Source organism: Panthera onca, chromosome B3 (genome assembly GCF_046562875.1).
Source record: "Panthera onca isolate mPanOnc1 chromosome B3, mPanOnc1 haplotype 2, whole genome shotgun sequence".
Taxonomy (NCBI): Eukaryota; Metazoa; Chordata; class Mammalia; order Carnivora; family Felidae; genus Panthera; species Panthera onca.
The window spans coordinates 30,661,787-30,780,694 of record NC_138344.1 but is presented as its reverse complement, the minus strand read 5'-3'; the positions used below and the strand labels follow the sequence as shown (position 1 = coordinate 30,780,694).

Here is a 118,908-nt window from a genome sequence, read left to right as displayed (position 1 = left end):
GACTTCAGTTCAGGTCATTATCTTACAGCTCGTGAGTTCAAGCCCCACGTCGGGCTCTGTGCTGACAGCACAGAGCCTGGAGCCTGCTTCGATTCTGTGTGTCCCTCTCTCTCTGCCCCAGCCCACTCACATTCTGTCTCTGTCTCTCTCAAAAATAAATAAACATTAAAAAAAAATTTTTTTTTAATAATAAACTAAAATCCAAAGCTCCTCTCAAACATTGCTCCAAAATATCTACTGCCTGTGGAAAAGATGTATTGTGCTATACACACATGTTTTGGCTATAAAAGATCCCCCAAAATTCTTACTGCTATTTTTCTAAAAGGCAAACAGACATACAGTAAATAAGTAAATAATACCGCTAACCAGGGTCTAGGCTATACATTTTTTTTCTTGTTTACTCATAGGCTAAATCTACCACCACTAGAATGGCTGAAGGTGAGCCCTGCAAGAAAGATGAAAAATCTTATCCCACGTAGATTACATTCCCCCATTACCCCAAATACTCTAGGGATCAGTCCTTACCTATTGCTGTTCTTGGCCATTTTTTGTTTTTTGTTTTTGTTTTTGTTTTTAATGAGAACATGAGCTGGCTCTTTCCTCATACAATTTTCTCATCTGACACCTTATGTGCCGCTCCCAAATCACAGGTTAATCAGTCACTATTCTATGTTACTTCCACACCTTACACCTGTGTCTAGAGTTTACTTAACACTCTAATTATTTGCTTCCTTGTCCATTTCTCCCACTAGATCATGAGTTCCTTGGGGGCAGGGATCATGTCTTAGTCATTACTCTTTCTTTAGAACCTAGCACAATATACAGTACCCAGTAGGTGGTACTGAATGTTTGCTAAAAGAATGGATCTGTCCTTTCTAGCCAACAAGGTCCAGTTTTTACCAGAGAATACCAAACTGGTTTGGTTACCTTGGAGACTTAGTTGCTTATGAGAAAACATTGGATAGAAGAGGGAGGTACCATCTGAGTTCCACTGCTTTCACTCACTTTGACTTATGGGAGTCCAGAGCAGAATGGACAAATTAAGTCCACAAATAGACAGAACCTTGTTTGAACCAGTTTCAACTTCCTCCCTTATAAAAGCTTTTGTTAAAGTTGCCAAAGAGAAGCAGAACTGACAGACTGGAGTTTCATCTTTTATTTCCCGGGTCTGACTGGGGAGAAAACCTGCAGGGCCAAAGCAGAGGGAGACAGAGGGCAGACTTGAAGGACCGCCAGCCGGAGGGAAGGAAGAAGGGAGGAGGTTCGCTACAAATGTTAATAGTCTGTGCCAAGTCTTAGCCAGAAGTACTATCCAGGTTTCAAATTTTGTCTCTTCTCATCTCCTGCTCAGTGAGACCCCTAATCAGCAAGATCATGACCTGAGCTGAAATCAAGAGTCCAGATACTTAACCGACTGAGCCACCCAGAAGCTCTGCCTGAGGCCATGCTTTTTCCTTTTTTAAGTTTATTTATTTATTTTGAAAGAGACAGAACCAGCAGGGGAGAAGCACAGAAATGGAGAGAGAGAATCCCAAGCAAGTTCCACACTGTCAGTGCAGAGCCCAACGTGGGGCTCAAACCATGAACCGTGAGATCATGACCTGAGCTCAAATCGAGTTGGATGCTTAACCTACTGAGATACCCAGGACCCCTGGGGGAGGCTATTCTTAATTCGTCTTCACTACTGCCAACCTCTCAGCTCTCCCAGGCCCTTCTTGCCTCTGCCTTGCAGTGGACCCACTGGGGAGGGAGCCCGGGGTAAGTCACAATCAAATCAAGACCCAAGACCAAACTTCTCAGGACTTGGTGGGAAACAAAATTTTTAAATGAATTTGGTTCTTTTTTTTTTAATTAAAAAAAATTTTTAATATTTATTTTTGAGAGAGAGACAAAATGTGAGTAGGGGAGGGGCAAAGAGAGGGAGACAGAATTCCAAGCAGGCTCCAGGCTCCAAGCTGTCAGCACAGAGCCCTATGTGGGGCTCGAACTCATGAACTGTGAGATCATGACTTGAGCTGAAGTCAGTTGCTTAACTGACTGAGCTACCAGGCACCCCTCTGTATTTTTTTTTAAAGAGAGAGAGAGCAAATGGGGGAGAGGGGCAGAGAGAGAGAAAGAGAATCTTAAGCAGGCTCTACACTCAGGGTAATGCCTGAGGCAGGGCTCAATCTCACAACCACGAGATCATGACCTGAGCCAAAATCAAGAGTTAGACACTTAACCAACTGAGCCCCACCCAGGCGCCCCTTAAAATTAGTTCTGTTTTGATGTAAAGACTGGGTGTAATCACAGAATCCTAAGACAGGGCGGAACTCAGAAATCATTGTGTCTTACCAAAGCAAGCAGTCATACTGTTGCCAAAATCTCAAGGCTTTTCTCTACTTTTCCTGCCCTACATATCAGAAGGCATAAAACAAATGACCACATCTGCTTAAAAATATGTATTGTGAGGTTTTTACTCATTTCCTTGCTGGAAATCTATAGCTTCAATCCTGAAAAGTTTTCAGGTTGTCCTTTTAGGCACATTCACAGAACCACAGTTCATATTCTTAGAACTCTACAGTATATTCAACCACCCATTAGCAGTCCACCATATACCTCCACTCAGCCTCCTCTCCAGGGTCACTACTCTATGCAGTAGAGAAGAGAGGGGCTGTCCCTCAGACTGCCTTCTCATTCCAGTTCATCATTTCATTCACCCAACCAACACTAATTAATACAAGTGCCAGGCACAATGCCAGATGAATAAGACCAGGTCTGTGACCTCAAAGAACCTGCAATCTAATAGAGGGAGTACATAGTAAGGAATTTAACCTTGCTCAAAGGGAGGGTAGCCTTTGCTCTTGGTAGCCTTTGCCCTTGGCTCCTAGAAATAAGCTCTAAGCCTTTGGAATGTCCTAAAAAAGTGTTTACCTGGGGGTCTTTGGCCACACTAGACAGTCTAGCAATGTGATTGGGGGGAAATGAGGACTTTGGATCATGTGTTATCAGCTAGACCTCTGGAGAGGCTAGAGACTGGGGTCAGCCAATCAGGTCTATACGACCAAGTCCCAGTAAAAACTTTGGACACCAAGGCTCAGGTCAGATTCTCTGGTTGCCAATACTCCATGAGTACCATCACACACAGTACCCAGGAAAGTTAATGCTGTCCATGATTCCCCTGGGAGAGGACAACTGGAAGACTCGTACTTAGAATTTTTGGGACTCTGCCCCATACATTTCTTCCCTTGGCTAACTAATCTGTTTCCTTTCACTGTGACAAACTCTACCTGTGAGTATAACAGCTTTCAGTGAGTTCTCAGTTCAGTTCAGTGAGTTCTCAGCAACACCCTCTGCCTTTCTGAGGACAAAATAAATGAATTCCAGTGGATTCACTCTCTTTGTTCCTCTGCTTAAGATACAGATGCTTGGTGAGGAGCATGTGATTGGCCCATCTTGAGTCATGAGCCTGATGTTTGGCTAAAGGAAGGCAATTCCCCGAGATTATAGTCCCACCAGACCACACTGCATGGGGAAGAGATAATTCCACAAAAAAGAAACTGGTTGCTGTTCAGAAGGGTGGCCAGAAAACTAATATCCAATCACGACAACTTATTTACACGACCATCTTTGAAACAGGTGACAGGAGGTAGTTTTATAATTCATAAGAAATATGACCAGAAGACACATTCTATTCAGTGATTGATAATATTGGCTCCTTGGTTAAAAATAGAAGGGGCACTCCTCTAAGATACATCCTTTGATCTATCATTCAACAATATCAAGTTGTGCATGGTGATAAGTTTGGCTGGTATGTTCTGTCTCCCAAGAATGTCCTTTGAGGAAGCAGCCTCTCCAGACTGCTTATTTCTGAGCAGAGCGTGGCAAAGTCTCTATGACGCTAGCTAATATGCACAGCTCCTGAAATGATATAGTTGGCCTGCTAAGAGTACAAACTAGAGACTTCCTTTGGAAGATCATGTAGCATCTAGACAGCCGACAACATGCTTCTTGGCAAGAGGAGCACAATGTTCCTATTGCAGAATTGACCCAAATTCAGAAAAGAGTTTATTGATGTAGGCATGCTTAAATCTGCAGCCAGCAGGATCATGGTGGCGGGGGTGGGGGTGGGGGTGGGGGGGACAGTTGTCTTCTTTCTCCGATTTTACAGAGTCAGCTTGAGCAACTCTGTAAGAGCCCAACACTGAGGCAAGTTCCACTGGTGTGCTGAATTTGTGTGATCGGGCTCTACTTAACCACTTCTGCCCAGATCTGTTCCCAGAATTAATCAACACAAAGGAACAACTGCTAGTCAGACAAGATCTGACCTGCATCCCTCCGAAATTTTGTCCACAGGACACTAGTACTGCTGGACTAGAATAGTGAAGTCTTTTTGTCCAATAAAAGAAGTCCTAGAAAGGTGGAAAGCACTGTGAGAAGCAGATGGAGGCCACAGGAAATGGGACACATTTCCTGAACACACAGCAGAAACGAATTGGTTAGTTTCAGATACTATCTTCCACTGCCACAGCTGCCAAAGAGCCTACTTGACAAATCTGAATGGATCTGGCCGGCTCAGAGCTCTTCCATGACATCAAATCTAAAACCTCTGCAGAACACACAGGCCCATCTCTCTCTTCAGCCTCCTCCTGGGCAGCTCCCCAACCCTCGTTTAAACTTGAGCCGTGCTGAACCTGCTTCAGGTCCCAGAGGGAGTCCTGCCCTGCTCTGGAGGGTGCAGCTGCATACCCTGCTGCCTGTGTGAGAAAGTCCCGCTCTCCTGTCTGCAGAGCCCCTTCTGTCCTGCTCAGAACCTCAGTTCTGCTCCAACTTCCTCTATGGAACCTCCTCTGCTTTCCCGCCCCAAGCTCTATGCATCTTTCAGCCCTAAAGCAATGGTCTCAGCGTCCTGCTGGTGGGTGTCTTTCCTCACTGGACTGCGAACTCCTCAAGGGCAGACACCAAGTCCTGTCCCTATAATTCTCTACATCACGGGGGTGCCTAGCACAAGGCTTATCTTCTGGAAGGCGCAAATGTTTGTTGAAGTTGTGAATGAACTCCATTTGCATTTTATCTCTGGCAGTGTCTAAACCAAAGAAACTCACACTTCTCAGAAGAGGAAACATATTCAAATACCAAGAACTGCAGTTCCTGGTAAGACCTTTTAGAAAATGACGTTACTAACAGCAGTAACTGGAAACTCAGCAGAATGCTTAAGTGCTAAAAACAGTGCAATGGGCCAAGACTTGAACAGTCATGGTTTAGGTAGCCCGGGTTGGGGCGGGGGGAGGGGGAGGTAGGGGAGGGTCATGGCCATCTAAAGTTTTAAGAATCACAAACACCTTCTTTCTTACGAATTACATATATTTACATTGTAGATATCTGGGATACACTTTTCACAGGAGTTACTTCTCAAATCCCAAATCCATCCAATCTGGAAACCGCCCTCAACTGTCTGAGCCAGCATTTCAGACAGGAGATAAGCTGTTTCCAGCTGGAGTGGCTTTGGAAAGTCCACTCTAAAATGAAGTCACCTGTTTGTTGTCATTGTCCTCCTCCCCAGCCTTCCTTCTGGGACCAAGCCCCATCCTGTGACTCCCCAAGGAGCCACCCTGTTTAGTTTTCCATGAGGCTCCCTGGGGGGTCAAGGCCATGGGGAGGGCTCTTCAGCTTGGGGGTAGACAGGTGTTCCAACTCATAGTGTCCACTCTCAGATGCCTTGTGTGTGACTTTCTCCTTCATGCCTTCCTGGCTCCTCTTGTGCTCAATAATCTGCTGGAGCTGCTGCCCAGCATATTCTGGCTTGGTGGTCAGTGGGCCAGCTGGCACGGCTACTCCAAGAACATCTGACACCATGTAGGGGCGCAGCCAGCCCACAAGAGGAGTGCTTCCAGGGCTGTAGTGGGTCTGCTTGTGGTAGAAGAGAAGTCCATCTACCTAGAAAAGGGGAAATCAGAGACCAAAGTGACTTCTGGGGCCATGTATTTCGAGGAGAGCCTATGCATATGGGGGCCGCTCTAATGGGCCAACTCTCTTTCCTGGATCACTGCCAGTGGAAAAAGAATCCTTGTTTCTCACACATGCAATTTCTCTACATGAAGAAATGACCTAGAAATCTAACTTTTAGAAAATAAAAACATAAACAGCACTTTCCTGTTTACAGGGTGCTTGCCTACCCACTACTTCACCCTCTTACCCACCATTGAGGGTGTTTAAGATGGCACTAGGGCTAGCTCTGGGGGCCTCCCCCAAAACCCAGGCAGTATGAAGCACAAATTCAATGTGAACCCAGGTCTTCTGTCCCCAGATCCCATGTACTTTTCAGTACTCAGATGTCTCTGTAATGGGGAATGTTCTCCACACAGGGCACAAACCAGGAGAACTGGACAGGCCCCTCCAAGATGCTGGACTGCTGAACACAGGGAAAACAGGCTGTCAAGAAGCCCTGTTCCCCACACCATTGTTGGCTGCCTGACCTCCCCCTAAATTATCTGCAAGCTATGTTCTGGGAAACTCAGTTTTTCTCAACGGGAAGACCTCCTACAGTCCCACATTTTCTTTTCCGTGATTCAGTGACTCATCTCTAAAAAGCATTTATTGTCACTGGGGCATAGGGTTATAAATAAAGATGGTGTTCTTACCACCTTCTTAATTGACTCTCAGAAATGAAGGCAACTCAGCCTTTGCCATTTCCTCATTTGGGAAGCTGTGATCCTTTTAACAAAATTATATCAAGCTCAAGCAAATACTTCTGCGTGACTAGGCAGAATTTTAAAGGGTACGATGGGCAAAGGAAAGTCTGTGTGTTGAGGCTGGAGAGGATAACTGTAGATTCTGAGGATGATAAAAGGTTGCCGAGAACTGAGGAGCTTCTAGAGACATGAGAATTTTGGTGCTAAATCGAGAAAGTTCTGGACAAACCAGGACAAGTTGGTCACCCTGCCTCCACACCACTGTTCAGAAAGCACTGCCATCCCCAGCCATCATTTGCTCTTGGGAGGAAGGAAGGATAAGGAGTTTGAACCCCTGTGGTCTGTCCGTCACAGGAGCTCCCAACTTTACAGTCAGCTATGGCAGCCAGGCTTGTGGCCGAAAACAGGCACCCCAGAAGGACCTAGGAATGGAAGCCTTGTCCCTCCCTGGGTCCCCACCTCTCCACCTGTAAAATGAGGGACACAGACGAGCAGCTTTGGCATTCTGATGTCTCTAACAGAGCAGAGCTGAGGCTCTGAAGGGCAGCGGCACATCTTTTTCCAGGAATCAGCTTTCAGCCCTTTTCTGATGCTTTGACACAGCAAAGTCAGAGGATATCCTAAGACATTGGGTAACCAAGCTCCCTGTGTCTTGCAATCCCATCAGAGCAATAAAGACAATGCTTGTGTTACCTCAAAAGGGAAATCCATTGACAGCACCTGACACAGGCTCTCAGGGGTACAAGGGAAATTCTTTAGTCCTACAAATTTAAACTAAAATATAAATTACAACAAAGAATTAGCACATGTTACAAATAATACTGGTTCTAGCAAGTAAAAACTGTATCAGAGAAAAAAAGTTCAGTCTCATCCTTCCCTACCTCCCCTCCCCCACCATATTACTGGGTTGGAGGTTCTCAACCTTGCTTTATCCACAAGAATCATCAGGGAAGCTCTTAAAAATCACTGAAGCCCATGCCTCACTCAGAGATTCTGGCTGAATTGGCCTGGGATGGGTCCCAGGCATTTTTTTTTTTTTAAAGCTGTCCAGTTGAGTTTAACACACACCCAGGACTGAGAACCAGTGTCCTGTGCTAGGTTTAGGGGTTGTATGTTATTTTCGCAGCCATATGACAGTCCTACAGAAGGGCTAGAGAAGCCCCTTCCACATTAGCAAGGATTTTTAGACTGAGCAGTATAATAAAGTGATTAGGACTAAAACTCTAGTAAGTCAGATTGCTTGGGTTTGACTCCCAACTCTGCCAATCATTTCATCTGTATATGCCTCTGCTTTCCCATCTATAAAATAGGATAATGAAAGTATCTACCTCATGGGGGTTGTTGCACGGGTTCAATGACATAATACACGTAGAGTGCTTAGAACAACATTTCAGAGAGAGCAGCTCCTATGTTCCCCTTCCTCAATGCATGTTCTCCCAAGACCTTACCGATAACATCACTAGATACTGACCCCATTTATTGTCCTGTAACTGGTTATCCGATTGCTTTTAAAAGTGTTGCACAAAGTACAATCAAATGCCAATCTACAGGTGTTTGCTAATAAAATGCCCTGAAAATAGCTGTCGCATATTTAATCAGAGTGGATAGCAAAAGCACTTGGGCTTTCATCCTGGACTGTGGGATGTTGGGGAAGGTAGTCCCTCTCTGAGCTTACACTCTCATCTGTGAAAGGAGTCAGCTGACTAGATGAGGTCATTCTCAGCTCACATACAAGAGCAGAAGTTCTCAAAGTGGACCAGCAGTGGTCCACTGTGGACCAGCAGTACCAGCATCACTTGTTAGAAATACAAATTATCAGGCTTCACCCTAGCCCTACTGAATCACAAACACTGGTGAGGAGGGCCCAGGCATCTACGTTTCACCAGGCTTCCGGACGCTGCTGATGCACGTTACAGTTTGAGAACCACTGTACTGGAGTTCTAGATAGCATTATTCGAGATAGTATTATTCTAGATCACATTATTCTAGATAGCATTATTAATAATTATAAAATAATTAGCATTTTATACAACCACTATTTATTAAGTGTATACCATAAGTATGTTAAGAGAACCTGCACATTTGTATCACTTGGTTCTTAGAACAACTCTGTAAAGTAGGTGTTATTAACCCTATTACACAGATGAAGAAACTAAGGCTATATGAAGTCAGTAACTTTGTTAATTGTTAGTTAACGTTAGTAATTGTTAAAGCCAAAACTGGTTCAGATCTGGATGGCTGTTAAGCCCACACCCTTCCCATTATGCCATGCTCCTTCAAAATTAAAAAGATAAGTCCATTCATAATTATTATATTTAGATAACAGACCAGTCCAAACCAATCCCCATAGAGAATCCAGCAATCCTAACACCAGGCCTTACGGGATTGAGCTTGGTTTTCTCTCCCAGTCCTTCTTCTTCGGGTAACTTTGAATGCATCCAGTAGAACCGGAAATCAGTCTGCCACAGAGGAGGGAAACAGAAAGATGAAATGCTGCTCACATCAAATGATGATGTGAACAAACACACTCCATCCGAAATAGTCATGTAGTTTATGAAGATCTAAGCTCTTCTAGCATTGATCTCATGTCTCTTCAAACACTGCCATAAGGTCAGAAAGATACTTATATAAAATTTTTGGAGATTTTTTTCTTAAAATCCAATAGGATTTTTAATGGTAGTAGAGCTGATCACTGATCACTGAAGGCCTACTATGTGGCAGGCCCCATACTAAGGACTTTACACACCCTGATTAGTACTCAACCACCCTCTGAGAGCTGGATTACCATCATCTCCATTTTACAGGCGAGCACTCTGAGGCTCAGAGGGATTATATCATTTGCCCACAGAAAATACCATGGGTCCCAGGACTCTAACTCCAGAGCACATTATGTTAGCCTTTGTTTTATTTTAATTCTGAGGATTAGAAGCTACTATAGAGTTTTAACTTCTCATATATACTTCATTCTCTGAATTACTGGTATGTACCCTTCTGTAGCTATTTAGTACTTTTTGTTTCTTGTCCATTATTTTGCTTTTAAAAATTAAAAGAACAACAACACAGTTATTTCTATATATTATAGAAATATAGGTAGTTTTAGTTACCAAATTTATAAGTTGTGAATACATGTTATGAAACATCCTTCAACAGAATTAAAGGAAAATATGCTCTAGGTTGAATTTATGAGATCTGAGTTTTCGGTGTGGCTCTTGCACTTGAGCAAGGTACTTACCATCTGTAGCTCTTTGCTTCCATTCCTGTACGATGAGGAATGACAACAGTACTCACCTTATAGAGTTCTTGTAAGGGCTTCAATGAGATAATGCTCACAAAGTGCTCAGCAGTACAAGCCTTGGCTATTATTGTTACGAATTCAGCAGCATTCTTTGGAAAATCATGCTTTGGCTAACGGCTATGGAAAGAGGTAACCTACAGTGACAACCCATGATTCTCAGACTTCGGCCTGCACAAGGATCGCCCGGAGGCTCATTAAAACATGAGTTGACCCCAGGGTTTCTGACTCAGTAGGTCTGGGAACTTGCATTTCTAACCACATTGAGAACTACTATGATACACTAACTGACAGGGAACACAAAAAATCACTACTATAAAACTGGGACAGTGACAGGGCAGTGTTGGGAGCAGAGATGGAATCTGAGGGGCTGACCTAGCCTTACTCCGATGACTGCTACTGTCACTCCTAAGAATCAACAATCTCAGAAAAATGCTGGCGGAAGGTGACGCTTCGGGGAGAATATCGGGGCCCCTTTTCACTTGGAAAATCTCCTTCCCGAGCAGGCCCCTCAGAGATTCGAGGCTTTCTGTTGAACCAAGGAGGCCCTGCTGTTTTCAGGGTCAGGATGTGGTTGTGAAGCAGTAGAGGTGGCCAGAGACTATTTGATGGTGACTTCATTCTACCTTCTCTTCCTTGTGCCACCTGCACAGGTACCATCCCCGTTGCCCACGGTCCTCCCCACCAGCAATCCTCCCACAGTCCAGAGAGAGTGAGGGGGTGGCTGCAGCTTCTACAGAGTCCCAGCCTGCCCCTCCACTCCGTTTCTCTCTTTTCTCCCCTCAAGATTTGCTGTACTTCCCTTAGTTCCTCCTCCTTCTTTTTTTAAAACAAAGCTAATTTAAACACACTCAAAGAGGCAAGGAACATTAGATAATGTTCTTGATATACCACATCCTGTGCATACCAAGAAGCTGGTCACGTACCAAACCCACATGCTGGGCCACTTTCCCAGGAGAGGAGAAAATAGGAGAAGACATGAGGAGACTATCAATCCCTACCTGGCAGTCATAAAAAGGGTGTCCCCGCCAGCACATCACATCCAGAACATAGTAGGTCTGGTTCACCTCGCTGTAAATGCAGTCCAGAATGGTGTAGTCTGGGGACACAGAGCAGAAAGTCACTACAGGGTTCCCTTTCCAATCAGAGTTTCTTAGGGAGAAAGTTCTTTATGGCCCTTTCTTTTTTATTTTATTTCAATTATTTATTTTGAGAGAGAAGGAGAGAGAGAGAATGCAAGTGGGGGGTGGGGGAGAGAGTGAGGGAGAAAGAGAGAATCCCAAGCAGGATCTGCACGGTTAGTGCGTGGACTCACGAACTGGGAGATCATACACTGAGCCAAAGTCTGACACTTAACCGACGGAGCCACCCAGATGCGCCTTCACGGCCCTTTCTCGCTCCTGGGCAGGTTAAGGGCAACTCGAGGTAGGACAGCATGAGTGGGATCAAGGCAACTCTTAAGCCAGGTGGGAATTTTGAACTTTTATTTTCTGTATTTAATTATTTATTGACTTTAATGTTTATTTATTTGGAGAGGGTGGAGGAGGGGCAGAGAGAGAGGGAGACAATAGAATCCAAAGCAGGCTCCAGGCTCTGAGCTGTCAGCACAAAGCCCGACGCAGGACTCGAACTCATGAACTGTGAGATCATGACTTGAGCTGAAGTCAGACGCTTAACTGACTGAGCCACCCAGTGGCCCTATTCTGAACTTTTCAATAAACTGGAACATTTACTCACCTTAGAAAAACTCCAGTCCAAAAGGCAAGTAATCTTCCATTTGAATTTACATGCCCTTTTGAGTTCCTATTGTAAGTACTATGATCTGCGTGGAATATTACCTGTAAGTAATTCTTGCCTTTAAGGACCTTATAATCCAGTGCTCGCTTTGGCAGCACATATACTAAAAACCTTACAATCCAGTGAAGGAGATAAGATGATCATAGAGAAGAGAACTGAGAGCTGAGCTGTACAACACGACCTAAGAGCAACAGGAATTCCGGAGGAGCGAGATCAGAGCAGCAGGCGATGCTGCATGGAAGAGATGGTATGTGAACACAGTCTTCTGAGATCAGAGGGTTAAAACAATAGGGTAGAGGGGAGGTGGGAGAGCATTTCAGGCTGGAGAACTGGTGTGCCATGAGCAAAGGTGTAGAGGTGAAATGAACATGGTACATGTGGGAAGCAGGGAGGCAAGCCAGCTGAACAAAGCTAGGAGTGGGTATATCGCGGAGGGGAAAGACATGAGGATGGGTGAACCAAGGCTCATGTGTGAGAGGTTCTGAAAGCCAGTAGAAAAGCCTGGGCTCAGTACCAAGCACACGAGGAACCACCGAGGGAGCCTGAGCACGCAGAAAAGAGAGCAGGCCTCAGGCCCAGCTCTGCCACCTTCTCCATGAATGACAGTGAGCAACTTATTTAACCTCCATGATCTTTGTCTCCTCAGCCGAGCTCAGGTTAGAGGGAGAGGCTAAGGTTTGGACGATGATACAGGAGAAAATATAGGAGAAAAGGGAATTTAGCAGGAAGCCCCAGCAACAGTTTATTATACTTTACACTCAGCGTTCTGAGGGACCTTTTCCCTCAAAACTGCTCGGGTCACCTTGTAATGGATGTCTGTGGGAAGGGTGTGTTGACTTTAATCCAGGGATTTGTTGCCCAGTAGGCCTCACAGGGCTGCATCTATTCTGCAACTGAGGAGGCCTGACCTTGAAGAAGATAGCCTGAATCCAGATATACAGTTTCAAAGGTATGCTTTCAAAGTGAGTCTTTAGAGGCCCCCGGGTGGCTCAGTTGGTTGAGCACCTGACATTGGCTCAGGTCACGATCTCACAGTTTTTGAGTTCAAGCCCCACATTGGGCTTGCTGCTCTCAGTGTAGAGAGCCTGCTTCAGATCTTCCGTTCCCCCCTCTCTCTGTCCCTTCCTTACTCCTGCTCATACTCTCACTCTCAAAAATAAATAAAACATAAAAAAAAATTTTAAAAAGTGAGCCTTTAAAATACATAACCAAGGAACTTCTACTGTCTTTTACGAATTGTAAAACTTAATAAACTGGGGCATCTGGCTGGCTCAATTGGTACAGCATGTGACTCTTGATCTCGGGGTCATGAGTTCGAACCCCTGTTGGGGGTAGAGATTACTTAAATATATATATATGTATTTCAAAAAAAATTTTTTTTAAACTTAATAAATAGATAATTTTATGTAGGTACCTTTTGCTGTCGCTGAGTTTTGCCTGTTGCCTCCTGGCAGCAGGGAAGAAAACCTGTTGACACGGTAACCACTCTTGGTGTAGGCACTGGTAAAGCCCTGTGTGGGAAGTTACCATTCCCATTAGGCATCAGGTCTCCTCACCCTCTTGCCTCACAATCTGCAGGTATCATCAGCGCAAAGATGGCTCTCGACAAATCCCTCCTGCAGAAAAGCCTTTCAATCCCCATGCCAGGTGTAGATGAGGAACACGAAGTGCAGAGAATCCTTCCCACTACAGACTAGGCATGCTGGTATAGGGAGGGGGCCACTACTCACCCTGGAGGCCACGATCAGGGCTCTTTTTCCAACAGGGCACACGACCACAATCCATTCCTGCCCCAGATCTGAAGGGACGTCAATCAACCACTCAGACAGCATCAACTGGGAACACCAAAAAATGGCGTTAAAAATCAACAGGGGTGGGGTGCATGGCTGTCTCAGTCTGTGAAATATGTGAATCTTGATCTCAAAGTTGTGAATTTGAGCCCCATGGTGGGTGTTGGAGATTACTTAAAAAAATATATATATATTAAAAAGAAAAATCAGCAGCGGTGTGCTGCTGTGACATCTGCACCAACAGAAAGTTCATATCCTATATATATAAAGTGAGAATACACGTAGGCTGACAGTGGACCTGCACCCGCTTGCTCTTAGTTGACTTGTCTCAACTGACACTGACTCAATGGAGGCTGCGTGAACTTCACTGTGAACTTCAACTTCTCTCCTCATCTTCATTTCCTGCATCCATAATTCTTACTACCTTGCTTCCTGTGTCTGGGTGACGGGACCCTCTTCCTCATCTTACTTTGTCCATCTGCCTGCCGTTCTCATAACTATTATGTTCTAGGAGCTATAACCTCAATGATGAATAAGGTCCCTGACCTTGAGATGCTCTTAATCTAGATCATTTCTCAAACTGGTGACCCCAAATACCTTACCAAAAGATTTTGGGAAAACTGCCTTAAAAAACGGGGGTGGGGGGACACGGGTGGCAAAATGAATCTGCAAAGATGAACTCTTCCACTCATGGCTCACAATCCCTCCCATCTACACAGAGACTGGCCTATCAACTACTCCCTCCCACGGAATCTCTCATCTCTCCTTCCCCTTGGCCCACAAAATGCTCAAGCCCTAATCATAAAAAACAAAACAAAAATGAAAACCTTTAATCACTGCGTTTCTGTTAAACTATTCTACTTTCTCCTTTTTAAAACAACTTTATATTTCTTTTCTTTATTTAAAGTTTATTTATTTTGTGAGAGAGAAAGCACGAGTGGGGAAGGACAGAGGGAGAGGGAGAGAGAATCCTAAGCAGGCTCCGCACCGTCATCACAGAGCTTGACTCAGAGCTCAAGCTTATGAACCACAAGATCATGACCTGAGCTAAAATCAAAAGTCGGACACTTAACCGATTGAGCCACCCAGGCGCCCCAACAACTTCATATTTCTTGATGCTGCCCTCCCGCCCACTCTGACACCCTCAGTCCAGATTTGCAGCCCTGCCAACAGCCATCAGTGACCTCCTCTCTCTCTTCCCTCTCCCCCACCTTATCCTCCCGGCTCCACTCCTGGTGTGACACTGCTTGTCACCACCTCTTTGTCCTCCTTGACGCATGTTCCCTTAGCCCCATGACACGGTGCTATTCTTTTTCCTGCCAAACATTCCTCCAAATGCTCCCCCAAAGCAATGTAGAGAATGTTCAGGAGGCTGTTTTAGATTCCCCTTCTTTTCTCTTAGATGCTGCCCCACTGGGGCTGGATCGCATTATGTTTGCAGTCTCACCTGCCATTTCTGAGAGGACACCTCCTAATTCTCCTTCTTTTTCATTTCCAAATTGCTTTCTTTTCCTCCAGACCCATATTTGCACCTGTCCAGGAGGTATCTCTTTCTCTGCTTGCTCTCTCTGTACCTTAAACTCAATGTACCCAAAACAGGATTCACTGCCTTTGGTCACCCAAGTACCTTCCATCCCTGAAACCCCCCCCCCCCTTTCTCTTTCTACATCCTGTAGCCCTGTTAATAGCAACACCACTCTCTGTTACCGAATCTTAAACCAAGGCGTAATCAACACTTCCTTAAAGAATGGTACTGCTACAACACCAAAAGCACAAGTGACAAAACACAGGAGCCATAAATAAGACTACACCAAAATTTAAAACTTTAGTGCTGCCACTGATACCAACAGCAAAATAAAAAGATAACCCACAGAATGGGAGAAAATATTGGAAATTATGTATCTGATAAGAGACTTGTATCTAGAATATATAAAGAACTCTTACAACTTAATGATAAAAGGCAACCCAATGAAAGGGGCATAGACATTTCTCCAAAAAAGATATACAAATGGTTAATAAGCATGTGAAAACAATGCTGGATATCATTAGTCATTAGGGAAATGCAAATCAAAACCCTGAGACACAACTTCACACCCACTAGGGTGGCTCTACTCACAAGGATGGACAATATCAAGCACTGGCAAGGTGTGGAGACACTGGAGCCCTCATACACAGCTGGTGGAAATGTAAAACATTGTAGTCACTTTGGAAAACAGCCTGACAGTTCCTCAAAATGTTAAACACGGAGTTACCATATGACCTAGTGATTCCATTTCCAGGTATATACCCAAGAGAAATGAAAACATATCCACACAAAAACTTGTGTGTGAATGTTCACAGAAGCATTATTCACAATAGCCAAAAAGGGAAACAACTCTAATGGTCACCAATGGATAAATGGATAAACAAAGTGTAGTATATCTATACAATAGAAAAGATTTTTTTAATGTTTATTTATTTTTGGGAGAGAGTGAGCACAGCGGGAGAGGGGCAGAGAGAGAGGGAGACACAGAATCCAAAGCAGGCTCCATCCAGGCTCTGAGCTATCAGCACAGAGCCCGGCGTGGGGCTCGAACTCATGAACCCCAAGATCATGACCTGAGCTGAAGTTGGATGCTTAGCTGACTGAGCCACCCAGGCGCCCCAACAGAATATTATTTGGCAATAAAAAGAAATGAAGTTCTAACACATGCTCTAACACAGATGAACCTTGAAAACCTTATGCTAAGTGAAGAAAACCAGGCAAAAAGGGTACATCTTGTATGATTCCATTTATATGAAATGTCTAGAAGAGGCAAATCCATAGAGAAAGAAAGTAGATTACTGATTGCTAAGGGCTGGGGGAAAGGAAGAATGGGAACTGATTGCTGATGGGTATGAGGGTCCTTTTTGGGGTGATGAAATGTTCTGGAATTAGATAGTGGTAACAGTTGCACAGCCCTGTAAATATATTAAAAACCACTGAATGTGTCAAAACCCTGTAAATGTGTGAATTGTATGGTATGTGAATTTATCTCAAGGCTGTTTAAAAAAATAGTACCTAATACTTGTGGGGCTCCTGGCTAAGTATTTAGGGTATACTATCTCATTTAATCCTTCTAACAATCCTATGAAATAGTACTGTAAATATCCTCATCTACAGATAAGAAACCAGAGATTTAGAGAGGTTAAGTAACTTGCTTAAGGTCAACAAAAAGCCTGGCTTTGAGGTCAGGTCAATGTGACTTCAGAGCTTAAACATTTAACCACTTCTCATATTGCCTCTTCTATCCAATCTACTGTTAAATTCCATCTGTTCAACCTGGCAATACTTCTCATATTCATGACCTCATTTTCTTTACACCTTCACTGCCTTCAGCACTCATCATCAGATGGTTTTAGCAAAGTTAAGCTCCCTACTACAGTCTCTCTCTTCCAGACCCTTTTATATACACTGATGGGCATGTCATACAAAGTATCAACTCTGTCCCTGGCTCAACAATTCTTGGTGGTTCCCCGAAATCTAAACCATAGTCTAGGGGGACCTGGGTGGCTTAGTCAGTTAAGCATCCAACTCTTGATTTTGGCTCAGGTCATGATCTCATGGTTCATGAGTTTGAACCCCAAGCAGGGCTCTGTGCTGACAGTGTAAAGTCTGCTTAGGATTCTCTCTCTTCCTTTCTCTCTCTGTCCCTCCCCTGCTCATGCTCTCTCTCTCTCAAAAGAAAACAAAACAAACAAAAACCTTAAAATCAGTAAATAAATAAATAAATAAAGTCTAAACTCTTGCACATATTTCTTTGTTTTTAAACGTTTATTTATTTTGAGAGAGAGAGAGAGAGAAGGAATCCCAAGCAGGCTCCTTGCTGTCAGCACAGAGCTGGACATGGGGCTCGAACTCATAAGATGTGGGATCATGACTTGGGCCGAAATCAAGAGTCCAAAGTTCAATAGACTGAGTCACCTAGGTGCCCCAAACTCAGGGCTTTTGTACTTCCCAGAATGAGTCATTTTTAAAGGATGTAATCTTTTCTAAAGGTGTAATCTCTCCACCTAGGTGGGGCTCAAATCCATAATCCCAAGGATCAAGAGTCATGTGCTCTATTGACTGAGCCAGGCAGGCACCCCTCCTGCACCTATTTCTGCTGTATTCCTTCCCCTAAGCCTATGCTGCTCTATCCTTACTGGCCTGCATACTGCTCTCAACACACCATATACTCCTCCCACCTCAGGGCTCTTGCTCATCCTGTTCCTGCTGCCTGGAATGCACCTCTGCCTATCAATGTCCTACTCATGCTTCAAACCTGCCTCCTTGTTCATTAACCTTTTCCTGATTTCACAACCCTACTTCCTTCCCTGTTGGAAGTTAATCTCACTTTCTTGTAGCAAAAACCACAATCTCCACTTATTTCGGGAGCACAGGGGCCATTTCTGGCCCTTGTCTACCTTCCCACACACAGCCTAGCTTAATACAGGGCAGGGCCTTCAACAATGCTTGCTGAATAGAACTGAACTATACTCTGTCATAAAGGATGTTATCCATGCTGTAGTTGGGGCACAGAAAGAAGATGGGAGTGTGTGCACCCAGAAACCATATTCTAAAGGTGGGAAAGGATTCTGAGGTAACAAGACACTTGGGTTATAGAGAGAAGAATATAATAGAAAGGTAGATGCCCAATCCCACTTGGACCGATACCCTGCCTTCTAGAATACCTGGACTGCCTGAAGCACTGAACAGTTTCCATGCCTGCTTCTCCTATGGCTCCACAAACCACACCAGTTTCTTTCTGCAACCTACAGGCCACTTAGTCACGTTTGTTATAGTCAGCCGTTGTTTTACGGCCTCAACCTTACGTAGGCCAATTGGCTGGCTGGGGTGGCCGTGCAGGCTCCTCATATTCAAGGGCAGCTGTACTTCCCACCTTGCACCATCTGAATGTGAAGATCCAAGACTGGCATGGGAGTCCCTTGCTTGGGAAAGACGACCAACCTAGGAGATGGAGTGGGGGCAGTGCTGGACTGGGCAGGCCCGATCCGGAACCGCTTTACAGCTACCACTAAGAAATGACAAGTGCATGCAGTCTGTTAGTGTATCAATAGCTCAGAGGTCTTCTGCAGCAGGCCGGCGGCCTTTGGTTATCGTAGGGTGTAAATGTTCTCAAACCCACCAGCCACAGCCTCCCTCCGTGACCCCCAGTCAGCACATGGCACTGTAAGCCATCTCTTTCCCTAGTCCATACACTTCATGCACAGCAGCAGCTTCTTTGCTATCCCCATTCCTTTCTCCCGTCTCCTCCTCGTCTTTTTTTTTTTTTAATGTTTACTTTATTTTTGAGAAAGAGAGAAAGAGAGAGAGAGAATCAGTGGGGAGGCGCAGAGAGAGGGAAACCGAGGATCCGAAGCAGGCTCCGTGCTAACAGCAGAGAGCCCGATGTGGGGGCTTGAACTCATGAACCTCGAGATCATGACCTGAGCTGAAGTCAGATACTCAGCTGACTGAGCCACCCAGGTGCCCCCTCTTCCTCCTCTCTTTATGGCAACATTTCCTTTAGTGGGATTTGACCTGGCCTCACCTCCTCTGGACTACTCACTTGATTAGCATAGCGTTTTGGTAACTTCTTGCCAGTGTCAACATCCATCTCTTCATCATCTTTTTTATCATCTTCTTCCTCACTCTCCATCCCTGTCCAGTCATCTTCAGCCAGTCGTCTGGCATGGTTCACGTAATCCAGCCGCTTGCTGGAGGAAAGAAGGCACAAGGACAGGCCTTTATGTCTCATAGGAAGACCCCCTACAATGTGACAAGTTTAGCTTAATTCAAAGGCCCCAAGTTCAAGAGACCCTGGGGATTCTAGTGGAAGAGATGGTAGATTTTCCTTCATAAGGCTAAACTAGTCATGGCCCCCTCACTGGTCCTAGATAGGAAGCACCCTCTGAACCCACTCAGCCTTCCTCAGAATTTCTTAAAAACGGGCAAAGTAAAACGTTGAAAGGAATTTTCAAGGTTCACTAGCTGGAAAAGCCGACCCCACTCCCACCCACCCCATTCCAGACTCCCACACCTCTACCCAGGTGAGAGCTGACACTTTCCTGCCTGGCAGGCATCTAGTCCAAAGGCCCTGGGTGATTGAAGAGAAGAATCACTGAGACGTGGTGAGGAGTTTAAAACAAGGACCACTTCTGGGATTTTCCAACTTCCATAGCTTTCTGAGGAGCGGCCAGGCCTTCTTCTAGTTCTTATCTAAATTTCAAAACAGGCCTCTTAGCTTACGATTTAATCTATCTTTTACTTGTTTTTGCTTTATTGTTATCCTTCTCTCTTTTGAAAAAAACTACGTATTCTAGAAAGCTTGGGCAATTAGTTAAGAAAGAATAAAAACCGTTTGGAACCTAATTGTTCCAAAGTGATCTGTAGATACCTCGTAACCTCCTGCACTTGGTTCCCTCAATGCTAAGGCAAGAAATCCACTACGGAGGCAGTGAGACCAGCTCAGCCAGTTCTCCTCAGATACTCTCAGACACATGAGTTCTTGCACATTCACGTGAGGGTGCACACCAGAGAGGCATATGAAAGCACGATGGTGTTTTAATTCAAGAATAAGGAAGGGGGCACCTGGTGGCTCAGCTGGATATGCATCCAACTCTGTCTCAGGTCATGATCTAGAGGTTCATGAATGTGGGCCCTGCGTTGGGCTCTCTGCTGTCAATGCAGAGCCTACTTCCTCTGTCCTCCTCTCTCTGCCCCTCCTCCCCCATCCCCTCTTTCGCTCAAAAATAAATAAACATTAAAAAAAAATTAGTTCTTTCTAATCCTCTATTCCTTATTACCCAGAAAAGGCCTGTGTTGTACTCAGAATACAAGGATAGGCCCTGATTTCAGAGCAGCCCAGCCTCAGACACTCCTATCCTGCTCTCTTCCCCTGCTTGCTCATCTTGGCATTGAGAATTAAGTGTATGGAAGACATTTCCTCAGATTCCCTGTGGAATTATTTGTATTGAATTCTCAAGGGCTCCACGGAAACATTCAGGCTGAAGGCAGACAGGAAGACCACACCAATGCCAGGATTCAGAGTGCAGAAGCCACACAGGGAATGTGGGGAGTGGAAGTCTGGGTGTGGCCTTCCCAAGTCCCTAAATCGCAAAGCTCAATGCTGCTGCCAGGGAAAAAAGAAAAATTTAACCAAATAACTGAGCTTTTGCTTTCAAACTTCAGCCTTTCCCTACGTCTCCATCTTTTCCTAAGCTCTGGGTATAAAGGATGTCTACCTCTGCCAGGATTTACCCCTCCCAACCTCATGGGCAAGGTGTACCTACTAAGGGTCTACTTTGAAGAAACAAGCCTAGAGCCTCCTGATTGGAGGCTCCCAGCCTGGAAAGAGAAAGCAAAGAGTTAAAGCATCCCTTACGATTTCTGCAGTTCCAATAGTCGGCGGCGCCGCTCACTCTGCTCCAAGGAACTGTACTTGGACTTGTACTGGGACAGGCGGGGGTGTGGGGCAGCTGTGCTGTTCAGATCTTGAGACACAGAAAAGCTACTGGCCAGGGCTTGACTCAGCTCTTCCATCTTCCCTACAAAGGAAAACATAAGAAAATGGTTCATTCATTTCATATCACCTCCTGTGTACAGGCAGTTATGATGTAACATGATGGCTACATTCCTAAAAAAAACTCACTTGATCCAAAATCACAACTGTTTCCATGGGGAGAGAGGAAGTTAAAGGGTAAACGAGTTATATATGAGCATAACATTAATTCCTGCAGATATTTCAATAATTATCATCTTGATAGCTCTCAGTGTACCGATATAAACTTATATATACATCAAGACAAATCAAGTTCACCCTGCTAACTTTTGCTTTGTCATTCATCACCAGTAGCCCGTCACTAATTTCTTTTTACCATCATTGATGTCCAGTGATGTGATCAAGTACCTAATTTTTTCCTGAGTAGTTCTAAATAGCCATTACTCAATAACTTTTAATATTAATATAACTTTTTAAAAAATGCACACATTTTATTTTATTTTATTTTATTTTAGAGAGAGAGACAACGGCGTGAGCAGGGGAGAGGGCTATGGGAGAGAGAGAGAATATCAAGCAGGCTCCACACTCAATTCAAAGCCTGACGTGGGGCTTTGATCCCATAGCCCTGAGATTATGACCTGATTCAAAATCAAGAGTTGGACACTTAATTGACTAAGCCACCCAGGTGTCCCTATTTTATTTTTTTAAGTAAGCTCTACACCCAATGTGGGGCTTGAACTCACCACAAGATCAAGAATAGCGTGTTCCACCAACTGAGGCGGCCAGGCACCCCTCTAATATAATTTTCCCTTTAAAAAAATTTTTTTTTTAATGTTTATCTATTCTTACAGAGAGAGGCAGAGAGAGGGAGACACAGAATCTGAAGCAGGCTCCAGGCTCTGAGCTGTCAGCACAGAGCCCGATGTAGGGCTCGAACCCATGAGCAATGAGATCATGACCTGAGCCAAAGTTGGATGCTTAATTGACTGAGTCACCCAGGGGTCCCTCTAATATAACTTGCTGATGCAGATTTTACCCAATTGTTGTTTAACTTTCTAATAAATGCCAACTTACGTTAGAAAATTTAGCTCCAGGAGAAATACTGGTCCTGGGCCCTTACAGCAAGACAAGAGGAGCCCCAATCCCAAACCTGGCAGTTGCTTTCTCATTGTATATTTTGTTTTGTTTGTCTGTTTGTTTGTTTGGAGTGGACAAAAGGAAGGTTTCAGGGCTACCCATGTAGGACTCACTTGTCAAAGAGCTAGATGTAGAAGGCTACCTACCAGTTAACACCAAGGTGTGTGAAAGACTGATATGTGGTACATTTGGGAGATGGAGTAGATTGGAGACAGAGTACCCAGGTGTGCCCTAAAGAATGGGAGTAGAGAGAAAGAGGTGAATTCACACGTCACTCACCTTTCTGTGAATGAAGGTATGAAGGGCATAGGAGCTTAGCTAAGGGTTAAAGGTGCGCCTCAGACTGTAAGAAAAAAGAACATTTAGGAGAAATCAGACTCCCAAAGCTGGGCTGGCCTAACCCTTTAGGTGTAGTATAAAACAGAAGGCATCCTCAGTGCTTAAACTCCACCCCAGGCCAGGTCCCACTGCTCTGAGCACCAAAACCAACAGGTTCATTCCAGAGCCTCCATGGTTAATAACAACATTATGGGTCTCTATTTGGCAATGAATTACTTTTCATTGCACATTTGAAGTCAGACCCCCCCCCCTAATTTGCAGCATTTTTTTTTTTTTTAATTTGAGAGGAACTTAAAAAAAATTGTGGTTAGAAACTCATGACATAAAATTTACCGTCTTAACCATTTTAGGTTACAGTTCAGTAGTGTTACGTACATTCACATTGTTGTGCAACCAATTTCCAGAACTCTTCTCATCTTGCAAAACTGAACCTCTATCCTCATTAAACATGAAGGGAACTTTTTCTTAAATTTAAGATTGACATATTACTGGTATGGTTTTGAGGTGAATCTTTTTTTTAATTAAAAAAATTTTAATGCTTATTTATTTTTGAGAGAGAGAGAAAGAGTGCAAGCTGGGGAGGGGCAGAGAGAGGGGGACAGGATCCAAGGCAGGCTTCACGCTGTCCTCGCAGAGCCCGATTGTGGGGTTCCAACTCACAAACCACGAGATCCTGACCTGAGTCAAAGTCGGAGGCTTCACCGACTGAGCCACCCAGGTGCCCCAGTGAATCTTAACATACATGTAATGCAACCAGGGTGGCCATTTGTGGTTGAGCTGGGTGATGATTACGTGGGATTCATAATGGTATGCTATTTTCCGTATTTTCCTGTACTTGTGTACACGTCTAAACACTTCTTTAACACAATCTTTTAAAGAATTCCTGATGTCCTCGGCTTGCCAAAGTAATGACCAAATCTGAAATACACTCATTAGGCCTTGCCATGCTTTTATCTTGGTGTGGCCTCCCGTTCCGCCAAGAATCACAAAATCATTACACACGCCTTGGATACTGGGGCGGCCCTCTGTATCTTTGTGGCTGTTCTTGGCGGGCTCCTGCTCTTTCAACCCATTCCTTGGATGGGGCTGCCTCCAAGGGTCCTGACCTTAGCCCGGGTGGTCTCAGCCAGACTCACGCGGGTCCCCTACTGCCTCTGCCGCCTCCTCCTCCCCCCTCCGCCGCCCCCGCCTCCCACTCCCCAGGCGGGGATCTATGCCTCCACTACTGCTTCCACGGGGTTCCAGCCCCGGGGACACTACCTGCTCCACTCGGTCCTCCTCCCCGCCACAGCCCCGCATTGCCTTTCTCTAGGAGCGCGGCCCCCTAGGCCTTGCACGATTCGCCCCTCCCCCACAAAAAGTCCCTGAGGGGTCCTGGCCCGACCGCCTGTAACAGAAGAGCGGCAGCGCGCCCAACGGGAGCCTGAGCCTGGCTTTGCCTCTCCAGGGGACGCCTCGGGAGTCCAGGAGTACCAGCCGGCCAGAGGGAGAAGCAGCCGGGCGCCGAAGGGCAATTCGGGAGCCGGCGGGGCCCAGGCTCGAACCCAGGACTCACCAGGAGGAGGTGACAGTTCCAGGAGCCGCGGCCACTGCTGACCGGGGCAGACCAATCAGCTGCTCAGGGAGGGCCGGGCCCACCCTTTTGGCCGCTGCCGCGCCGCCGGGCCCACCCGCCGCGCGCCGGGAGTTTCCGGCTCCGCCCACCATCGTGAATTCCGGGAGTGCAGCCGCCGTCCGGTCGCTCGCGGGCCGTTATTTCCGCCTTCACTGGCTGGCGCTTTTTCGGTTGGCCCAGGCAGGGGTCCTTTTGTGATGCACTGTTCGGGACCATTCCTGCCCGGTGACTTGGCCCTGCCGAGGCCTGACCACAAGCTCCTCGGGGCTCCTTTCGCCAACGGGAAGAACCCCGATCTCGGGGCTGGGCATTCAAAGCCCTCCAGGCCCTGGGTCCTGAATCTTCCCCCAGATCCGCCCGCTTTTTAGGAGTACAGGCAGTCCGCTCTCTCTCCTATGCCGGCAGTGCCGGTTGCCTGGACGACACCCCCGGCCCCCGACTCCTCACACACCCGTCTCAATTAGACATTCCCGTCCCTTTCGCTGTTACTACACCGGCGACATACCTCAATTACAGCCCGTTTGCTCAGTTTGGGAGTCTCTTTCCTACTCGGCTGTGGGCTTGGCAACGGCAGGGACCTGGCTTGATTGCTGCTTAAGAAGGCAGCGTCTGGCACAAAACGTAGCACTCAGTAGACCTTGGTGAATTCCTTGAAGGGATTACAGCAAAGGGGTAGGGAGGGGAGAAGCAGCCGAGATTTAGGAGAGATAATCAAATTAGAATGCAACCTCTTGGAGGGAGGACTGATGAGACGCAAACTAAAGATGTGACAGCCATTTACTGAATGCTTACGTTGAGCCAGACACTGCTTCACGTGCATTATCTCCTTTAATCTCCAAATAACACAAGGAAGTAGACTGAAGCTCTGAGAGGTTAAGTACTTGACCAAAATCACACAGCTTTCAAGCCAAACGTTTGAACTGCTGAATGTTGGACTTACAGAGAAGTTGGATATTACTACACTACAGAAAATACACGTTTTGAGTCCAAGGAATGCCAAGATGTTACTTGCTACATATTTTAAGTACATGACACCATCCATTTGAACAAAAAAACACAGAAGATCAGACTGATACAGAGAGTAATGGGTGCTTGGGGTCCTGGAAGACCCAATTTTTTGGGCCTCAGAATTTATGTAGGTGAGCTCTATTTTTTTTTTTAATTTTACTTATTTTTGAGAGAGAGAGAGAGAGAGAGAGAGAGAGAGAATGAGTGGGGGAGGGGCAGAGAGAGAGGAAGATACAGAATCTGAAGCAGGCTCCAGGCTCTTATCAGCACAGAGCCCGATGCGGGGCTCGAACATATGAACCTCAAGATCATGACCTGAGCCAAAGTCTGGTGCTTAACCGATTGAGCCACCCAGGAGCCCCAGTGAGTAGTCCGACTCTTTCAGTAGTCCGACTGAGCAAGGCTGTGCACTAGGTTATTTATTTGATGCATCCTCAAATAATAGCACATGTTTGCCTGATTTATGAGACAGACAAAGAAAAGCCCAGGGCCCGACTTCACTAGGGAACTTTGACATCAGGATATTAAGTATTTTGTGTCCCAGAACCACCATCTCTACCCATGACTATGGAGGTCACACTAAGTGGTCAGAACCGCACAGAAAAGAACAAAGGCCCTACACATTAAAGCAAAATGAGCTGAGGTCCAGGAAAAAAGGCTCCAGTCCCTCATTCATACTCAGCTGAATAACTTCTCATATCACTGAAAAGAGCAAACTAAATGGTACTTGGCCCAGGGGTTCATTTGGAGCCAGTCTGTGTTCCACAAGGGCCTGCTCTGCCTAGAACAGTGTTCTAGTTCCCCAACTATAGCCATTGGCACCTCACCTTCACAACACTGGCCACATACACATACACATACACCTGTGCTTAATGTCTTTAAATCAATTTACTATTTTAAAAAGGCTAAACAGGGGCACCTGGGTGGCTCAGACAGTCAAGTGTCTCACTTTGGCTGAGGTCACGATCTCGAGGTTCGTGGGTTCGAGCCCTGTGTTGGGCTCTGCGCAGACAGCTCAAATTTTGTGTCTCCCTCTCTCTCTGCCCCTCCCCTGCTGTGTTTGCTCTCTTTCAAAAATAAATAAACTTTAAAAAATAAAATGAAATAAAAAAAAAAAAGCTAAATAGGGGAGCCTGGGTGGCTCAGTTGGATGAGTGTCCGACTATTGATTTCAGCTCAGGTCATGATCTCATGGTTCCTAAGTTCAGGCCCTGCCTTGGGCTCTGCGCTGGCAGTGCAGAGCCTGTTTGGGATTCTAGCTCCCTCTCCCTGCCCTTCCCCTGTGTGTGCAAGCATGCGCGCGCGCGTGCACCCACCCACACACACACACACACACACAGTCTCTCCCTCTCTCTCTGAAAATAAATAAACTTAAAAGAGGAACACCGTAGCATTTCTTTAAATCACTTCCCACTTTAACAAAGTATCTATAAAATATATACACTGTGAAAATAGTATATGTTATAATCTAGCTAAATACTAGTAAGTGCAGAAAACTGTGAGACTGAGGACTTTGTAAGAATCAGATTAGCAAGTGTTGGAGAAGTGACATGGAGTAACACAAACAGAACTTTTCTTTTGTACAATCAGCAAAATCCAAAGAGAACAGAAAAGGGAAGGTCCACTTTCTCTCTCCATAATTCAATGTTATTTAAGGTAGAATCTATGCACCCCCTAAAATCATCCGGTAAGTGCCCACAGGAGGAGGAATCCCTACCTAACACAGAGAAGCTTGGGAGCAGGACGGTGTCCAGCCATTTCCAAAAGAGGAGGCTCTCATTAGGAGCCCTGAGTGTCACTCTGTCATCAGTCAACAGATGCGTGTATAATGCCTACCGTTGGTTAGGTACTGTGCCACAGGAAATACCAAAATGACTCAGACTGACCCAGTCCCTGCCCTCCAGGGGCTTACAGCCCAGTTGTGTAGTAGAGAAAGACAAAAGGTAGGTGCTATAGCTGAGTGCAGACCGGTGTTAAGGAGCTCAGGTGACTGGGTAGAAAGCAAGTGGGGTGGGTCCTGGGGCCAGTGTTCAGGGAACTCCTCTCAGAGATGACATTTGAGTCAAGACCTGAATGACGAAAAGGAGCCAGTCATGAGGACAGGGAGACTGACCCCATTTCCAGAGAGGCTTTGTGTGAGGGGTAGACAGAAGGCAGGGAGGAGGGAGAAGCGGTGGGAAGATGAAGTCACAGAGGCAGGCGGGACACCGAAGCCTGTAGGCCGCAATGGGGAGTTTGGATTTTACCTGCATTGCAGATGGAGGTCTTCAAAGTTATGAGATAACCAAATTTGAGTTTGAAAGAGCTCAAACACTGGCCACTCAGTGGGGAACTGAAACGGGCAGTGATGGATCAGGAGGCCAGTGAGCAAGGCTGGCGCTAAAGTGGTGGCAGGGAGGGCTTACTGTTCTCAAAAAGGGGAGGAGGTAAATAAGAATTACACACGTGTTCAAGTCCAGTCCCCCAGCCAAGACATTCCTCTTGAGGTTACTGGAAGTGAAAGAGAATTGGAAAGGGAACAGCTTTCTCCTGATGTAATTTGATGTGATGTAAGGCCTAGGCCCTTCACCCTCTCAGCCATCTTGAGGACCAGAGCTTCTCACTGCCCACTTGGAGACACCCTGTAGGAGAGGGATTCTTCAGCAGGAGGGAGACTCTGACTTGAGAGAGTGACAAAGTCATGTATTAACAGTTGTCACATGAGCCAGGATGCAGAAACTGCAGTCATAGGAGACCCTAAAGCTCAGAGGAGCCACACTTCCTCTCCTCCATTCCTCACCTCAGCTCTGGGTGAGAGGAAGGAACCAAGGTGCCCTTGGTTCACCTCTACATTGTCCCTAGGGCTCAGCTCTGGGTGAGAGGAAGCATGTCAGAGAGGTTAGAGTCTTGCGTTCTGGAGCTGGATGGCTTGGGTCCAAATCCAGACTCAGCTACCCGCTGGCTCTGTGGCCATGTGAGTTATTTCACCTCCATATGCTTCAGTTTCCCCCTCTGTAAAATGTGGCTAATAATAGTAACTACCTCCAAGGTGGTTATAGTTAAGTGAGATCATCCATGTACGGTAAATCATCAAAAATCTTGTTTTATTAGTGCTTAACTTCTTGTTTTAAGATCACCTTTCCCTTAACTGACTGACATATCGTGAGTAAGTTGACTTTGGGGTCCCTGGGTGACTTAGTCGATTAAGTGCTGGACTTCAGCTCAGGTCATGATCTAGCGGTTCATGAGTTCGAGCCCGGCGTCGGGCTCTGTGCTGTCAGCTGGGAACCTCCAGCTTGCTTCGGATTCTGTGTCTTCCTCTCTCTCTACCCCTCCCCCACTCGCACTCTGTGTCTCTCTCTCTCTCTCAAAAATAAACATTAAAAATAAATAAATAAATAAATAAACAAATAAATAAATGAATAAATCGACTTCTAATTAGGTGAGCCCAAGATGGTCTCTTTCTTGCAGACCAAAGTGCATGCCCATGATTTTAATCCAGGTCTTCCTGAGTCCAAAGTTCCTAATCTTTAGCCCACCAGACATTGCCTGCTCTGTATTTTAAGGGATCTCGTTTTGCTCCTGATTTTCAGCCGGTGAGCTGAATGGGTGACTTGGTTCACCTCTACATTGCCCCCTCCCCATGCTAGGAAGAGTCCCAGCCCTGGATGGTGGTGGGGGCTGGTGGGGAGGAGGATATCCTCTGGAAACTTCCCTGGGGACTGACAGTGGGGGCCATTCTCAGATGCGAAGACCAAGATCTGTCCTAACGTTCATACAGCTTTCATCCTGGGTCAGGGCTGAGGATTGCTGGGCCAGGCAAAGCACCTCTAATTTCTTTGCTGCCTCTTTTTAAGTGTTGACTGCACTCTTTTATATCCTCTCCTCCACAGCAAAAACTTTAAGAGCAGAGTGTGGTTCAGCCTTCTGCTATTTAAGAGAGGAGAGGGAGTGAGGCCCAGCACAAGAGGACGTGCCTCAAGTCACACTTTTAAGTCATCAGCAGGGCTAGGCCCCTGCTTCTCTTTCTTTTTGCCCACTCTTGCCTGCAGCCAGTCAGCCTCCCACCCTCTCAGTTGTTGGGAGATGATCTGGAGCGTTTGTGGTGGTGCTGGCTCTGTGCCAAGCACTGGACTAGGCACAAGGCTTGTGCTTCTCAAAGTGTGACCAGCAGCACCTTGGGCCCACTCCAGATGTGGAAGGGATGGGCTATCTTGCTACCATAATTTTTAATGGTTGTGTTTCATCATAAGGATATCCAATACTATTTTTAAAATGTTTTATTTATTTTTGAGAGCGAGAGAGAGGGTGTGTGCGCAAGTGGGGGAGGGGCAGAGAGAGAGGGGCCTAGAGGATCCAGAACAGGCTCTGAGCTTACAGCAGAGAGCCCAATGAGGGGCTGGAACTCATGAGCCATGAGATCATGACCTGAGCCCAAGTTAGATGCTCAACCAACTGAGCCACCCAGGCACCCTGAGGATATCCAATAACTTAACCAGTCCCCTTGGGACACATTTTCAATTTTTCGCTATTATTCTGTATTATAAATACTGTGATGAAGATCCCCGTAGCTATTTTTTTGCAAAGACCCATAATTTACTTATGCTAAATTCTTGCAAATGACATTTCTAGGTCAGAAGGTATATAATGTATGTTTCTAAGGTTCTTGATACATATTGTAAAGTTGACTGAGAGGGTGTATCAATTTGCCCTCCTGCCCACTGTGTATATACATTTTTTTTCATCCATTAGGCTTTTTTGTAACAAGTCTAGCTCCCTACCTTTCCTGCAAGTTTCTTTTGTGACCTGGGGAGGGAAAGAAAGGAGGGGCTGAATTTTAAGGTCTTTTTTTTTGTTTGTTTGTTTGCCTTCCTCTAAGCTTTAGGTTTTAACCCATGCAAGGTGCTCCTTTAACCACTTTGTAGGAATTAAACCATTTAATTCTCTCCATAATTTTTTAAAACTTTTTAAAAAGTTTATTAATTTATTTTAAGAGAGACAGTGGGGGAGCTGAGCGGGGAAGGGGCAGAGAGAGAGAGAGAGAGAGAGAGAGAGAGAGAGAGAGACTCTCAAGCAGGTTCTGCAGTGTCAGCACCGAGACTGACTCAGAGCTTGAACTCATGAAACTGTAAGATCATGACCCCAGCCAAAATCAAGAGTCAGACACTTAACTGACTGAGCCATGCAGGTGCTCCATTAACTTTTTTTTTTTTTTTTTAAGTAGGCTCCACAGCTATGTGGGGCTCTAACTCACGACCCTGACATCAAGTTGCCTGTTCTACAGACTGAGCCAGCCAGGTGCCCCCCTCCATAATTTTTAATGTATTATTATTAACCATTCCCATTTTTTTTTTTCACTTTTTAAAAATTGTGGGGGCGCCTGGCCGGCTCATTTGGAAGAGCATGTGACTCTTGATCTCAGGGTTGTGAGTTTGAGCTCCATGCTGGGTGTAGAGATTACTTAAATAAATAAATAAAACTTAAAAAATATTGTGGTAAACTGTAACATAAAATTTACCATTTTTTCTCTGCCTTCATCATGGAGCCTGCTTTGGATCCTCTGTCCACCCCTCTTTCTACCCGTCCTCTGCTCATGTTCTCTCAAAAAAATATATATATTAAAAATATTTGCCATTTTAAACATTAAAAAAAAATTTTTTTTAACGTTTATTTATTTTTGAGACAGAGAAAGACAGAGCATGAATGGGGGAGGGTCAGAGAGAGAGAGGGAGACACAGAATCTGAAACAGGCTCCAGGCTCTGAGCTGTCAGCACAGAGCCCGACGTGGGGCTTGAACTCACGAACCGCGAGATCATGACCTGAGCCGAAGTCGGACGCTTAACCGACTGAGCCACCCAGGTGCCCCCATTTTAAACATTTTTAAGTGTATAACTCCATGGTGTTAATTACATTTACCATGTTGTATTCACCATCACCACTATTTCCAAAATTTTTTCATTACCCCAAACAGAAACTCTGTACCTATTCAGCAATAATTCCCCATTCTTTTCACCTATCTCATATTTCTACTTATTTGCAATACAGAAAATGGAGGCACAGGAAGGCTAAGTAAAATAACCAATGTTACATGGCTAGTTAAGCATAGAAGCCACGATTCAGAGTAGGCAGTCTGGCTCCAGAACTTGCTTTCTAAATCTGGCATAGGTTTTTTTTGTTTTTTGTTTTTTGGGTTTTTTTTAAGCCCAATTTTTCTGGTTACAGGTTATTTCTTGTCTTCCCTGCAAAGAGTGAAAGGCTTTTCTAAAGAATCTTGTATTTTACTCCTAAATTCCTAAACCCAATCTCCTCCAAGAGAACTTTGAAGTTGTATCCATTTGGGCTACAGGTGCAGGATCTAACTACTCCAAAGGGCAAATCTGTTTCCTTGTCCTGTGCAGTCTGATAGGAGCCAGTGGTGGCTTTTACAGCACCAAACTCTCCATGAAATCCCCAATCCTGGGAGCCCTAAGGACATTTCTCAAATGGGCTGAGATTGTGCCCAGCCACCAAAGCTCAGTGCTGAGGAGTAGGATTTCTCTCTCTCTTTTTTTTTTTTTTTAAAGAGAGAGAGAGGGGCGCCTGGGTGGCTCAGTTGGTTAAGTGTCTGACTTCAGCTCAGGTCATGATCTAGTGATTCTTGAGTTTGAGCCCCACATTGGGCTCTGTGCTGACAGCTTAGAGTCTGGAGCCTGTTTCAGATTCTGTCTCCCTCTCTCTCTGCCCCTCCCCTGCTCATGCTCTGTCTCTCAAAAATAAATATATGTTTAAAAAAAAATTAAAAAAGAAAAAAGAGGGCCTCCTGAGTGGCTCAGTGGTCGAGTGTCCAACTTCGGCTCAAGTCACGATCTCACAGTTCGTGGGTTCGAGTCCCGTATCAGGCTCTGGGCTGACTGCTTGCTCAGAGCCTGGAGACTGCTTCGGATTCTGTTTCCTTCTCTCTCTGCCCCTCCCCTGCTCACACTTTGTCTCACTCTGTTTCTCAAAAATAAATAAATGTAAAAAAAAAAAAAAATTAGAAGAAAAGAGAGGGAGAAGGGCAGAGGGAGAAATAGAATCTTAAGCAGGTTTCACACTCAGCATGGAGCCCGAAGCATGACCCAAGCTGAAATCAAGAGTCAATTGCTCAACTGACTGAGCCACCTGGGTGCCCCCCTCCTTCCATTTCTAAAGGAATGGCACCGAAAAGAACATGGCCTTTAGAGTCAACTCTGGAATTGAACCCCAGCCTTTACAATTCTTTCTGAAGCTGAAAAGGCAGGGATATCATGACCTACCTTGCAGGGTTGTTGGGAGGAACAAATGGTAGCCACTGAGGTAGGGCCTCAGTGAGTGTTAAGCTGAGTGCTTGCTCCTTGCTCAAACCTTTATACAGCACCTTGCTGGGGACGAATCAGATTGCCTGGTGCTGCTCTTTCTCTGCTGGCTTGGAAACTCAAATTCAGGGATTCTCTCTAAACCCCTACCTGTCCCAAGGGCTGGCTGTGCCAACATTGACAGTCTTTTAAAGGGAGCATGATGCCAGCTCTGCCACTTACTGGCTATGCAGTCTTGGGCAGTTTGACCCATCTCTGCCTCAGTTTCCTCATCTGAAAAGTAGAGGATAATTGGATTCCCCGCTTCATAGCACTGTTGGAAGTATTACACAGATTAAAACATGTAATGCACTTACAGCTGTGTCTGACACATACGAGAGGCGTTTGCTAGTGTCAACCTGCCCTTTGTTTCTCTACCAAATGCTGCCTTTCACCTGGGGAAATGGAGAAGGCATACATAAAAGTCAATCCACTGGTCTTGGCAGTCTATTTATTCTCCTCGTGCAAGTCTTGGGTAAAAAGAGGTAGTCTCCCTACTCTCCAATTCCCTACCACGAAGACCATTTCCAGGAAACCTCCTGGGCCTCTTCTAACCGCTAGATGGCCAAGCTACAGGGTGATTATTTCCTTAGGCAAGCTAACAGCAAACACTTCAGCCCTCTAATATGGTATTTCCTGGGGCTGGAATATCAACAGGAAGTCCTGTGGGGAAGATCTCTGCCAAAACACTCATTCCCAGGAAGGGATTGGTAAACTGACAAATTTGCCCAGCCCTGTACAACATCCTGCAACCTCCACATGCGCCCCTGTGGCAGGCCTCACCACAGGCAGGTCGCTGCTGACCCAGTTCTTTTCTACTGGGTTCTTGAGCCAAGGAGCCCAGATGTGAACCTACGTGAGAAAAACAGACAGACAAAAATTTGCTCTTACAAAAGTTGGGCCATTTATTGGCATTAGGAAAGCATTCCTTTAGGCACGGGTGGGTCCCTGAATACTAATCTCACCCATTTTATGAAAACTTGAGACCAGACTCTCCATCGTCTGTACATAGCTTAATCACAAAACAAGAGCAAGTACTCGAATTAAACAGGTTTAACCAAACTGTCCTGCTACAAGATAATAAAGGGAAAGCTAGGGGGAGGGGAGGGGCTCAAAGTTCCTTCGCACTACAATGTTTCAGGTACATAATCTAACAATTCCGCAGTGCAGCACAAAACCGCTTCCCATTGTCTCTTAAATCAGTAATGTAATTATCAATAGTCCAAGGACCAAGAAAAGTTTATGGAAAACGGCCGTACCCTTTGGCTCTGTGCGTGACCTGCTGCTGAGGGACAAAGTTCTTAAGAACCAACGACTTGGCCGATACACTCTTGGGGCAAGCGCCCTCACAGAATCTCAAGCATCAGGTCTCAGCTTTCCCATCCTCGAAAGGCAGGGACGATCGGCTAGGCCTCCAGATCGGTCGGCTAGGCCTCCAGATCGAAGTCATCGCGCTCCTCATTGTACTCCAGCACGTGCCGCTTGATCTTGGACGAGTCTACCCAGGTGACAAAGTCCTCCATGCTGCGCGTGACAAGGAAGGCGGGGTCAGTGACCACGTCGGGGCCCACGCGCACGTGGCCCTGTTCCACGAAGGCCACGGCGGCCTGGAGGTGCTGCGCCATGCGCAGCTTCAAGAGCACGGTGGGCAGTCGGCGGCGGCAGAAGGACGAGGCCGTGACGAAGTCGCAGAGCTCGAGCGAGCCGCGCGTGGGCACCAGGCCGAGAGCATACAACTTGTCCAGCAGCGCGGCCGAGGCGCGCACGCGAAACGGGTCGCGCTCGGGTAGGTCGCGCAGGCGCCGCGCCAACTCACGCACAGCCCGGCTCAGCTGGTTGTAGCGCGTGTAGTCCTCCCGCCGCTGCAGCCGATAACGCCGCAACACGCGCAGCTCGTGTAGGTTGTGGTCAGTGACCTCCCAGTTCAGGAAGTCCACCTGCTTCAGCAGCTTCTGCTCGTGGAACTTAAGCTTCCGCACCATGATGGCGGCTCCCGGTGCCGCAAGACCCAAAGCTAAAAGCACAGACCAGTGGCGGCGCGGCTTCCGCTTGGGAGCCGAAGTGCAGGCCGCCCTGGGGCCCCTGGGCCAATGAAAGAAAGGCTCAAGGCCACGCCCTTGATTCCCATTGGTCAGAGTATAGCCACGCCCCATGCATCTATCTCGCGTTTCTTCTTTTCTCGTTGGCTGAAGCCGAGTGGGAGAAGTACTGAAGAAAGGCCGGAGGTGGGGCAGCGGGCCGGGGGCGACACAGCGAGGTGTTTTTGGTTTTGTTTTTTGTTTTAAATTTCCACGAGGTCTTAAGTTACCAGAAATATATCCCCTAGTGCGGTAATCATTTCTTCTCATTCAGGCCGATGCCCTTAGGGACTCTCGGGAGTGTCTGCCCATAGAAGCTGAGGAAGCCAGTCCTGGGGAAGACGGGTGACTGCTGCGCCTGTTTGATGGGGTTTACCGTGCTAATTCATCGTCGGGTTCCTCCCACCTGGTGGGAAGTTTTCCGGATCCGGCGGACGGGAGACCGGCTGGGTAATTGCGGTCGCTCGCTACCGCCAGGTAGCCCCCAGGAGGGCGGGTGGATCCTTCCTGTCAAGTGGGGCTGAATGCAGGCGAACCTATAAAATACTGATTTCCGGGCCGCTTCTTTATACGCACTGATCGGGATCTATACGGGAGCCTCTTTGAAATATGTATTGTTAGTAGGGATGTCGGGTGGTTCAAAAAACCCAGCAAGTCTGAGAAATTTGGATATTAAGTACAAAACCAACTCCTTAGTTGAGCTCAAACGAATAAGCCTGATAGGGTGGACTTCCGTCACCCTCAGTACTGGTCACCCAGTACTGAGTTTAATAAATTTAACGCTGTTATGGGTAGTTATATCTGTAAGGTACAGTTGAGTGTAGCGCTGCAGGACTAACCTCTTTATTTGCCCAGGCCTTTGACGCCACCTAGCTTCTTCGTTGATTATTTTATTTTTGTATAGTTTTCATTGTCCTTTTAATACTTGACGTGGAAAATAATATATGTAACACGTGTAAGTTACAAACTATAATGAATACTTATGAACCCAATAGCCGGTTTAAGAAAACATCATCAGGACTATTTCATCTACCTATTCCAGCCACTCCTCCAACCAGAGGTAATGGTATTTATTCTGAATTCTGTGTTTATTTTTGCTTTTTGTTTAAAAAGAAAAAGTAGTTTTATCATTATACATGCATCTCTAAATACATTGAGAACCTTCTTACTCAAAGTGTAGCCAGTGGACTAGCAAAGAGCTTGTTGGACATGCAGTCTCATTCCTGACCTACAGAATCAAAATCTGCATTTAACAAGATCCCCAGGTAATGTGTATACACACTGATTTTGCAGATGTGATTAAATTAATGATTTTGAGATGGTGAGAATATACTCAATTATCTGGATGGGTCCCATGTCATCATAAGGGTCCTTATAAGTGAAAGAGGAAGACTGAAGAGGCAGAGATGGGATGATGAAAGCAGAAGTCTGAGTGATGTGATAGCGGGTTTTAAAGATGAAAGGGAGCCAAGATCAGGGGACTGTGGGCAGCCTCTAGAAGCTGGAAAAGGCAAGGAAACAAATTTTTCCTTAGAGCCTCATGAAGGAACATGGCGCTGCTGACACTTGAGATCCAGTGAGATCCAGTTTGGATTTCTGTAAAACCATAAGTTTGTGTTGCTTTAAGCCACTAGGTTTGCTGTAAATTGTTACAACTGCAATAGAAAACAAATACAGATTGTTTTTTTTTTTTCTAATTGATTTGAAGATGTTCTTTACGTGTTATGGATATTAATCCTTAGCCAGTTATATATGGAACAAATATCTTCTCCCAGTTTGTAGTGTGTCCCCACCCTTCATATTCCCCCAAGCCTCATTCACTTCCATCCTCAATTCTTGCTCAGCATGTCTGCAGTAGGACTCTTGGTTAACTTCCTTCTCCCAGACAATAAACAAAATAAAAAATAAACTATGTGTTTTAGAAAGTGATAAGCGCTATGAAACAAAATTGAGCAGGCTTGTAGGAGAGCTTGGGGTGAGGAAGAGCTGTAATTTTAAATAGGGCATGTCAGGATAGGTCTTACTGAGAAGGTGATATTTTATAGGGATTTAGCCATGTGGATATCTAGTGGAAGAGTATGTCAGAAAGAGGAAACAGTGCAAATGCCTTGAGACAGGCATGTGGCTGACATGTCGGAAGAGGAGTAACAAAGCCATCCTGGCTGGAGCAGAATGGGCTAGGGAGGGAAGGAAAGGGGGTTCAGATAACAGGTTCATAGGCCTTTGCCTAAGTAAGGACTTTGCTTTTTATGTTTGTGAGATGAGGACACTGAATGGTTTTGAGCAGAGGATTGACGTCTAACATATTTTAAATGGATCACTCTGACTGCCATGTTGATAATAGACTGTCAGGAGGCAGAGGTGGAAACAGAGATTGGTTGGACACTGTTGCAGTGATCTGGGTGAGTAAGATGGTGGTTGGGACCAGGAGAGCAGCAGTGAGATGTTGATGTGAGAGGAGACCCAGGATGTGGAGAGTCAAGGATGGCTCCAATTTTGGCCTGAGAAAGTGGAAGAAACTACTCATCACTTGAGATAGGGAAGGCTGCCAAGTAGAACAGGTTTGGGGGGCACTATCCAATATTGCTTGGGACATGTTGGGTTGGAGGTGTCTGTTAGACATCCCAGGGATGTCAAGGAGAAAGACATTTGAGTCTGGAATTCTAGAGAAAGGCCTAGGTTGGAGATTAAAAAATTGAGGTGTTATTGGTAGATAGATGGTATATCAAGCCAGGGCAAGGTCATCAAAGAAATGAAGATGATAGAAAAGACAAGAGGAGCACTTTCTGTAGTCACTCTAGTTTTAAGAATTATTGGAGGGGCGCCTGGGTGGCTCAGGCAGTTGAGCATCTGACCCTTGATTTCGGCTCAGGTCTTGGAGTTCGTGAGTTTGAGCCCCACGTTGGGCCCTGTGCTGACAGTGTGGAGCCTGTTTAGGATTCTCTCTCTCTTTTCCTCTCTGTCTGCCCCTCCTCTGCTCTCTAAATAAAAAATAAATAAGTAAAAGAATTGTTGGAGAGAGGATAAACCGGTGAGGTAGAAGGAAAACATGGAGAGTATGGTCTCCATAATGCAAGTGAAGAAAGTATATTCAGAGGGAAGGAGTGATCAACCTGGTCCAATGCTACTGAAAGGTTGAGTTAGAGGGGAAGTGAGAATAACTATTAGGTCATTGATGACTTTGACCTTGACAAGAATAGTTTCAGTGGAGTGTGAGGGTGAAAGACTGCCTAGAGGGGTTTAAGAAGAGAAAGGGAGGAGAGAAATTATAGGCAGTTAGTACAGATAGCTATTTTGAGGAACTTTGCTAAGGCACGCAAAGAGAAATGGGGCAGTAGCTGGTGGGGGAAGTAGAATTGAGAATCTATTTTTTGAAGATGTGGGTTGACTCTTTCCTCAATACTCACAGCTTGTTGGAGGCCATGCCAGTCTATTCTACCTCCATGAACTCCCAGATTTACTTCTCCCTAGCCCAGCACCCTTGCACTGTCAGGCTCTTGTCACCTCTTGTCTGCTTTGCCACTGTGTAGTCCAGTGTACTCCTGCTGCCACCAACTCAACCTGGAAACCACTGTTGCAGCTCTCTCTTACTGACTGTTTCCTAAAAGGGGAACGTTGGGTGCTTGGAGGGGGAATGGATGCTGTTTGCCGAGCTTGAATCAGGGTCCCGGCAGGAAAGAGAGAACACACTCCAATTAGAATAATGTGAGAACTGAATAAAGGGACTTTGTTGTAAGGGAGTAGGCAGGGTGTAGGGAAACCACAAAGTGCAGTTTCCTGAGACTAGTAACTAGGGGTCTGCATTACCCTAGGCTTGAAGGTCACTGGAAGGAAGGGAATGGAAGGTGCCTATGCTGGATGGAAATCTCTGTGAGCATCAAGAGAGTTTCCCACAAGAACCTGGAAATAAGGGTGGTCCCTGAGAGTTAGAAAAACCCACCCAAAACAGGTGTGGGAGTAAATCCAAGATGGTTGGTCTGTGAATGTGTGACTGAGGTGTTTGGGAACCAACTAAAGACTAGGATCCTAGGTGGATGAGCAGACATCCCATTGATTGTATTAAGGGAGCTAATAAAGGTAAAATGTTTACAACGGTGTCTGGCACTAATGAAGTAGTTGCTGTTTTTAGGCCCAGCTTGAAGAGAGGCTATCTGAACCCAAGAGAGATCACAGAGAAGCAGTATCCCAAAAGCAGCTGGGGGAAACATAGTTCAGCTCTGGTTGTAGGAGAGACAGGATAACCTGAATCCTTAAGCTCAAGGCTGGCCCTATTGTGGGGGGACAATATCTCAATGTTTCTTGGCTGAAAAACTTGTTACACCATCCCCTCTTCAAGGGGTTTCTAGATTCACTGAGCTAACCTTCTGGTAACTGGGCTTTGTGAGGAGTGGCCCAAATTGCCTTGATCTATTGATGCAAAAATTCAGGTCTACCTGACAGTTGTATTTCTGTGCTGGTAACTATACTTACTGAGGTGAGCGTTTGGTTATGTATATAATTGTCAAATCACTTTGTTGTACATCTGAAACTAATATATTGTATGTCAACCAAAGTTTAATTACAAATAAAAATTAAAAAAAAAATTAATACCTGCCCTTCTGGGGTTTGTACATAAGCCTTTATTCAGGTCATATGCCAGCCCTGCATAGGGAATTGGATCTACTCACTGCACCAATGAAATTGGGTTTTGGAGCCAGAGGCCTGCAAATCTCACCCCTCAAAATAGCCAAAGGTGCCACATTTAACAGCTCCACCTTATGCCAATTAATCTGCAACAATTAGGAAGACAGAATGGAAGGTCTAGCTAGAAGGGGTAGGCAAGTTTCCAGGGCACAGCCAGGAAGAGGAGTAGAGGCTGAAGCCTTTGTCTCACCTTAGGTACCTCCTCCTCCAGGAAGCCTTCCTTGATCCTTGCTCCACCCAGGCTGGGGTAGGTGCCCTCCTATGCACATTGCAGGGTACTTGTCACCCTGGGTAGGGGAGTTATCTGTTTACTTGTCCCAACATATCTGAGCTTCAGGAATGTAAGGACAATGTCTTATTTGACTTTGGACATATCTGAGCTTCTGGAATGTAAGGACAATGTCTTATTTGACTTTGTATCCAGGAGGCCTGATACAGAACTGATTACTCAGTTAATGTTTTCTTGGATGCATGATTTAATGAATGAGACAGACACAGAATAGACGAATTAAGGACAAGACGGTGGACTGTAAACCCTAGATGGGGGACACAACCTACTGCCTCCTTGTGTTGTAATCCCCAGTGCCCAGGACAGTGCCTGTTAGTGCCCAAAGTGTTCTGGATGGGCCAACCAAGGGTCAAATCCCCCTTGCCTCTTCCTGGAAGCCTCCGCGGACCACCCCTCTCTCCTTGCTGCTGATGGCCTATAGGAAAAAATCCAGTCTGTGTAAAGCATCACGGAACTGGGTCTTGCCTAAACTTGTTCCCTGTTGCTACATATGTAGGGTCTTGTCTTTCCCTTTGAAGTAAGTCTCCCATGTCAGCCCTGTCTGGCTAAGGTAGTAGGACCTGTAGCGGCCAGTATCCCAGGCCTCTAAGGCTTCTTCCCAGAGGACGCCGCTGACTCCGGGGACCACTCTGGGTCCCCCTCCGGAGAACAATCCCTAGGCTGCGCCAAGGCCCAGTGTCGCCCAGCCTCGCTGGAGTGGGGGTGGGGGAGGCAGCGGAGTGGGAGGAGGCGTCGGCGGCGGGTCTCCCTCCTAGCCCTCTTCCTTAATCCCCAACCCCGGGTGTCGGCTCTGGCGCCCTCCTCGCAAGCCCGCACTTCGCAAACTTTTGGAGTTTTCCTCCAGTTGCGTCACGGAAAAGGCAAAAGGGTGACCGAGCCCAGAAGGCGAGGCGGCGGCGGCGGCGGTGGCGGCGGCGCGGAGCGGAGCCCGAGCCCTTCGGGCGCTAGGTGTTTCCCAGCGTGGGCGGACGGGCGGGGGTCTTGGGGGATCGCGGCCCCCTAGAGCGCTGGTCGCTGTCACCCTCCCACAGCCGGATCTGGGAGCGGGCGAGTGCTGGCGAGCGCCAGAGGGAAAGAAGCGAGGAGTAGGCGGGGGCCCCGGCGCCCGAGCCCCAGGCCGCGGGAGGGCGGAGCCGGGCCGTCCCTGCCCAGCCAGGACGCACGGAAGTGCTGTGGAGTTTGCCCAATTCCCCAGCCTGCTTTTCCTCCTTCCCTCCCTCTCCCCACCCCTCACCCCCCCCCCCCCCCCCTCGGCTATTCCCTCCTTTCTCCGGACGCCACCTCCCGGAATCCCTTTTTCTGTTGTTTTGGAGCTAGCTTTTCGCTGGCGGCGCAGAGGGACTGCGAGTGTTGGACGCGGAGGCGGGCTGGGGGCGCAGTCCGCCGCCCACCGGCAGGAGCCCGCGGGGCAGAGCGGAGGACGGACGGCGAGCCGGCCGGGCGCACCATCTGCTCGCCGCAGCGCACTCCCCAAACTCCTGTTGAGTGTGTGCGTGCACGCCAGGGTTGGGGGTCTGTACGACCTGCGCGCGGGGACCGGGTACCGCGGGGATTACCTTTGGACGAGGTCCGTGGACTCAGATCAGGGTCAGCTTCAGGCTCAGAAACTGCTGAGGAAATAGGCAAACAAAAGAGGCCACTCAGCTAGTGGCCAGAAGTCGCCAGAGCGCCTCGTCGCGCCCCCTCCTTCCCTAGGGTGGGGGCCGGCCACTTGGGAGGCGGGGAGAAGGCTCCTGAACCGGCTGGGGGCTGGGGGCTGGGGACTGGGTCTGGGGCCGGGGGCCGGGGGCCGGGGCCAGAGCCGGGCCAGACCAGGCCAGGCCGCCGGGGTCGACGAGTTGGCGGCCTGTTGTGTAAGCCTCAGTCCTTGTTTTCCCCGGCCTGGCTCGTTGTGAAGCCGGACACATCCACCCTTGGACTAGATTCAAGAGGCTGCTGCTTTTCTCCATGCCCCTCTTGGATTTTCTGGATTTTTGAAAACCCATTGGCCGAGGAGGAGGAGGAGGAGGAAGGAGGAAGGAGCAGATCTACAGAGGAATGTGAGAGCCTCCCAAGGCCTGAGGAGCCAGAAGGAGCTGGGAGCCAGAGCTGCCCAGGGTTTCTGGAACGGTGGTTTCTGAGTGATTTTCTTCTATTTTAGAACATTGTTCCAGTGGAAAGTGTCAAGCGAATTCTTGCCCTCTCAGAGCTGATTTCTCCGAGTCACTTGACTTTTCTTCTGGGAGTGGGAGGAAGGAGAGACTCCCCGATCTGGGGTTGCCAAGGGAAGAGAGGAGGATTATACATGATCCCTCCCTGATCACAGGAGTGTGCTGGGAGACCTAATACTAATAGGGCAGTTAATGGGCAATGGGCATTGTTTTGAATAGTGGGAGGCTGGACAGCATCTGTGGGTGCTGAGACCCCAGCTTAGGTTGCTGACAGACTGAGTTGCTGTGACAGGCCTTGAGCTGCCCGTGCATTCTCAGTTCTGGGCAGGACCCTCTCCTCTTCTTTCTCTACCACGGGTCCAGCCATGGCACTGAAAGGCCGAGCCCTCTATGACTTCCGCAGCGAGAACAAAGAGGAAATCAGCATCCAGCAGGATGAGGACCTGGTCATCTTCAGTGAGACCTCGCTGGATGGCTGGCTGCAGGGCCAGAACAGCCGCGGTGAGACAGGGCTCTTTCCTGCCTCTTACGTAGAGATCATCCGTTCTGGTGCCAGCTCCAACCATGCCGACTATTCCAGCAGCCCAGGCTCTCTGGGCACCCAGGTGAGCTTGTATGACAGCTCCAGTGTGGCCAGTCCTTCCAGGAGTGGTGGCGGTGGTGGCTTCCTCTCGCACCAGGGCAGCTTTGAGGAAGATGACGACGATGACTGGGATGACTGGGACGACGGATGCACAGTGGTAGAGGAGCCTCGGGCCGGTGGGCTGGGCACCAACGGGCACCCCCCTCTCAACCTCTCTTACCCTGGTGCCTACCCCAGCCAGCACATGGCCTACCGGCCCAAGCCACCCCTGGAGCGACAGGACAGCCTGGCATCTGCCAAGCGTGGCAGCGTGGTGGGGCGTAACCTCAACCGTTTCTCGTGCTTTGTGCGCTCTGGGGTGGAGGCCTTTATCCTGGGTGATGTGCCGATGATGGCCAAGATCGCTGAGACATACTCCATTGAAATGGGCCCTCGTGGCCCCCAGTGGAAGGCCAACCCCCACCCATTTGCCTGTTCAGTGGAGGACCCCACCAAACAGACCAAATTCAAGGGCATCAAAAGCTACATCTCCTACAAGCTCACACCTACCCACGCTGGCTCACCAGTCTACCGGCGCTACAAACACTTCGACTGGCTCTATAACCGCCTGCTGCACAAGTTCACTGTCATCTCCGTTCCCCACCTGCCAGAGAAGCAGGCCACAGGCCGCTTCGAGGAGGACTTTATTGAGAAGCGGAAGCGTCGGCTCATCCTCTGGATGGACCACATGACAAGCCACCCCGTGCTGTCCCAGTATGAGGGCTTCCAGCATTTCCTCAGCTGCCTGGATGACAAGCAGTGGAAGATGGGCAAACGCAGGGCAGAGAAGGATGAGATGGTGGGTGCCAGCTTCCTGCTCACCTTCCAGATCCCCACGGAGCACCAGGACCTGCAGGATGTGGAGGACCGTGTGGACACCTTCAAGGCCTTCAGCAAGAAGATGGACGACAGTGTCCTGCAGCTCAGCACCGTAGCATCAGAGCTGGTGCGCAAGCACGTGGGGGGCTTCCGCAAGGAATTCCAGAAGCTGGGCAATGCCTTCCAGGCCATCAGTCATGCCTTCCAGTTGGACCCCCCCTTTAGCTCCGAGGCCCTCAACAGTGCTATTTCTCACACGGGCCGTACCTATGAAGCTGTGGGTGAGATGTTTGCTGAGCAGCCCAAGAACGACCTCTTCCAGATGCTCGACACGCTATCTCTCTACCAGGGCCTGCTGTCCAACTTCCCTGACATCATCCACCTGCAGAAAGGTAAGAGCCAGAGTGGGCAAGAGACCCTTGCTAAGTCTGCACTCTGCTGGGCACTGGGGATATGAGGATGGCCTAGAGGAATGGAGCAGCCCATCTAGTCTTTCTGTCTCATTCATTCATTCATTCATTCAACAGTGCGTCAAGCATCTGCTGTGTGGCTAGGTGTAAGGAGATATTATTGTTCCTGGTCAGCTCTGGTTACTGACCTCATGAAGCTCGCTGTTTACCTTTTGTTGTCCATTTGTTTGATTGTGCCTTCATTTTTTCTGTTTCTGTCTCATTTGCTCATCTATCCATTTATGTGCTGAGCCTGTCAAGGTATCAGGCTGAGTCTGGGAATGCGGAGATGACCGAGCCCCAGGCCTTGCCCTTGAGGAGCGCACAGGCTTACGGGGGCCACAGACACAGATAACAAGAGCACAGAGTGGGGCCTGCCTTCCCGCTCCTCACAAGTTCCACTCCCTGCCTTTGCAGCTTCAGAGCCTGGTCTCCCTGCTGCATGCCCTATCTGTGAGCTCCCTGTCTGTGTGCGGGAGGCCCCCTGTCCCCGCTTTGCAGATGAAGAAGCTGGTGTCCTAGAAGAGTGGTTGCACAGGGAGTCCCTGGCCCAGCTGAGACTGTCCCTTCCTCCTTCGCCTCCCCAAGGACACGTCCCTGTTGGCCAATTCCCAAGCCCAGCTGTGTTTTCAGTTCTCATGGCCCCCCTCTGTGGGGGAGGGACAGGATGGGCCTCTGTCTGTTAATGTTGGGCTGTCAAGGAACTGCCAGGGAAGTGACTCATCTCGGGTCACCTAGGGGCACCCGGGCTGGTCTAGGGGAGGAACAGGGGTCCAGGGCACTACCCACATGGCCCCTCCAACTCCTCCTTCCTGAGCCTGGATTCTCTTGCCTGAGCAGTGAGTCAGGGGCTGACCTGGCAGGTGGCTGAGTCCTGGGGACCACAGGCAGGGCAGATGTCAGGAGAGAGGTGTGGTCCTCCCCGGGGCTGCTTGGTAACTCAGGAAGAACGTCTGCAGGGCGTGGGGCTGGCTCCCTGGCCCCTAGGCCCTGAGGTCAGGCCTGGCTTGGTGCTGAGTTTTCCTCTGGGTGGGGCCAGGAGGCAGACCTCTGGACTGAGCCTGGGGGACAGCAAACACTAAGCTCTGCCTCAGTATCCAGGAGAGTCGGGAGTAAGCCAGCCCTGCTCTATTTTCCCGGGAGATTGACTTCTAGAACTTATCCAGCTCCTGGGCTCCTTTCTCCTCTCACTTTCTCTTCCTGCTTTCCATCTCTGCCCTTTTTCCTCACCTCTACCTTCCTGTCCTCCTCCCCTCTTCTATCAGCTTCAGGAGACATGTGGGGACTGTGTCCTCCATCTGCTGTGTGTTCCTGGGAAGTGCCTTCCCCTCTCTGGGCCTTAGGTTCCTGCTCTAGAAAACAAGGGAGGGTAGATCTAGTGAGCTCTCAGGCCTCCAAGGGGGTGAAGACAGGAGACTTCTGGGGAGGGTCTGGTTGAAAACAGAGTGATGCCTTAGAGCTGAGTCTGAGCTCTAGGGCTGGGATATGGCAGTGGACGTGGCTGGCAGGCTGGGGCCCAGTGGGGCAAGTGTTTCCCTGGGCGGAAGTGGAGCCACTCTCGCTGCTGTGCTACGGCCTGGGAAAGCTGGTTCAGCCAGCTCCTCGGATGGCATGTTTCTGTGTGGGCAGTGGCAGGGGAAAGCAGGGGCACAGTGATTAAACAGCTGCCCCTGTGCACTTGCTGGGGACCTCACCCTGGGCAGAGCTGGGGGGAGGAAGGCAATCCCATACCCAGCCAGAGTTCCCAGGCTTGTACTGAAGCAGGAAGAAGTAAAGCTGGATGGGCTTTTCTGACTCTGGGGCAGGGAGACAGAGCTGAGAGGGCTTCTACCTGAGGTCTTTCTGAGAGTGCGGGCCCAACAGGCCTCTGGGCTGGTGCATTCAACCTTAGGCAGAGGCTAACCCATCTTCTCTCACCCTGAGGACTCCTCCTCAATAGACCAAGCCCATTGGGCTTACTCTTCCTTCTTCTGGGCTTTGCATTGCTACTCCTAGGCCTGTGGTCGGGCAAGTTAGGGAGAGAGGCTTGGAATCTGGCTGAGACAGAATTGGACAGGTTTGGGGGACCACAGCCTGATGGGGGTAGGAGGGGTTCCATGCTGGCGGTGTGGGTGGAACCCTTTCTCAGAGAAAGGAGCAGGAAAGTTGGGCCTTGGGTCCCTAGAATTCTACCTAGTCTGTCTGGACATCTGAAAGATGGCAAGAGTGTGGCAGAGGCCATGGAAGGAAGCTGATGGGAGGCTCAGGTGGGATCAGGAGACCAGGATTTGGACAAATGTTGCCTCTGAGATGACCGTGAGAGCGTTTTCTCCCCTCAGTGTCCACCTTAGTAAAATGGGTCGTGGAGCCTGATTGGCACTGAGATGAAGCCCACCAGTCTGTCTGCCCACTGGCCCGGGCCCTGGAGCTCAGTCCAGGAGTCTCCTAAGAGGAGTAACCGTATAATTAACCATCTAAGCCAGGGAAGTTTTGGGGATGAAGGGGGCCCTAGTAATAGTTACCCTGGGATAAGGGGAAACAGTGACCGTCCAGGGCCCCTACCTGAGAGCCAGCCAGGGTAGGGCTATGTCCTAAGGCTCAGCACAAGCCAGGGAGGTTACAATAAGGTGGGATGATATGCAGAGCAGGAATTGGGGCCCAGGGGTGTCTGACTGCACAGCCCAGGCTGTTTCCCCTGTGCCTGACAGATGGGGTAAGGAGCTCCCCCAGGGATATGTGCATGAGCCAGAAGGGGAAGGACGAGGGAGGCTTGGGTGCTTTAGCACTGCTAACTCAGCTGGCATCCTTGCTGGGCCGGAAGCAGGCCCAGGGCTGCAGAATGTACGTGGAGGGACCGTGGGACTCACAGGTTGGCCAAGGTAGAATGTCCCCTGCAGGACCAAGTGCTTGTCTGGGGGAAGAGTGGGTCCGACCTCTGTGTTCTGGGCCATCACCTAACCCTCTCCCTCCCCTCCTAGGCTTCCATAAATAAAGAGAATCATATTGCTACAAGCCCCCACCAGCTGGTTGTTGCTGTCACTGAGAAGCAGTCCGCACACGCTTGCGCATGTCCTCTTGAGCTCTTATTCTGTCAGGTGCCATCCTGAGTGCTTTATACAGACGAGTTCAGTTAAACCTCAACTATGCTATAGGGCTGGCACCATTATCCCATTTTTCCAAGAGCATTATACCACCAAGGACAGTTGTCAGCAGCATCAGATCTGGTCTGGCCTGTCCCTTTTGACACCTGAGAAACCTCCAGCCCAGCAAGAGCAGTGGCTTGCTGGAGGTGACACAGCTGAGACTAGGACTCAGACCTCTTGTCCCTGACCTGGGTGGGGGCCTGGTAATTACCTCCGAGAGGTGGAGACAAGATGGATTAAGGTAGGATCTTAGGAAATATGTCTGGGACCCTGGGGCTCTGAAGCTTCAGCCTCCTTTCCTGGTTCATAGGATCCGGCCTATAGGACACCTGCCAGGGCAGGAGGCTCCCCTGGGTCCTCAGCTCTCAGGTTGAGTCCTACATGGAATGTAGCAGGGATGCTAGACAGGCCTGAGCCCTGACTCCCAGCCTGTCTCTGGGGTACGTTAGTGTTAGCTGGTCCCGGCCCCAGATCTGAGTCACAGGGTGGAGAGGTGACAGAGAGCAGGGTGGGACCTCTGCCCCCCCCCCCCCCCAGGCAGCTTTTGTCCCCCATCTTTGGCTCCCTGCCTGTCTGTGGATACCTAGCAGTTGCAGTAGATTTGTTTCTATTATTTGGGCCTCTGTCTCCTCATCAACAAAAGGAGCCTTTCTTTCCTCCAAGGCCAGAAAAGCCCTCTTGAATACAGGTCCACCCTTAGTGCACCGAGATTTTTTCAGGCAGGTGGAATCCAGGCTAGTTAGTGTCTCCTTTTCAGGTAGGATCCTTGTCGTTTTTCTGGGGGCCCCACGCAAATGGGGTGGCTGGGTATGAACCCTCTGCAGTAGAAGCAGTATCCACTGAGGAGGGGTATGTCTGGGCCAGGCATCCCCCGTGTGAGGGGCATGAAGGAGGCTGGGAGCCCCTAGGCAAATCCTCCTGTCAGGGCCTCGGTTTCCTCTGTACTGTAGTGGGGTAGGGGTGGGGGTGGAGGGTGGGCAGCTGGCATCTAGGGCCTCTTTAGCTCTGAAGTCTCTTATCGGGTCCTCATCCTGGGCCTTGGGCTGAGCCCTCTTCTGCTGCCCAGGTCTGGCCAGCGGGGCTGGAACAGGAGGCAGGAGGTGGCTCAAGGAAGGTGGCAGAAGGACTGAGTGGGTTGGGAACTGGTGACTGCAGAGTTCTTCTGAGTGCTGTGTGAGCGGCCCTGGAGATACTCCAGACTTGCGACTGTCTACCCCAGATGCCGTTATTAGCCAGTTAGCCGTGCACTTGCTAACTAATATGCAACTACTTGCATAACTGCTTGCTAACTACTCCTTCTAAATCCTTCTGGAGTTATTTCCAGCATGTAGAGCCCTGGGCCTGACATACAGTGAATGACCAAAAAGAGGGATCTTGAATGCATCGGACATCTCGAGTGAGAGTAAAAAGAGTACATCTTGAAGGCCCCCGGCATGCTGTTGGTGTGCCCTGGATGCTTTTGAAGTGCCTGGGGGTGTTCTCTCCTCCGTGCCAACCCTGCCCACAGCCTTACTCTTCTGTGCACAGTGGATTCCCTGCAGCCCCACGAGGAGTTTGTGCCAGGCACAGGCGAACTGCCTCCTCCTCCCGGCACCTGTCCCCACTGCCTTTGATGCACAATTAGTCAAGTGCCTGTTAATTCAGAGCTGAAATTCATTCACCAACTGCTTGCTGATTCATTCAGATCTTCTAAATTGGATCCCCTGCCCAGGTTCATCCCCCGTCCCCCATCTGTCACCTGGTTATGACTAGGGCTTCCTCTGGTCCCTTTAGGCTGGTGTGGGGAGGGGCTGGGCCCGTTTGTGGGGAGATGCACACAAAAGAAAACTCCAGGTGGCCTGTGAGATGCTATTTTAGAATCAATAGTGTGATGGGGGTGGGGAGAAGCCTGGAGAGGGGTCCAGAGGCATTCTGCCTCGGTACTGGGGGAGGCTCTGGTGTGGAGGTGGTGCCTGAGCCTGTTGGGGAGCCTTAAATTGTGTGTAGAGATCTAGGAGGTGGAGGTGCAAAGGTAGGAAAGAGCAGGGTGAGTTTGATGAACATGGGGCCAATTCCCAGAGGGCCTCACAGCTAGGAGAATGGGCATGGGCTTTGATCTGTAAGCAGTGGGGGCCGGCGGGGGGGGGGGGTCTGGAGCTTTGAGTGCCCAGCTTGGCTGCTCTTCAGGTACCACAGAGAACCTCTCAGAGTCTGGGCCTGAGGTGGGAGCCCCTTAGGAGCCTCTTATAGTGGTTCAGTGAGGAACAGGTTGAATCAGCTCAGCAGACATGTACCAAGTGAGCTCTCCCGTGGGCTAGGCTTTGTCCTGGGTGCCGGAGACATTGAGCTCACAGACCAGAGGAAGGCAGGCAGAGCAGCCACAGGGTGGTAAGAGTGGGGCAGATGAAAGCCCTGGAAATGCTGGGAAGTACCTAATGTGGTGGGGGGAAGGCTTCCTGGAGGGGGTGATGTCTGAGCTGATCAGGAGCCAGTGTGAGAGACGATGCTTCTGTTGGATAAGGACAGCCCTGTCCTGGAACAATGTACAGCCAGCAGGGCTGTGACAGTCTGGGTGTTGTGGGCTGTTGGCAGTGCCCCAGGTTTGGAGGGGAGTTGAGCTGGATGGAGGTGAGGGTTTGGGGAGCGTCCTGGTGGAGACACCAGGTGGAGGGTGGACAGCACTCATGAGGGGGCTCACGGAGGGTATAGGGAGCAAATGGGGGAGACCAGAGCCCTAACTTCCCTTGTCCTCCTCCACTGTGCCCGTGCCAGGCGCCTTCGCCAAGGTGAAGGAGAGCCAACGCATGAGTGACGAGGGCCGCATGGCACAGGACGAGGCAGATGGCATTCGTAGGCGCTGCCGCGTGGTGGGCTTCGCCCTGCAGGCTGAAATGAACCACTTCCACCAGCGCCGTGAGCTCGACTTCAAGCACATGATGCAGAACTACCTGCGCCAGCAGATCCTCTTCTACCAGCGGGTAGGCCAGCAGCTGGAGAAGACGCTGCGCATGTATGACAACCTCTGATCATGTGTACCTGGCCCCCACCCTGCCCCCGGGCCTGGTCGCCGCAGTGCACTCCGCTCTCTTGACCTCCCCACACCAGCAGTGGCTGGGAGGGGATGGGGTGGGCTTTGGAGGAGTCCTGGGTACCCCCGGGGAAGTCTCCCAGCCCTTAGAGGTAGGGGCACAGAAGGGGTGAGAGTGGGGTCAGGAAGCTTCTGGGCTGAGGTCTGGGCTGCTGGTCATTTGCTTGAGGCCGGGCCACAGTCTTAGCCTCCCCTAGAACCTACAGTACTTGCTCACCTGGCTACCACCCCCTCGTCCATTCAGCAGGCACCAGGGCCTGCTGCAGCTCCGGGTCAGATGCTGGGCACCCGGGACTGCGACATGCCTGCCCTCAGGGAGTCCCCAGTAGAGGTAGGGTCAGACACAGAAACAGATGAGGGCAATGCAGAATGATTGATGGTAAATAAGGGGTTCCTGGGAGCTTAAAGAAAGAACCACTCATTCTGTTGGTCAGGAAAGGCTCCATAGAGTAGGTGACATTTGAGTAGTGTTTTGGAGAATGACAGAGACCTGCCAGACAGTAAATGGGGACAGTAGATGAGAGATGGGGTGGTGGGGGGGAGACATTCAGAAGAGAGGAATAGCATGGGCAAGGATGTGGAGGAATGAAAACACCCCTTCCTCCCACCTTTACTTTTCCCAAGTAAGTTTCGTGCCCCCTCGGTGGAGATTCTGGACTGTGTGATGGAGGGGAGGGATCTTCTTGCTCCTGTGTCCCTGTCCCTGCCTCACCTTGTCCCCTCTGGAGGAGCTGCGGGCCAACTCCCTCCTGTCTCCCCTCCACCTGCTGAGCCTCCATTACCCCTTGGCTAGGGGACCATGCAGCATCTTTACCCTGGGCTCAAGGTGCTGAGACAGGCCACTGACCCCAGGACGTTGGTGGCACCTTTCTGGAAAGGACACCCAGAAGTTACCAGATATTTGAGTTCACCAGCAATAGCTCTCCACATTCCGAGCAGGCTCGGGCCCCAGGCTTCCAGGGTCCTCAGACCCAGTGACTCCCGGAACCCTTTCTGTGGCACAGAGGGAAGGCCAAGATGGGCTGGCTTGCCCACCGCCCCAGAAGCTCTGGGCCCGCATGCCCACGGCCAGCCTCACTGTGATGTCAGCCCCAGCTCCCTCCCTGGCCAGGTTGTGCTGTCTCCCACGTGTGTTTACATCCTCCAGGGGGCTACTCCTTCCCCCTAGGCCTGGGCATGGGCCAGCTGTGGGTTGGGGGAACTGACAGGTGCCACTGCTGGCCCCCCCTTGGGAGGTCATGGCCACTCCTGGCTCCTGCTGCTTGAATCTTTTTTCTTTCTTGTTTTCTTGATAAACCTTTTGCAATTAAGATAACAAAAGCATGGCTTTTTTGTTTGGATCCTGCAGGGATTGAGTGTGGGGGAAGGATGGAACCCTAAGTTTCCCTGGGAGCTATTGGATTATAAGGTTATGTAGGGCACAAAACCTCTAAAATTTGGGGGAGGACTGTGCTGGTGGCAGGTGCTGGCTGGGGAGCTAGAGGTGGCCATGGGCCCCAGCCGGACTCACACCCCTCCCAGACCTCACTCTCCTCATCTCTCAAATGGGTGGAGTCCTGCTAGGGTTTGGCTGTGCTCTGTGATTTCAGACTGAGGGTTGCCCGAGGAAGGGATAGGAGGCCGTGCCCCACACAACCTAATTGTTCCTCTCCCCAGGGAGGCATGCTCCACCTTTGCCCCCAGGAAAGCCCTGGTCCAGGAGAGGTGGGAGGGGACTCAGAAATTGTGTCCTTCCCCAAAGAGTCCCGGGTGTCCAGGCCGGGGGTGGCTTCCATGCTGGAAACCAAGGAGGTCCTCCCCAGCGGGGCCCTCAGCGGTGTCCCAGTCAGTATGAGCAGGAATCAATGGGAAGGAGGGCAAGGGGGACTCGGTGGAGGGAGGGCTGGTAGGTTCGGGGCCTCAAGGGAGGCTTTGGCCAGGCCAGGGGCCCAGGCAGCTTGTGGCAGTGAGAGGGGGGTAAGGAATGGCCAGTGCAGTGGGGAAAGGGCAGCAAAAGCTCTCCGTTCAGGGCAGAGCACCCTCTGGCCCTAGGTCAAAATTAGGTCAGATTTGGGACTTTCTGTGGAATTTTCCCCTCCCTCCTCCCTGCCCTCCTTCCTTCATTTTCCAACCCACCCAAGGACCTTCCCGCCCTTAACCTCTTCACAGCTTTGACCTCCAAGCAGCCTTCTATAGAGGGAACTCTGACCACAATGGGGGAGTCTCCTTACTGAGGCCAGTCTGGGTAGGAGTGGTGGGAATGCCTTTCTTAACCCACAGTGCCTGGAAAGTCCCCTGTTCGTGCTTCCTGCCCTGGGAATAGCACGACCCTCTTGTGTCCCTTTCTTTAGAGGGGGAGCCACCTCCCATGCCTCCCAGCCTTAGGGTGAGGGAAGCAGTCTGACATTTTTCTCAGGAGGGGCTTGGACCTAGGAGGAGAGTCCAAATGTGAAGTCTTGGGACTGGCCAGGTCTATGCTGTAGGCATCCTGAGATCTCTAGGCTGGGGCAGGCCCATGTATAGTGGGGAGTGAGGATGTCACAGCCATTCTCTCTGTTTCTTTATGTCTCTGTGTAGCTTGAGGTATTGGGGGTGGGGTGTGTGTGTGTGTGGCGGGGGGAATTTGAGATGGATCTGGGCTGACTGGAGCCCTTTCAGCAGGGCCCTGGGGGACCAGTAGGGGGGGTGGGGGAGCATCCTGGTGGTGGCAGAGGCTGCTGGCTGGCCTCGGTCACATGCCAGGCAGATGTTCCAGACTGAGCTGGGCCCAACTGCCTCCAATTCCCTCCCTCACTTTGCTCTGAGGGGGTTGGAGAACAAGGCCCCTCTTTCTGCCCTGGGCAGCTATCAGGACCTGGGGTGGGGGTGATTATGAGCCCTGATCCCTGGTCTTGGCCCAGCCCAGGAAAGGAGTTTGCTTTGTGGCCACATGTGGGGGTTGGGGATGGAGGCAGCCCTCAGATCCTGCGTCCTGGCTCCCGGACACACCGGAAGGCCATGAACTGCTATGCCACGGCAGTGCCACGACTGGAGCAGAGCCAAGCCTGTGTGAGGCAGGCCGACAGGTAGTTCCGGACCCAGCTGAGCACCCCTCCTCCTTCCCGTGGCACTGCCATGTAGCCAGCCACATGTCCACGTGGTCGCAGGTGTAGTCGCCTAACCCAAAGCAGGCGCAGCCACGTGCAGCCACATACCCTGCCCACAAGCATGTAGGCTACCCCTGACCATATGTACACGTATGCAGTCATGTACTCACACAGTTTCACTCCCAGCCACGGTGCCACACGCTGTCACACATTCACAGCCACATCCACACGTGGCCACATCCACACACATGCCATAATCCATTCACATAGCCATACCCCACCCTCACTCACGGTCATACCTCCGTCCTACCCTCGCAGAGCGACACGCGCAGGTACTCAGACGCACGGCCCCAAGTTGCACACGCTCATAGCAAAGGTGTCACACAGGTAGCTGCTTCTAGACTGCACCTGCACCCCCTGCTGGGAGAGCCAGTGGCATCACCCATTGTACAGACAGGGAACTCGAGGTCTAGCGAGCGGCTGGCCGTGTCACCCACAGGGGCCAGAATGTATTCAAGGGCCTGAGCTTAGCTCCCAGTAGCCCTGCGGCCAGTCCCCAGGGCCAGTCCCTACTGCCTCCATTACCCCCTGGCTGAACCCACCCAACAAAGCTCCAGGCATCTCCTATCTCTCCAGCCAGAGCTGAGGCTGCAGCGTCCATATGAGCAAGAGCCAGGATGCGGTGGGCAGGGCCCAGGCCTGGGCGGGAGGAACATTCCTGCACCATCTCCTCCCCAAGCCTGCGAAGACTGGGCCCGCCCTGCCTGCCTGCCCGCTGACTCAGGCCTCCTGGAGCCAAGTCTGCTTGTCCCCAGCCCCCCCGCCAACCTGCTTCCCTACCAGCTCAGCTCCAGCGCGCCTCTGACGGCTGGGGTAGGAGACCATGAGCCCTGGCCAAAAGACCATGGGGAGAACTAAAATTTACCTCCCCCAGACATAGCTCAGAAGGGCTGATTGTGAAACCCAGTCCCAGGGTTCAGGATAGTTTAACACAAAGCCTTTTTCCTTTGGCTTGGTTTTTTTGTTAGTCAAACCCTAGTGCAGTCCAGGCTGTTTAGAAAACAGTCTCCCATGGCTGTGGCCTCCTTGGTCCTCACAGCAGTCCTGGGAGGCGTCATTATTCCATTTCACAGACGAAGGGACTGAGGCCTGGCCGGAGGGAGGATGGGGCCGGGCTGGGATCACACCCTGAGACCAAGGTGGAGCTGGACTCGAACCCAGCTCTCCGACTTCGTTCCTCAACGTCTTGACTGACTCACTTAGGTCTGAGGGAAAAGGAGCTAGCAGAGCTCCGCTCCACAAGTGAAAGAATGGGAGCTGGCCGACCCAACTGCTGACATGTGATAGGGGCTTGTGGGTAGCGTGAGTCCTGCCAGCCCTCAGGGACGAAGAGGCTACAGTGGCCCTGCACGGTGGCCATGGCATTGACCCAGGACCTCCGTTTACAGATGAACGTGTGTGAGGAGCATCACTTCATTTCTCTGCAACTGACTGGAATTTCTTTTCTTTTCTTAAAAAAACATTTTTTTAATGTTTATTTTTGAGAGAGAGAGAGAGAGAGAGAGAGAGAGAGTGAGTGCAAGTGAGGGAGGGGGCAGAGAGAGAGAGAGATACACACACAGAATCCAAAGCAGGTTCCAGGCTCCGAGCTGTCAGCACAGAGCCTGACGCTGGGCTCAAACTCCTGAACCAAGAGATCATGACCTGAGCCGAAGTCAGACACTTAACTGACTCAGCCACCCACAGGCGCCCCCAGAATTTCTTCTTTTGCTTTCTCTTTCCCTCACATGATAGAAAAGGAATCTCAAGTCAGTTTGGGGACCCCTCCTTTCTGCTGGGATGCATATAAGTTTTGGGGAATGGCACTTTTCAAGACATGGGCAGGCCTCTGGCACTTTGAATTTTAGAGGCTGAATCCCACACCCTATCACACACATGAAAATTTGCCTGTGTTCCACATTAAAGGTCATTCATTTCTACTTCTTTCAGTTGGGTTCAGTTTGTTACTTGGCAATGTCTTCTTGTCTTATAGGAATAACTGTATTAATTTTGATTTTGTCTTTTTGTGTCCTGCTTTTTTTTTTTTTCCCCTGCAAACGCTGTTGTGGGTTCTTGCAGACTCTCCTGGACCATGGCACTGGGCCTGTGGTGCCCACCGTGGTCCTAGATTAGCATCGGACCCTCTGGTCATCTCCTCCACCCACCCTCTGTCTTCCCACCTTGTCCTCTGATCCCCATCATGAGGCCTCTGTGGGTCTGGCCTTTGGTCTGTTTTGAGCACTCAGGGTCCCTCAATCATCCTTATACCTGTGGACCTCAAGGAACTTCAGGGGGCTGACAAAAGTCCCTTCTGTGGCCTGTGGTCCCCTTTGAGGCTCATGGTCAGCATTCCACACCCCCCACTGTGCACTCAAGCACAAGAAGCTTTGGGAGGCTCTACAGATCCTATGCAACCCTTTGTCATCTGAGGTCTGGCTGCCTCCTTGGGGCTCTACCTGGGAAGAGGTCCAAGCCCCTGCTGCTCCTGGATCTCCCAGCTTCTGGGGCTTCTACCCTCCCCCAGCTCAGGCAGCACCGTGGACACTGGATGGACATATTTCGCAACCACCCTGCATGCAAGAGATTATCAACATCATTTTACAGACCAGGAAATGGGGCCCAGTGAGGGAGGTGCTGGAATAGCCGAGCTGGTGTGAGATGGTAGCCAGGTCTGGGCCACCTGTGCTGGGAAGCCAACGATTGGTGCCTGAGGGAGGAGTTAGCCTCCTGGAGGCACCTGGGGCCTCCTCTGGGCTGACCTGGTCCCCCTGGCTGCTATTTTGTCAGGAGTACAACAGGCGGGAGTAGTGTGAAGCTCCACTCCACAGCCCTGCTGCCCCCAGATAGCTACAAGTCCCCTGTTTTCTTTCCCTCCACCAGCCAGAGACAGGATCCTGGTATTGGGTGAGCGGCTGAGCCCTAGAGCAAACCCTACCCTTCACATCCTTATTCGAGGGATGTTTCTTAATTGCTTCCTGCTTCCATTTCTCTATTTATAACAGGAGTTGCAGATGGCTGTTAGGATTACATGAGCAAAACGCATCAGCTGGACAGTGCCTGCACATAGCAAGTGTCCAGGGGCTGGGATGACCAGCCTCTGAGCAGACCCTTGAGGGGACCTAGAGAGAGGCTGGGCCAAGAATATTGTTACCTGACTTCATAAGTGAGAGAACTGAGCGAGCCCTCTAAGGCCACACAGTAGGTAGATGGCAGGGTTGGGCCTGGGACTAGGCCCCTGACCACCTCCAGACCTTGAGCCTTGCCCCATGTTGCCACCACATCTTCACGGGGAGCAGTCTCCTTGGGGCTGGCTGACTGTCGTGGTATTTGTCAGTCCAGGGCAGGAGGAGTTCACTGGGCTGTTCGTTGGTTGTCACATACATCATCACACACAAGAGAGCATGGCCCAAGAGTTAAGAGATGCAAGCTCATGTCAGGCCTTCCTTGGATGGATTCATTGGGCAATCTCAGGCAGGGTCACGGCTCGGTCTCAGTTTTCCTCAACGGATGTTAACAGTTGTCACAATTACACGGGGCACGACTTCACGAGTGCGGGCATTGTCACTGCTCTAGGTGTGCTGTGTCCTTGAAGCCACACGGGCCAGCAGGGCAAGGGTGGGGCCAAGTGCCCAACAGCTAACACTGAATGGCTACTGTGTGCTGCTAGGTGCTGGGCATCGGGCTAAGTGGCTCCCATGAGTTATCTAATTCCCCACAACTGTCTGGAAGGTGAGAATGATTGCCAACATTCCCAGCAGACGGAGGCTCAGAGGCATGGAGTCACCTGTGTGAGGTCGTACAGCTGCTCACGGCATCGCGTTGAGGCTGAAGTCTGCCTGGGCCACACTGTGCCCTTCCAAGGTGGGCAGGCTGGGGGCAGCTGTCCTGCTGGAGAGTGAATGCACTAGTGCTGGGAACAGAGGGGAGCGGGGAGATGGGCGGTAAGTGGCAGGCACTGGGTGTTGGTGGCTGTGTGCCTTCAAGTTAGCAGGTGGAAAGGCAGAGGGCCTGGCCCACAGAGCGCACAGAGCAAATATTTGTTGACTGATAGTTTTCTGTAGGGCCTCTGGCTGGAGAAGGATCTGGCCACGGAGAGTGGGCTGGGCAGATGAAGCCAGGGATAGAGAGCTGGGGGTCGGGGACAAGACTCAGGTGTCTGGGAAGGAACTGCGTCAGGAGCCTTTTCGCTTGAGGGGCCAGTATGGCGGGTGAGAGTTGGTAGGGAAATGCCAGGACTGGGTCTTGTGAGTGCCAAGGCTGAGCCGGAGAGTGGGGGGGCCCAGGCCCTGGGGCTTTTATGTGGGGTAGGGGGGGCAGGCAGAGGAGGGGGATGGGGTCTGCGACTGCACCCGTTATCCCAGGCTGTGTGCATCCACCTGTGTGGTCACCGAGTGCCTGTCAGCATGTGCGCCTGTGCTTGTGTGTGGGTCCCCATGGTGGCACCCGTGCCCGTAGTCATTCGGCCACACGTGCTTTTCCCCGTGCTCCCCAGCCTGGAAGAGCAACACCTCTCAACCTGAAGCTCAGGCCCAGACTTGCAATTGGGCTTAACTTCTCTCTTTCACTCACATTCCACATCCATCCACGAGCAAAGCCTTGTGAGCTCCTCCAAAGAGACCCCGAATCTGACCTGTGTCACCATCTTACTGGCCAAGCCACCAAGATGCCCGCCTGGATCACTGTGGTAGCACATCACTGTGGTAGCCTCCAAGCTGTTCTGCCTTCTCTACCTTTTTCCATCCTCCTGATGGTCCAGTAGGAGTCAGAGCCATCTCTTAAGACCCTATTCTAAATCAAATCATGTCTGACCCTGCTTTCAACCTCCAGGGCTTCCTGCCATTCTTAAGTAAGCCAGATTCCAGATTGCTACCACAGCCCACAAGGTCCCTTTCTGATGGAACCTTGGACACCTGTCCCTTTGGCCACATAACTCCAGACCTACTGTACTCTTATTCCTCACCTAAGCCCAGAATGCTTACGCCTCAGGACCTTTGCATTTGCTGGTCCCCTCTGTCTGGAATGGTCTTCCTCCCAGATGTTTGTGTGGTTTGAACCTCAGTTAAATTCAAGTCGTTGCTTCAAATGTTACCTCTTTGGAGAAACCATCTCTGACCATCTAATAAAGAGTCTTCCTAGTCCTAGCGCTCTGTCCCCTTGCCCTGCCTTACTGTTCTTTGTTTTACTTATTATCAATTGGCAATTGTATGCATTTGTGTTTCAAGTGTATACAAAAATAGAGAAACTAATATGATGGATCCCCATGTGCCCATACCATAGCCTCAGCAATTACCAACCCTGGGCCAGTATTTTACTCCCCCACATCCCTTGCTTCCAGCAAATGCCAGACATCACAAATTCTCATCTGCAAATAAATACTTCTGTGCAAAGTTAGATTTTAAATATATCTGTTTGTTAGAAGGCAACCTTCGGGGGAGCTGGTGTTTGTCTTGTTCACTGCTGTATCCCCAGTGCCCAGGACGGTGCTCAACTCACAGCAGGTGACTTGGGATGTCTGCAGGGCTATGCCTCAGAACCCCCTTGTGTGGGTTCTGGTTTGCACAGGTCAACCGATGTCAATTGAGTGCGTCTGCACGTGCCTATGTACACTGATGCATGGGGCAGTCCTGTGAATATGTGTGTGCGTGCACGTGTGTGTGTTGCAGCGGCTGGTGGCCAAAAGCATGCTTCCTCCCTGACATCATCTCCACATACCACCCCCCTTGCCCCCCAGGATCCAGGGACTTGCTCTGGGGAGTATTTCCCTCTTTCTCAGCAAGGCATGGCATAAGAAAGGGTGGGAGGGATGCATGCACCAGTCCCTGCTCATTCCTCTGGAGGGCTGGGTTTGAGGCCAGTGTGGCCTGGAGAGCCCCTCATCCTCCTCTGGCTGGTAGGAGGCTGTGCCATCCCAGGCAGTAGAATAGGCAGCCTCCTCCCTCCTGGGCACTGAAGCCCAGCCCAGTTGGGCTGGCATCAGCTGGGCAGGGGTGGGGTAGGTATGTATGAGGGGTGGTGGTATCCCAACCAGGCTGACTCCTGAGGCTCCTAGGGTGACCCCTGGGTAGTTGGGCAACTGAGCTCACTCACCTGGGTGAGAGTTCTGGCCCAGGGGCTCAGCAGTCACCCAACCCTCACCCCGGTTCTGCATCTTAAAGGGTTGGCCCTGGCAGGAGGGCAGTGTGGAAGGACATGCTTCCAGCCTAGTACCAGGTTTACTCAGGGCAGCTACTCCCTATCAGACTGTGAATTGCACAGGGGCTTCTCTCAGCCTGATCCCCAGAGCCCCTGTCTGCCCCAGGGCCAGTCTCCTGTCCCTCTGGCTCTACACGATCTTGCCCTCCCCCCCATCCCTGCCCCCTGCTGTCCCCTGCCCACCCCGTCTTGTTTTGCTTTAAGCTTGGCTCTCTCTGTTCTTCAGGGCACAGCCCAGGCTCCCCCCCTTCAGGAAGGCCCTGTGTTCTGGCCCTCCCTGGGCCCACCGGGCCCATCCTCCCTCCAGCCCTGCCCTCCTCAACTGCCCTCCTCCACTGGACAGGGAGGTTCAAGTGGGACTCCTCCCTCTTGGGTCCAAGGGGTCAAGCCTCCTCCAACGTCTTCCAGATCAATGGGGTGGGGTGGAGGAAGGGAGGTCAGAGTGGCTTGTACCGAGAACTTGACCCCTTGCTGCACACCTCACTCTCCTTACCAAAGTCCAGCAAAGGAGAATGCCTTGATGTCCCTCTTTTCCAAATGGGGAATGCATTTGGCCTTCCAGGACTGAGCATTTGTTTAGCACTTACTATGTGCCAGGCACTGTTATGGCCGTAATAAATTATAGTAATAACAGTAATGTCAACTTCGAACATTTGTTAAGCTTCTGCAATAGGATAGACCCATATGTTAGGCAATTCAATAATAACCACCATTATAACAGCACTAATAATAATAGTCAATATTTATTGAGCATTTACTATTGTGCCTGGTGCTGTTCTAAGAGCTTTGCCACAACACTGACCCTTTGAAAAGCAGCCTTGGTCAGATGCACTGTTTTGACAGGTTCTAATTCAGGCAGAGGAGTGGAGCCTCTGGCTAACCACACAGGATTCACGGCAGTAGGAACTGGGAAATGGGCAGAAATGAAGACAGGAGGCGGGGCTGAAGGCAGAAAGCAGGTAACAAGCTCTCCCAGGCCTGGCTCTGTACTTTCTAGGGTCAGATATCCCATCCACAGGTGGGTGGACTTCTACAAGTTCATTGGGTAGACACAATCACCATCTCTGCCCTCCCTCCTTCAGTTCATGGGTTCTGTCCCCAGACTGAGGTTCTCAGGCAGCTCATGGGGCAGAGGGGATGAATTTCTGGGGCCTGGAACCTTCTTGGGGTCCAAGAACCCTGCCCAGTTGCCTAGTCCAGGAGCCACACCCACAGGGCAACCTTCCTAGCAGGGCTGACTCAGAAGGAGCCCTTCCGCCCTGACTCACAGCCTTCCAGGAGTGCTCGGGCTTCACCAGCCTCGCCCACCTGTCTGCTTGCTCACCAGGCCTTTAGAAGAGGCTACACCTTCCCCAACAAGACCCAACAGGGTTCCTTCTGCTACTCTCTGGTTCTTGGAGGGCTCTGCGCTGGCCAGCATGTCTGGCATCTCTGACCCACACACTTGCCCTGATGCCTCTTTAGGTGCTAGGAATCCCACTGCTGAAAGATGCATCTTTGGCATCTGGAAGGGTTTCAATCCTCCAGGAGGTATGCTGGGTGATTAAGGTGAGTCACTCCTCTAAGGTTGGGGCCCTGAGACCTCTGACTGAATGCGGGGTCCTCTGGGGGCACCCGTGGCTCGGCTCTGCTCTGTGCCCCTGAAGGTTGGGATCAGGTGAGCCCTGCAGTGGCAGGAGCAGCTGGCACAGGGGCCAGTGGATCCTGGAGGTTCTGATGAGGAGCTGTAGTGACAGGGGAAGGCTGAGTGTAAGGGGGTTCTGGGTTGTGTTCTCCTCCTGTCCCATTCAAACAACTTTGATTCTATCGGTGGCAGGCTCCCACATATGATTTGGTTAAAGTGTTCTGCCCATGGGCTTCTGAGCGGAGAGACGCCAGGTATCTGGTGGGGAGAAGGCCATGGGTGAGCATGGAGGAAGAGAAGTGAGTGCTGAAGGGTCTGGCAGGGACAGATTAAACCAGCGCCTTAGGAATTTAGGGCCTGGGGCCAGGTCCGCCTGGGCCCTGGAAGGGGTCTAGGGGCCAGAGCAAGCAGCTGGGAGCCCAGCCAGCATTCCTGGGGATGAGAGAAGCCAGGGGAACCAGATGGGAAGCCATGAAAGAGGGGTCTGGGTGAGATTGGTGGTCAGAGACCTTTTAGCCTGCGGGAAGAGAGAAACTATATTCTGGTAATAGATATCTACTGAACATCTGCTATATACCTAGCCCTGGGCCAGGCTGGACACTGCTCTGATGGGCACACAGTATTGAACTATATTTACTGCAAGGTGTGGAGGGCCGGGGGCCTCGGCAACCTGGGAGGGGAGGGGAGTTGGCCCTGAAGGCACTCAGCACCAGGGTGGCACACAGCCTGGGGGCCACGGCTAGCATTTGTTCTGGGAGCCAGAAGGGACAGTTAGTGGTCCAGCCCCTCTTGTTCCCCAGCCCTCTGCAGGACAGGACGGGGTACTCTGGGAGGTGCATCCCCTCCTTCTTGATCAGGCCTGGGCAGTAGCCTGGCAGGCAGTTTCTTTCCCCCTCTCCTGCCGGCTGCTGCTGCTGCTCTACTGTGGGGGAGACCCGATGCACTGACTGGGGACCTTGGCTGGACCCTTCCTTTTGTCTCTCCTTCTGTAGGTGGAACCTGGACAGGTGGGGACGGGGGGACTAGCTGGGTTGCAGAAGGCAGGTTGGTAGGGGCTGCTGCACTTTCTGGGACCTGTCTGTGGGAGATAGGGTGGGAGTGGGCTGCTTCCGCAGACCCTCCCCACTGGATCAGACCTGGCTAGCCCGGCCCTCCTCTGCTTCCCTCTTGTCCTGAGTGGAGGCTCCTGGAGCAGGAACCCCCACATCAGAGCCCTATCTGCCCAGATCTGTGGGACACCTAGGTACTTCAAATGGGTGTGGGGAAGGATGGACAGCTTGAGGTGGAAGACAAAACTCTGGAACTAGATCACGTGGTCTGACCCCTTTCTAGCTCTGTCATTGACTGGCTGTGATCTTGGCCTGGTCTCTGCCTCTTGCAGCTCAGTTTCTCCAATCGAAGTCGAGGGGGATGACTTAAGTCAACGTGTCTTAAACTTTACTGGTTGGTTGTCTAATCACCTGGACCTTGTTAAAATGCAGGGTTTGACTCAGCAGATCTGGGGTGAGGCCTGAGAGTCCTCATTTTTCTTTTTCTTTTTTAAAGATTTTTAGTTTTAAGTACTATGTCCACCCAGCATGGTGGACTCATAACCCCCAGATCAAGAGTTGCATACTCTACAGACTGAGCCAGAGTTCACAGTCCTCATTTCTAAGAAACTCTCAGGTGCTTCTGATGCTGCTGGTCCATGGACCCACTTTGGGCAACAAAGGCTTAGACAACCCATCTAGTTTGGGCCTTCAGGACCCAGAGACTGGGTCACTTGATCCCTCTCTGACCTCACAAGGCATCAGAAGGAAGCCTTGGGATTAGCTCTAGGTTTTGGGCTAACAGAGCTGGCAGTGCTCAGGTTGGTGGGGCATGGGGCACCACCAGCTGAGGCCGCATTTGGGTAGACAAGTTCTTTCTTGGTCACTGGTCGATTTAACCAAGGGTTACTTTTGTCTGTAGGGGGTCTTAGGACATCTGCCTTGTGAAGGAACACAGCACAACCCACAAATTATCCTGGTGGCCCTCGGAGGAGCCTGCATCCTTTATGAGCACAGCAGCTATCGGTTAAATGCCGTACCTCGTTACACCGAGATAGGAAATGTAACCAGGAGGTAGTTGGGCATGCTTAGCTTTAGCAGCTGCATGGCTGCCCCTTCCATGGAAAGACCCGACACACTCTAAGGAGAGAAGGAGGCTGATAGAGCAAGGTGCCTTCCCACTCTGGGCTTCCCCTCACCAGCCAGTTGACACGGCTGGGTTAGGGCACACATCGTGGTGTGGTAGTTGCTCATTTGCATGTCTGGGGCTCTTCAGGAAGGGGTGGGTGGATTCCTATGTGCATCTCCCACAGCAGTTTTGGCACAAAACGCCCTTGCCAATGCCTGACTAATCCTAGCGGTAACTATACAGAGATGGTGTTAACTACAACGGAGCCTCGGGGAGGATAAGGGCTGTGGAGAGAGGGGTCCAGCAGGTCTGGTTAATGTCCTGGCTCCATCCGTTTGCCAGGGCATCTTCACACGTTATGGCAAGGAATGGGAGACCCAACCAGAGAACTCTGGGGGCTGCCCAGGTACCTCCTTCCCTTTAAGATCCTGAATCTTCAGGGCCCAGAGGAAGATGCCAACACCCCTGGCAGTTCCCATTGGTCAGGAGAGGTGCAGGGCAGGGTCAAGATCCATTTTTCTTGCTTTCTATTGGAGGATGATGGTTCCAGCTCGGTGGGTTCTACAGCTGCCATAGCAACTGTGGGCCAGCTCCTAGCATGAGGGGAGGGGCTCAAAGGGAGCCCCTTCTTTAGCATCTAATAGGCTAGACCATTTAGGGTGGTGGGCAGGACTTCTAAGCTAGGGACCCTAGGAACTGGGCCCTCTGTCAATCCCTACCCTGCTTCCCACACCCCCTCCACCACCACCCCTCCCACTGTGGGTTCACTTCTTGGCTCTGCTGATGTCAGCTTGGGTCTCTGGATGGGCAGGAAATCCTAGCCCTTGGTTCCATATGGCCAGCTCTGGGGACTGTTGGGAGGGCCACAAGTGAGGGGTACTATCTCCAGAGTTTGTGTGTGCGGCTGTATATATTGTGTGGGTGTATGTTATTATGTAGGCAGGTATTTATGTCTGTGTTGTGTATCTGAAGGTCTAAAGGTACACAGCTGTTTGCACAAGTGCAGCGTGTGTGTGTGTGTGTGTGTGTGTGTGTGTGTGTGTGTGTGAAGAGGGTCAGAGGCTCCCAGACTTTCCTAAGCACTTGTACACAGGCTGGCTCCTTAAAGCTAGGTGATAGTGAGTTATTTTGCAAAGTGGATAGCAACCCTTTTAAGTCTTGGGTGCATATCTGAAATCTGCAAGGGATTTGCATAAACTGAGGCCCCACATTTAGATTGGGTTCCAAGTTTGGGATTCCAGTAAAAGACCCGCTCCCAGGTCCTCATGGAGCTGCTTGCACTATGCCCTGGGTGCCAGCCCGCTGTCCAGCACAGGCTTAAAGGAGCTGGAGCAGTGTCAGCTGGTGCCAGCTCACTGGGGGCAGGGCAGGCTGGGCTGAGTGAACAGAGAGGGTGTCGTCAGTCCTCTGGGGGAAATCGGAGATAAGGCCAGATCCTGCCTGGCGGGTCTGTCACCCTTGTCTCAGCTTACACTCCCAGGGAAACTGGGTGGAGACTGGCGCCAGATATTAGGGCCCTGAGGATCTGGCCCTGAGCTCCAGGAAGAGGCAGGGAAGAACGTGGGGTGTGGTGTGGAGACACCCTTGGCAGGGCCCCTGTGTGAGGCTGGCCTGAGGGGTGCTGGAGAGACTAGGTTGTAAAAGGAAGCCAGGCCAGGATTTTGAGCCTCTGGTGTAGAGGGATCTCTATGGGGGTCCCTCTCTATGGGTCCTGGCAACTTCCTTGGGGGCAGACTCTTCAGTGTGGCAAGAAGAGCTGGCTGGGCCTCAGGGTCTGGTCTAATCTAATGCTGCTTTGCTGTGTGTGGCTGGACAACCCCCTAATCCTTTCTGACTCTCAGCCTACCCTCGATCCTCTGGGGGCCCTTTCAGCAGTGAAATACCAGGATTCCTGGTATCCTGCCCAAATCTTGTGAGTGAAGGAGGATCTAAGGGGATGTCGAGATGTTAAAGGGGCACTGAGAAGCGTCCCTGCAGGGAGCTGTAGGGGCAGCAGTGGAGAGGAGGGAGTTTCCTCTCTTGCCCTAGTTCCTGGTTCAGATGTTACAGATACGGAGACACAGGGAAGAGGTGACTCTGGTCCCCAGACACTGGTCAGCTGCCAAAGGCTGGCTGGGACTCTCCACCCCAATGTGGCTGTGCTCAGGTCCCCTGCTCCCACCCCGAGAGCTGCTTTTTCTCTGAGGACATCAGCCTACTGCCAGGGCAGTATCACCTGGGACCCAGAATCTGTCCTTTTCACCTGCAACCCTGGGAGACCCTCAAAAGGGAGAGGGGCAGAAGGTGACAGCTCCTTAGCAGCTCATAGAGGGTCTTCTGGAGACCCTGTATCTCAGCTCCATCTCTAACCAGATGACAGCCTCTCGGGACAGCTGGCTTTTCAGAATCCTTGCTGCTTACCCTACCTTCGAGAAGGAGCACCTTGGTCTTCTTGTTGGGGGTGGAGACCAAAAGAAACCTTTGTTGTGAAAATCTCCAGGGAGCCAAGGGAAGGCACCTGTGGCAGGCCCCTCTGTCTCTCCAGCAGTATCAGGTCCCAGCCTTGGGGTCCCTTTCTCCCCCTTGGTCTCCTCACCTTTGCTCTCTAACCTCTTGAGAGTGGGGAGGGACAAGGCTGTTGAAGCCAAAACTCAGGCAAAGAAATCTATGGCTGGGACACTGAATATATCTCCTGATTTAATTGCTTCCTTAAGCTCCTTGGAGAAGGCCTAGCCTATCTCTACTAAACCAAAGGGCTTTGGTCCCATCCACAAAGACTGGCCCACCTGCCTACACAGGTGGGGACAGAAGAGATCTGAAAGGCCCAAGAGGTGGAAACTTAGGGCTCGAGTAGCTCTGTCTTGCCTGTTTGCTGAGGCCTGGTAGGATGGCCTGCCCCAGGGGAGTGCAAGCTGGTGTGGACAAGGACCCAGTGCATGGTCAGACAAATGACACACAGCTGTCCAGAACCTCCAAAGCACCATTTATCCAGGCCCCATGGACTTGAGTGCCCCCAATGGCTCACCCCCCAGTCCTTGGGGGAGCACAGGCATTACAGTGGCCCCTGGCCTGAGACCCTACATGCTCCTCAGCCCCGCCTGTTCCCGGGCCACAGACCCATACTGCCTACCTAGCCCTCAGCCCATCAAGGCGGGGCCTTGGGAATGAACTGGCCTCAGACCCTCCTCCATCCCACATTCTCAGGGCTCCATTAGTCTGGGCTAGCTCAACACTGTGTTAAATAGCTTCCTTGCAATCCCTCTTAAATAAACCCATTCCCAGAGCAACCTGCCTTACCTTGCACCCTGAATATATTATTCTACTGGCTTATGTCTCCTAGAGAGTGGAGGGTCATTCTCCTCCTGCCCTCTGCTCCAGGGAATACCATCTCCCTAAAAAACCAGGGGAAAAAGTTTTCCCGTCAACCCTGGGGCAGAGACAAAGGGAGCCTTGGCTTGGAGTGGAAAAGCCAGGAATCCCTGTCTATCTTCCCTACCCTCTCTTCTCCTTGACCTCTTAGCAGCCTGGGTCAGATGTGACTTACCCAAGATCACAGACCCAAGATCCAGAGTCCTGACATATCTAGGAGATCACTCTGGTTTTGACAGCCCAGACTAGCTCCAGGGCAGGGGGACTGACTCTAAGCCTGCCTCTGACCTTGGCCCCCTTGCAGTTCTCCAGGCATGGAGAAAGCTGGGGAGATTCCAGCTCTTGACTCTACTTGGTCCTGCACCCCTGGGACTTCCTCCCAGCACCCTCCACCTCAGATGTCCCCAGGTATCTCTGGCTCTGGGGATACTCAGACAGCACCAGGGCATGGGAGCAATGGGGCCGGGGCCTGAGCAAGCCTGTCCCTGGCCTGATCAGCATCTGGGCCCAGGCCAGGCCTCACACCCAGTACTGGCCGTTCTTGAGAGCAGGGTTGGGTGTCCGGCAGAACTGTAGGAGCTCTGGGTCAGGCTGGCCCCCTGGCGGGGGCCCCTGGCTGGGCACTGCGGTGAGTGGGATGGCTTGGCCCGGCTCTACCTTGCGGAAGGTCTCGGTGTCGCTGGCTAGGCCGTTGCGGGGCTTGGCGGTCAGCACCTGGACGTCGTGCTTGCCCGTCTTGTTGCGTTTGCGGAGGTAGAAGAGCAGGGGCAAGATGAGTGCCAGGAGCAGGAGGACCAGGCACACGGGAATGATGACACTGAACATGTTGGCCTCCAGGAAGCCCAGGAAGCCCCTCCTGGCCACGGTGGGCACGGGGCTGGAGGCTAATAGGCCTGGCTCGCCTGTGGGGGTGCTGCTCTCTGGGTTTCTTGCTTCTGTCTGAGCAGCCTCGGGGAGACTGAGCAGGGCCACACTGTAGGGCCGGGCTGCATTGTAAGGCTCAGTGTCAAAGTCCAGTGAGGCCACAGCAGGGGGCACACCCCTTGCCCACAGCTCCAGAGTGAGACTGTCGCCTGCGGGGCCAGGGGACCTACCCTCTGGCCTGCCCACCTCCAGCCCCAGCCTTCCATCCTCAAGGTCCCGCTGGGTGAACTGCTCCACAAGCTGGCTGTCCCTGGGCTCCGTTCTGGCCCGGGGCACTCGGACCACGCGGCCATGCCGGGGTCCCGCCAGGAGCCGGAAACGGGGCACACTGCCCGTGCGGTTGGCCAGCTCGCCCGCATCTAGGACGGTGGAGTCCAGGCGCAGGGTGGCACCCTGGGGCCATGGCCCACCCGCCCACACTCGCAGCAGCGCCCTGACGGTGACATTCACTGTGGCCGACGCGTTGGCACCTCTGGCCAGTGCCAGGACGCTGAAGTGGTCGCGAGAGGAGGAGAAGTTGGTGAAGGCGAAGACCACCTCCCCCTGGTCTACCTGGAGCTGGCTGAAGGCCGTGGCCGGCTGCCCGGCCACCAGGAGCTGCCCGAACCGGGGCCCCCTGGTGAGGCGGTAGGCTGCGTCTGGCTCCTCCCGGTCTGACACCACCTGGAGCTGCTCCCGGCTCAGGGAGGAGCGCCCCAGGGCCTGGGGCACCTCTAGGGGCGCGCGCAGCCACACGTCGATGGCCGCCGGCAAGACGTCCACGGCCAGGGCCACGGGCAGCGGGGGGCTGGCCCCGTCAGACACGCTCAGCTGCACGATGCCGGCCACGCTGCTCCCGTTGGCCACGAAGGCCAGCCGCCCCGCGTCCACGTCGGCCTGTGTGAAGCGGATCACGGGCCCCGGGCCGGCCCCCGCCAGACTCAGGAAGCCGTTGAGGGGGGCCCGCTGCACCTCGTACTCGATCTCCCCGGGGGCCGAGTCTGGGTCCACCACACTCAGCTGGGCCCGGGAGACCGGGGCGCGGGAGCCCCGGGTGAGCCGCAGCGGCACGGAGGCCTGGGGCCGAGGCGGCCGCTCATTCACGTCCCGCACGGTGATGGCGAAGGCCTCCGAGGTTTGGGGGCCCGAAACGGAAGCCCCCGCCGGCCCCTGGAGGTGGACGCGGAAGCGGAAGCCATCCTGCTGGGTGCCCCCGCCGCCGTGGGCGTAGACCAGCTGCCCTGCGGCCAGCTCCGACTGCAGGAAGTGGGGCCGCCCGGCATCGAGGGGCTCCCCAGACACCAACAGCTGGCCCCGGGTGGGGAACTGTGTGATTTGGAAGAGTACGTCGTGCTCTGGGCGCTGGGGTGATGGAATGGTGGCCAGGAGGTTGGAGGCATCAAGGGCGTCCCTGGTGATCTCCGCCCGCTGGCCTTCAGGGACCCAAAGACCTGGAGGTGGGACATAGGCTGTGAAGGTCCTGTCCACTGAAGAAAGACCTCAGACCCTCAGACCAGGACCCCTGGGGCAAGGTTGTGTCTCTTCCGTCAGACCAGGGACCCCAGGGTGGGGCTCAGGGTACCCCGGAGGATAAGGATCATGTCTCCTCTCTAACCTCAAAGTGTCGCCACCTACCCACTCTCCCTATAACTTTCCAGGTCCTGGGGACTGACATGGGAGCTGCTGACCCTGGCCTTGTGTGCCCTCCTCTCTCGGCCCTCCCAGTGTCCCCCAAACTTTGCTGTTCACCTTTGTTACTCCAGAGGCGGCTGGGGCGCTGGGGACAGGCAGCCTCGAAAGACACAGCCACAGCAAGGGTGGTGGCCACATCAGGGGCTGGGGGTGACGACAGCTGGAGCTCCACGGCATCACGGACCTCCCAGAAGGGCTCAGGGGGCATCTCGTGCTCATACAGAACAGTCCCAGCATACACCTGTGGGGAGACCCCATTTTGGGATGAGAGGCGGGTTCAGCCCGTGGTGGCTGGTAGCCCCCTCCCAGGGCGGCACTGGCACTGGGTGCTCCAGTCTCCTTGATGAACTCTCGGTGCCCAGCCTCACTCTCGGCTCACCTGGCTGTGCCTCGCTCTAAGTCGGTAACCCGTGCTCTTCCTCACTAGCTCAGTGGGTCACCGTTGGCAATCGTGTGGCAGTGAGGTGACTGGCTCTGGACCCAATGCCTTGTCAAATCTGGGCTCTGCTGCCTCAGGCAAATCACCTCATCTCTCTGAGCCCCTGGGGAAAGCAAAATTCTATCCACGCTTCTCTCAGCAGCTGGTTCTTCCACTGTTGCACTAGGTCCCTGCCCCTCTTCCCCGCCGAAGACACCAGTCTTACCATTTCCCTTCTTTCTCCTGTGGAGACAATCCAGCCCCCGCCCCCCGCCCCCCCCCCCCCCCCAGCAAGGGAACAGTCTCATCATTACTCAACCATGTAGTTATTCTCCTCCATCTTAAAGAAAAAACTTGTGACTTCACTTTTTCCAACATTTGTCGCCCCTCCCATGTTGCTCTCCTTTACAGCAAAACTCCATAAAGAATAGTCTTTAATCTCTCCCAGGCTGCTGTCTCCTGAACTCCAGACTCACATATCCACTTGCTTCCTGGCCGCTCTGTGCAGATGGACAGACCCCCTACCTGCACACCTCTCCTAGTCCCTCCCTCTTCATGTGGTGGCAGCTCTGTTCTTCCAGAGGCTCAGGCTCAAACCCCTGGAGTCATCCCAGAGTATTCTTTCTCTTGCATACTGTCACTTCTGGCCTGGATTATCCCCATGGCCTCCTGTGTGCCAGCTTTGACCCCTGCTCCCTCCCCCTACAGTTGTTCTTAACACAGAAGCCAGAGTGAGCCTTTTAAAATGTACGTGAGGCTATGTCACTCTTGCTCAGATAGTGCAGTGGCTCCTCATTTGGCCACAAAGATCTGACCTGGTTACCCCTGTGACCTCACCTCCTACCCTTCCCACCACGGTGTCTCCATTCCAGCCACATCTGCTGTTCTCTAGGGCTGTTTGCATGTTAAACACCTAGGAGTATTCCTTGTTTCCATAAAGAAATCTGCTCTCTCCCCCTTGTGATTCAAACGTGTCCTCTTGGCTTATCTTTTGTTTTTCCCTTTTAGGAAATGTAGGAACTGTTGTCCTCTTCTCAGAAAAACAGGACTTGCACAATACTAAGATGGAAACTGGGATCCCAGCATGCAGGAGACTCTAGGACAGGGGGGTTGTGATGAACTGGAGAGGGGTGCCCCATCTAACAGGGGAGCCATCCATCCTTTGAAGGGGGTGAACCACAGTTCTAAAGGGGGCACAGACCAAGGCTGAAAGGGACTGCAGACCCAGGCTGAAAGGGGCCGCTGTTCCTCAGCTGATTGCGGTAAGAGGGAACACAGCCTTTTAAGAACCTGGAAATCAGGCTTGTGTGTGTGTGTGTGTGTGTGTGGTGTGTGTGAAATCCCCCAAAGGGGATATGTCGATCATTAATTTAAAAATATTAAATGCATTGTGCAGGCCAAATAAAACACATCTGTGGACCAGATGTGGCCCATAAGGACTGTCAGCTATAACCTGTGGCCCAGGCTGAAGGGTGGCAGGAAGGAAATCGAGGCCCCTAGGAGTGGGGTGAAGGCTGGATGCCTGGGTGCAAGGAGCTTCCGTGGATGGGAGGCATCTGGCTGCGGGTGAGGCAAATTACAGGCAAGACAGGGAGGGGGTCTCTGAGCTCCGGGAGCAAACGGTGTCCTCTGGCGAAAGAAATCTTGGACTAGCAGTCAGGAGCCATAATCCTGGTTTTGTCTCTTACTAGCCACATCCTCTGAATAGTTGCCTCGTATCCTTAAGCCTCAATTTCCTTATCTGCAAAACAGGACACCTGATCTCTGACCCACCCAGCTCAGAGTATTGTGAGACAGTGTGCCGTCAAGACTACCCAGCCCTGTCCTGCCCCCTGCCCCAAAGTCGGGACAGCATCTCTGCTAGGAAGCTTCTTCCCAGCTTCTCTGGGTGGTACTGCTGCCCGGCCCCCTGGTGGCCATTCACTTCCATCCCGCATATTGCTGGGGTGCGGGGAAAGCACTGTGGGTGGGGGAGGGACCCTGAAGGCCTTGTCCTGTTCCCTCCCCCTTCGTAGGCATCGGATGACAGAGGATCCCAGGGGCTCAGGGTGCACAGCTTCTACAGCCACCAGCCTGCTGAGTATCTTATACGGTGGGAAGGGGACCTGGGCAGAAGCTAGGGCTTCATAAGAACCAAAAATCTGGGGGGATGTTGACATGAGAGACCTTTTGCCATCTTCCCTTGTTAAAGACACCTCCTTCCCTGATGTCTGAAAGATCCTCACCTGCTGTGCCTTTGGAGCAAGCTGAGGCTGCCAGCACACAGGGCACCTCCCCCACGTAGAAGGGATATTAATTTAAGTGATGGCTGCTGGCCCCACCAGCACATTTAGCACAGAGAGTTCTGTGCTCCCAGCAACTAGCAGTGTCCCTCTTCATATGGCTGAGCGTTCTAGTTTTTACCTGGTGGCCGCTGGTGTGCTCTGGGACAGCTATGCCCTGAAGTGAGATGGCAGCATCACGTCCACTCAAGCTCCTCAGCTGCCTTGTGTCCACTCATTGGCTCCCAGGATCCACTCTGCTTCTTGCTGGCTCCTGACCTGAGCTCCAGGCTTGCACCTCTGCTCACAAGCCCAACAGCTGCTTTCATCTTGAACTCCACCCCCCCGAACCAAGCACTGCCCCTCACTAGCCACTGGGGTAAGCTAGTGTCCCCAGCTCAAAGCACCCTTTCTAGCTCCTAAGGTCCAACTGCAGCTTCCTCCTGGAAGCCATGCCCCAGGACCTTATCCCTGTTCTGGGCTCCTGTAGCCCTGACCTCTTGCATCCTTCTGTCTCCCAGACTGGTGGCTCTGGGAGGGCAAGGCATGCACACAGCCTGGCCTGTGGTGGGGCCGGCGAGCGTCTGCTGCTAACGATGTGGGAGCGGTGCCCCCGTGTCCACCGGCAGAGTGGGCCACCTGAGGCTGAATGGAGTCTAAGTGGTGGCTGTAGAGAGCTGGGCCCTTACCTCAGCCTGAGTGAAGTTCACCAGGGCCTCCCCAGAGCCGCCCTGCCGGGCGTGGAACAGCCGGCCCAGCCGGGGGCCCTGCACCACGCGGTAGAGCAGGTGGTGGGGGTCCGTGCCTGCACTGGAGCTGGCTCTCAGGCTCTGGCTGCTCAGCGGCTGGACCGACCCTGTGAGAGGGATAAGGGGCCTGTTGGCTTTTGACCAGGAGCCAGGGCGAGGCCTGCGACTGCTGGGAGGCAGCGTGACCCTGGGGTGTCACCCGGCCTACAGGCATGCCTATGCTCACAGACTCACCTGGGCACACGGTCAGCGTCCGGCTGCCCTCTAGCGAGAGGAGCAGCTGCTTCTGGGCCGTCACGCGGAAGAAGTGTCCGGGGGAAGCGTGCTCACCATCGGAGAGGCTGAAGTGGAAGCCTCCGTCCAGGGCTCCTGAGGACGGGGGTGAAGTTGGGTCTTGCTGGCCCATGGTGGCTCCCCATTCTCGGGGCGTCCCACCTCTCAGTACTCACCTCTATGTGAGAACAGCACCAGCCCTCCATCTAGCTGGGCCTGTGTGAAGCTGTGGACCTCGGTGCCCGGTGCCGCCCGCAGCACTACCTGCCCATTGCTGGGCTCCTCGATGGTGTAGACCAGGTCCTCCGGTCCTGAGTCGCTGTCTGTGGCCCTGAGGGCCTCCGGAGGGAAGGGCACAGTGGCCCCCTCCCACATCTGGGGACACACGCCTGTGAAGTTTCTATCCCCACCAAGCTCTCCCACCTTGTTCCTCCCTGGCCCTGAGGCCGTCATCATCGCACTGTGGCTCAGGCCCTCAGCTGTCATGGAGGCCCGTGCCATTCTGGGCACCCCCCTCACAAAGGGCCCTCCACCCCATTCACCTTTCCCTCTCATCCCAGGGCACAGACTCCCTTCTCTCTGTCTGCCCTAATATTGCCTTGTCCTTCAAGGCCAGCTCATGTCTCCCTCCCTCAGGAAGCCCCACCTCTTACCCTCACCAGGTTCTCCCTTCAGAGACCCCCAACCCTGACTGACTGCACTGCTTTATCTGGTTCTCACTGGCAGGGCAGAGGTCTCCCTTTAGACCCTCCATAGTGAGTCTGGGCATGGGCTGGGCACACTATGGAATGGTGGGTTTTGCCACCCCAGGTTGCTTATAAGTGGGCTCCCCTTGCAGGTGAGGCAGGGTCTGGGAGGCACAGGGCTGGAGAGGCTGATGTCCTCTCCTGTTGGGTCCTGTCCCATGCCACCGAAGCAGCACTGGGATGAGGGCTCAGGTGTTTCCAGTGCAGTCACAAACCCCAACCAGGCGAATGAGGGGTTGTGGGCAGCCCCTCCCCATGCTCAGGGAAGGGAGCCCCCCTCAGGCTGCCAGCAGGGCAGGATCCCATTTCTGGGATCCCATTTCTGGGATCCTGTTACACAACCCCAGCTGGGTCAGCAACTTGGGCAGTGTTGGGGAGGGGGTTCCCCTACCTGGAAAGCTGAGCCCTCTGGGATTCCGGGGCACCTTCTTCCAGCCCCAGGCTAACCCCCCCCAGGCAGAGCTCTGAAGGGGGACCACGGTGTTTGCAGGCGGGGCTTTGGCACTGGGCTCCTGGCACAAACACGGTGGACAGCACCACCTGGTGGCCAAGATGCCACACAGTGCCACCTGCCAGTGGTTCCAGAGTAGCCCTCTCCCCACACTGGACCACTCCCCACAGGTACATCCTCTGCCATCAAAGATGTCCAGTGCCTCATGTCACAGATGGCCCAAGTCAGGTGAATCCTTCCATGACTTTTGTTGACCCTAGAAGCCAGCATCAAGGCCCTGCCCATCCACTATCTTATATGATCTTGGTCAAGCCATACCCTTTCTGTTCCGCTAGTAACTACTTCCGTGACCAAGGAGAAATTCTGTGACCTGGCTGGGCCTTAGCTTTGACCTCTGCTGAATGAGGGCACCACTGTTCTGCAACGATGTAAAGATCAGGGGCTTGAAAAGCCAAGCTGGGACCTTCACTTGGTGTGGGCCAAAGTAGGGACCCTAACCACTCTCCGCCTGGAGTCTACTCTTAAGGGCCTGAAAGGACTTTCTTCAGGAGTTCTGGTCCTGAGCCATAGAAAGAGCCTCCTGTTGATAGTGAATCCAGGGAACAGCAAGGCCATTCACAAGGCTGCCTACTGCACTTATAAGTGTTCAATAAAATTCTCATACCTGTGTTCTATTTTCAGTGCAATAGCCCTTCTCTCTTCCCAACTAGTGAGGCATGTGGCATGGTGCCCATTTTAGAAAAGGAAACGGGCTTGGAGAGGGGAAGCTGTGGGCTGGGCCTCTCTCTTTGGGAGGGGAGGTAGGAGGTGATCCCCGGCGGCTCTCACCTTCAGGCCTGTGTTTGTGGTGAGGATGGGGGGTTGGTCATTGACGGGCAGGATGGTGATGGTGAAGGCCACCGGATGGCTCTGGCGGTCCATCTCTGAGGCATTAGCCACTAGGACAAAGCTATCTGTCAGCGTCTCACTCCCATCGTGCACATAGCGGATCAGCTGCTGTTCCACCTGCGGGCAGGCGCAAGGCTGGTCAGGCCCCAGCAGGCCTGAGACCAGAGAGAGTCTCAGGCCCAGCACCCTTCATGCTCTGCCTTTGGGTATGGGAGGAGGCTGACTCCCGCAGAGCTCCAGTTTCTGCAGGTGGAAATGGGGACAACCATTTCTCCCAGAGTGAAGGAAATGGGACAGTGGTTTCTATATGCCCAGAGACGAAGGAGTGACATAAGTCATCTGAAGCAGAGGTGCTCCATAAATGTGAACGTCCTGCCTCCTCTCTGCGAACACCCCAGACTGGGAGTTGCTGTGGCTTCCCCCACTCTGCACCCAGAGCGGGGCTGTACCCCTAGGGCCTCCCTAATAGCTGTACCTCTTTCCAGGAGAAAGTGCCGAGGGTCCCCTCTTGAGGACCTTCCTCTCTCCGCAGGGCCCCATGCTGGGGTGGCTCTAGCACCTGCAAGTCAAGGCCTGGCAGTGTGGGAAAGTAAGGCCCCGTGACGCGGAGCAGTGGAGGGGCCAGCGTGCGGCTGCCGCCCTCGGGGACGCTGAAGTTCTGTGTCTCCAGTGGGATGGCAGCAGGCAGCACCTCCAGTTCTACACGGACACCCTCAAGGGGAGCGCCCACGCCTGAGGCCACATCCAGGGAGAAGGCATCGCTCCAGGCCTCGGGGCGGGAGTGCAGGTATAGGACCCTGCCCGCATCCACTGCCTCCTGGGAGAAGCTCTGCACTGGGTCCAAGCTGGGTGGCTCAGCCACGGAGGCGCCGTGGGACAGCATCACCAGGTAGCCAGCGCGCGGCGGGGTCTTCACTGAGAACACGATGTCCGCCGGTGGCACTGCCTCCTGGGCTGCCTGGTTAACAGAGGGTCAGAGGAGCCATCAGGGGTCACAGAGGGAGGCTGTTGTGGTCCCTAAGCGGCCAGAACAGGCTCAGTCTCCATGTCTCCCTAATTCCCCCAAGTAGTGGCCCAGACACCACTGCTTACTCAGACACGCACTCAGGTTCACACACACGACACCCAGAGGTGCAGCTGGTTAGAGGGGCTGCACCTTTCACCACCCCACACCCCCAGTCACGTGATCACACAGCCCCCGAGACCCACACTCCCTGAGCGATGTGCACAATCACACAGCCCAGATTCAGTGACACAGACATACAATATCATTACACAGATAGGTACATCTCACAAGTAATGCACGTAACACACATGCACACACATACACAGAGGCTGTCCCTGCCCCTGCCATCACCACTACTCACCACCAGAGGGCGCTCCATCCTTCAGAGAGGCACAGTCACCACAAACTACGTGCCTCGCGGAGCTTAAGACCCGGCGGGTCCAGCCCCATGGCCACTGGGTGCTCCCTCACTTGATGGTCCAGCAACAAAAGGACACACTTGTCCCAAATTCACATTCCTGCTTCTGTGCCTTTTCCTGGAATACTGTCTGTATTCTAGAATTCTGTTCCCTCTGCCTGGAATACTGTCTCCTCATTCCCTATTAAAACCCCAGACTCTTCAAAGCCCGGCTCAGATGCTGCCTCCTTCATGGCAAAGCATTTCTGATGCCAGACATGTTTAGACAAAGTCACCCCCAAAACCCAGACAGCCAGAACCACAAGGGGCTCAGAAATTGGCAGTGTATCTGAAATTGGGAGTGTACCAGAGAGGGCAAGGACTGGCTTGAGGTCACACAGCAAGTTGGCAGGTCTGCTGGATGGCCTGTGGTTGCTCTGTGAGGTTCTTGGATGGTGAGCAGCTCTCTCCAGATCCTCAGGCCTGGTTTGGGGTCTTGGAAAAGAGCTGAGGATTCAGGAGCCTGGAGGTCAAACGAGTCTGTCTCCAAGGCCTACAGTCCTCTAAGTCTGTACCCATGAAAACCCTTCAGGGAACTTACTATTAGAATACAGACTCTCAGGCTCCACTTCAGAGATTCCATGGGTTGGGGGGCCAGGAATCTGCATGGTTAGCCACAGCATGTACATGTGTACACGTGACATGTGGAGGCCCGCACAACTCACAGGCAGACACACAAACTCTCCCAGAAACTCTCAGGCATACAACATGCACGGGTACAGCCGCACACCCAAGGTGTGGACATACACCCGACCCAGGAGTCACCATGGGCACATCCCCAAACATCCGAGCACACAGGGCATGAAGGCTGGATGGAAGGGCCCCCTTCTCTGGCCCCCGGTCCCTTACCTCCAGCTGATCCTTTCTGATCTCAGCCGCCTCCCCCTGGAAGACGTAGATCTTCTTGTGCTGGACCAGATGCAGCGGGGCCAGTGGCCCCTCTAGGGCAATGGTCACTTGCAGGGTGGCATCTGTGTGCACAGGCCCTGCCTCCACAGAGAAGGCCAGGGTGTCTCGAGGGCTAAGGCTGCCGTTGTGGCTGTAGAGAATGGCCCCGTCCAGCAGGTCCTGCTGGGAGAAGACTGTGGCTGGCTGGCCGGCCCGGAGCAGCTGCCCCCAGTGCGGGCCAGCCGTGACGCGGTAGCGGACCTCATCCCCACTGCGGATGTCTAGGTTGGTGTCCAGGTGGAGCACAGCTGTGTCAATGGTGCCCTGGCCTCCCTGAGGGACCACGAGGCTGGAGCCATTGGCCACATGGAGGTAGGGCTCCGAGGCCTGCACTTCGAGCAGCGCGGTGGCCTGGTGCTGCCCGTCCGACACCTGCAGCTGAATCCAGCCCCGGTCGGCCCCCGAGTGCACAAACAGGACTCGCCTCTTCCTGAGGTCCTCCTGGGTGAAGCGGTAGATGGGCCGCGTGGGCTCATCCACAGCCACAATACTGCCGAAGAGAAGGTCCTTGCGGGTCAGTACCAGCTGAGTGTCGGCAAAGCCAGAGTCAGCATCACTGAAGGCCACGTCGTCTGTTGTCAGCAGCCGCCGCCCACCCCTGGCCACGTGGAAGACGCGGCTGATGGTCTGCACGGGAGCGTGGTCGTTTACAGGCTGGATGGCCACGCGGAAGACGCCCCGTACCTCCTCCCAGGCCATGCCACCACTGCCCTCGCTCTGGCGGGTAGCCACAAATGGGATGTCATCTTCTGTGGTCTCAGAGTTGTCATGCTGGTAAACCAGCCGGCCCTGCAGCAGGTCCTCGTTGGTGAAGGATGTCACCGTGGCAGCCTGGTCCCGTGCCCCCCTCCAAACTAACCTCCCATGGCGGGGCCGCTCCATGACCTCATAGAGGTAGCTGGCACTGTTGAGACTCTTGACGAAGAGGTGGTCAGCAGAGAGGATACCCTCGCCACCCTCGGGCACCGAGAGGAGGATGTTGGTGAGGACGGGGGCGTCCGGGTCACCACCAATGTGGATGGGGAAGGTATAGAGTGGGGAGAAGTGTGGCGGAGCTATGACACGGAAACGGAAGATGTCCTCGACTGCCTCCGAGGCACGTGCCGTGGCCCCGTAGGTCACCCGACCGGCCTGCAGGTCATTCTGGGTGAAGCTCTGGCCATCTGACAGCCGTGTGCCCTGTAGCCGAAGATTACCCTTCCTGGGGGCCTGAACCACCTCATAGTGGAAGGTGGTGGGGCTTGGGCCTGCCTCCTCCTCCTCCAGGGTGGCTTCCAGGTGGGCTGTGGTGAGCGCCTCCTGCTGGGTGTTCTGAGTGTGCAGTGGCTCCAGCCGCAGCAGCCACACTGTGGCTCTCTGGATGGTCACTGGGAAGGACAGATTGCTCAGGATCTCCTGCCCCACCTGTACCTCCAGGGCCAGGTTCTCCACAGAGTCTTCCGTGTGATGCTGTGGGTCGGTGCTCAGGTATCTCACGCGGCCCTGCTCCACGTCCCGCTGGTGGAATGCCTGCGTGGCTCGCCACTCAGCACCCTCGGCCCCACCTGCCCCCTGCTTCTGCAGCTCCCCGAACCGCGGGGCCTCGGTGACTCGGAACAGCACGCTCACATCCTGCCCCACAGCGTTGGTCTCCACCGACAGGTTGGCGGGCAAGACAGGTGCGGCGGAGCCCTGGGCCAGGTGCAGCCCGGTGTTGTGGCGGATCTGAATGGTGGGCCGGACGGCCACCACCTTCAGGGTGGCGGGAGGGCTGGCCTGCAGCCCATCGCTGACCCGGAACATCAGGTCCTGGGCGGGCCCACCACGGTGGACATAGACTAGGCTGCCCGCCTCCAGCTCCCGGCAGGAGAACTCGGTGGCTGGCTCCCCAGGCTGGTCTCGGCGCTCCACGGGGAGGCCGGCGGGGCTGCCAAGGAGCTGGAAGGTGAGGCCCTCGCAGGAAGAGTCTGGGTCGTAGGCCTGGAAAACCTCTGGCCCCAGCGGCTTCTGTGTGTGTTCCAGGATCACCATGAGGCTGCCGTGTGGGAAGATGACGCGGGGTGGGTCGTTGACAGGGTTTATCTGGACTGGCAGGATGTAAGTTTGGCCCCTCCGGAGGCAGGAGGGCACAGGCCCCCGAGCAGTCACTGACACCTCCAGCACCAGCTGGTCGGAGGTGTCCTCAGAGCCATCATGGACGAAGCGGGCCTTGCGGTTCACCACGTCCAGGAGGGTGAACATTTTCCGTGCCTGGGCACTGGGGATGTCCAGCTCCAACTCCCCGTGGCGTGCCCCGCGGCTCACGCTGAACAGCACCTGGGATTTGCGCAGCTCGGCCTCGCTCAGGTCCAGCGTGGGCTGCACGTGCCGCCACTCAAGCCAGGCTGTGCCACCCTCGGCCACCACCAGCGGGCTGATGGTCAGCAGTTGGGTAAAGTTGGCAAAGACGGGAGGCAGCCCCGCTTCAGGCACGCAGGGCTCGGGCAGCTCCACGGCTGGCCAAGCCTCAGGTGCCAGGGTGGAGAAAGCTTCGTACGGGCCGTAGGTGTCGTCCTCGTATTCGTCTTCCTCCAGCCGGCAGCCGGCTGCCATGCTGCGGGTCAGCAAGGCCTCCCGGAGCCCGTGCCTCTGGCCATTGATGCTGAGGTCCTCCATGCAGCCCAGTAGGGAGACATTGACAGCCCCCGGCGCCAGGCCCAGGCGATGTTCCTGGAGGTGGCGAGAGGCCTCTGTGTCCAGCCCCCCAAGGAGGAGACTGCCACGTGGGTCCAGGTAGCTGAGGACCCCACGGTTGGAAGTGCGTGTGGGGTACTGGTCCACGGAGATTTCCAGCTGGTGAGCATCCACGTGGACGCTGACCTCATGGGGTTGCCCGTCGGCCACAGGCACGCTGTTGTGGAGCAATACAGTGCCCTGGCCCTTCTCGACCACAGCCCGCAGGTGGCCCTCAAATATGTCCACGTAGATGAAATCCCCGTGCCGGCCCCCCGCCTGGAAGGCCAGGGGCGCCCGGTGGCTCCGAGTGGTGAGTGTAAACTCCAGGGTGCCTTCATCCCGAGTGCTCCAGGCAGGGAAGGCAGCCAGTGAGTGGGGCCCAGAGAAGCCCAGAGCCACACTGTCATCGGCAGAAAACTCTTCAGCACAGCCCTCAGGCACGTCTGGCGTTAGTGGTCGCAGGAGGTCGCGGCCATTGAGGGTGGCAGCATGGAGGCAGCCCCTCAGGGGCCGACTGGTTCCCCTCACGTAGGGCAGGCCAAGGCTTCCAGTGCCCCCCAGGAAGAGCCCATAGGGGACCTCTAGGGGAGCTCCCGGGACTGGGGCTGAGGCATTCAGGAGCCCATCGACTGACAACAGGGCGTCGCTGTCGGAAATAGTCAGCTGCACGGTGTGGAGGATGGAGTCGCTCAGCAGAGTCCCAGCTGAGGTCTGCAGCTTCAGTTCCTCCTGGCCCAGGGTGAGTCTGACCTGAGGAGAGAGGGAGGAATGCAGTGGGGATCCATCCGCTTTTACTGTAAGCACACAGTTGGTCTGCCACATTGGAGTCCCCAGAGCAGAGGGCCTGGGACAAGAGCTTCTCATGCCACCCCGTCCCCTTCCTGCCACCCCTTTACTCATCCCCCAAACGCTCACCAAAGTGATCTCTGTGCTGGGTCTGGATGGGCTCTGGGGCCCCTGATGTGAATCAGGGAATGACACGTAGCAAGATGCTTCCCTAGAGATTCAGCCTCTATTTTTAATTCTCTCCCACTTTCCTCTGAGTGAGAGCCATCAGAAAAACCACCCTGGCGTCCAGAAGATTCACCCGTGGAAAAATGGGCACGTGGGAATCCCCTGGACACCTTGGGGTCACTGGGTCACTGTTCAGGGATGGGGGCCCAATCAGAAGCTCTCTGTTTTGAAGGTTAAGTAAACAAAAGCTCCTTGACCTGAGGTGAGGGATCCTTGGGGAGAGAAGAACATGGTTCTGTCTCTGTGACTTTGGCACCAGAACTGACTCAGGTGTGGTGTTCCCACAACCAGATGCTAGAATGGGTGGTGGCAGAGTGTGGGAACTGAAAGAGCAGAGAACTAAAAACTGTGGCCTTGGGAGTCCAAGTATGGAGCACCTCCACAGGGCTGTGGCATCACCGTACCTGGCAGAAGGGAAGAGCATCAGTGCCAGGCTGTACCAGGCCTTTGTTCAACAGTGACACCTTGTGGCAGTGAGAAGCAATGGCAGCAGCAGATGGATGACCACCCATAGTCCTCTCCCCGCTGGGGTGTGGAAACAGATGGCTTTCCCAAATCTGGACTAAGGCCTCAGGTTCTCAAACTCTTCACGGCTGGGGGGAGCCTCAAGACAGAGCCAGAAGACTCCTTGCTAATAAAGCTGGGGGTGACTTGTAGGATGAAATGGAAAAATGGAGATGCTTTGGTAGGCTGGTTGTTACCATGGTGGACAGACAACGGAGCTGCAGGGTGACTGGTGCTCGGGCAGAGGGATTTGCAGGGGTTGCTGGGAGCCCAGGAGAGGGTACCCAGCCCAGGTGAGCACCTCCTGGAAGAAGCGATGTCCACACTCAAGGCGGGGCTGGGGTGAGGCAGGGCCCAGGCAGAGGGAGTGGAATGAGCGGGGGCCTGGCAGTGAGAGACCACTTGGGGGCTGGAATGCAGGTGGGTGGTGTGGTAAAGCACAAGCCCGGTCGGGGGTCGTGGGGGGAAGTGTGGGTGGAGGGCTGCAGGGCACAGCCCATCTGTGTGGGAGTCCCCCGTTTGGAGCTGCCATTGCACAGTGGAGACCTAGAGACCCCAAGGTGAAAGTGACTCACACCAGGTCACCCAACTGGCTGGGGGCCATTCAAAGCTGGAGGAGGAGGCCAGCAGGGAGATGTCACTGACCTGCAGGCGTCCGGAGTGGAGTTGCAGCAGGAGGTGGTCAGACTGGCCCGCTGCCAGGAGAAGCAAGGCTTCGGACTGGGACGTGGAGAACTGCAGCTGGAGGTCTATGTCGGTCAAAGCTGTGGCCACGGGCACCTCCAGGTGGTTCTCACCAAAGAAGGAGGCTGGGAGAGAGGGAGCTGGGGTCAAAGTTCAGACTCTTGCCTGGAGGAGGAGAGGTACTGCAGAGAACACAGGTGGGCTGGGCTGCAGGGAGGGGGTTTCATGCTGGTGAGGCCGCACAGTTCTCCTGTGTGGCACTGCCTTGTCACCTGCCTGGTCCTGGCGCCAGAAGGCACCGCTTCACCTGTGTCCAGCCCAGACTTGGCTCCACAGGAAGCCAGACCCAAACATTCCAAGCAACTCAGGTCTCCTCCTCAAAGGTTCCTGGAGCCAGGGGCCTCTGCCAGCTCTGACTCTTATCTCCTGGGCCCTAGAGGATTCTCCATTCTGGGTCTAGTCCCTCTTGGGCCTAAAGGGAAACCATCCCTCACTGCGTCACCTGGCCTGGTGGTCGCAGCCCCCAGAAATGGAGTTCCAGGAGAACCGTTCCTACCTCAAACTGATCCCTGCTCAAATTCTTTCTACGACATGCCCCATGCTTTGGCTCTTGGGCAACACTGTCCACGCCATGACCTACCTCTGTGGGTGGGCTGGGGCCACGGCTGGGGCCTGGTGGTGGTACCCACCATCTCCGCTTCTCTCTTGGACCGTGCTCCCAGCTGTCTTTGGGGGTGGGGGTGGCAGCTCATCAGCTTGAGTCCAGCAAGGAGCAAAGGCTCTGAGGCCAGATGGAGACCATGTGCATTGCTGGACCCCAAATGGGCCAGAACTTCCTACATCACCCCATATTGCTTCCTGCTGAAGAGCTATTGATAGTCCCTGGTGAGTGGTCAGATCCGGCCCTATTGTTTCCACCACGGCTGGGGAACAACAGCTGACTTCTCCAAGCCTGGGTCTGTCTGAAGACAAGGCCTGGGAGGGGCCGAAGGTTTGGAGAGTGGGCCAGAGGGCCTCTCAGGTCCACATGGCCTACGCAGGCCATATCTGGGGTTTCCCAAGGTCAGTGGTCACTGTGCAGGGCCCCTTTTGTCCTGCACCGGGATACCTCCTCTTTTTAAGCTGCCGCCTCCTCCAAACAGCTTCTCCAAATTAGCCTCCCTTGACCTCCAACCAGCTGCAACAATTTCTGGTTTATTCCTTTTGCAGAGATTAGGGCCAAATATAACTTTGACTCTGTCCCCAGATGTCCAGGGCTAGGGAAGGGAGGGGAGACGGGAATGGGTTAAAAAGGTGACTCATCTCTGTTGGGCTTCTCTTAAACCCCGTGTGAGTGAGTAAAGGCTGATGGCCTTGATAAGGACGATCTGGCACCAGCCCACACACGTGCCCCTGGCCAGCCTGAGCCAGCTGACATGGGCCTGAGGATGTGGCATCGGCCACTGGAGGAGTCCAGACAGATGTTCAAGAACGATAATGCTCTTCCTCTTAGGCTGAGTCGAAACCCCTTGAGTTCACTCCTCTTGCCAGAACTTGCTGGCAATGCCAGAACCTCATCTGAGGGGCTAAAGGTATCAGATGAGAACCACCAAACCCAGCAGACCCAGCAGAGCTTGGTGCCAGTGAGGGGCAGACCAGAGAACAGACAGGGGGCAGGCACCTGCAGGGGTGCCGTATCTGCAAGGGCGTTCCTTGATTCTTGAGACCAAAATGCAGCTCACTAAACTGAGGGCAGTCGAAAGGAAGGTCGGGGGCAAGTGGCCCCCGCAGGATGGATCCGTCACTCTGGCAGCCTGGAGCTCATAGCAGCTGGCAAGAGCTGACTTAAATTTTCAGGATTTTTGCAAGCCAGGTGATGTTGCCCGGTGGGAACATTTATACAATGGAAAGAAGCAAACGCTACAAATCAGGGTTCTCTCTCCCAGAAAGCTAAACATTCACCTGTTTGCCATGCAAGGGGAAGGGGTCCATCTCCCTCTCCTGAGTGGGTGGGAGCTCACACACCCATCCACATTCCCTCTTATTAAGGGTAGATGCGTGACACGGTCACGGTCAGGGCCTACACCAGGCAGGAAGTGAAGTAGATGGCTGGCTCTAACCACTGAACCACCTGCCTCCAGCCCCCTCCCAGAAGGGGAGTGCGGCAGCCTGTTTGGCCTGGTTTTTCAGGCCAGAGTGGGAGGGTGGCAGGAAGTAGAGGTACTTTCCAGAGAGCTGGGGTCTGAATGAGCCTATTGAGGGGCTGGGCCCTGCTGTTTCCTGTGGGGCTGGGCAGGGAAGCGCTCACACAAGCTGCCTTGTGCTGCTGGAAGTGCACAGGCCAGGCAGCCCCCTCGCCCCAACAGAGGCCTCTGAGGTCTTGCTGGCCAGGGCTTTGGAAACTCTGACAGTGTCGTTCCCCCCACCTCCTGGTCTCCTTCTGCTGCCCCTTATCGTCTCTGATGGGCTGCATTTCCAAGAACCCAGAAACCCTGTTCTGGGAGACAGTTGGAGGGGGGCTGTGAATGAAGAAGAGACAGTGCAGGATAGAGAAGTGACTTAGGAGTCAATCCCAGAGGGCTTCCTTGGGGAGGTGAAGGTGGTGTAGAGCAGGAGAGAGGGAGAGGAATGGGTGGTTTCAATGGGCAGCAAGGCCAAGGGAGAGACTGGCAGCAGGGATATACAGGCTCTGGGACAGTTGAAGACAGAGGAGTAGAGGGAAAAGTAGCAAGGGCCAGCCTATTCGGCCTGACTGCGGCCTCAGGGCAGTTGGGGGAGGAGAGAAGGTATCAGTGCTGCTTGGAGACTTGGCCTTGACTCTCCTGGGTCAAGAAGACCCATGATTCATCAAACACCAGTGCAGGCTTGTATCAGCTGTGTGGGCTTCCCCTGGGGCCAGGAGAAGGGGCTCAGTCTACCTCAATGTCACCATCTTGTAAAATGGGCACTCCTTCCCAGTCCCTCCTCCTGTCGTGGGGATTAGCCCCGAAGTTCCCTTTCTGGTCTGGGAGTCTGCTCTCAGATATGGGTAGGCAGAGGGTTAATGGTGTGGGCTGCCTGGGTGGTGCCAAGACTTTAGCATGGGTCGGTGTGGGGGGGGGGGGAGGGTGCCCCAAGGGGAGGGTAAGTGGGAGGGGCAGAAAGAATGCCGCATGTCTGGGTTTCTCTACCTGAAAGACGGTAGGTAGGTGGGTGTCCAGGACTACATAGAGGTCTATTTTCGTGTGTGTTCCAGTGTGTGGGTGGCTGGGGGTGTGTTTTGGGTTTGCATAAGGCTGTGTGTTTGTGCATGTGTGCGCGTGTGGGCTGGGAGCTGCCAGGACAGAGCAGTGATTGTGCCCAGGCCCGTCCTGCCCCTCGGCGCCGCCCGCCGTGACTTGGCTGGGCCTGGCTCCATGAAAGGGGCCGTGTGCTCCTGGAGGGTTCCCGCCCCCCTGCCTGGCGCCCGTCCATTCCTCCCAGAGGTTTGCTGAAGGTGGAACATCCCACAGCTTCCCACCCTTCCTGCCCACGGACAGGGCGCTTCTGTCTGGGCCAAGGCAGAGTGGCTCCATCCCTCTTCCTGAGACGAGGGTTGGGGGCACAGAAAGAGCCTGTCTTTCCCCCTAAGCCCCTTCTCAGACAGGGAGGTGAAGCTTGGGCCAACGTCCCCCAGCAAGCCACCCTCTGCCAGGGCTCAGGTTGTGCCGGCATCTCCTGTCTCCCTGGGGGCACTCCTAGCGTGTTTATGAATGGGGACCTGAGTCCTGCCTCTGGGGACCCTAAGCATGAGGCTTACTTCCCTCATGATACTCTACTCTCATCTGTCAGCGGGCCCTTAGGACAAAGGGTCACCATGTGGGGAGTATCTCTGCCTAGGAGGCTCCCACGGTGCTCTCCCAGGCTGGCCAGGGGCAGGGTCTCAAGCGGGGGCCCCTTTTCCAGGCACTGGGGGTGGGGGTTGCTGCAGACCTTGATCCTTTTGAGTCTTCAAGACCCCTGGGGCTAGCCAGACTGTCTCTCCCTTTTTCTCTCCCTAATCTCCTCCGTCTCAGTCTTGGCCACTTAGCCACCTTGCTGCCTGTCTCTGCCTCTCCCTGTCTTTCTTTGCCGTTGGCTCTTTTTCCCCCTGCCTCGTGCCGGCTGTAACTGGGAGCACCACCCTTGCCCCAAGACAGTTTAGAGAGTGAGGCCTGGGGCTTCTTGCCTCCCCAGCCCTGCCCCCCCACCCCCCAATCCTTGAGTGATGGCTTCTACAATGTCAAAGTTCTCTGCAGCTTTAGCATGCAGTAGGGTGCTTGGCTTTCTCTTTCCTGACAGACAAACGGAGGCTCCAGAGAAGCAGTTTGACAGAGAAGCAGAAAGCTGTCAGTTCTTGGCCCAGACACCTGTCTGAGCCCCGCCCATGCAGGCACCCCCCCACCCCACACCACTCCCAGGCAAGCAGTCCCTGTGTGCCCTGCTCCCAACACATTCCTGGTCGCCTGGGGGCAGCCAGGCGGCCCTACAGCCAGCATGCGTCATGGGCAGCCTCAGCAGCATTCCTGATGTCTGCTGCCGCCTGACTTTATAAGGGAGGAAGTTTGGGAGTCAGAGCTGCTGGGCAGGATGGCCAGTGGGGCATGCCCAGGGCCCGGGGGCAAAGGGGGGCAGTGGGAGAGCTGGACGTGTGTATGTTGGGGAGGTGTACCCAGTGGTACTGAGATGGAGCAGTAGGTGAGAGATGGTTGGGGAGAGAAGGGGGGGGGGTCCATATTCATTCATTCATTCATTCATTCATTCATTCTCAAATACAGCAATGCAGCCATGGAAAAGAAGAACCAATCTGGGGGAGACAGAAGGCATGAGAAAGATTTTAAAACCTTCTCCACAAAAACTGAACTCAGGGGTCCAGGCAGGCTTAAAGAAGGAGATGAAGGAGGAGAAACCAAGAGAGACACAGAAGGCTGGATGTCGGAGCAAGCCTGAGGCTGTGGATAGGAGTGAGGAGAGTGAGGCAGGGGCACTGCCAGCCAACTGGGGAGGGGGAGGGGTCCTGCTGTCCGGCGAAGCCAGACTTCTTCACCGTAGCTCCTTGGGGTTTGGCACCAGGTATGCAGATCCTGTTCCAGATCCACATCCTAGGCAGACAGGGGTGAGGCTGGGAGAGTCCTTCTGAGAAGCCAGAGGGGGGCTGTGGGGGAGTGCCCTAGGAGGGCCAAGGCAGGGATGAAGGGCTCTCTGTCTCCCCTATGGGTGTAATGTGGGTGGCCCTGTGTGAGAGTAAAGATGGGCCAGGTGCCCTGCCCCAGCAGCTGGGCCCACCCTGAGGTCACCCAGGTCCCGCAGAACTCAGGCCAGATCCCCTCCCCTTGTGCCTCCAAGGGATGTGCTTTTTCTTTACCAGCTTTCTGTCCCCAAGCCAGGGCACTTCCGAGGAGGCTAGGAAGGATGGAGACTTATTTAGAACCAGAGCTACAGACCCCGGGGCCAGTGGCGCTGAAGATCCCTGTACTGCCCCCTTCCATTTCAGAGCTGGGAAAGCAATGCCGTGTGCTGATACTCAGTCCCCTAGAGCATCCAAGACCTGTGCATGGTCACAGTGGGTGGCACATAGCCACGAATGTGACTGAGTGCAGGTCAGTGCCACGTATCACAGTGTGTGGAAGGGAGTGTGGGGCAGGTGAGGATGTGGTGCGATGGGTCCCGTCTGGCTCTAGATACTGGACATGACCTTTCCTGAGCATGCCTGACCCTGTGCCTACTCAGTGTCAGCCCCCACCTCAGCACGTCCCAAGGCTCAGTCTTTTCAACCGAGCTATCACCAAGCTTATTACCTCTGCGAGTAACCAGGGGGAAGGTTACAGGGAAAGACTTTAGGTCGGATCAAAGGGACAACATAACCTGCTCATGGTGGTGACAATGGGATCACAAGAGCCAAGCCCAGATGCTTACTACCTGCCAGGGCTAGCTGCCTGGGAGATGCACACACACCTGCGGACTCATAGCACTCACTGCTCTGGCTCTCCTGCCTCCCTGCTTCCAGCCTGAGAGTCCATAACCCAAGGCCACCTCAGAGGCCTGTTGACCACCTGCTCCTCTCTTACCCCACAAGCCACGCCCATAGGAACAACAGTAGTTTAGTTCAAAGTCACACGGAACTTAGACAAGTAGCTGTTCCTCTTGGCAGATAGTAGCTTCCCAGTAGAATGCGGGACGCCAGGCTCTATGTGCTCACGGCAAATGGCCTCCTCATCTCAACCCTATGGAAACCTCTGCCGGGGTCAATGTGGGCCTGTTCCTCTACATTCCAAGAACTCTTGAACCACAGGACTCACTGTCAGGGCAATTGACCTTCTGTTTGGTTGCAAGGTCAAGGAGGCCAGGGCAGGGCAACAGTTTTCTCAGCTATTGGCTGAATCCTGACCCTGGTCACTGGCTTCAGTGGCTCGTCCTCTAACCAAGAGATTAGAAGCCACCCAAGCCAAGGGGTATATATATATATATTCATATATATATATATATATATATATATATATATATACACACACACACACACATATATATGTATATATATCTATATATGTATATTTATATATATATATATTCCTATATATATATGTATATATATAAACATTTCCAATTTAGGGACCTCTTCTAGAAGGTGAGTATCCCTGAACTGGTGGATTAGGCGATGCTAAACTTGGTCCATAGACACTGACAGGGGCAGGGCTGGTACCCTGGGTTCCCAGCCACATGTCCCAACCCTGGGGCCATGTGTGGCACAGAGGAAGCGGGAGGGAAAATGAGAGGTTTGCTGGAAGAAGCAGCTCAGAGTCCACCCAGGCTGGAGGGCCGGGGTGGGGAGGAAGCAGGGCCTCAATTGCGTCTTTGTAGGAAGCCCGGTCGCTCCCCTAGCCTGAGGCACAGGGGGTGGGGCTGCTGTGGTATGGAGCAATTCTGAGAGGCTTTTCCTTGCCTTATAATTTTCCTCCTTGTGCAGGGAGACGGCTGGATTTCCAGGCCCTCTTCCATATCTCCTTTCCCCAGCTTTCCTGGCCCTGGGGGGGATGGGGGGGCCCTCCTCTTAGAGGGCCCAGGCTGAGGTAGGGGGTCTCGCAGGGAAGAAACAGAGCAAGGGACCCTCCTCACCTGGCGTTGGGCCTGCTCAACAGCCCCTTCCCCCAACAGGCTCCCGTGAGGTAGCTCCCATTTAACCCGTGAGGAAACTGAGGCTCAAAGAGAGCACCACCTGTGCTAAGGCGTCAGGAGGAGCAGTGGCAGAGCTGGATTTGAGCCCCTGTGCTCGGGGCTCTGGAGCTGGGTGTTGTGGTATCAGGGAGGGGCATGTGCACACAGAAGCAGTGGCGGGGGGGTTATTGTTGCGTGTGAATCGGAAGCGGGGCAGCGGGATGAGGGTGTGAGAGCTGGCCCCTTGCCTGGGGAAGACACACTTTTTCCCTTCCTGTTTTCAGGGTCTCCTGGGGTTGGGGAGAGCGAAGAAGGGAGGGGAGAGCCTTTGCTTTCCATGGTTGGCTTGGCAGCCGGCCTCTCCTGGTGTGGCTGGACGCGGGTCCGGTTCTGGGGCTGGCTGGATCAGGGAGGGCTCTTCTCCAGGGCTGGCTAAGGATGGCATGTTCCAAAAGCCAGTGATAAGTGTCAGCCATGCCCACTGGGGTCTTAGAGGTCAGGGAAGAGGGTGGAGAGGCAAGGGCGTGGGCAAGAAGCCTGGCCCAGGGGGGCTGTGGGGCCACCCCCTCTCTTGGGCTGAATCCAGAGTCAGAAAGCATGTGGCAGCCTGTTGCTCATCTCTGAGCTCCCTTTCAGCTCTGGGATGAGAAACCGTTAGGGGTAGGGCCCTTGGGGAGGTGCCTCGGGGCTTCCCCGAGCCTGGCAGACTGGGCTTGGAGACAGTGAGTGTGTGAGCTGGGAAGGGGGGTTAGCGGAAGCAATGACTGTTGGTCTGGACACAGGCCTGGACCAATTTGGCCCAGCTTGTGCTCAAGAGTCTGTGTGTCCTGGAGAAGCCACCGCTCCCTCTGCCTCAGTTCCCCTATCCGAAGGGGATAATCCCACAGGTGGAAGTCCCATGTCCAGGAGACCAGAGGAAGCAGGGGCTTGGGACAGGGACTACCTCCATCCACCCCCCCCCCCCCAACACCTCCTAGCCACATGCAGCCATGCTCTCTTTGGCTTCAGTCTTCCCATCTGTGCAGCCTGGATGGGGAGCCTGACACAAACCTGGCTTGCCCAGCCCAGCTCAGCCGTTAGTGGCTGATAGAGAGGTGTGGTCACTACAGCAGGTATAGTGCAGCCACTTCTGGCCTAAGAGGCCACAAGCCCAACTCTCCAGGGCTCTGGGCCCACCTGCCAATGCCCCAGAGACATCTGTACCAGACACACCCAAGCCCACCCAGCTCCAGCCAGACTCAGTGTCATCTGTTCCCAAACCTGCCTGCCTTCCAGAGAAGGCCTCACCACCCACCCACTGCTGGGTGGAAATCTGAAAGTCGTTTTGGACATTCTCCCTCCTCCTTCCCCATGTTCCAACCATCTTGCCCCCAAATTCCCTTTCAAATTCATCTCCTCCTCTTGCTCTTCTGTGCCATCCCACAAGGCAGATGGTCACCATCCTTTGTCTGGCTCAATGAAGTTCCTGCCTTGTTTTGCTAATAGCAGCCACAGTTAACCCAAACTGAAAGTCACTCTGTCATCTACCCTTGTCTGGAAGCCTTCAATGGCTCCTCATTGCCCCACGATCAAGCCCCCACCCTAGTATGGCACTGAAAGTGCTGGGTGACCCTGCCCCAGCCCTGCCAGGTTTTCCTGGTCACCTCCCTTGAACATCCCACATGCCAGCCTCACTAGACCTTGGGCTGTTTTCCATCCACGACTGACAGGTCCCCACTCCCAGCCTTTGCTCAGGCTGGGCCTCCTGCCTGGCCAGCTCTTCTTCCCTCTCTGCCTGTGGAATGCCCTCCTGTTCCTTCAGACAGGACAGGAAGTCTTCCCCCACCCTTCCCCACAGCCCAAAGTTCCTTCTCTGCAAAGACGCTCAGCTGTGGCTTGGGGAGTTGTGCACTGTGGCCTCTCTGCTAACACCCTGTGTCTCTGGAACAAGACTGGCTCTGCTTGGTGAAGGGAGATGGGAAGCAGGGGGAGGGGTCCAACGTGGGGAGAGGGGCAGCTGTGTTCTCTCTGGTTGAGCCAGCCGCAGGGGCTCCGTCTGCAAGCTGGCCCCAGCTCTCTCCCCCACTGTGTCTCACCTCCCGGCTTCTCTTCAGTCCTCCTCTCCCTCCAGGACTCCAGTGCCCAGGCAGGGGGCTGGACACAATGGCTGGGGCGAGGTCGGGGACTGCCCCAGCCAGGGAGTGCTTTTCTGGGCCTGTGGTGACAGAGTCTGGTGCTTGTTTTTAAAGAAAATAGCATCAGAGCCCCTATTTATAGCTGGAGGCCATAGCCACAGACAGGAGATGGCTGGGGCTGAGGTTGTGCAGGCTCCCGCTCAGGCAGGGGCTGGGGGTGGGGCCATTCCCAGGCCCCCTGCCCCCCTTTCTCAGCCTCTGAGGAAGTGCCCGTGGGATCCTGACATCCCCTATGACAGGATGACAGGATGACAGGATGACAGGATGTAGCCTGTGCTTTGGGGTGGGGGAAGGAGGGGACTTGGGTGAGGGGATGGAAAATTTCTCTCAGGATTGGTCCCTGGGGCCCAGAGCCCCTTGTGGGAATGCGTGGAGGTGAGGGTGTGTTGTGTCTGCTGGGAAGACAAGGAAGGACCTGTTGGGGGTTGCCGGATGCAGAGGCAGTGCTCTGGGTTGCCACGGGGACGGGGATGGGTGAAGGAAAGGGAACAGAGCAGGGTCAGAGACCGAGAGACAGACACGGGGAAGAGACAGAGGGGTGGGGGAAGAGAGGCCTGTAGCTTGGCTGACACCATGTGGAGAAGGGGATAGAGAAGCCAGAAGAGACTTCAAGTGGAAGCCTCTGTGCCACAGAAAGTCTTCATGGTGCTCTGGGCAGTGTGGTCAAGGTCTGAGCTGGATCCAGTAAGGAACGGCCTGAACTAAGCATCTCTGTGCCCATCACCCCAGGAGGCCAAGCCTTGCCCACTCCCACCACTGCAGGGCCCAGGGCCTGGAGACCCTCAGTCTCAGGGTGGAGGGCCAGACCTGTTGGAGGCTAAGAAAAGCTGTGGGGGCATGGTGGACCCCGATGGGCTTTGTCACCAAGATTCCCTGAAAGACGGTCCTGGGCTGATGAGGCAAGGTAGTGCCAGGGCCATTGGGGACAGGCCTGAGCCCTGGCTTGCTAGGGGGCGGATTCCCCCAGGCCTGGAGGTGTTACTGGCAGAGGCTGCGGCCTGGGCTCACACCTGCCGCCAGCCTCTATTCGGACCCCTCCCTTGGTTGTGCAGTTGGAGGCTGTGGCGTGGCTGTAGCCTGAGGCATGTGTCATGGAGCCATGGCCACAACCAGTGACTCAGACAGTTAAAAAAAGGAGCAGCTTGGAGCGGTGACTCAACTGGCTCTGGAGGGGCTGGGTGGGTCCGGCTGGTACAAAATGGGGTGGTCTGGGTTTATTTTTGGTAGGGTGGGGCTGGGGCAAGGGGGTGGAAGATGGGAACCGGGGGTGGAGGAGGGCCGCTACCCTCATCTCGGGAGAGCCCCGGCGCTTCATGCCAACTTGGGAAAATGGTTTCTAGGTGCCGGGGAGCTCAGGCAGGCTGGGCCGCCTCTCCGCCCCCCTTCCAGGCCCAGCCCACTTTGCTGTATGGCCCCAGACAAGCAGCTGGCTGTCTCTGGACAGAAGCAGAGCCCCCTGTCCTATTCTCAAGAGGCTTGAGCTCAGAACTTTACAGCTGACCTTGGGGACTGAATATTCTACCCAGAGGCCCAGAGAGGGAGAGTCTGCCCAAAGCCACACAGCAGGGCTAGGTATCCCAAGGACTGTGGTTGCACAGCTGGCTCCGGTCCCTACAACATCTCTCCTGCCTCAAGGCTGTCAACAGTTGGAGGGACAGGCCCCCATCTGAGTACCTGACTCTGGTGGAGCTCAGCTGGGCTTCAGATGGATGGCCGGAAACACACAGGCGCCAGATGCTGAAAGATGGAGCCTCAGCCGGGGGCGGGTGCCTGGATTCTATTAGAACATCCGGGGAGCTGGCTGAGCTGTGCCCAGTGGTCTTTTGAGAAGAGGCTATGGGGGTGAAGGCAGAGGATGCCCACATACCGGGATCTTAACCTGAGTGCCCAGCCCCTGCCCAGCCTCTTATCTAGAGCGTACCTACAGCTGGCACTCTCTGCAGCCAGTTTCCGAGACTCACTTCCTCTCACCTCCGCCAGCTCTGGTCTCACACATACATGGACTTGGGCATCACCAACACCCCCAATGGGTCCAAGCAGCTCAAGGCAGAGAGGGTCCCTCACTCCCTCAGTCTGGATTCTGTTCCTCATGATGCAGTGACTGTGCTTAAGGAGCAGCGCAACAGCCCCATGGGAGCTGTGGAAGCCATTTCACGTCACCAGGCCCTGCCTTCCACCCTGACCTCCAGAGGGGCCCCAGGCGTGGGCAGGGAGCAGGAAAAAGATGGGTGTCTAGGCTCCCCATCCTACAAAAGTTCCCGGTGCCTGCTCATTCATTCCCACCCATCTGCTCTCAGAGTCTGAGTGTCATTTGCTCATTCTTTCAACACATACTGATTGTGTTGCACCCAGGGCCAATGATCCATCTGAGGGGCTGTTAGTCTTTGGGATGGGGCTGGGAAGGGCTTTCCTGCTGCTCCTCGCAGTGGGAGAGGTGTTTGGGCCTCTGTCCAGGGAGTTGGCCGGATGCAGGACCCCCTCCCCCTTTCTGAAGGGTTCTGGGCAGACAGCAGCTGGCTGAGAGCTCCCTTGAGAACCCACCTCCCCTTTTCCATGTCACTGAGTCCCACACAGACTTGTTCACAGGGCTGCCTCATCCAATCCCCTACTCTGGAACCTTTCTCAAAGAATCCCCTTATTGCTAGGCTGCCCCTACTCCAGAAGAAAATGGTAATAACAGAAAATGCAGCCTCAGGAGCGGGTACCTACTAAGCATTTACTCTGGCAAAGGGCTTGAGTCCTCAACACACGTAGGAGGTAGGAATCATTTATCCCCATTTTACAGAGAAGACTGAAGCTCAGAAAGGTCAGATCACTTCCTGAGGTCATGCATCAAGTGGTAGGGCTGGAATTTGATCCTCGGCTCTCTAATACCGTGTTCCTTACCACTGTGTGCCTGTTCTCCTGCCTCCCCCAGCCCTGTAGAGGTTCCTGGAGCTGAGGACTCCGAGGAGGGAGAGGTGGAGTGAGTCAGGACTGAAGGGCGGGAGAAGGCACACTCTTAGCTGCTCCAAGGCACCCAAAAAGGGTGATTTGTTCCTTCCCTGACCATGGTGGGAAGTGTGTGTGTGTGTGTGTGTGTGTGTGTGTATGTGTGTGTGTCTGGGCCTGAGGCCGGCCTGGCCAGCCTCCAACTGCAGGAGAGCTGGGCTGGCCCCAGCTGCTGTGCACAGGGAAGGGGCAGGGAGGGGTTGGAGTCGTGGGAATCAGCATCCTGGGCCCACTGATATTTATAGCTGGCCCCTCCTGAAATGTGGGTGGGGGAGGGTTGCTCTTAGGTGGGAAAGGAAGTTGGTCTCCTCTCTCCAGCCCCCACCATCTCCCCAGAGAGCAGGCTGGCTCAGGCCAGAGGCCCTGCTTCGGCCCTGGAGTTGGGGGGTATGAATCCTGAGCTGGAGGTTTCCCCCAGGACCGCTGGCTACAGGCTTGGATACTCTCCTTGCTAGGCCTTGAGCCTGGCTGCTGAGCACCACTGTATGGTGTGTGTGTGTGTGCACGCATGCATGTACATGTACCTATTGGGCATCGTACTGATGGAAGTCACGGACTAGGGGGCAGAAAGGCCTGTAACCCCATAGTGAAGGAGGGCAGGGCCCCAGGAAGGAGACCACCAGGCTGTGGCCCTCAGCAGTCAATGGTTGGAAAAGGTCCACAGAGGTGGAGGTGCTGGAGCTAGACCTTGAAGAATGAGGAGAAACAGAGAAGACCAGTTCCAGGGAACAGCTTGAACAAAGGTGGAGGAGTGCCAGGGATTATGGATTATTACCTGATGGCCGAGTTCATCAGCCACTCTTTGGGACACAGGATGACATTGAATGCCGAGGCTGATATATCGGAGGGGGAGGGAGGGCCCAGCAGGTGTCTTTGGGCCTCTACAGGAGGCTCAGGAATGTCCCGTTTGTTTCTAGGAACAGCAGGAATGGGATGTTGGGGCAGCAGAGGCCAGTCCCCATCCTGGCTGGGAGAAAGCTGGGATTGTGTTCTGCTCCCTGCCTTCAGGCCCCCAGACCTGTTCCATCTGGGAAAGGACATCTTCCAGGGGCCCTTGGTATCCGTTTTGATATGGATTCTTTGAAAGCCAAGAAGTTCTTCCTTGTATCTGACCTGAGTCTCCCCTGCTCTCAGTATGTTTCAACTCAAAGCAATTCCTTGGTTTTCAAGTCTTTTTTTCCATTTTTTTAAAAAGCCACAGAACACTTTGCCAAAACCACATCCTACACAAAAGCCAAATCTGTAAACATGCTCATGGAGCTGCTATGCGTGAATTGGGGTGGGGCCGGCTTCCCACATTCCCGGGCTTAGCCACCTCTGAATGTAAAGCCTGGAACACCTTGGGCATAGTCTGAAAACCCCTGGTTGACTCAGTGATCAATATGCCCTTCTGTGGGCTCAGTCCTGTGTGGAGCAAGGCAGTGGATACCCCTGGTCTGCCTGCAGGAAGCTGCTGGTCCTGTGGCAAGGCCACCACCCAAACCAGGATACAAGGACACAGGGCAGGGAGGCTAGCCCCCACCCTGCTAAGACTTGGTATGTGATTCTGAGAAAGTAGTCTCCCCTCCCTGGGCCCCAGTTTCCTTACGAACCAGGGGGGACTCATCTGGGTGGGGAACCCCTGTAGTAAGGTCTGGGAGGGGAGGCAGCTCACTGACCCACCATGACTATTAAGCCGTGAGGAAGACACACACTGAAATGGATTAGCACGAGCCGTGGCCGGAGGCCTGGCTCAAGCACATCGGAGCCACCAGAGCTGGCTCCACCACAGGCTGGGAATGGCTGGGTCTGGGCAGGAGCTCGGCGGGAGGAAGGAATGGTCAACAGGACAGGCACTGTTCAGAGCTCGGGGAGCCATGCCACCAGGCCACCTTGATGGCAGCCCTCAGTGCTGCTGCCCTACATCTGAGGCGATCATGGCTTCATTTGCCACCGCAACCCTCAAGGGGGGTAGGGGACTTTCCCGAAGAGGATCTGCTTATGCTGTGACAAAGTAGTGAGGGTCCAGAGAGGTGGGGTATAGGGACACAGGAGCTGTTTCTCCCTTGAAGACCTGACTCTCTTCCCTACTGGGGGGGGGGGGGGCGGTGCCTGGGCCCACTGCAGGGTGACTACCTTCCTGGCCCGATCTGGGCTGTTGTTGAGTGGTAAGACTGTGGCCTGTGTGCCCAGAGAGTTGCCTAAGGCTGGGCCCTGCATTTCTGTGAGCCTCAGTTTCCTCATCTATAAAATGGGGAATGTTTCATAAACATAAAATGTTTCTTGACTTGCAGCGCTGCTGTGAGGCTGTGGCCCAACATGGTTAGTGTCCCCCATGGGATGTCTCTGGAGGTAGGGGCCCAATTGTAAGATGGCTCCACCCTCTCCCTTGTTGGGAATGATGCGCCCTTCTGAGAAGCCGAGAGAGCTAGGAGCCCCTACCCTGGGGAGAATCCAAGTACAAAGTTGTTCACACAAACCCGGTTCATTCCAAAATCACTCACGTACGTTGAGTAATAATGATAATGTAGTACTTTTGAAACTGGACATATGCTGGGGCAGGGAGTACAGTGGAGGCAAGAGGGGAGCGGGGTGGGGTCAGGAGTTGGGGAGAGGCTGTGAAGGAGCAGAGGGACCAGCAGGGGAGCAGGCTCGAGTCCTGGGGGAAGGCTCCTTGTTCATTCGTTCCTGGCATTGAGTAGGAGCCACAGCACAGCACGGCACCCCCTGCCCCCCTCCTGTCCTCGCCTCCTCATCCCGGGCACCGCCCAGCCCAGGTCTGTGAGTGAGCTGGCTGTGGACGTAGTTGTGCATACTCACGTGCACACCCACATTTGTGTGCGCCAGTGAGTGTGTACGTCAGGGCTATTTCCAACTCCCCCTCCCCTGCCTGCCCCCTCCTGGGCAGCTCGCCCAGTTCCCAGAAGCAGCCTATACGCTTCCTTTGAAAGCTCCACGCACAGCCTGCTCCCCTCCTGCAGTCACTGCCAGCCGCCTGGCCCACCTGGCAGCCCCCTCCACAGCCCCCGGGGCAGGCAGCACTGAAAGACCCTTCTTGTCCTGCCCTGGAAGGCAGGCGAACGTTGGGTGAGGGGTGGCTCAGTTATACTTGGTTCTTGAACAGCTTTTCCAGAGTCTGGGTGGCCCGGGCCAAGGGCCTGGCCTCTGCCCTGCCCCAGAGGCCCCAGAGGCAGTAAGCTCACCTGCGCATACACACACACACACACACACACACACACACACACACACACGCTCGTGTGCCTCAGAGGCTGTCTCCAGTACCATTAGTACCCCAGAGGATCCCTAGAGGCAGAAGAATCTACCCTGATTCAATTCCTTGCACTTGATGCCTCCATGGCCCTGTTCTCTAAGCTGCCCCCATCAGTTCAGAGTCCTCACGCGGGGAATGCAGAACCCTCCTTACCAGGAACTCCTGCCCCACCCAGTCCGACTTCAACCTTCTGTCTTTCACCCTCTGTCTTTCAAAGTCAGCTGTGCCAGCCAGGTAAGAGGTATGGGGGCCACTGGCCCCACGGGCTCTGTGTTCACTCTGACCTCTCAATTTTACTCATGCTGTTCCCCTGACTGGAACGCCATCTCCACATCAGCTCAAACCCAATCTCCTGCACTGCTTGTCCCTCTGCTGAAGGCCTCCCATAGGGCTCAGAAGGAGCTGGACACCACACTTATCATCCACACCGTGTCCGCGTGGCTCTAGCCTAAGGTCCCACGCAGGTGGGGAGCTCCCTCAGAGCAGGGATGGGGGCTCTTCCTGGGCTGCCAGGATCCTCTGTGGGACCTAGAACACTTTGCTCTCTTTCAGGGGTCTGAGTTTCCCAGTCTGTACCATTGGAAGTTTGGCCCAGATGGTCTCCAATGGGGCTTGATTCCCAGGCCTCATGGCCTAGGTGCTCTGGAATGTTGATGAATGTAGGGAAAACATCCCAGTGCACCTCACTCTGATACCTGAGACCTTGAGGGCCTTTGGGCTTGGGGTTTCCAGTAAGGATGGGAGTGATGCCTTCCTCAGGTAGGGGGCCTGATCCTACCAGGGGAGGGAAGTAAGGCAGGCATGGTGACAGAGATGGGTTGTTGAAGGGGAATCTGCCTGGGAGTGGGGGAGAAGATACCAGTCCTCCTGCCCCCTCCCCACTTCCAAATTCTTCCTAAAGGTAGGGACTGGCTTAACATTATAAAACCCCACTGGTGCCATGCCACTTTTCTGCTCTAAAATCTTCATCGGTTCCCTGTTGCCAACAGAACATAGGCTGTGGGCCGTATTCTGCCATTTAAGGATTCTGTGCCCCAGTCCAATGGCTCTTCCTGGCTTGTGCTCAAAATATGCCTTCTAACCAGGCTGCTGGTCTTCCTATCTCAACATGATCTGCTCATATCCACCTCAGTGCCTTAGCTCAGGCGGAGCTCCTGCCTAGAATACTGACCCCCTTCCCATCCTCCGAGCCTTGGCTCAAGGATCACCCTCGGCCCTGCCCCAGCTTGCCTGTCAATTTCTCTTCCCCATACTCTTCATCTGGATCTTTGCAGACATGATAGGATCTGCTGTTTGAGTTTTAATTTGCTTTTCTGTCTCCTAAAAGAGTTCAAGTTTAGCCTATCCATTTCTGTGTACTCCTCATTGCCCAGCACCATGCTTGTACGTTTTTGTTGCTGAGAAGGTATTTGAGAATGGCTCTCGGTTGAAGCCCAAGGAGATGGGGGTGCTGGAATCTCTTGGCTGGAGTCTGCAGGTTGGATAAGCACCCTTTTCCAGTCACCTCAGATGGCCCCTTCCCACCTCTCCAGAGGCCCAGCCCATCACCCAGACCCCGAGACTTTGAAGGAGGGGGTCCCTGGGAACAGAAGCAAGGAGCCTGGGGATCTAGCTCTGACTCACCCCAGTGGGGGGTCCTCCCCTGACTCATTTCCCCTCTGGGTACCTCGTGATGCTGTCCATTAGAGCTGGCTTCCTTATGTGATGGGGAGCAGGGTGTGGCCTGGGCCCCTGGAAGGGAGATTCAGGCCCTTCTGTTCAAAGTTGCTTTTGGGAATGTTCCTGAAAGATGTAGGCTGAAGCACTACATACATGAGTATGATTCATACATGGGTAGTAATGACTGATAGGCCCCGAGGCCACAGTTCTTATGGCCTTACCTCAAGGAGAATGCTGTGATGGCGGACTTCTGGCATTTAACAGAAAGGACATGCACCCTGGTGCCTCTCAGAAGGTGAACTGCCACTCAGTCTCTGCTAGGGTCAAGCACCAATGGTGGGGACAGGGAAATGTGGTGGGGGTTGCCCAGGGCTGTCTGAGGGACGAGCTCCTGCCGGGGTGCAGGATATCTGAGGGGCTCTAGGAGGCTGAGCCTGTCACTAACCAGGCCTTCTGAGTTAGGAGAGTGGGGAGAGGAGACAGGAGCTAGAGAGGAGAGCAGGAGGAAGGTGGTGAAGAGGCCGTACAGTCAAATGCACCTGGGGCCGAGCAGGGTCCCAGAGTGGTTGGAGGAAACCAGGGGAAGCGGCAGGCGGGAGAGACTGAGGTACATGTGGGACCCCATGGAGGGTGGGGCAGGGTGGTTCCCTCCCCATTTCTCACCATTCCTGGGCTGGACTGCTGAGGCTGGGGTACTGGCTTCTTGCTGTCGCTGAGTGTCCTGTGGGCACCAGTGCCGTCACCAAAAGCCTGCTGGGCTCAGGGAGCCCAGACAGCATTGGGCAGCCCCACTGGGTATAGCGGACTATCCTGCACGGAGGCCACACCCTAGGCCGACGGACTGGGGCCAGCCTCAGACAGCCAGAGCCCACAGAAGCCTCAAGATGGAGAGCTATCACGGGGGGATCTTGCTTCTACCCGGGACTGGAAGCCCCAGAGAGCCCAGCCTGGAATGGCAGGAGCTTGTCTCCCAGTGGCGGCTACTTCTGGGCCCTCTTGTCCCATTTTTCTACCTCAGGAGCCCCCCACAGCTCTGGCAGTCTGGGTTGGGGGTCTCAGGCCCCTTACTCACCTGCGGATGAAGGTCTGGCCAACATGACCAGGGTCAAAGCCAGGGCCAGGGCCAGGGCAGGGGCTGGAGGCGGAGGCTGCTGGCCGGAGCTCATCGCGGCCCGGCTGTGCAGCAGGATCGGCGAGGAGGAGCCGAGCAGAGTGGCAGTAGGGAGCCCGGACACCGAAGGCGCCAAGGCGCGGGCTGAGACAAGGCTGCTCTACGCCACGGGCTGGGGCTCTGGAGCTGCCCGCGCCGCCACCGCCTTACTTAACTCCGGGGGCGGGGCAGGCGCCGACCCGCGCTCCGGTTTCAGGCTGGGGCTCCCCCGTTGGCCCCCCTCACCCCCAACTTTCTTAAAGGGCCCGTGCTGGGCTGCCTCCTCCCCGGGCAGGGGTGAGAGGACCCTTACAGCTCCGTTAGACCCAGGCTCCACCCTGGAGTTTTGGAACAAAGTCGCAGAGGAGCCTAGATCCAAGCCCTCCCTGAGCTCTGACCCAAGGGCTCCAGGAGACCCCCTCTGGGAGGAGACCTGAGCTGGGCAAGCCCCCTCACTTACCTCACTTGTCTCTCTCCTGCCCTGCAGGGATTGGTGTGTGTGTGTGTGTGTGTGTGTGTGTGTGTCTGCTCCAGGCCTAGGAGGACAGCTGTCTACCACTACAGAGACTGCTTTGGGGCCTCCTCTCTGAGGCCTCCTCGGGTCTTCATTTGGACAGAGAGGCACTGGTCTGAGGTTCTGCACTGCTCTGTGTCCTCTGGCATTGTGACCTTGACCGTCTCTGCCCTGCAGAGCCTCCACTTCCCAGCCTGTAAAGGAGAGATGTTCTAGACTCTCCCACAAGGCAGGAGGGATTCTCAATCCCACAGTATCATTTGCTTCAAAATAACCCTGTGAGGTGAGTGAGAACCACTCCCCCCACCCCTCATTTTACGGAGGAGAAAACTGTGGCTCAGAGCCGGAAGTGGTTCTTACAAGGCCCGAGGGGGAGTGTAGGTCCCTGGCCCGTTGGGACTAGAACCCCGGGCATCCTAACACCTGAATGCAGGTGTCTCAACTTCCTGGGGCCGCCTCCTGGAAATCTGGCCCCGGATTTAGCTCCCACCTAAAAGCTTTTGAGCCCTGCTCCTCTTGGCTCCCCCGCCAGGCAACAACATCAGTCTTGTCCCAAACCACAGGAGAGAGGGCACTCCTGAGACAGAACGTCCAACCCGGAGACTCTGCCCGCTCTCTGCCTGGCCCCAGCATCTGCATCGCCTGGCCTCAGCTTCTCTGTCCAGCAGATGGGTGGAAGAGTGCCCCAGAGTGCTGTCCCCTCCCTTCTCTCAACAGAATCCTTCTTTCACACCTGCCTGCTCTAGCCTGCTCCCACCCCCACCCCACCAGCACTCTCTTCCCAGCTCCTCCCCACCTTTAAATATTTCTTATTAAAAAAATTATAAATTATATATTATAATGTATATTATATGTATAAATATTATATATTATATTAGTTTCAGATGTACACCATAGTGGTATATATATATTACAAAAGGCTCACCACAATGAGTATAGTTACCATCTTTCATCATACAAAGTTATAACAATATTATCGACTATTCCCTGTGCTGTTCTTTTCATCCCCATGATGTATTTATTTTATAACTGGAAGTTTATACTTCTTAATCCCCTTCCTACTTTGCACCCCCCCCCCCCCGACAATTGCCAGTTTGTTCTCTGTATTTATGACTGTGCTTCTGTTATTGTTTGTTTGTTCATTTGTTTTTTATTTTATGTATTTATTTTGAGAGAGAGGGAGAGTGCGCATTTGAGCTGGGGAGGGGCAGAGAGAGAGAGAGAGAGAGAGAGAGAGAGAGAGAGAGAATCTTAAGCAGTCTCCACGCTCAGTGTGGAGCCCACCTACAGGCTCGATCTCACAACCATGAGATCATGACCCGAGCTGAAATCAAGAGTTGGACGCTTAACCGACTGAACCACCCAGGCGCCCCTGTTTTGTTTTTTAGATTCCACATATAAGTGAAACCATACGGTATTTGACTTTGTATGACTTATTTCATTTAGCATCATACCCTCTAACTCCATTCATGTCGTTGCAAAGGGCAAGGTTTCGCTCTTTTCATTTTATGGCTGAGTAATGTTGCTTTGTACATATACACAACATCTTCTTTATACATTCATCTGCCAATGGACACTGGGGCTGCTTCCATATCTTGGCTGTTGTAAATAATGCTGCTGTGACCAGAGGGGTGCATGTAACCTTTGGAATTGGTGTTTCTGATTTCTTCCTCCTGGAAGTGGAAATATTGGATCCAGAGGTTCTGCGGTTCTGAACTGCTGAATACCTAGAAGTGGAAATATTGGATCGTATGGTACTTCTAATTTTAGTTTTTTGAGGAAACTCCACACTGTTTTTCAGAGTGTCCAAGCCCTCTCTTTCGCTAGTGACTGTCCTCCCAAGTATAATGACACTTCATAGTTTGCAACAAAATTGAGCCCCATTTTGCAGATGAAGAAACTGAGGTTGAGAGACATTAAGGGGCTTGAGCGAGTCTACACAGCTGCGAAGATGTGGAACCAGGTCTTTGACCCCAAGCCCAGTGCTCTTAACCACCACAGCGTAGTATGATGGTGTGGTGTCTGTGTGGTGTTTGTAAATGCTGATGTTGGACCTAGGCCCTGAGTTCGAATCCCAGCTCTCCTACTTAGCTGTCCAACCTTGAACAAGTTGCTTCACCTCTCCCGTGACTCGGTTTTTTCCTTTGTACAATTGGGTCAGTGAGGATTCCGTGCACTGGTGTACCTCATATGCCTAGCCCGGGGCCTGGCATGCAGCAGACGTTCCATAGACACTTGTCCTTTCTGTTCCTTCTCTGTAGTCCTCAAGTCCTTCTGCCCCTCACAGTTTGTACACAGCTTCATACCTGTTGCCTCCCTTGATGAAAAGTCAGCCCCTTGAGGGCTGCTTCTTTATGAATCAAAAAACTTGGGTGGAGATTTCTACCCACCCCATCTGCCCTCCCCTTCCCTCCCCCTCCCTCTCCTCCCTTCCTTCCCCCTTCCCATCTTCTCTCATCTCCCCGAATCCCACCCACGCAGACTTACCCACCACTACTGGGAGTATGTCTGTGGAGCCTCCAGACGAGTTCCCGCCCACAGCTGAGGTTCAAGTCAGGATTAGGTCGCAGCCTCCCCCTGCCTCGTTGCTAGCTAGGGAGAGAAACACAGGCCTGGAAAAATAATGGCAACAGCACAGCAGTACTAACCCACACTTGCTTGTCTGCTGGGGCTTCCCAGTTTACAAAACATTCACCTGATCTCTTGACAACCCTGGGAAGTATGCGTGTTGGGGGATAGTGTTCCCTTTGCGCTGATGAGAAAACTGAGGCTCTAGTGGAGATACAGGATACTGGGGCTCCTGCACACAAAGCTTGGCCTTTGTTTAGCCTGTAGCCCAGGGCTGGAACCCTGGATAGGTGCTGAGCGACATCATGCCAGCAGACTGGCAGAAAGTTGAGGCCCCATGTTGCTTTGGAACTGATCTCTGACCACCTCCTGCTGTCTCAAGAGCAAAGGTTGTTGGACCCGGCAGTGCCTGCTTCTCATTTGTCCCCTCCCTGGCCTCCTCAGCAGGCCTCCCTGGGACCCTGAAGGCCAGGTCCTGAGCAGAACTGACCAGGACCCATCTATGTCACGAAGTTCTCTGGCGTGGGCTGGCCAGGTGCCATCGGTGACCGTCTCTGAGTGCCCCTGCCTTCCCGGCCATATCTCAACTTCCTCCAGGAAGCCCTCCCAGTCCTTTCTGCCTTTCCACAAACTCCCTGGAGTAGTGATCTCTTCTCCTGGTGCCTCCCAGGGCATCCCTAGCCTGGTCAGGAGGTGTTACTCAATGCCTCCCTTTCCCCTAGACTGACTTCTTCTCAGCAAGGTACTGCACAACACTTGGGGCAAGGGAGAGGAAAACCCAGAACACTCTTGAAGAATGAAAAAGGATGTCCACACCTCAGGTGAAGGGGGATTCAAAGTGTCCTGAAGCTTCAGAGACCTGTGGCATGTGCTGCCTCAGTTTCTCCAAGTGATCTGCCTCTGGGAGAACAAGACAACAGAAAGCCCAGCATCACCTACTTCCCTACCAGCAGAGTTCAGCTAAGACGCTGGACACGTACTCCTGGTCACTCTCACCCTCAATGATTCTTGGACTCAGTGCTGGCTCTGGCAGCAGCTATGGCTTGGTCCTGCCCCTGGCCAACGCCTGGCAGTCTGAGCGCCTCTGTGTTTTGCACTCTGACCACATGGGCTCCACCCAGAGAACCTGTGGCCGAAGCCAGCGTGCTGGTAAATGGTGGGTACTTATGCCCCAGATGGAGTGGCGTGTGCACTGGGGTGTACTCCAGCTGCCCAGGTCCTGCCCTCAGGGAATTGGCCTTCTGCCATGAAGGACACGGAACCCAGGCCACTACTGCGCAAGGGGACACAAGCTTTTGGCCCCAGTTCCGTGGCCCTGCAGTCTCATGGCCAGGGGCTCCCAGGCCTGGGCTTCTGACCCGGGCCTCTGCTGGGAGTGGTCTTGCTTCTGTTCCTGGCTGGAGGCATCCATGGGGCTCCTGTAAGCGCAGGCAGCCTGGCTCAGGAGGGGCGGGGGCAGCTATTCCCAACAATTACACAATTCAGGAGCTCAGAAGTTGTGTTTGCTGTCTTCAGGAGCCAGCTGCGAATGGGAGGCTAGTGGCAAGGCTTTGCTCTGATCGGGGCAGGCTTTGAGCCACACCCACACCCTGCAGGGGAGACAGGGGTGAGGGGTGGTGCAGGATCCCCTTAGAGCCTCTGGTCCAAGGGGCAGGACTCATTTTCCACACCGTGTTCACAAAAGCTTGTGGCTTCAGTGGCTATGAGCAGCTGGCCACAGCTGACTCCCCTGGGGTCGTGCTATTTCTAAATGTCGGTTCATGCTATTAACCCCTGCTGTGCTCCACCAGCAGACATCGGCAGCCTGCAGAGAGTACGTCTGGGAGGGGGGGAAGGAAGAATCCTTGTCTGGATGGAAACTTTGTGAACATACTTGCTCCGAGTCTAGCACGGGGCAGGCAACTTTGGGGGTTAGGGCAGGGCTCCTAAAAGAGGGATGTAAAATACCTGCTCAGGATGGAAATGAAGCTTGTGATGGGCGTTAGGAGACGTGGGTCTGAGCTGGCGGCTGGGCAGGGCAGTGGAAAGAATGTCGGGTCAGGAGCCAGAGGTCCAGTTCTGCCAAGCCTTTTCTGTGTGGCCTCAGGTGAGTCACTTTGTGTCTCTGCACCTCTTCTCTCGTCTGTACGTTGTAGAACCGCCATGGTGCTTGCACGATGTTTTCCAGCAGAGATGCTGGCGCTTTATAAACCACGAAGGGCAGTGCCTGGTGGTTATGATGACGGCAACCGTTGATGCCAGGGTCCTACTCTCTGAGCGACTCCCAGGTGTCCCTTGAAGGAAAAGCAAGATGGACAGCCAAGAGACAGCCAGAGCATGCTGACAGAGCTGTCTTCAGCCTGTGTGGGGCTCAGTGAGGATGCCGCCCTACATGAGAACACTGAAGTTCAGCCCCTACTGACCCCATTGGCTCGCTCTCCTTATACAGTGAAATCCTGTGGTAGCCAGCCTCCAAGATGGCCCTCTGTAGTCCCCCACCTTCTGGCATTTGCACCCTTGTTTAGCCACCTCCCACACTGAATAGGGCTGACCTGCGTGGCCACTAAGGGACTGCAGCAGTGACTGTGACTTCCAAGGTGAGGTCATAAAAGGCATGGCAGCTTCTGCCTCACTCTCTTCTGACTGCTTGCTCTGCGTGCCAGCCACCATGACCTGAGGAGCCCGTGGGGGGCCCATGTGGAGAAGAACTCTGGCCTTTGGCCAACAGCCAGGACCCGTTCACCACTCATGTGAGCGAGCCATCTTGGAAATGGGTCTGCCAGCACCAATCAAACCTTCAGATGACTGCAGCCCTTACTGCCATCTTGACTGCTGTCTTTTGAAGAGCCTGAAGCCAGAACCATCCAGCTATGCCACTTCTAAATTCCTGACCCACAGAAACTATGTGCAATAGTAAACGTTTATTGCCATCTTAGGCTGTTAGGTTTTGAGGATAATTTATTATGCAGCAGCAGATAACTGATACAGACCCATCCAAGTATAAGTAGTAGTCCAGTGAGCCAGACTGGGCATGGTGCTGGGACTCTGCTCCCACAAGAAGGAACGTTTCCTTGATCAATCAATGGATCAACCCATTCATTCATTCATTCAACAAATATTACTTTTAAAAAATATTATTTATTTTGAGAGAGAGAGTGGGGAAGAGGCAAAGCAAGAGACTCCCAGGCAGGTTCTGTGCTGTCAGATTGTTCTCAAGAACCATGGGATCATGACCTGAGCCAAAATCAAGAGTCGGATGCTTAACCAACTGAGCCACCCAGGCGCCTCTGGGTGTGTTGATTTTGAGGTGCTTGTGAGAAACCCAGTGATACAGTGTAGGCTGTAGGATGTGTGGGTCAAAGCCCCCGAGAAGGCCTGGGCCAGAGGTACGTCTGTTTGGGAATTGTTGGAGGACAGACAGTGGGACTGAAGCAACAAGAGGGTGGGCTTCCCTGGCGAGAGGTGGGTGGGGTAAAATGACAGGAAGTCCCAGGACTGAACTCTGAGACACTAATAGTTCTCCTCTTAACCTTTTTTGGGACATAATTTCACACTTGCAGAAAAGCAACAAGACCATTACAGATGTTTCCCACATACTCTTCACAAGATTTACCAAACATTAATATTTCACCAGATATTAAATTTTCTAGGTATATACGTATTTTTTCCTGAGCTATTGGAGAGTTAAGTTGCAGACATGATGCTCCTTTATCCTTGCATACTTCAGTGGCTATTTCCTAAGAACAAGGGCCTTCTCTTTCACAACCAGACTGCCATGATCAAAATCAGGAAATTAACATTAGTACAATGTTCTTAATTAGCCACAGACCTTTGTCCAGTTTTGCCAATTTCCCCAGTAATATCCTTGATAGCAAAAGAGAATTCTGGCTGTGGCATTGAATTTTGTTGTCCTCTTTTCCTTTTTTTTTTTTTTTTAAAGTTTATTTATTTATTTTGAGAGCGAGTGGTGGAGGGGCAGAGAGAGAGAGAGAGAGAGAGAGAGAGAGAATTCCAAGCAGGCTCCGCACTGCCATCGTGAAGCCCCCATGCAGGATCCGAACTCATGAACCATGAGATCATGACCTGAGCCGAAACCAAGAGTCAGATGTTTAACCGACTGAACCAGCCAGGGCCCCCTCATTGAGGGCCCCCTCATTGAGAAACCTCTTGAGTTTCTGTTAATCTGGAAAAGTGTTTTTCTTCGGTGTTTGTCTTTGATGACATTGCCATTTTTGCAAAGTGAATCTTGATTTGAGTTTATCTAGTTTCTTCATAATTGGATTCAGATCCTGCATCTGCAGTGGGAAGACCCCAGAAGTGATGCTGTGCCCTTCTCAGTGCCTCCCCCAGGAGGTGCAAGACATTTATCTGTCCCACTGTTGATGATGTTAATTTACATCATGTGGTTGAGGTGGTGCTTGCCAGGATTCTCCCTGTAAAGTTACTGTTTTTCCCTTTGCAATTAATAGATATATGCCAACATTGAAAGGTCAGATTGAGAAGGAGGAGCCAGGAAGAAGGCTGGGAAGGGGCAGTGGGGACATGGGGTGCTGCGGGTAGGGAGGGAGTGGTTGGTCATTTGGTCCTGGAAGCCAATCTGACGAGGGTGAGAAGTGTCCATTGGCTGCAGCTTTCCCTGTCAGGTCATAGTTTAGGCGGAGTGACGGCCTGAAGCCAGACTGCAGAGCTGAAGAGTGAAAGGAGACAACAGAGACAACAGGGAAAATGCCTCTTCGGGGAAGTTTGTCTGGACTAAGGGAGAGGGATACAGGCAGTGAAGGAGAGGTGTGTGGGGTCAGGAAGATGGTTTCTAACAGATGGAAGGGTATGTGTGATAGGAAGGGACCCAGTGAGGGGTTAGACATCTTTGATTTGGTGGCAGGAATGGAAGAAGGTCTTGATGAGCCCTCCTGAGCCCCAGGAGGGAATGGAAGCAGTAGGCAGCAGGAGCCGGTGACCCCAACAACAGGGTAGGAAAGGTTTGGGTAAGAGGGCTGTCTGATGGCCTATTTCCTCTGCTGAAAAGGAGGTTGGAGCAGGGGGCCGGAAGGAGGGCTGGGCAGGTAGAGGGGAATGAGCTGTGTTTGAAGCGACCTCTGGGGAGAGGGAGAGAGCAAGCCGGCCGGTGTGGTGATGGGCACTGGGCAGTGTGGAGACCAGTCCAGGGTTCGGAAGCCACAATACTAATCCCAACAGCTTTTAGCTGCCTGGTGCAGGCAGACAAGGCAGACCTGGTGACTCAGGGCTGGGGTGTCCCAGGGGGGCAGCTGGACAAGGAGGGCAGTGAAGGCAGAAGGGGACAGAAGGCCAGGGAGAAGGAGCACGGTGAGCGGTGGGGTCTCACTGCTGGCAGGCGATGTGTGCAGCCAGAGTGGCAAAGGCCAGAAGTGTAGGCTGGCACGCCTTCCAGAGGGAGGTGGATGGTCAGTGACCCGGATGGTGGTGGGAAGCCTGGTGTGTGCTGGGGAGAGGGGGCTGCGAGGGAGTGGAGGGGAGGTGTTTGGAGAGGAGTAAATCTGGGAACTGAGAGGCCAAAGGATCGGTGGTTCCCCGGAAAGCCTTGTCACCCGGGGTGATGGCAGGGGTTGGGTGGGTGGGGAAGAAGGTCATGAGCCAACACCACCAGGTTTACAAGTCAGGACAGATGGCGGCCCCGAGGAGATGAGGGGGGCACCCTGGATGCTGGAACCCTCGAGGAGTGGTACTTCTGACAGGGAGGGGGACACTGCCGGGTGAGTGCCAAGGAGAACAAAGATCCGCTCCACCTCGGACTCTGAGGGACGGGGGTGTGAGAGACAGGACAGCAGCTTCAGCGAGGACCAAGGGCTGTCTCCAAGGGCGAGCTAGGGCTCTGTTAAAGGCTGAAAAGAAGGGAGCATTTGGAGCAGGAGTGGGTGGTTTGTGATTGACGGGGGTCTAGTGGCTCAGTCGCCCCAAGAGAGCCATGCACACGGGTGACAGACAGGAGCAGGGCAGGGGTGTGGTAGGAAGGCTCCCTGGGTCTGAGATACTTGGAGACTCCACCCCACCTGCCTCCCCAGACCAGGAAGGTGGAGGTCTCCCCGCCCCACCTCAGCGTGAGGGGACTGGCAGGGCTTGGGCCCAGCAGGCCCGCAGCCTCCTCCAGGAAAGGCTGACGAGGATGGGGGTAAGGAGGCAGCACTGCCTGTGGCCTGAGGCCAATCCCAGCCCTGCCTGGCCCGCTCTGTCCAGAAATCAGAGGCTTGGCTGCATGTGAGGGACACAGGGAGGGTCTGCTGCCACTGGGTGAGGCCCTGCCCTCTGTTTTGAGCCGTTCAGTCCCACAAGGGCTTCTGGAGTGCCAACATGCCTGGCCCTGAGTCCTCATTGCGTCTGCTGGTTGGGATGAGCTCAGAGTGTGGTTTGGTTTCCATTAGATCAGAGGCTGTGAGCCAAAGAGAGCCCTGGGTTTGTGCCCTGGTTCCGTCTCTGCTACTGATATAATGGGAGACTTTGGGTAAGTCCTTGCCCCTTTTGCGGCCTCAGTTTCTTTATTTGCGTCCTGGGGCTGTGGCAGACACCCTCTCTAAAGCCAGCAGTCATCTTTTCCAGAGATGGGAGCCCCTCTTAGCTGGTTCAGATCAAATCCCCAGTCAAATTCAATGGAGCTTTTAGCCCACCTGTAGCTTTCCTCACTTCTCTCCAATCTTACTCTCAACTGAAAGCAGACAAACTAATTCTTATTACATTGTTAATGACTGATTGTTGCTCTATGTGGGAGGTGGTTTAGGATGAGGGAGAGAGAGAGAGAGAGAGAGAGAGAGAGAGAGAGAGAGAGAGAATCTTAAGCACGTTTCACGCCCATCAAGGAGCCTGATGTGGGGCTCGATCTCACAATCGTGAGATCATGACCTGAGCAGCTATGAGCTGGTGGGTACAAACAGGCCCCGGGGCCCTAAAACCTGAATGTTAAGGGGGGAAGTTGTCACCAACATTTCCTCAGCCCCGGGGCTCATCTGTCCATCGTTTAGCATTTGGGTATCTTTGCTACCCTCAGTGTTTCCTCTCACACTACCCCTACTCTGGGGGGTACTCTCTACTAGGCACAGGAAGTGGCTTTTCAGGCCTCAGTGCCACCCCTCCGTCCTCCTTATCTGCTCCCCACTCACTGCCTGAAATGCCAGCAGCAGGTAAGCATTCCTTGAGCTAGATGTGGATCTCTAAAGACACTGCCCTGGGATAAGAGTCTGGGAAGCTAGCAGACAGTTACACCTTAGTGTGAAATAATTGCTTTGATCTTTTTCCAAGGAAAAACAGAAAAGAGGGCATATCCAGAATGGGCGGCGGGGGGGGGGGGGGGGAATAGAGGGAGGGATAGAGGGAGGGGCAGGGGATAGAAGGCCACCCCAGGGATTGTCCGAGCTGCAGGAACCTATCCCCCAGGACCCACCCACACTTTCCATTCCTTTCCCCAACTTCAAGGCACCCAATCCATCAGGAGTGAAGAGCGGGCTCTGTCACTCCACTCTCTCTTCTTCTAACCTGACCCAGGGTTCTGGGGACCGTCAGACTGTTTAGCCTGATTGGGAGTAGGGGGCAGTGGGGCCTAGTTTTCAGGGTTCTAAAGCTGAGCTGCCATGGCAACAGGGGGAAATAAACACTCTGGGTCTCACAGTCCAAGTTCTGCGATGATGTCATCCCAAGCTCCAGCCTGCTAGGTCCTGTGGCTGGCTGCACCCCAGACAGCCACAGCTGCTCAAGCCAGAGGATCGACTTCCTTCCCAACCCCCACACAGCCTCTGGAGAGGGGGAGAGAGTGGACACAGGGGTTTGGGCAGGGGCCTTTGGAACAGGTTCTACACAGGTCCAGCTCCTTGCCTACTACTTGGGTCTCTCAGTAGCTGCTGTTGCCCCCTCCTTGGCCTTAGCCATGAAGGTGGCCAAGGGGGCCAAGAACTCTGTGTTCTATGGGCAGCACCCAGAGGAGAAGGTTCAGGTGCCATCACGGCAGGAGGTAAAGCAGACCCCTGTGATCATGGCAATGATCAAAGGTGAGAGAAGTCCCCTGCCCTGAGCCTGGGTTGATTTCTTTCTCTGCAGGGCTGTTGAAGGTGCCCCAGCCTTCCAGCCCTGCCTCCTGCCAAGTTCTAGAGGACTCTCCTCCAAGCCTACCAAAGACCTGCATCTTCAAGCTGAACCTCAGAGGCAGTATTAGCTGCTGGGAATTTTCAGGGGGGTATGGATGGGAGGGAGCATGGGGTATGAAATGAGGCCAATTTTGGAAAAAAGCTAGGGATTCAATGGAGCTTTTAGCCCACCTGTAGCTTTCCTCACTTCTCTCCAATCTTACTCTCAACTGAAAGCAGACAAACTAATTCTTATTACATTGTTAATGACTGATTGTTGCTCTATGTGGGAGGTGGTTTAGGATGAGGGAGAGAGAGAGAGAGAGAGAGAGAGAGAGAGAGAGAGAGAGAGAGAATCTTAAGCACGTTTCACGCCCATCAAGGAGCCTGATGTGGGGCTCGATCTCACAATCGTGAGATCATGACCTGAGCCAAAATCAAGTTGGACACTTAACTGGCTGAGACACCCAGGTGCCTCCAAATGGATATTTATAAGCCCCAATTTTCTCATCTGTAAGATGGGAAACACAATAGTATCCATTTTACGGAGTTGTTGAGAGGCTTAGCTGAGATGATCCACATAAAATAGTTCACAAGGTGTCTGGTGCAGAATACGTTCTCAACTAATTGTGACTATTATCTTTCATATTGCGCATTGCCTGTGTGAGATCAGTTGCATTTTATGTGGAAACACTGTCTTTCCCCATGGGGAAGCTCGATGGTGGGATTTGTGGCAGTGTGACATCAGTGGGAGGAAAGCCCCCAGTGTTCTCATGGCACCCTGCCTCTGACTGGGCGGGTGGGCCAAGCCTGAGGGCTGCCCCGTCCATCCTCGCAGGTCCGGGCCCTGCCAAATACCTCCGGCCATCCTGCACGGGTTATGTAGACCATGACATCTCCATGTTCCAGGAGCCAGCCTACAGTCTGCACACACGGCACTCGGAGAAGCGTGAGTGCTCGCCGTGCCCGTCATCCCTACTCGTCGGGCTTAGGGTTATCATCCTTGGGTGTTTGGGGCCGCAGTGAGAGGTAGGGAGCCATCATCTGTAGCCACAGGGCCCTGGGAACTCGGGCCTGCCTTGAAGAGGACCCCCAGGTGGCCTGCTGGGTCCAGAAGCAAGCCAGCTGGGAGATGCCCAGGTGACCCACCCCTCTAAAGGCAACGCTGTGGGCAGCTCCCAGCTGGACCTCCTGAGGGAGCTTTGAAGGCAGGGATATTGTCACTGTCCAGATGGCAGAGTACATTCTCCTCTCTGTCTGAGCTTCGGAGAGGGCACTTTAGCTGGGCAGGAATAGCTGGGGAGTGGGGGAAAATGGTACAGAGCGGTGGCTCCCAAGGCTTCCCCGGGGGGGCTTAGAAATGCCTGGAAGGGCCGGGGCAGAGAGCCACAGAGGAGCTGGGGCTTGCTGGTTGAGGCCAACGAGAGGAAGGGTGGGCAGGGGTGTTGAGGTGTGTATCTGGGGGTCTGAGATCTAGAGGCCTGCTGGGTCCCTCCTTGGGATGACACATCCTCCTCAGCAGGGGAACCCCCTGTCCGGGGCTGGGCCTCTCAGTACTAACAATAGCCACTATGTCTATTATTACCCTTTGGCACCAATCCCCGATGGGGGCTGCCCAAGCTGCCATGCAGCTGTCATTTTATCTGTTTCTTTGAGCGACTTCTGGAGACTGTTAGGTCATGCATTAAAAGCCCCATTTTGTAGATGAGGAAATCAAGGGTTGGAAAACACCCAGGGAATCGGAAGGGAGCCCTCACTTCTGTTTGGGGGAGGGGGATCTCCTCTGGAGGCAGTCCAGGCTCACCATAGAGCTGCCTCTGGGGCTGACCTGGCCTCTCTGTGGCTGTCCTGCAGGGGTCACAGACATTTGCAGCCCTGGGCCTTGCTATTTCTTCGATCCCAAAATAACTCGGTTTGGAATGTCCAGCTGCACGCAGGTCCCTATGGGAGAGCGCATCTCTAACCTGCGTAAGACGGGACAGGGGAGGCATGTGGGAGTTGGGAGGTTGGAGGATGGGGGTTCACCCTTAGGACCTGAGCAGGCACAAGCGGTAATGACTCGCCTCTGTCAGGTGTGTCTTTGGATACTGGCATCTCCCTGCAATGTTACATTAAGACACTGATGTTGCCATGTCTGTGTCGCAGTACTTAGGTCTTGAGGCCAGTGTTATGCACATATGTCGCCAGGTGATGATATGATAAAAATGTCATGGGACTCATGTTGCATCAGGGATATTGTCATGCTAATGAGCCCACAAGCTGTCGCGATTTCAGGATATTTTCTTGGTGCTGTCACAGGGAGGATGTCAGGATGCTGACATTCCGAGGGTGACATTCTGATGACACTTGTGATTTTTACATTATGACAACAGTGTCAGTGCTGATGTCAGGATGGCCTAAGTCCCTCCCCCTGCCCATGGCCCTATGCAGGGGAGTTGATGGCCCTGCATGTTGATAAAGTGGTTATAGTGAAGTCACAGTAGGCTAACATAGACCTCTTACCCATCAGCTGGGCACCAGGAGATGCAGCCTGGCTCCCGCCTTGAGACCCCTCCCTTCCATTCATCCACTTGCAGGCCTGAGCCCCACCCCAGCCTCCTGCCATTATGACCTAGAGAAGACCCACCCACCTGGGGAACGCAGGGCTCCCCAGTATGCTTTCGGCTACCGGTGGCCGTACCGGGTGACAGACCCCAACCCAGCCCCCAACAAGTACCAGCTGCCACTCTTGCTGGGGCCCAATAACCCTGTCAGCCGAGCTGCTCCTTGCTATAGCTTGGCCTCTGAGCACAAGAACTGGTTCTACAAGGAGAATGTGGCTGGAGGCCCTGGGCCGGCCACACACTCCCGGCCTGAGCCCTCTGTCTACCAGAACCGCAGCCCCATCTATAGCATGGCCAAGCGATTTGCCTACCCGATGGACCACACACCTCGGCCTGGCCCTGGCTCCCACGATGTCCAGAAGGTCACGGTGCACAAACCCCGAACACCTGCTTTCACCATGGGCGTCAAGCACTCACCCCACCTGTGCCCGCTGGTCATCGACATTCACGACTAAGGCCCCTCCTGGTGCACTCACCCACCCCTCCCCACAGAAGTTATTTTTCTGTACCAAATTGAGCAATTTACTGAGATTTTGAGTAACAGAGTTGGTGCCCGCTGTGTCTAGCTCACAGAGGCATTAAATAAATATTTTCACTTGCTTCGCTTTTTGTTTTGCAAACACTCACAGCTGCTTCCTTTGGGCCCTGCCCTGGGTGAGGGGCTGGGATACTGGGAGGCATTGTAGGGGTCCCTGTGTGGGAGAAGTTCTGTTCTGGCTCACCAGGGAGGCAGTCACGTGTTCTCCAAGAAACCCTGGGCAGCGACTCTGGAGAACCGTGTTCTAGTCCTAACTCTGCCACTAATGGCGGTGTGGCCTTGTGCAGCTCCTGTCCTCTGGGCCTCAGGTTGCCCTTTGGACAGTGAGGGGGGGAGCGTATGTCTGGAGGATGTCCAGGTTCCCTCCAGCTCCATAACTGTGTGACTCTGATCCCTGGCAGTGGTCAGTACCCAAGAGAGGAGCAGGGCAGAAGACGGAGGGGTCATCTGGCTGGGGATGGGGGTAGAAGGATTTTTCCTGGCGGGGGGGGAGACATAGGAGGACAAGCAGAGACAGTGTGTAGAAGGGAGGGTATTCTCGGGGGCGGTAAAGATGAGAGAAAAGACAGGCATGTGGGACCAAAATGTACAGGGCAGGAGCCTGGGGCAGGCTCAGAGGGCAGGAGCCTGGGCTGCAGGAGGCTGGCCAGTAACAGGACCAGATCGTGGGCCATTGGAGGGCACTCTGGCTTTGTCCTCAGCAAGGTGGGGCTAGATAAGGTGCATCGTCTGCAGAATTCTTTGGACAGCGAGAGAAGGTTGGACAGAACGGGCAGAGCCTGCAGGCTGCAGTCAGCCTAGGAGGAGGCGAAGGGGCCAAGTGGACTTCTGGGAGAAGGGTCTGTATGCCGCATATGGTCTTGGGGGAGCCGCTAGTACGTCCCCACACTCAACAGCTTAGCCCTGCAGTGCCCGGCAGAGGAGGAGCCAGGAGGGGGCAGTGTTGCCCTACTCGTGAGTCCAGTCCTGCCCACCTGCCTGCCCCGCCCCATCCCTTCCAGCTTTGCAGCTTTGGGGCACATAGGTGCCAGCTCTCTGGCCTCTGTCTCCATCTCTGGGAAAGCTGGGGTCTCTGGGGCTGGCATTTGTCCTTCCTTAATTCTTCATATCCAGATCTCCCATCGGGAGTTGCCCTTGCCTCTGGGACCAGCCCCTCTCCCAGCATCCCTGGCTAGGAGGCAGAAGGGGATTTCACCCCTTTTCTGTAGCCTGGAGCCAATGGGGTGGGAGGCCAGAACTATGGGGGGAAAGGGGCCCAGGGAGGGAGGAGAGGAGGCAGAATACCCCCCAGGCCTGATGGCTCAGGCAGACGCATGTTCTTCCACAGCCGCTGCCCCAAGAACGGTGGGAGGCAGGAAGAGAGGGCCCCTCAGAACCTGTGTCGGGTGGCTCATCCTTTCGAGGGTGAGCAATATTCAGGTTTTAATTAAAATTGAAAATTGAACTGAAGAACTAACTTTGGGTAGAAAGGATCAGAGAACGTCTGTGGGATATTCAAACAACAGCAACAACACTGAGTATTTTTTAAAGGGGCTTGTAGGGAACCCCACCGGGATCATACCTGACGCAGGGCCCAGAACTTCCCTCCCCGCCACCCCGCTAGCCCCCAGGCCTGGGGTATTATGTCTGTCCTGTCCTCCCCGCTCCTCAACAAGGCTGGTCCGGGCAGGCTCGAGAGAGAACGAGGGAGCTTGGGGACCCATCTGTCTTGCAGCAGATTAGAAAGATGTCATTTTGCTGACAATGCCATTTATCACAGTGGCTGCAAAAATTAGTGATGCTTGGGCTGAAAGTACTGGATGGGGGTGGGGGCTGGCAGGTGGCAGTGGCTGATGCTCTCCTGTGTCACCAGGTCAGGGAAGCTACAGGCCAACCTTTGAATAGGGATTTTCTGATTTTGTGCCTATCCAATTCCAAGGCCCTCCACTGGAAAAACAAGAAAGCTGAGGCCCAGAGCCAAGGAAGTAGCGGCCATATGACAAGTTGATGGCCTGTCTCTAAATAAAGGTCTAGGCTCACTCTATGACTAGGGTCTGGGGTTCAGTGTGTGACCAGACCCAGGGCTCAGTGTGTGGCTAGGTTTGGGTCGGTCTGTGACTAGAGTCAGGGCTCAATCTAGGACAGACCCTCAGCCTGGCTCCAGCTGCCACCAGATATGGGTAGGGACTGGATATTAGCCCTAAAGCTAGAATTAACACTTGGTTTGTGGTCCCAAGGGAAGGAGAGGAGGCTAGAGGACTCAGAATGAGTCTTTGGGGGATGAAGATGTTTGGGAGAGAGATGGCCTTGGGAAGAAGGGGATGCGGCTTCCGGGGAAGATGAATGGGACTTCCTTTGTGCCTCAGCCCACAAAATGACAGGGTCATTTAGCTTGAGATCGACCTTTTGATAAAGCAATCCCCATCTCTTGGCTTTGCCTCCTCTGTGGTGCTGACTGGGTAGGTTACCTGCAAGAGGTTGGTGGGCATGGCCTTCCAGGCCTGGCTGAGTGCTGACCCCACCCCTTCTGAACAACTTGGGGGGGGCACACTTGACCTGGCAGAAATCCTTGTCTGAATTCTTTCTTTTTTCTTTGTTCTTTCTTTCTTTCTTTCTTTCTTTCTTTCTTTCTTTCTTTTTTGAGAGAGAGGGGGCGTAAGTGAGCAAGGGGCAGAGAGAGAGAATCCCACCAGGGGCAGAGAGAGAGAGACAGAGAGAGACAGAGAGAGACAGAGAGAGACAGAAGCAGGGCTCACCCAAAGAGAGACTTGTGTTCACGAACTGCGAGATCGTGACCTGAGCCAAAGTCTGATGCTTAACTGACTGAGCCACACAGGTGCCCCCCTGGTCTGAATGGTTGTAGGACTTAACCTGTGCCCTTAGATACTTGGGCCCTGGAGCCTGGCATGTGATGCATACAGACACGATCATTCATTTATTCGTCCAATAAACATTTGCTGAGCTCCTGCCCTATGCCAAGCTCTGGCTGCACCTGGGGGTACCAAGAGATGGTGAAGGCCCAGCCATGCCCAACAGGTGTTCGGAGAGCGGCTTGGGGGGAGGATGGAAGCAGCTTTCTCTAACCGTGAGCAGACAGTGGGGTGGGGGTGAGGGTCAGTGAATGGCACGCTGCCCTCCAGAGTTTCCTCCCTTCTCTCCCGGGGCAGGAGAGGCCTGACCTTCACGGGGCATCCCCGCGGGGCGTGGTGGTAATAACACTGCAATCACATGACGCTCCTGCTCCTCAATACTGGCTGGGGCTGCTGGTCTCTGTCATTCTGTTGTGGCTGGAGAGACCCTGAGTGCTAGTTGTCACTCTCGCTCCCAGGAGCTGGGAGGATGGTGACCCTGGGCTGGGAGGAAGAGGGGCCCTGCCTGGGAGACACATTGACACATCATCCACAGGCACACAGGTCGGGGTTGTGCAGAAACACATGTCCCTTGCCCACCTGCACACAGAGAAGGCACAGATTCTCCTTATAGAATGTGCTCACTTGTGCACACACACTTATGCATGCACAGACACGACACCTTTCTCCTCACACGTACAGCCCTGACACCAGACACAAACACAGGCTTTATGTTGCACTCACAGGGAGAGACAGACACGGGCACCACACCGTACCCGACACTCACCTTTTACTACATAGGCACACCCCCTCTCCAGGCGCCTCTTTATCTCACGTGCATGCATACATCTGCTCGGGCTCAGTTGTACCTCTCACTGCCCAGGAGAAGTAAAGTAAATGATGAGAGTGCTCCCTCCCTACCATGCACAGGTGCAGACGGGGTGGGGGGTGGGGCTGTGGGAGGGGAGATTGGGTCTCCACGCTCAGGAAGGGGTTGGGGCGTGAGCTGGGGGTCAGCCCTCCAGTCTGGGGTCCTGCCTCTGGATGGGGTGCATTTGGTTGGGAGCTCTCGTCCACGAAGACAAGCCAGATCCCTTCTCCCTGCCTTGAGCACTCAGAGATGCCCACTCCAGGGGCCACCCAAGGACAGGAGGACTGGCATAGGTGCTCCTGCCACCTGGCAATCCTGTTCCTGGTCCTTGCTGGGGTGTGGATGGGGGAGCTTGTTGGAGAGCACGTGCCCCTGGAGTCCTGGTGTGGGTCAGAAGCCGCATCTCCAAGCTCACTGGAGGCAGAGAGTCTGCCCGGTCCTGTTCCTCCCGGCTTCTCTCCCTCTGTGTCCACGCTCTCCCATCTGGCTCTTCCCTAAGTCTTTCTGTCTCCCTCTGGCTTCCCTTTCTCTTCTCTCACTCTCCTTCTTGCTCTCCAAGTCCCTTGGCCCTGTTTATCCTCTAGAATAAAGACCGACATTTTCAATTACCCCCCAAATAACAGAGCAGTTCTCAGAGGCCCTGACAAGAGGAGGATGGTGTGGATGTGTGTGGCCTATGGGTAGATGTGGGCG

At 53.1% G+C, this 118,908-nt stretch overlaps 5 protein-coding genes and 1 long non-coding RNA gene across 18 annotated transcripts; 2 read left to right on the top strand and 4 right to left on the bottom strand.

Moving 5' to 3' along the window:
- Positions 1-5,322: 5,322 nt before the first annotated feature.
- Positions 5,323-41,201, bottom strand: SNUPN (snurportin 1). Of its 8 annotated transcripts, none has more exons than XM_078448909.2 (10): positions 41,090-41,107; positions 22,469-22,532; positions 20,936-21,098; positions 19,121-19,268; positions 13,491-13,595; positions 13,175-13,271; positions 10,965-11,062; positions 9,053-9,130; positions 7,365-7,445; positions 5,323-5,916 (listed from the first exon to the last, which is right to left on the bottom strand). In XM_078448909.2, exons 3-10 carry the CDS (start codon positions 21,091-21,093, stop codon positions 5,596-5,598), a joined length of 1,086 nt encoding a protein of 361 aa, XP_078305035.1. In that variant the 5' UTR covers positions 21,094-21,098; positions 22,469-22,532; positions 41,090-41,107; the 3' UTR covers positions 5,323-5,595. The 8 variants fall into 8 exon arrangements, with proteins under 8 accessions (XP_078305035.1, XP_060473987.1, XP_060473983.1 ...); XM_060618004.3 differs by lacking the exon at positions 41,090-41,107 and adding an exon at positions 24,649-24,770; XM_060618000.3 differs by lacking the exon at positions 41,090-41,107 and adding an exon at positions 24,084-24,224.
- Positions 33,911-34,554, bottom strand: IMP3 (IMP U3 small nucleolar ribonucleoprotein 3). The gene has a single exon (XM_060618009.3). It carries the CDS (start codon positions 34,463-34,465, stop codon positions 33,911-33,913), a length of 555 nt encoding a protein of 184 aa, XP_060473992.1. The 5' UTR covers positions 34,466-34,554.
- A 228-nt stretch (positions 41,202-41,429) lies between the features above and the next one.
- On the top strand, positions 41,430-54,806 carry SNX33 (sorting nexin 33). The gene is made up of 2 exons (XM_060617999.3): positions 41,430-43,516; positions 49,447-54,806. Exons 1-2 carry the CDS (start codon positions 42,049-42,051, stop codon positions 49,698-49,700), a joined length of 1,722 nt encoding a protein of 573 aa, XP_060473982.1. The 5' UTR covers positions 41,430-42,048; the 3' UTR covers positions 49,701-54,806.
- A 10,974-nt stretch (positions 54,807-65,780) lies between these two features.
- On the bottom strand, positions 65,781-106,008 carry CSPG4 (chondroitin sulfate proteoglycan 4). 6 transcript variants are annotated; one of them, XM_078448903.2, is made up of 16 exons: positions 105,257-106,008; positions 104,126-104,209; positions 103,229-103,333; positions 102,927-103,085; positions 102,196-102,468; positions 100,688-100,935; positions 100,150-100,374; positions 81,837-82,000; positions 76,881-80,423; positions 75,044-75,526; positions 74,509-74,685; positions 72,660-72,858; positions 72,445-72,579; positions 72,151-72,317; positions 68,840-69,023; positions 65,781-68,541 (listed from the first exon to the last, which is right to left on the bottom strand). In XM_078448903.2, the coding sequence occupies exons 7-16, from the start codon at positions 100,241-100,243 to the stop codon at positions 66,707-66,709; spliced, it is 6,981 nt and encodes a 2,326-aa protein (XP_078305029.2). In that variant the 5' UTR covers positions 100,244-100,374; positions 100,688-100,935; positions 102,196-102,468; positions 102,927-103,085; positions 103,229-103,333; positions 104,126-104,209; positions 105,257-106,008; the 3' UTR covers positions 65,781-66,706. The 6 variants fall into 6 exon arrangements, with proteins under 6 accessions (XP_078305029.2, XP_078305033.2, XP_060473975.3 ...); XM_078448907.2 differs by having other exon boundaries at positions 102,196-102,414; XM_060617992.3 differs by lacking the exon at positions 102,927-103,085.
- LOC144616721 (uncharacterized) lies at positions 96,657-99,284 on the bottom strand. Its single transcript, XR_013556373.2, has 2 exons — positions 99,085-99,284; positions 96,657-98,889 (listed from the first exon to the last, which is right to left on the bottom strand). It is a non-coding gene; the product is annotated as an uncharacterized LOC144616721 (long non-coding RNA).
- Positions 106,009-110,677: 4,669 nt separating the features above from the next.
- Positions 110,678-114,576, top strand: CIMAP1C (ciliary microtubule associated protein 1C). The gene is made up of 4 exons (XM_078448910.2): positions 110,678-111,300; positions 112,214-112,324; positions 113,230-113,343; positions 113,952-114,576. Exons 1-4 carry the CDS (start codon positions 111,180-111,182, stop codon positions 114,431-114,433), a joined length of 828 nt encoding a protein of 275 aa, XP_078305036.2. The 5' UTR covers positions 110,678-111,179; the 3' UTR covers positions 114,434-114,576.
- The last annotated feature ends 4,332 nt before the right edge of the window (positions 114,577-118,908 follow it).

What these genes read in the sequence shown, in the direction of transcription:
- IMP3 (XM_060618009.3), bottom strand. Translation starts at nt 34,465, where the DNA reads ATGGTGCGGAAGCTTAAGTTCCACGAGCAGAAGCTGCTGAAGCAGGTG.
- SNUPN (XM_060618007.3), bottom strand. Translation starts at nt 21,093, where the DNA reads ATGGAAGAGCTGAGTCAAGCCCTGGCCAGTAGCTTTTCTGTGTCTCAA. An exon ending in CTATTGGAACTGCAGAAATC is followed by an intron (nt 19,269 to 20,935) that starts GTAAGGGATGCT and finishes TCTTTCCTCCAG; the next exon opens with CAAGCGGCTGGATTACGTGA. An exon ending in AGAAAACCAAGCTCAATCCC is followed by an intron (nt 7,446 to 9,052) that starts GTAAGGCCTGGT and finishes TTTATATTTTAG; the next exon opens with TTTAAATTTGTAGGACTAAA.
- CIMAP1C (XM_078448910.2), top strand. Translation starts at nt 111,180, where the DNA reads ATGAAGGTGGCCAAGGGGGCCAAGAACTCTGTGTTCTATGGGCAGCAC. An exon ending in GATCATGGCAATGATCAAAG is followed by an intron (nt 111,301 to 112,213) that starts GTGAGAGAAGTC and finishes CCATCCTCGCAG; the next exon opens with GTCCGGGCCCTGCCAAATAC. An exon ending in AGAGCGCATCTCTAACCTGC is followed by an intron (nt 113,344 to 113,951) that starts GTAAGACGGGAC and finishes ATCCACTTGCAG; the next exon opens with GCCTGAGCCCCACCCCAGCC.
- SNX33 (XM_060617999.3), top strand. Translation starts at nt 42,049, where the DNA reads ATGGCACTGAAAGGCCGAGCCCTCTATGACTTCCGCAGCGAGAACAAA. An exon ending in CATCATCCACCTGCAGAAAG is followed by an intron (nt 43,517 to 49,446) that starts GTAAGAGCCAGA and finishes TGCCCGTGCCAG; the next exon opens with GCGCCTTCGCCAAGGTGAAG.
- CSPG4 (XM_078448903.2), bottom strand. Translation starts at nt 100,243, where the DNA reads ATGAGCTCCGGCCAGCAGCCTCCGCCTCCAGCCCCTGCCCTGGCCCTG. An exon ending in GGCCAGACCTTCATCCGCAG is followed by an intron (nt 82,001 to 100,149) that starts GTGAGTAAGGGG and finishes CCTCTCTCCCAG; the next exon opens with CCTCCTTCTTTGGTGAGAAC. An exon ending in GGTGCTGTTCTCACATAGAG is followed by an intron (nt 72,580 to 72,659) that starts GTGAGTACTGAG and finishes CCCCGTCCTCAG; the next exon opens with GAGCCCTGGACGGAGGCTTC.